Source organism: Sphaerodactylus townsendi, linkage group LG02, assembly GCF_021028975.2.
Source record: "Sphaerodactylus townsendi isolate TG3544 linkage group LG02, MPM_Stown_v2.3, whole genome shotgun sequence".
NCBI lineage: Eukaryota > Metazoa > Chordata > Lepidosauria > Squamata > Sphaerodactylidae > Sphaerodactylus > Sphaerodactylus townsendi.
In genome coordinates, this window is record NC_059426.1 from 98,180,785 (window position 1) to 98,322,251 (window position 141,467).

At 42.4% G+C, this 141,467-nt stretch overlaps 1 protein-coding gene and 1 pseudogene across 5 annotated transcripts; one reads left to right on the plus strand and one right to left on the minus strand.

Annotated features, from left to right (window-relative positions):
* Positions 1-4,173: 4,173 nt before the first annotated feature.
* Positions 4,174-91,596, plus strand: BDNF (brain derived neurotrophic factor). Of its 5 annotated transcripts, none has more exons than XM_048485997.1 (2): positions 4,174-4,475; positions 87,322-91,596. In XM_048485997.1, the coding sequence occupies exons 1-2, from the start codon at positions 4,473-4,475 to the stop codon at positions 88,081-88,083; spliced, it is 765 nt and encodes a 254-aa protein (XP_048341954.1). In that variant the 5' UTR covers positions 4,174-4,472; the 3' UTR covers positions 88,084-91,596. The 5 variants fall into 5 exon arrangements, with proteins under 5 accessions (XP_048341954.1, XP_048341957.1, XP_048341953.1 ...); XM_048486000.1 differs by lacking the exon at positions 4,174-4,475 and adding an exon at positions 5,474-5,696; XM_048485996.1 differs by lacking the exon at positions 4,174-4,475 and adding an exon at positions 16,503-16,522.
* Positions 91,597-105,223: 13,627 nt separating this feature from the next.
* On the minus strand, positions 105,224-106,758 carry LOC125426328 (annotated as a pseudogene).
* Positions 106,759-141,467: the final 34,709 nt, after the last annotated feature.

Sequence of the window (141,467 nt, forward strand, 5' to 3'; positions counted from 1 at the left end):
ATAGATTGTTGTGCCTCAATTAAGATCCTAATCCTAAGGGGCCAAATGCAGAGACACCATGTCCAGTGCTCAGTTTATCTGGTATAGGAAATAGTGGGTTTTTCACTCATTGGAATGGATTTTTGTCTCTGCACTAGCATTAGCCAACAAGTCTGAGGAGGTAACTGACAGTTTGAAAGTGATAACTATGGCAGAACCAGTTGTGTAGTACTAACAAAAAAAGGTTTCAGTTGGCTGTAATGATGATAGATTCCAATTTGTACTACTGGAACAATGTACCTTAGGTAAAGTTTATTGTGGGTGTCAATCTGTTAGTTGAAGCCCCATTCATTCATAGATTAGTCTTTCCAGTTTTGAGAAACAAAATCTTGTCCCCACTAGCACTACTGATTTCTGAAATATAATTTGTATTTTTTTTTGTAAAGTGAACATTTGGGGAAATTTCCAAGCCAATGTTTACCAGTTCCTTATTTTCAGCTCCAGGATCATTGAAGAATAGCATCGCCTAGTTCAATGGTTATGCAAACATGCCATTTAATAAGGTGATTTAAGAAACAAATTAATAAACTGGTTGACTGGTGAGTTTCCAGACTGTTTCTGAGGGAGGATTTTTACACAGTACTTTCCAATGCTAGAAGACAGTGCCATCCACAAGGCACCAGTCTTAGGGCAACATCTACTGGTGGTTTCTCCATGGCTTTATACAAACATTTCTTCTTGGAAATGTGTCATGTTTGCTTCATCTTCTAAATAAAGATCTTTCTTGCATCAGCTGATCCAGAGATCGGCGTGGGGTCAGCACACTCACAATGTGATCCTATACAGAGTTTAAGTGGTCTAAATCAAGTGGACAGGAGTTACTCTTCTTGGATTGCACTGACAATCTTGTATGCACAAGAGCGTGAATGAATTTTAAATCAAAATGCATGCTTTTCAGCAGCTGGGTTTACGCCTAAAAAGCCTGTTTGATCTTTAAAGAAATACTTTGTATAGGTTTATCCCAAGTTTTTCAAAAGCAGTCCTATAGCAGTAGATTGGTCTTGTATCTCGATTAGGAATTTTCAGTACAACCACAATTAATTTATTCCTACCAATTATCTTATTTTTCCTACTACTATTACTAAATCCCTTCAAAATAAAAACATATTTGTCCAAGTTTCCTTTTCCTCAGCAAGTTTTTGATATCTACGATAAATGACACTAACCCATAAGGGAATGAGCTGCTATAACAATTAAACTTTAAAATTAGGGAGTCTTTCACATAAATAAGAGTCTGGGATTGGCCATTCATTCTCTCTTGCTCTCAGTTCAGATCTCTGGGTGAGAAGCTGCAGAGGATCAAGCTGCTAGAGGATGATTCATAGCTTGATATTTTGTTATATGATCAAATACGTAACAAAGTTTCTGTTCCTAAAATAAATAAATAGTTGTCTTATCTTCACTGAAAGAAAAGCTTTCACACAACAGTTTTAATGTCCTTTGTGTACCTTTACATCCACTAATGAGAATGCATGGCCAAGTAAAGAGTAATCAGATCCCCCCCCCCCCCGCCCCTCACCAAACTGCAGATATGACAATTGGCATGAGCAGTAGATACAGTCCTACTCAACAGAAGCAGAAGCTATAAGAATCAAAATGACCCAGAGCATCAAGGCAGATGTTTCAATAGGAGTAAAAAAAATAATGCTACCATCAAATAAATAGAATAAACAGCAGATGAGGAGAGCTGAACCTGTGAACCTGCCTTGGAGATGTGGGTCAGTTTCAAATGTCTTCCAAGCTTTTCTCTGTGACCCTAGAAACTGCCTTGCTATGTCAACTTGGAATTATCCAGAAGATAATTTGCCCATCATTTCAACTCATACTTCCTGTTATGACATGGTATTGCATGACAACTTTGTCAAAGTTGTCTTATTGTAGGTGGGTTGATTGACTGGCATGATGCAAAATAAAAATAACAGGAAAGCACTGATAGTCCCTCTTCCCTCTGAGAACTCCACACCAGTCATTCACTCCAGATGTTCTGCAGGTTCTCCAGCTGTTCTGCAGGCATTTCTATTGCCTTGAATCCAAATGTGAATGTGAGGGTGTTCCTCCCAAATCCCTGCTAATCTCTCCGCCCCCCTCCTCACAATCCTATTTCAGAGGTTGCAACCCAGAGAATTACTAAAAGGGCTTTCAATGAGACTTAAAAGTGCTGAATCGTGATGCACTGGATTGTTTGGTCCCTTGTCACAGATCTAACTTCTGCAGCTCAGTTATGAAGACCCCCTGAGAAAGGAGCCCCCCCCCCCCCGGGGAACCCTGTGCTGAGCAACTCACTAGGGCTCAATAATCTGCAGATTCTAATCATCTTCATAATTTGATTCCATAATTGGATTAACTCAATTGCTGCTAATCAATTTACTGGAAGAGACTGGGAGTGATGGAAAAATGTTTCTCTGGGTAATTCAACCGAGCTAGCACAGGCTTTCTCTCCCGCAGCCCCAGACGCCAAGCTGGCTACACCAAGTGCCGTTACTCACAGCTAAGAGGCAGCGAAGCCATTAAAGCATCCTGGAGGCAACTTCATGCAGTCTTTAGACTGTGCCTCTGAATTGCTTTCTTGGTTTTATCTGTGGGGTGGGGACTGGGGACCCTTCCCATCAACTCATATTTTTTGCAATTAGGGGTTTCCAGTCTTTGTCCCACCATAGGATATAGCCCCAGTGGTTGGGAAACTGCAACCAGTTCTTACCTAGAAGTGTCATTGTGTAATGAAGGGAGAGAAGGAAAACTGAAAACCAGGTGAGTGAATAGCTGGCTGCCTAGATTGATATCTAGGCAGATAAAGAATAATATTTTGAATGTCCACAACTTTCCAGGGTGTACACTACTTTGCAGTGTTCTATTTGGTAGGTCGTTGAAATGTCCATTTGCAGGATGGGCAGCTGAGTCTCATGACTTTCCCAGGACTACCCATGGAATACTGGTACAGCCAGAACCAGAATCCAGGACCTTCAGAACCAGATCCAGCACTATCCATCTTCAGGTGGAAAACAAACTCATAAAAGGACAGGTGGGTGGGTGGTCATGACAGGTAGATCAATACAAACAGGTAATGGCTACAGGAGGGACAGATGGATAAGAGTCAATAGTATGTAATACAGAGATTAATAACTGGAGCTGGCTAATGGATTCAGTCATATGCATGCTTACTAGGGAGTCCTATTAAACGCATCAGGATTTACATCCGAGTAAAACAGCCTAGAATTGGGCTGAAAGACTGAAATGGAAAAAAACACTTACTTGGGGGGAAAATGTCCCTTGGGGAAAAGGGAGACAGGCTTCCAAGTTAAAGAGGCATAGGATCCAGGCACCAAGTCCCAATCCGAATAACTTCTACTTGGAAGCAGGCTCCCTTGAAGTCATGAGTATTCAGGTATAGAACTGAAGCATGTGCACAGGTAGGAGAAACACGTGTCTGCTCGTCCACCCAATCGCCAGCATTTTACCCTGTGTATACCTTTCCATGTCGATCAGTCCTCTGCCCGGGTTCTAAACTCATGTGTAGAGCACAGAAGAACGCTTCTTTCTTTCTCTGATACATTCGGACAATCCTTTCATTAATAGTCATGTAGATGTGTGTGCAGGTGTATCTAAACACACCGCCCAGTGTGTGTGTCAGTGTGCGAGTGTGCGCACATAAGGCATCTGTCTCTCTCTCTCTCCATCCACCATCTGCCCGTCTCCCTCCCTATCTTCCTCCTTTAGCCGTGCCACCTGCATAGTTCCGCCTGTTTGCCTCCACTCTGCTCGGATGCAACAAGTCCCCGGAGTGCCGTCCGTGTGTTCAGCTAGAGTGAAAGTGACATGGGAAAAAAGCCGGCTGCTTCCTTACCTGCCACCACCAAATGCAAAGCTCCAGCCGGCTCATCTTGCTTGCAAGCAGCCCAGGCGGGTTAGAGAGGCAAAGTGAGTTGGACTTTACTCATGCTAGAGAGTGTGCGTGGAGAGGGGTGTCCTGAAAAGACTTTCGCGGAGAACTTTGTAGCCCACTCCCAACGTGCCAGGAGGGAGGCGGTGAGCGAGAGAGAAAGAGAGAGAGGCACGTTTTCTCTTCTAGATTGTGCTTGCTGGGTCTGGTTGCCAACCCCTTCTCGTTCATTAAGATCACGTAAGAAGAAGAACCCAAAGGGGAAACGTGTCTGTGAGCTAAGGCGTTTGCGTAAATCTAGATCGGGCTTTAAAGAACTCCCTGTCAGCCACTCGCTTTCTGTCTTGCTGTAGTCACCAAGGTGGTGGAGAGTTGAGGCTTGCGGATATTGCAAAGGGTTGTTATTAGATTCATAAGTCACACCAAGTGGTGGGCGATCCACTGAGCAAAGCAGAACTTCTCACATGATGACTTCAAACGAGACACATTACCTCCCAGCATCTGTTGGAGAGACTGGATTTTAAGGCACTTCTGTCTCCAGGACAGCAAAGAAACAATGGTAAGTACCCAAAACAGATATTTGGGGGCTTTTCCTTTTAGTGCTTTAAGAGAAGACATTTCCTCCACCTTCTTTTTTTTAAAAACCAACTAAAGCTTGGAGAAAAGCCTGAGACTGTTGCCTGACAACAGTAGTTCATAGCTCAGCTTTTCCTTTTTCCAGCCTCTCCCCCGCCCCCCACCTCCTTTTCCCGGTAGCACTTTAATTTTACCAAGTATAATGCGAGCCTCAGAGGCCAGGTGAATGCGTGCGGTTTTAAAAAAAAAGAAGAAAGAAAGAAAAGGAAAAGATCCTCCAACTTTAATTGCAACGCGCTTTTGATTTAAGGCTGCGTATGAGAAACTTGGAGCTTCTCCTAGGGATGCAGGGGAGTTCTTGGGGTGAAGTGTCGCTTTAGACTTTCACCCTGTGTGGTGATGAAGGCTGGTGATGGTACTGGTGGTGATTGATGGTAGTTCTTCTGGTTGTTGCTGTTGTTGGATATGGACATTTCCCCAACACCTGGAATGGAGGGGAAGTGTTGGATCGGAGCGTTTGGGGGGTTTTAAAGAAGGGGGGGGGCTAGAAAGTCTACCAGACCTCCTCAAGGAAACGGGTGAGCCTCAGGCTGAGCGAAGGGTCCACTCAACATGTGATCATCTATTTACAGGGCTCTTTTGGCAAAGCCATCCTCACGTGACAAAGCCTGGGGAAGGGACAAGAATAGGCGCAACCCGTATCGCGTGTCACTTCATTAAAATATAAATTCTTGACTCCCCCTCCCCACCTTTCCTGGAGCGTTGAGGAGGGGAGGGCGGCTGGCTGGGTGGAGAAGGAGGGGGGATATCGATCAGCACCCTGGACAGAGGCAATGGGTTTGGCTGAGGTGGAGGCACCCAGGTACCCGGCTCCCCTCCGGAGTGATTCCCGGAGCCGTTAAAAAGCAGCGAGCTTGGACCTGGTTTCAGACTGATACCATCAGGCTGGAAGAGAGAGAGGCAGAACCGATCCGACGGACGCTTCCCTCGCAGTTCCAACCGCGTCCCGGTTGTGGTGAAGCTGGGCTGGATCGGAATCGAATTCGGAGCGGTTGGGGGCCGCGATAGGGCGAGAGCGAGAGCCGGACAGAGTCCTGCAGGCGCTCGGCCGCGGTGTTGGTATCGACGGGTCGGGGGAACTTTGGGAGATGCGAGTACTTCTCCACCGGATCTAGCCACTGGTTGTGGGTTAGCCGTCACGAAGGTAAGCCCGAGGCACGGCTCGCCCCCTTCTGCCCGCGTGCGTGCGTCTATGTGCGCGTCTCCCTTCTCCAGCTGGGGGGGGGGGGGGGGGGGTTAGCTTCTCTTTGCCGAGTTTTGGTTATCTTGCTAGCCGATCTGGGCGCCCTCGGGAAGAGAGGAAAAAGGTAGGAGAGGAAGACGCGATTTCACTCCTAGGAGTTGAGCGAACTCTGGGGCTGACCCCCCCCCCCCCTCCAATTGCCTCCTGTCTGTGTGGGCTGTGGGACCGTGTGCCTCTGTGTGTGTGCGGGTGTCTGTTGTGTGCCCAAGAAAGGGTTAATCTTCTGGCGACCGCTGCAGTTACGAATCATGGATAGATGGAAGTGATACGTAGATATGGAGATAGTAGTCATTGATATGGAGATAGTAGGCTCACGCCGAACATTCATTTCTTCAATGGTCTCTTTTCGGTGTTTACATGTCTCATATGGCGATCGCATTCACGCGTCGCGCTTTGTTCAAACGAATAACCTCTAGCTTCGGAGGTTTTTTTAAAAAAGAAATCGTGGGGTGTTTCTAATCCCTCCGGTGCATAACCCCCCCCCCCCCTGGAAACTCCATTCTTTCCGCTCCAGTCTTCCTGCTTTTCGTTTCCCCCTCCCCTTTCCTCTTTCGATTCTTCCTACGTAGAAATGTAGCTAATAATATTTAGTCTCCGGGCTAAAAATAAGCTACGGAAAGTCAGCAGTTTGGAGCAGCCGGGAGCCGCTGCTCGCAGGTAGAGAGGCTTTTTTTTTTGGCGCGGGGTCCCCCCTCTGGTTCCTCCGCGATTGCTCTCTTTCCCCACCTTATTTCCCTCGCCCCCATCCCCTCGGCGCACCGTCGCAAGGAGCCAGGGAGCGCAGCTGAGCCCTTTTCGGGTCGGGTCCCCCATCCTTGAGCGCGGCGCAAACTGGGCAGGAGGCGAGTGGTGGGCCTCCTGCGGGTGCGGCAGCGGAGGAGGGGGCCTCGCGGGGCTCTGGCAGTCCAGCCTCGGCCAGCGGAGGAGGCTCGCAGGCGGAAACCCCGGCCAAGCTCCCTCCTCGCCCACCCCCGAGCAGGGAGGCGGGAAGTGTTACAAATCAAGGGGGCGGGTGATGGCGAGGGGCGGGGGAGAGGCTGCCTGGGGACCTCTTGGCTAAGCACGGAGCAGCTTCACTTCCTTCCCACAAGCCGCAGCTGCCGGGATTAGCAATTAGCCGGCGGGGAAATTGCCAGGCAAGTGGCCTTCCCGGGAGTCTCCGCCGACTCGGCCAGCTCCTTCCCCTCCCAGCTCCGAGTCCAACTCTTGGAGAGCGGGGGGACGCCTCCTCCTTGCCGGCCTCGCTCTTTGTTCCCGTCTCAACTCCGGCTCCGAGAGGCGAGATCCCTCTGCCTTTCCTCCTCCTCCTCCCACCTTGTTACCACCGCAGCTCCTGGGGCCGTGAGCGTCTCCTCCGGTGCGCTGGCCATCACGTAGCTAAGGGAAGGAGGGAGAATCCCAAGCAGGCCGGCTCGCTGGGTGGCGGGAGGGGGGGAGTTTCGCAGCAGGGTGTGGTTAGGCAGGCCAAAGGGCGCCTACGCACTGAGCGACAAGGGTGCTCGGGTGGGGGACAATTAGGAAGCCGGGGACAATTAGGAAGCAACTCCGAGGACTTGGGAGGCGTCCCCCGGCCCGCGGGGACCAGAAAGCCTCGTTGGGGGCGGGGGGGGGAGAGAGAACAGAGGAGGAGGAGGGCGGAGGAGAAGCCGGAGGGGGGATTTCTGCTCCATCTGATGCAATCTCAAACGTGCTGCAAAGGAACTCCGAGGTAGCGGCATCACCAGCACCTCCCACCTGCCCAGATGGTGCTCCTTTAAATACGGATCTGCGGGGCTGAAAGCTTTCAGCAGAAGAGCCGTGGCGCACGGAGTGAGCGCGCCAGAGGCGGAGGGGCGGAGAGCAATTAAAGGCGCCGCGCGCGATTTTTTTTCTTTCTCCCTCTCAGATTTCTAATTCGCTGCTGTCACAAAAGTAAATATTGTGACATTCGCGGCTGACTTGATTGATGGGGAAGGGGTGGAGAGAAGCCAGAGAGATCCGCCGTCGAGTCTTAATTGCAGGATTCACTTCGCTTCTGCGCGTGTGTTGCACAACCGTCCTCAGTTGCTAAGCTTTCCGTTGACTGCACCAGGGAGGGGGATATTATCCTTTTAGAGGAATTACCAATTTAGCTGACAGCTGAAGCGAGAAAATTGTAGGTCTGTGGAGCTCTGAGAAAGGATTCCTCCCTCCCCCCCCCCCCTCCTTCTTACTCTAACAAGAAATTCAAGTTCAGACTGGGGAAATCTTCGCTGTAAAAGCTAAAGCCCGGGTACAGTGGTCTCTAGTGGAGCGCTTCTGGTTCGGCAGGTCCTTTTGGCCTCGAAATAAATGGGCTTCATAAATAAGCTATTCAGAAAAGCAGGTCTGTCGAGAAACAGGAGCGCCAGATGAAACTTGGAGATGCTTATGGCTAGAAGGCATTCAGAGCTGCAGAACAAATACCTGGCTCATGTATTGACTTTCCCCAAGATAAGTCATTATTGCCATACCCATGGTACAGATGGGAAAGTGATGCTGCAAGAGAGTGACGTGACCAAAGCCCCGGATCAGCCCCTTTGACGTGTCCAAAGCCCCGATCAGCCCCTTTGGGGATGAGGCGGCCTATAAAATTGAATAAATAAATAAAAATAGATAAATAAATAAATAAAATGGGAGGGGGGAATGTAAAATGAGGGGTACTGATATTTAAACATTCAGGGAGAAGTCCCCTGGAAATCTTTAATGCTAATTCAACATGTATGGAGATTGGTAACAGTGATGGAAATCATTCTGCACATGTTCAGGAGTATGCCATTGCTTCACAGGTTGCATAGTAGACATTATCCTATATATGTTACATGGCTTAGCTGCATGAAGGGGATGGGAGGGATCTCTAATTAAATAAATAAATCAGCCCTGATATTCTGCTGCCAACTGAAGTGTACCATTTGTTGAGAAAATGATTGTACATGGATGGAAACGGAGGTTTCTTAGTTACTCCAGTCGCACTAACTGGAAATGAAGATCCATTTGTTACTGTGCCACATAAGAAAACTTAAAAAAAAAAACATGTGTTGCCTTGCCTGTCTGCAATTAATGACTCTTTTATGCTTGTTCTGTGTTCTGAATGATTTTTGAACATATAGCATTAAAATTCAACATTCTTTTTTTGCTTTCTGTTAATATCAACAGCTGGTTCTACTCAGCACATGTGCCAGAATTGACAAGTATATTTAAAGCATGAGCTTCCCTTCTCATAGGAAAGAAAGAGAGGATATAAATCCAACTCTTCCTCTTCTGTCAGTCAGGACATAATCTTGCCTTGGTAGCTGGAGTTGCTATATGGCTTCCCTTCCCTATCTGAACAGTCCCACCACATGGTTCCTTGGGTCTGTCCATTCAAAGCATACTTATTCCTCCCCAATTGTGCCAATGAAAACCCCTCTTCTCAGTCAACAATGGAAACTCCACGTTCAAAGGTAGTGTGAATACTAGATACTGGGAAGAAACAACAATGGAAGGTTCTCAAATCTTGTTTCTAGGATTCCAAAGGCATGTGATGAACCACCATTAGAAGCTGAATGCTGGAATCAATGGAGAGAGACTTCCCCAAGGTCACAAACTGAAAAGAAAGTAGATGGGATCTGTGCCCCTTTCAAAAGTAGATGGGATCTGTGCCTCTTTCAAAAAACCACAGATCATTTGACTTAGTATTTACTGGCATAACATTTAAATCCACCTTTTCCACCAGGGGGTTTAGGAGTGCTCTTAAATCCTATTTTTCCTCCAAGGAGCTCAGTAGATTTAATTCTCTCTTCCATTTTGCCTTTTAACAACTCTGTCAGGTAGATTAGACGAAGAGACAATGACTTGCTAAAGATCACTAAGTGGATGTGGCCAGTGATGGGATTCAAATGATTTAACAACCAGTTCCGGTGGTGGGATTCAAATAACTTAACAACTGGTTGTTTACAAGCACCATTTTAACAACTGGTTCTGCCAAAGTGGTGCGAACCTGCTAAATCCCACCACTGAATGTGGCCTTATGAACCTTCATAGGTGTGGGTGGATTTGAACCCCTGTTTCCTCGATCCTGTATTCTGACTACTAGACCACTTTCTTATATTCTAGTACAGGGGTGCCGAACTCTAGCCCTCCAGATGTTCATGGACTACAAATCCCATCAGGGAAGAAGAAGAAAAAGAAGAAGAGATGGATTTATTTCCCCCTTTCTCTCCTACAGGAGACTCAAAGGGGCTTACAAACTCCTTGCCCTTCCCCCCTCACAACAAACACCCTGTGAGGTGAGTGGGGCTGAGAGAGCTCTGAAGAGCTATGACTAGCCCAATGTCACCCAGCTGGCACGTGTGGGAGTGTACAGGCTAATCTGAATTCCCCAGATAAGCCTCCACAGCTCAGGTGGCAGTGTGGGGAATCAAACCCAGTTCCTCCAGATTAGAGTACACCTGCTCTTAACCACTATGCCACTGCTGCTCCTGAAGTCCATGGACTTCATAGTCCCTGAAGATCCATAGTCCATGAAGATCTGGAAGGGCAGAGTTGGACACCCCTGTTGTAGTACAACAGCTAAGCATTGAATTGTTGCTTCAGTACTCTCATGTGTATTGATAATATTTCTTCCACGTTACGTATTCATTTTTCACTTGGATTCCATGCTAATTAATTTCCCTCCTCCACCCCCCCTTCAATTAATTTTCTCAAAATGTAAATATCAGGTCCCTGTACATTAGAAAGTTCGGGTGCTTTCCCCATGAAGAAAGAGTAAAGCTACACAGTTTGGGGACACACAAATGGGCAGAGGTTGTCTTACTCATGGGCTTCCCAAAGACATTTGGAGGGCAGAATGAGCAGTAGGTTGCTTAACTATGTTGATTCTTGGTCAGCAATTTTACTGTTCTTAATAGACACCTGCAAGAGATTTCCAGTTGTATTTGCTTCAGTGATGATTTCAGCTTGTGTAGTCGAAGGTTGTTTTAGTACTGTTGAATTAGTACTGTTGCCAGGTGATAGTTAAAAGTAGCATAATTGGGCAGAACCTTCTTGAGGGCTTCCAAATGGCCATCGGTGTCTTTAAAAAAGACACTCAGGACACTAGTTGCAATGAACTAAATTTGTCTTCAATATGAAAAAAATGCTTTCTACAACTAAATAGAATCAACACTATAGTAGTAGAGCTGAATCTTTTATTCTGCTTTTATGTCCCATGGGCAAATACATTGTGATCCAGTGAAAGACTTAACTCATGCCTCCCACAACATTATTTTTTAATAACCGTGATCATGAGTACTGTCTTGGATTGGAGTGCTGTCTGTAATTATTTATGTTCATGTCATCCTATGGACTTCAGGACATTTTAATACTCAAGTCCCAAGTTGCTTGCAAATACGTCTCACTGATGATGTTAAAGTACTGTCCTTAAATTAAAAGAATTAAGCTATCTTCACCCTACAGGGTCTTGGAATTTCCCATTCCAGAGTTGGCAACTCTATGTTTGAGAAGTACTGGAATTGCTTCAACGTTGCAGGCAGAAATGCAGACAAAATTGTTTGTTTCAGCCTCAGCAACAATGGTTTATGAGAAGATCCATTTACCAAATGGTAATTTACCACAGTATGCACTTGGGCAGCCAGTTATTTTCAGTATTTTGCCTACTACTGGGAATTTTTGCCACACTTCCACGCCCCAAAATCTAAAAATCTGAGCAAGTCAAAGAGCAGCAAATCTCATTACTTTACTGGAGATACAACTAGTTTACAGAGTGTTTACGTATGCTCCATATTAAATGAAACACTCCTGGGTACAGTGCCCAGCAGTTCCCACCCATATACTGTAAAATGAAGATTAGATGGATCACAGAGGGAAGTACATCACTTGATTTCTCAATAGTGGTGTGCAGAAATTATTATAAACAGGAGACATTGTGGTTTTTCCCTGGCTGCAAATTGAACTTGGATTCTCTCCAGTTTCGCTCTTCAAATGATACATGTACTTGCTCCAAATATAAAGCTGATCTCTTCTTTCCTTCTATCTCTCATGTCCGTCATGCAGGCTATCTTTTTTCAAGTGCTTATTATATTTTTCTACCTGAATATTTGTTTGAAGCATTAAAAATGTAGACCTTTGGGTTACACATAAGAACAGGGGCCCCAAACTTTTTAAACAGGGGGCCAGTTCACTGACCCTCAGACTGTTGGAGGGCCGGACTAAAAAAAACTATGAACAAATTCCTATGCACAAATGATTGTAAAATGTTTGATTTCACCTTTCAGCCTTTCTGTCATGGTCTATTTTTAGAACAGTGACCAAAGTATGTCAAGTACAGGGTGGGCTCCAAATATTGTTGGGGAGGCTGTGGAATTCCTTCCCCTGTAAAAAAAAAAGCAGAACTTTCCCAATGAAGCATTCCATCTAACCCAGGATTAGGTATCTTCCTGGGTTCTTCCTCCCTAGCAGCCAGCGAGCGATTCGCCAGCCTAGCTGATGCCAATGGGAGTGAGCCGGAACAGAAAGCCTGCGAGCAAAACATGGAGTAGCCGAGAGCAAAACATGGAGTAGCCGAGAGGGACGGGCGGAGCAGGAGTTGCCACGTGTAAGGTTTCCAACTCTGGGTCAGAAAATTCATGGAGATTTGGGGGTACCATCATGTAATTGCAATCAACAGCCGTTGGGGCCGGTTCCTCCTCTCCCTCGAGCCCTCACTGCACATGAATGGAGCCATCGCTGCCATGCCTGGCGGGCTGGATAAATGCCTTCAGGGGGCCACATTTGGCCCCCGGGCCGTAGTTTGGGGACCCCTGCATAAGAATATGTTTCACCTGAACTCACTTTGTGAAAAGATTATACATCTGACTGAATGTGAATATGCTACCACAGCTCACCAGATTTTATTTGAATACACATTTGATTACTGTCCACTTAAGCCTGATTCACATAAGTATGCTCTCACAAAGACTGCAACATCAGTAGATGACCTGAATGTGTGAACATACCTTCAAAAATTGTGAAGGAAGTATATATATTTCTTCAAAATTACTTAGAATCATTTATCTTGTATATAGGATATTTTATGAGGCAACCATTTGGTTTTGCTAGGTTGTTTACAATGCAACTATTTGACCTCACTAAAGTTGTAAAGTGTGTTTGGGTTTAGTTTAAGTAGTGTTATTTTTTAGATAACAGAACCCCCTTTTACAAGGCCACATTCTATACCGGACAGATAGGGCTTAATTTCCTAGAATGCTCAGGTGGGGGTCATCTCCCTCAATATCTAGAAGATTTGACTCTATTCAATAGCCAATTGATTAATTACTGGTCAAATGGTCTAGATGAGCCAATTCTATAAAACCCCTGACACCATTTCATAGAGAGCGATTCATAAAGGATTCTTCTTGATATGTTCTCATGGTTGTTCTTACCTTTATTCTTACTATTCTTCTGCCTTAGGCTGAATAGCATTGTATTGTTTCTTTGTACTTGGAACTGTCTAGAAGCTGAGAGAGAACTGATTTTATTATTTATTTTCCTTTTTAATAAAATTTTACAATCTCAGCTGTTTGAGAGTATCTGGATAAAGAGCCCTGGTTTTAGTACGTTACTGGTAAGGTACCGACCTTGGGCAACCTTTCACACAAATAGACCTTAATTTTGATGATCTTGAACACAATGCTTTTTAACAAAGTTTATACATTCATCTTTCTATCATCAAAACCCTTCTGGACAGTCAATGTATGACTACTAGACATGAATGTTTGTGGGAAGGAAGTGGAATAACATCAGCAGGTCCTTCTTGTGACTGACACTTGGTCAGCAAACAATAGTCTTGTTCACATTTTACAGTAAATGCACATACAATCCATGTATAGTGTACACTTGAGGGTTTTTTAAATATTTACGTTGAGTAATTCTCGTGTTATAGTCAACACTTGTACAGCTGAAAGTGTGATACAAAGCCCACATTTATCCAGGTGTTGGTCCCTGGTTTCAGTTGAAAAGTGAAATTGTTGTTCGGTGGTTCTTTGCAAGTAGATGTACATATGTACATGCATGATGTATGTACATTTGCTATAATATGGGAACAGGGCTATTGTGAGCAGCTGTACATACATACAAACTATGCACATGATTGGTGACCCTGTTTTATGCAGGAACTCTGTGCACTTAGAGCTAAGTTTATACAGTTAACATGTACTTAGGTCTCTTTGTAGTCTGTTCAGCACAACCACCATTGCGATCCTCCTGCTCTCTCCTCTACAATTGTGTATTGAAATTATATATTTATTGTCTGAAAAAGACCTAAGAGTACATCAGTTGCATGATGAGCACACATACATTAACTCATCTTTAAATAATTTTAGCTGGTTATATTGGCTCCCCACTGGGGAGAAAGACAGATGATAAATGAAGTAAATAAAACTGATTCTTTTGAAAAGCTTAAGCATGGATCAAAAAAAAAGCTTGGATCCACTGAAAGCTCCCACAGATTTTTTACATTTTTTTTAACAACTGAACTAAAGCCTTTAGTTCTTTGAATCTTGGCCACTGTATTGTAGGTGACACACTGTTCTGCCTGCGTGAGTGCCTATGCAAATCATCATTTGGCACTGAGGTCGTCATTGATTAATACACCTTGTCAATCAACCCTGCAGCAATCTAATAAATGAGGAAATGTATGCATGTAGCAGCCCAGTCCACAAAACATTAAGATTAAATATGTGGATGGACTTTGAATTAGTTCTACTGCAGGTCACAGCCTTGATAGGCAAAGACAACAACATCCCTGCTACTCTTACTACTGACCCCCCCCCCCCACCGAAATAAATGTATTCCCACATGGCTCTGACCTATGAGAACTCCCTTTTTAACTTGACAGCATTCCCAGTATTGAACAGTTTCCATTGGAAATATCTCTATATTTAAAATATGAGAACGTCTGTCCTCCACCCACAAACCAGAAAGAAACCTTACTCTGGTTGCCCTGCATGCTGAAAATATCTCTGGGAAGAAATAAGCATGTTCCCCCTCAGTTCTCTAGCAGATTCTGGAGTCAGAAAAACACAACAGGCAGCATGGAGTTAGCATAACAACTACCCACCCATTTTCATTATTTCACAAATGTGTGATGCATGCTCGTGAGCTGTCATAGTTGACAGCGCTAACATTTCCATCTGCTTACATATTGTTTCTATTCTTATGCTGCAATCCTTCTAGCTGCTTACTCTAGAGTAGCCTCATTGACGTCATATAGCTGCAATCTGCAGTCCATTTATTCCAGGACAGCTGTAAGTGAGATATTTTTGGGGAGATGGTTTGTATATTGTCATTCTTAATAAGTGAATCATTAGCATCTTGGAATACCGTATATACTCGAGAATAAACCGACCCAAATATAAGCCAACCCAAATATAAGCCAAGGCACCTAATTCTACCACAAAAAACTGGGAAACTTATTGACTCAAGTATAAGCCTTCAAACTTGACTCAGTAGCAGCTGAAAACAGAATATTTGGGAGCAAGATGAGATAGAGTTGCTTAACAGAGTTTGCATTAGGGATGAGCAGCTTTCCAGCACTCTAGGAACACAAATGAACCACTGTTTTCCTCCAAATGTAGAATGATTCTGGGATTCATAGCCATGTCAGCCTAAACTTTGCTCCAAATAATGTCTTCAGCAACATCAGTATTTGGCAGTAAACTACTGTATGAAGAATTGTGTTCATCTAGAAATGCCTCAGTTTCTTTTAACACACACACACACACACACACAACCTAGTTGTAATGCTATGCAGGCTGTCCTTACAGCTTGTTTTTACAGCTCTCTGGTGAGTTAGAAAAAAGCAGCAACATGCTTACCGGATCCTCACAGCAGCCCCAGCTCTGGCCGCCATCTTGGAATTACCATATATACTCAAGTATAAGCTGAAAAATGTGCTGAAAAAGTTGGCTTATACTGAGTATATATGGTACTCCTAAGAATGGGCATGAGGGTGCATGATCCTGTTGTATTATTAAAGTTGGTCAGGGTCTGGTTGGGTGACTGTCTGGAAACCTATGGAAACCTGGGAGCTTTCAGAAGTAACAGTTTCATATAAGGATCATTTTGTTATTACAGTATACCAGTATACAGTATAGTTTGCCACCAACTGTACCCTCAATAAGGATCTGCAAACTACCCCAACTCTCTGACAAATTGATCTGTTTTCAATCATGTGGCATAGTCTCACATTACTTGTAAGATACAGTATGAGAAACAGTCCTACCTATAATAAACAAATTATGAGCAGTAGGTACAGGTTATTGAAACAGTGTGGATCTCACAGACACATATGGTTGAAAACATTATTTTATCTTTTCCAACTCAGCACACATCCCAGTGATGAACAAGAAAGCTGAGTGCCCCCAAAAATTCTTTATGGAACTTTTTGCAGGGCCATGATATATGTAAAAGAATGTGTACCAATCTATGGAATGAATTAGAGCTTGTGATAGGATTAGGCAAATATCTCAAAGAATTGGCCTTCAGATACTATTTAAATGTCAGTTGCCATTTAGTAATACAAAGAGTTCTTGAAAATCCCCTGTCTGTCATCACCACAGCAGACCAATCTTGAGTACTGTTTTGAGCTTTTTCTTGATTTATACTTCCAGGTTTTGACCTATTTGCATTATCAAGGACTGGCTTTGGCCTACTCACATTCTCATAGTCTGGTGGTGGACTTTCTCCACTAAATGTCCTCTTTGTCGATACAGGTAAAAGAATTGCTGCAGCTAGTAAAAAGGGATGCTATGATGCATATTGCATTGTAAATGTGTTGTCAAGTGCAAACAGCAAGTGGCAAATTTAGCTTTATACAGCTTTCAGGCTAAATGGTTTCCCAGTGTGCTGTCTGCATGTTACAGCTCCTTGCCTAAGATAATAATCTGGATTCTTTCCTGATTCTGTTCCTCTAGCTGCAATAAAAACTACAGAGTAAGTTGATATCATTTTGCAGACTACTGGTGTGCGGTTGTTTTAGGATCAAATGTCTGACCCAAAGACTGAACTAAAGGGTTCAAGATTGGCCACTTTGGCTTTCTAAGGGTAGAAATGTTGGCCCTCCTGATTATTAGACCAAGTTTTGTAACCTTTTTTACATACGAATATCTTAATTAATGAGCATTGACTTGTGGTGAACCAATGAGTCATGTGATAATTTACAATGCTTGGATCTGATTTCCTATGCCACTGTATAGCTTTAAAATGTGACATAAACAGGAGCAATAGTACAAGCATGACAATATGTATGTGTGGAATTAAATCAGGGTGCCAGGAACCACTATATGAATCTTCTAGTGCTTTCCTTCTAAATTTAACTTGTTATTTTGTTCACAATTAATTATTTTTAACAACTGTATACAGCTTTCAATATAATATATAAAAAAAGTTAAGAACATGATGCCAAGTACTGTTTAGCACTATGGAAGTGACTATGGAACACACTATGGAACACACACACACACACACACACACACACATCAAGCCCCACTGATTTCAGTGGGAGGATTAAGCTGCAATGATGGTTCAGGGAGAGAGTGGCAGGGGAAATCAGAGATGGAAGACTTTGCTTCCCAGCATCTCTGAAGTCATTTAGCCATTGCTTGCCTTGACACCATAGTCCCACACTATCAACAGATAGCTGCCACTATGCCTGCCACTTAAAGATCTTAGGCAGAATTTAAGAGGCCCACACACTGCTCATTCAGCTAAACAAGTGGCATGGTTCAATTGAGAGCTCACATATGCATACCCACTTCTTTTGCAATCAAACCATCCAGGCATGACACAGACTCTAAATGCAGTGCAAAAAAGAGAATCAAGCTTTCCAACTATACATGACTATACAAGAAGAGCGGGGGCTTAATTTTATTTAGAAAACAAAGAGACAAATTTAGGGTTCCAAAAATGCAAGGAGATTTAAGGGAGTGGTGCCTGGGGAGGGTAAATTTAGGGAGGTTGCGATGTCATTTCTGGATGATGCTCTAGGCCAGGGGTCCCCAAACTTTTTAAACAGGGGGCCAGTTCACTGACCCTCAGACTGTTGGAGGGCCAGACTAAAAAAAACTATGAACAAATTCCTATGCACAAATGATTGTAAAATGTTTGATTTCACCTTTCAGCCTTTCTGTCATGGTCTATTTTTAGAACAGTGACCAAAGTATGTCAAGTACAGGGTGGGCTCCAAATATTGTTGGGGAGGCTGTGGAATTCCTTCCCCTGTAAAAAAAAAAAAGCAGAACTTTCCCAATGAAGCATTCCATCTAACCCAGGATTAGGTATCTTCCTGGGTTCTTCTCCTCCCTAGCAGCCAGCGAGCGATTCGCCAGCCTGGCTGATGCCAATGGGAGTGAGCCGGAACAGAAAGCCTGCGAGCAAAACATGGAGTAGCCGAGAGCAAAACATGGAGTAGCCGAGAGGGACGGGTGGGCAGGAGTTGCCACGTGTAAGGTTTCCAACTCTGGGTCAGAAAATTCATGGAGATTTGGGGGTACCATCATGTAATTGCAATCAACAGCCGTTGGGGCCGGTTCCTCCTCTCCCTCGAGCCCTCACTGCACATGAATGGAGCCATCGCTGCCATGCCTGGCGGGCCGGATAAATGCCTTCAGGGGGCCACATTTGGCCCCCGGGCCGTAATTTGGGGACCCCTGCTCTAGGCTGCCTCTGCTAGTTTCTATGGTCTTTACAATATAGACCAGGAGGAATCCCTAGAGCATCACTATGCTGCTCTCTAATTCCTCTAAGGCAGAAAATTTGGACTTGGGGCTGGTAATTCTCTGCCCCGGGTGAATGAGAAACTGCATATAACTGCTTGCATAGACAAAGTGTGGAGTTGAGATTTCAGTCACATGGAGAAATCAAAAGAGTTGAAATAACACATTAAGCAAACAAGCTAAGGAGCTTACATTTCTTCAGAGTTCCTGAGCCGTGTTGAGCAGAATGAGACTATCCTACAAGGAACATTTCTTTCCTTGCTTGCTCCTAGAAAAGGCAAGAGTAAATCTACCCCCACAGCTTTTTCAGCCTTATTACAATCACACCCCCTTGCATGCGCTCTTTCCCCATGCTGGTTGGTGCTAAGCCTATCAGGTGATTCCTTTAGTGGAGAAACTTTATCTGAGGCTTTATGATTTTTTGTCCTCGCCCTGCTCTGACTAGAGACACTGCGTGCAGGCCTAGCCTGATACTAGAGCTTAATTAGAAACTAGGAAATCATGAAGACTAAGATTAAACGCATGACATAAGCATTTGCTTAAATCTTTCCAACTGAAAGCAGTAAATGCTCAACTTTGGTTGGATTTTGTCTTAACAAAATAATAGTAAAAATAGCCTGTGGCAATAGCCAATGACAATAATGCAAGAGGAGAAACATGCAAATAAGAAAGACACATTCTGTGAACAAACAAAAATCCAGTATCCTGTTTAGTACAGAGATGACATGACCTTTCCAGCAGCCAAAGTATTTCCTGTTCAAAATGAAAAGTCCAAAAGCACAGGAACATTTTCCCTTCTTGTACCATCATGGGCAGTTGGAGAGTTTGACTTTCTTTTTGCTTTGCACTCAGGGCACAGTTTCTCCAGCTGAGTGCTTAACCTTTATCCTATGGTGTCCAATTTATTCTGACATTCAAGCAGAACAATTAACCTGTAATATTAAGTTCCAACTTTTTTTTTTGCTAGCATGCCTTTTCAGATCTTTCCCTCCTCACATAACATGTGGAAAGAATGAATTTTCTTTCCCTCTCTCTCTGCCTCAGAACAGGAGATTATACATCACTGAAGTGTGTAAATTGGTCCAGAATCCAGGGGAGACTTCTGAGGACTTAAGCATCATTATAAACAGTAATTGACCATTTCTCAATCATCATTCAAAAAAGCTGATGTGCTTCTTTCTTTTCTGCTTGCAATGGAAAGGGAAGAAGAGCATGCAGTGGTAATTAGACATGTTGTTTGTCTTTTAAATCAGAAGCTATTTACACCTTGAAATTCATGAATAATGCATGATATACAGGCATGATAACAGATAATTAGATGGACCAGCTAAGAGGAATGTGAAAGAGGGCCGGGAATCCAAGGATTGCATAAGGTGTGTGGGCATTTTGACATCTAAGAAGTGCTATAGATCTGGCACTAACTACCTCAGCCTCATGAAGATAATTAAAAAGAAATGTGGGTGTCAAAAAAACCCCCTAGGAAACTATTTCCATAGATTGGTAAGCTTCTTGCAGCTGTTCAAAACACAATTGGCAGCCACCAACATTGGACATGATTGCCCTTTGATGTGATTGTTATTGACTTTATAAAAGATGCCTGAGTTAAAATGTTGTCTTAAGCAGTGGATGACAAGTGTCTATCTAGGATTCTTTCACTGTAATAAATGTCAGCCTGTCTGGTGAAGTTCTAATGTTCTGTTGTGTCCAGGAAGATTCAAATAGCAAATTACTCATATGTTCAGTTTTATTTGAAGATGTACTGTACTGTTGGTAGACTTTTGTTGAGTTAGAAAATGCACAAGGCAGTCGGGTTTCTTTTCATTCAATTTCTCCTTTCCCTCTTTTATTCTGTTTTTTTTTTGCAGGTGGGGGAAAATAAAGAGTAAAGGAAGGTTGGCTGAACTGTTACTGTGTAATCCTAAACAGAGCTAGACTTAAGTCAATTGAAGTCAATGGGCAGAGAAGGTGTAACTTTTCTTAGGATGGCACTTCTAAAGTACTAAATGAGGAATGAAAGACTTCTGTCTTATTTAATTTATCTGCACTTGGTTATTATACATATGGAGACTGGCAGTGAAATGAGTGAACTGATTCCATTGAAAAGCATTGCATTTGACAAGAATATAACAAGATGTGAAAGTTTTATATCTATGACCCATGCTAATCACTATGGCCCAGAGGCAGAGCAAGGGAGAACTGCGCCCTTGTCCTGTGCCCCCGGAATGCCCCTGCCTGCCCCTGCCCCACCCCAAAATTCCCCCACCATGCCCTCGCCACATCATAGCCACACTCTGCAAAGCGCGCGCTCAGGGAATCGCTCCCCACCCAGCCCCCTGGGCGCTATGCCACTGCTATGGCCCCTTCCACACATGCAGAATAATGTGCATTCACTCCACTTTCACAATTGTTTAAAAGTAGATTTTGCTATTCCGTACAGTAAAATCCAGCTTCAAAGTGCATTGAAAGTGGGTTGAAGGTGCATTATTCTGCATGTGTGGAAGGGGCCTATGTGATGTTACAATATTTAACTGAGGAACATTCATGTGTGAACCTTCCTCAATTGTAAATTAATCCACTGTTGAGAAATCAAGTAATGTATATGAATTTGTAAGTGGGAACCTAGTCTATGAGGATGATCTTAAGTCACTATGATATGTTAATGATTTGTGAGTTGCAATTTGTGCCTCTTCCTTTTTACGAGTGTATGGAATTCTTGTGTAACAAGTATAATTGTTGAGTTAAACCACATCAAGCCTTTTGGGCGGGGGAGGGGGATACCAAATTATCTTGAGTGAATATTATTCCCATCTTCTCCATGGGAGGCTTCTTTAACTGATTAAAAAGTTTCCAATTATTTATTAATCAGTACTTGGATTTGAGGAAACAGTTACAGTTGCCTACCAAACTCAACTAGATTGGGTACTTCACAGTCATTCGTTCTACTGGTAAACATTGCACTGAGAATCTTCTTATCTGTGTGAAGTTGGTTGCCCAGAATATAATGGAGTCAGAATGGACTGAAAGATTATTTATTCCGATCTCCTGCCCAAAGACAAGATTTTCTACCTTTCAGAACCATCCACATTCAAATGATTTACAAGTAGAGAGCAGATGCATATTAAGAGGTGCCTACAGAGCAGTAGCTTTGGATGCCTCATGCAAATGAGCTGATCCATACACAATAGGGAGAAAGCAAAGGAAACATCTAAATTACTAGTCAGTATAACATGGGAGCAAATTCCTTTCCTAACCCCATCACTGCAGTTAGACAGATTTTCAGTCATTCACTCATTCCAAGGAAATATTAGTGCATGCAACTGTATACTACCAAATATCCTTGTCTAGTTAATATTTTAAATTTCTTGCTGTTTTTACCATATTTTCTATTATACATATTCTTTTCACAATTATGTTTGTTTTCATTTGGTTGTGACTTCTTTGATTTCCATTCAGTTTCAACAGTCCTCCCTAACTCTAATTTGGGGAACCGGGTTTGATTCCTCACTCTGCCACTTGAGCTTTGGAGGCTTATCTGGGGAACTAGATTTGCTTGTGCACTCCAACACATGCCAGCTGAGTGATCTTGGGCTAGTCATAGTTCTTTGGAACTCTCTCAGTCCCACCCACCACACAAGGTGTTTGTTGTTGGGATTGGGGAGGAAGGGAAAGGAGATTGTAAACCCCTTTGAGTCTCCTTACAGGAGAGAAAGGGGGGATATAAATCCAAACTCTTTTTCTTCTTCTTCTCCCTTTCAAATATCAAAGAAATGAAAATTACTTTCCAGCAATTAAAGGGAAAACACAGCAGAACAAAAAAAATTACATTTATTCATTGGTATTACTTTTCCTTTTTGTAATTATAGCAAACATAGTTAATTGAGCTTTTACCATTCATTTTGCTTCTTGTTCCTAGTAAATAGGAGGCATTAGTTCTATTGCATGCTACTATTCATTTCAGTGGATTTTTTGTAGGGGATGTTCAAGGTGGAGTCCAACATAAACATGTTTATTTATCTGTAGTGAAATAGAGAACTCAGCATGATCTGTACAATACAGCTTACTGTATTCCTGGCTGATGATGATAATTAATCATTGTAAATGACAGCATGTGTTGTGTGGTATAAATGATTTTTTAAAGCCCCTTTTCCATTGCAATGTATTTCCTCTAATCTCTCTCAGACTTCTAAAGATTTCATATCCCATGAGTCATTGTTAACTTTCTAAAAGAAGTTGTAGGAAACATTATTTTGAAAAAGAACCATAGGTACGCAAATGGATAGATAGTCTCATACAGTTTGGAATCAGAACTCTATGGTCAACAGACACTAAAAAGCCTGTTCCTTAAGAGCATAGTGAGAGCATTCTAATTGCCACAGGCAACAAGATTACATGAACATATGGGATTTTTGAGGTAGTTTTCTGAAGTGATAAGCTAAGAACTCAGCACACTGAATGCATGTGGTGATATTTCTAAATGAGCAAATTGTCATGTGAAAACAGAAGATTCCACCTGGTGAAAGTGTCCTGTAGAACAGACTTCAAACAAGGTAACTGGAGAAGTACATCTTAAGTGTATTAGATATTTTTTCTTGGATTACAAATCTGGCAGTTGTGCCAGGCCATTGGCTGACAATATGAAATCAGCACGCTGTGACAGACTTCAGATATAGCAAGGCTAAGGATTCATGCTGACATGGCTTCCACAGAAAGCCTTCTTAAGCATCCATTTCATTGGGCACAGCTGCTATGTGATAAACATAGAATATTTAAAAGCTACTTCCAAACTTTTGTCTTCCTCTGTAAACAGTACTCTCAGGAAATTATTGGGAAGTCATAGTATCTAGTTATTATTCCTTTGCTGACTGTTAATAATTACAAAGTAGAGTGTATCAACACCACAGAATTAAACTGGTTATATGAGCATTCCACCTTTCCATGGGGAACTCTGGAAGTTGTAGCTGTGACATGAAAGCTAAGTTCTAAAAAGAGTTTCCTTACCATAACAAAACTGCCAGGTTTTAAACTGTGGTTTAAATAAAAAGGAAATCGCTATTACAAAAATGGGAGAAAGATCTAAGTGTAGAGGGAAGCAAGGACATTTGGCCATTTGGTATGAGATAGTAATCTTGTGTATTACTAACTGAAAACTATTAAAAGGTTATGTCTCAATGGTACCTTATGCCATGGAGAATTACATGGAACAATCCTTAGATATATCTCCTACCTGTTGCTTCTGTGGGCATATGAAAACTATCTTTTCCTTATTTGGTGGTCATGTTTCTTTTCCAGGATTTTAGAAATTTGTATATCAGAAGGTACCGACTGGAGTTGTTTTGATGGGTCCTATAGTGATTCTTCTAGAATACTGTAAAACTTTGAGAATCAAAAAAGCATATTGAGGGCACTGATTTACTTATGACAGCTAGAATTTTAAAATTTTCTACACTGGGGAAAAGTGAACTTCAAACTGTCTATCAATGTAGTTTCAACTGTTGGACATTTAAATTCTTTGATGGAGAAAAGGCAGAGATCTTCTTATTTGTTATTTCTAAAGAATTTTTACAATACTGAAAGAGAGAAAATGGTATGAAGTTAGTTATGGTATCAATTACTGAATTGTTATGAGCTAAGAATGAGAGTAGTGAAAATTCCTATTTTCCCTTGAACACTGTGAATAAGTAGTATTGTATAGATTTTAAATGGATTTTCTCCTTCAGATATTGAACTAAACCTTTTACAATTTCAAAATTCTATGGGACAGCAATGCCAGTTGAACTGATATAAAATTAATACAACATTTGACTGCAGATAGCTTTTTCTACTGTGATTAGTTAGCATTTTGCAACCTACTATTACCCTTGAAAGATATATCTAGGATGGTATAGCATAAAGTACCCAGTTCTTTAACTCTTGACTCCTCCCTTTGTTCTTCCTCAGGCAACTTCTATCTGCTAATATCATGGCTGGGTGGCTGAATAGCTATGTTGCTGGTGTGTCAAAAGTGAGGGAAGATAGAAGGAATAATGCCCATGCTGTATAACTTTCATTTGTCCCACCCTGTGCCCCACATGGGATTGCATCTAACACTTCAGTGTGTACACAAGTGGGGGGAGGGGCACTGGCTTCAATTTTGCCAGCTTGCTTCAATCTACTCACTGTGCTTCATCCTTATTATGACCAGACCTTCATAAGGGAGTTTTTGTGGGGTGCAGGGAACAACAGAAAGTGGGAGGAAGGCAGCAAAGGTCTTTACAAGAAATGTACAAGTGTTTGTTCTGGTTTGGATTCAAGCCATGGTGTAACTCCCATCACCTTTTACACACTCAAACAACATATTGATTTGGACATTCCACCCTTCCCCCCCAAAATTACATGGTACAAATGAAAATCAGAACCCCACATTGCCAGGATTGGCATGAACAAAACAAGGCATTGAAGAAAACAAGAACTTGGGATTGGATTGTGGAAACATATCCTTGAATGGGCTTTCACACAAAACATCTCCCCAAAGAAAACAATTCTTACATGCTATTTGTGCTATACATGGATATAATAGAAGAAAGGAACTGAATGGATGGTCTTATAAAAGTTATATATTTGCTTTTTCTACTAATGTAATGAAAAAAACCCCAATGTATGTGTCATGCTAAAAAAAACACCACTGTATAATGTATCCTTGAAACCATTCAAAATGTATGATCAGCCAGGATGTAATGAGGAGCTGCAATCATTAACAGGTAACCTGTTAACAATCCGTCCCATCTCATGGGGAATTTCTTCTGCTCTCAAGAGATGAAAAAAGTATCTCACTGTGAGTCACCATGTAACATAAGATGAACTGGCTATGATGTGATCACTATCATGGTGTAGTTGCTCCTTGTTCAGACTGACAGCACATGTACATCAGAGAAAGGTTTGTGTGAGCGCACTGGAGTCACTAGATGGGAAGAGCTATAAGAGGTCAGATGAAATCCACATACCTCCACTTGGAAATACAGGATCTTGCAATCTTTGAATTAATTCATGTCTTCTAAGAACTTTGTGGCAAGCATGCACACATACAAAGTGAGCATATATTGTTTGGCCATCATGACCTGCTAACAAGTAAACCCTTGGATCCTTTTCCCCTTCTTGTTTGCTTCCCAGATAGAGCACTGAACCAAGCAGCTGTACAACTGCCCAGTAGCTGTGATAAGTTTTGTAACTGTAAGTCTTACAGTTGCTTCTGCACCTAGTTCAGGGCATTAAAGTCCATAGATCATCCATCATTTGCCCCCTGTTTGTGCTGTTGGAAGTTTAATGGAAATCATCTGCATTGAATACACTGCCTGTTACTGGCAAGGGATCCTTTTATTATTTGTATAGTTAAAAGCAGTGGCATACCATTGCAAAACTGGGTGCTGCACCCCTCCTCACCCCCCCCCACTGCTGCTGGTTCCCCACTGCTGGAGGGCAGGGAAGTTTGGCAGCAAGGAGGTTCACTCAGGGGTTGGGTGTGGGGTGAAGGGGCAGCTGAGAGGGAGGGGTGGGCAATGGGAGGCAGCAGGGGAGAGTGAGCCGGAGCTGTGTGAGTGCAGCGGCAGTAGGGGGGGTGACATGGCAGGCCAGGGCAAACCAAGGTCAGGTGAAGCAGTGGGGGCTATACAAAAGTGGCGGGGTGGGTCAGGGAGGCAGCATGCCAGGGCAAGTTGAGGCCAAGCAAGGCAGCAAGCAGATGAGATGGTAAGCCAGGGCCATGCAAGTGCAGTGCGGGAGAGAGAGGGAGGGGGCTGAGTGAGCTGGGACCAGCAAGGGGGCAAGGCAGCAGACCATGTGAACAGAGGTCCTGAGAGGCAGCAGGTGAGCAGAGGCTGGTGGGTGGGGGCGTGGGAGGGAAGGGGTGACCAAGACCCCCCCCCCAAGGTATGCTTCTTGTTAAAACATTAAAAGCAATTTATTTCAGTGACACAGGCTGGAATGAAGACAAAGAGGAGAAGGAAGAGTTTGGATTTATACCCCACTTTTCTCAACTGTAAGGAATTTCAAAGCAAGTTACAAACTCCTTCATTCCTCTCCCCACAAAAGTCATCTGTGAGGTAGATGGGGCTGACATAGGTCTCAGAGAACTGTGACTAGCTCAAGAACACCCAGCAGGCTTCATATGAAGCAGGGAAACATATCCAGTTCATCAGATAAGAGTCTGCTGCTCACATGGAAGTAGGAGAAATCAAACCTGATTCTCCAAATTAGAGTCTACTGCTCTTAACCACTTGATCACAGGTTCCAGTGGTGATAATGGGGAAAGTTAATGGCACTTCTATTCATAGGCAGTATTTCTATGGTGGACATGTTTAAAGTGTTTGAATATGGGCTGAAGGGCCATCGAACATTCAATTGCACTGGCTGTTACACAATTGTGACACATGATAAACCAGCAAGTATCTGAGCACATCTCACTGACTGCCAAATGCATTCTTTGGCAGTCAAAGTTAAACCAAAGAAAACTATATAACAAACATGATTTTCATTATTCCCCCCCCCCCAAAAAAACTCCAAATATTCACCAACCTACCCATAAAAAACTTGGAACTGCTCAAAGTGAATTGAAACAAACTAAAGAAGCAAAACATTTACAAGTTCTTTTATGCGAATAGTTTATATCCCAGTACATGTCATCAGAAAATGCTTTGGTATTTTACAAATCTCACTGATCACCAGAAGAGCTTCAATAAACCTGTGTGGAGCAAATGTTTTTCAGATTATAGGCGACAATCTTTAAAATAATTGCAAGAAGAACTGATTGTACCTCCACCACCTTCTTCTTTTTGCCATCAAGTTACATCTGACTTATAGCAACCCCGGTGGGGTTTTCAAGGCAAGAGACTTTCAAAAGTTGTTTGCCATTGCCTGCCGCTGTGTCCCACCCATGGTAATCAATCAATCTATCTGTCTGTCTGTCTGTCCGTCCGTCTGTCCGTCCGTCCGTCCGTCCGTCTGTCTGTCTGTCTGTCTGTCTGTCTATCATCTCGCTCGCTCGCTCGCAAGAATACCGTGGGTGTGACACAGAGGCAAGCAGTGCCAACCACTTTTGCTATAAAGAACCTTCTTAACATTAAAGCATATGAAGCAGTCTCACACCAGTAGCCCACCTAGTTCAGTAGTATTCAATAATCTGACCGGCAACTGCTTCCCAGAATCTCAGGCAGATAAGGATCTTTTCCAGCACCTGCTATCTCTGAACTGGAGACAGCAGTGGGCAAACGCACCCCCCATGTGGAGAAGCGAGGCAGCTAAATGGGGCCATGCAAGCGCAGCAGGGGGTAGAGAGAGAGGTGGTGGGCTGGGGTGAGCCATTGCCAGGTGAGGCCACGCAAGTGTGACTAAGGGGAGAGATTGAACCTGGAACCTTCTGCATGTAAAGGATGTGCTTTACTTGTGAGCCTCCAAAGAACACATGAAACTACTTTATGATGAGTCTGATGGGTATGTCCAGTGCTGTTGATTCTGACTGGCAGCAGCACTAGAAGGTCTCAGGAAAAGGAATTTCTCAACTTTAAACTGGAAATGTTAAGAACTGGATGGAAAGCCTTCTGTGTGAGACATGTAGACTGTCTCACTGAGTTATGGATGCTCCTCCAAACAAACAGGGAAGGCTTAACTTGTGCAATGGAAACTGAGGAGCCATCAGATCCTGTGAAGTGGATATCCCTGAATACAAGCAACCTAAATATAAATAGTAATCTTATTCTACACTGATTTCAGTTACATGAATGCTCATCCTCAAAGCAAAAACTGTGCAACATATTTCTTCCGGAAGCCAAGAATTTAAATGGTAGCCTCCCCTATGTTGTTAAAAAACTAATGGTCAACTAAATAACTCAAAATATGCCGACCTTTTATGGACCTCCTCAAAAAAATCTCTACTTGAGAAAAAAAAACACCCTGCCAGTCCTGCCTCCAAGATAATTTTAATAAGGAATGCTTACTAGCAGGGGAGAGGCCACAGTTCAGCGGTGCAGTGGTTGCTTTATATGCAGAAAATCTCTAAAATCACCAGCTTGAAGGATACTGGACTTTGTTATAGAAGACCCCGTTTTGCCAGGAATGCTAAAAAGCTGCTGCCAGTCAGTGTAGACAATAATGGACCAATGTTCAGGCTCAATATAAAATAACTTCATATATTTGCACAAAGGAAATGGGAATGTTGAAAGACAGCATTTTTGGCAACCCGATCATTGATGATTGATGAGTTTTCAGGTCTCCGAATATCATAAATGGTTGTCTGCATTTTTATGAGTCAGAAATGCCCACTGGCTGTCAATAAATACCAGCAGTTCTCCAACAACCAATTGTCTGGATTCAGATAACAATGGTGAGATGGATGTTTTAACTTTCTCACAAGCGATCATCACATCTGTTACAGCTTTTGTTCGGCTTGTTATTCAACTTTACTCTTTATTACATATTCATTTTGACTCCAGTAAGTTCATTTATCTCAAAAATAATTGACAACTAACCAACATTTGGCAAAACAAATTATAGTAGGGTAGCACTCTCATATTTCTGGCCTTCGGGGTATTCCACAACCTCAGCATGTATGTGCTGGTACAGCAAGACTTAAGGGAATATAAGTTGAAGAACTCAGTGAAAATAAGACACATATTTTCATGAATTTTCCCTTTTACCTGCTGATATGGTCAATGTCATAGCTAATGCGTTTCCACAGTATAAATTCTATGGTATATGTATAACAAGACAATCATAACTAAAGCTAATTTTCTATGTTTAGAATTAAAAAGGGTGAATACTTTCATTTATATATCTTTTGATGTTCATTCCTATCATAGAAGCCTTATTTAGTTCTTAACATCTAGATTCTGTTGGGGTGTTAGTCACCTAATGAGAGCTGAGACCTAACTTAAATTAATGGATATAAAGAGAAAAAAATAATTTTGTATGCCTTGAAAATTTGGGAATGTACCAAAAATTGATATGCAGATTGCTAAATGAAAGCATCAAAGAATCATGGAGGATGTTGCTTCTTTAAATAGTAACTCTTTATGGGAAATGTATAGAAAATATTCAGAAAGCTCTTGGGGGAGGTTTGTCTGCAAATTGTACCAAATTAAAGTTCCTTTGATCTCTCAACTTCTCCATCTTGTAGATATCAGGTGACCACTGTTCGGACCACTGGCAATGCTTAACCCACCCTATGCAAGACATGCAGCAAGTAATTGGAATGGAGGGGGGCACAAATAAAACAGCCATCTGGCAACAGACAGGCAAGCAAATGGTAGACAAGGAGGTACCCTAAGGGGACAACCTGGGGATCACAGTCTGTGATAGGCTGCCAGTGTGGCATAGTGCTGGACAAGGAGACTAAGGTTTGAATCCCCACTCTGTTAAGGAAGCTGACGATGATCTTGGGCCAATCACAAACTCTCATCTTAACCTTCTTCACAGGATTGCGTTGAGGATTAAATGGATGAGAAGTGAACAATGTAAGCCACTTTGGATCCCCATTAGGGGAAAAGGCACAGTATAAATAAAGTAAATAAATACACACTGGGGAATCCAGCAGATTTTGTAGCTATATAGAAAGAATGGGTCTGGCTCTCTGGGATAATCTGAATGGCTGAACCAGTAGGACATTTGTTTCCCATCATACAGTCTTCACTTGCATTGCCAACAATTTCCTCCTCCAGCCAATGGTACTAATGGTATAGACAGTATTTGTATCTGACAGATACGGAGCTAGGCAGATAGTTCTTGGTTGGTTTACTGTCTGCACCAACATTTTTGTGTGTGTGGCGAGGGGGGAGTTATAATGCTTCTATCACTTTTTCTATGATCTGTGTCCTATATAAGTCTTGTAATGGGGCCTGGAGTTCACAGTACTACTTAGCTGAGCAATAGCCTGACAAAAGTATTGTAATGCACTGAATAAATAAAAGACTCAAGGAAGCCCTGAATAGAATGATGGAACTATTTTGGTACTCAGAGTGTGTCAATGTGTTGCTAAAAATGAAATACCCTACTGGAAATGAATCCAAACCACACTGCTCTATTCAGTCATTTCATATGACTTTGTGGTCAGAGACTAGACATATATTGAATTACTTATCTATCTAGCCAAGGGGTTCCTTTTTAAAATGTCTCATTTGTGTGCAGTCATTTATTTCACTGAATGCCTGAGAATGACTAACGTTAATTGCCAGTCCAGACCCTGCTTGTCACCCTGCACCCATTAGAAGACTGCCAAATGCCAGCTGTCTTAGTCTTTTCCTCTGGAAATCTGTGCTAAATCCTGTATGGCCCATTGATCTGTAAACTGGCAGATGCATTTAACTTTGTGGGCAAATCCACCATTTGCTGCCATCATATAACAGCTTCCATTGAGGTCATGCACGTTGATTAATCATTTAACGCTGCTGTTTTCCATGAGGAGAACTCCTGTGTGAAGCACAGGCTAAAAGATTAGAGTATATTCCACCAAGGCATATGCTCTACTTAAATTAAAGGGAGCTGCAAAAAAATGTGATTATGATCCCATTAATTTCAATGGAGTTTCAATTTCAATGTAACATAAGTCTGTATCATGTGAAAAAGAATGGATTGTAAGGGAAGAATACTCCTAAAAGCAATTGGGGCACAATGAATAGAAAACTTTGGCATAACACTAGAGGTAAATTACATCCCCTGGCTTTGAATCTGAATGGTAGTAGGAGAAGCAAATGCGTAGGAGTGGCGAGATATTGGACATCATCAGACAGCAGAAGCCATTGTGGGCATTTTGTCCAAAGAATGCCCAAACGTTATTCCGGTAAGATTAAAGCTTACTTGAAAAGTTGGTTAGTATGGAACATGTGCATGTGTGATATGGTGCAAGGGAATCCCAAGTGCACTACACAGTCTGGAATAAATATCAAGCATTGTTCCTCTGTAAGCTTAGTAAACACTTGCAAAAGAAAAACTACTTATTCCCCCAGCTCCTTGAATTTTCTGATCTCACTCAATCATAGAGATTCAATGGCAGCCTTAATCACGGAAGTATGTCTCTGTCTTGCCAGTGTATCTGGTTGTGGCTCATGTTCACAAAAAACTTTCTCCACCTTCAGCTGCATCTTCACCTGTGTTTTGATCTTCCCTCCTGTTATTTTGCTGGCCCTTCTCCTTTGCTGCCATTGTGAAGATATGCACTTGAGGTCTCTCATGTTGTTAGCTGAGAAAATCAAGAAGAGAGCAGTAGAAATATACTCAAGTTCTGGACACTGGACACCAGATACCCAGATACTTTGCTGTCTGCTCAGACACTAACTTTTTAATGCCCGCCAGAGCACATGAGAGTAATCCAGTAACACCAGTGAAATTAATTCCCAGTTTCTCTGAGCTCTGTGTCAAGAGTGCAGAGACACAGGGCATAACTCTGCCGTTACTGAAGAAGTTGAGAGGATCTCTAACAGCATTGGAGCCAGAGTTCCACCACTCTTATTCTCAGGACTTTTGACATTTGACAGTTTGTATGCCCTGCTGTTCTATTGAATTTTAAGCCTTTGGTCTTGAAGTTTGGGGTTACGGAGTTGTGTCTTTTCTTACCTTGCATTTTTGTGATGCTGGAATCCTTGAATGGTTGTCCTCTTGTACAGTCAGAAGGGAGCAATTGCATGTGAGGGCAGGAAAAGGCACAAATGTAGTATCAAGTGCAAAATGCTGATAATTGCAACTTCCACTTCAAAGCCAAGTTTCTAGCTGATAAGATTGTAAATATATTCTGATAGTGTATGGGCATTGCCTGCTGAACTGTCAAAAACCTGCAGGATAGCAGAAGTCAGATTTTAAGTGTTAAGAGAAGGAGGTCATTGCAAAAGCATGGGATGGTTCAACTTGGTATGTTTTCAGTATCTTTTCTTGTGGCTGTGCAATGAGCATTGTGTTGGGTATTCAGCTTCACTTTGGCCAGATAGGTTACATGGCATGGGTCCCAATTTCCTGGTTACATAAAATGGTTGACCTTATTTGATATGCACACTCTAATACACACATTTAGAATTCAGTTTCTGGAAAAATGGGTAGATGAAATTGGTAACAACTTCCTGGAAACAAAATAAGATGCATGAGTGCAGAAATACAACAGAAAAGAGGCTTCAGAGAAGCAATTAATCAGGTGATTATGCTCATCTACAGGGTGAATAAGGCATGTTTTTCTCTTCTTCCAAAAGTAATGGTTGGTTTCTGTGCAAGCTAGCATTTAGATACTGAAATGGAGTGGATATAGTAATGCACCTTGTGATTGCACATTTATGGGGTGGAAGTAATTTGAAAGTAGAAAAAATGGAATAAAACCCTTGCTGATGACTGGGACATATTGTTTAAATAAGCCCTAAAATAGTACCTGTGTCTTCTTTTCAATGTCTTTTGGAAAATGTGGTAGCAGAAGACAAAGCTGTTGAAAGCCCTTAATGGGAAATGCAGACAATTGGGTCCAGCATGTTGGCCGTGTAGATTGTGCTGAAGTTAATGGTGGTTTTGCATTATGAAACCCTACAGTCCTATCATCAAGAACAAACCCATTTGTTGGACTAGAGCAATTTTTTTGCTAAATTGGTCCTAGAAAATATATCTACTTAAAACCAGTGTTGGGAACAAAGCAATAAACTCCTTGGATTTCAGGTTTTGCTTTATGGAGATGGGGATGTGCATGTAGAAAACAAAGGAGAAAATTAGGAAGACCTGCTCATGCCGAGTCCTGAGTCTGCATCAGAGCCTCACAGCTAGATCCCAGGGATGACTGCTATTGTTTCTGAGGTTAATGCTCAGGCTGTTGTACTGCTTGACCCAATGTTATTTTCACTGGCAGTGTTGTGAATGACACCTCTGAGAGACACCAAATAGGTGAATGATACGTTTTATTGAGACACCATATAGTTATTTTTGTTATTTTTGAAGTCCAGATGCCCAGGTGCTACTTCACAAATATGACAAAACCTGTTGAATACCTACGATATTAGCTCACTAATACACTGTCATTCAAGGAAGCTGAGATTATAAAAATTCTATGACAGGACTGCAAACTCCATTTTGTGCTGATAATCCATTGTTGTTGTTTTTTTGTGGCTTGAGCTCACTGATTTCAAGCAACTTTCTGAAATGAATTTAGGTAACTAGGAGACACACTTACACATAATTAAACATCAAATGTTTGTAGTAATATTAGAACTGACACCAGCCATTTAAATATATATATATATACAACATATATATATATATATATATATATACAACACTGCCAGTGAAAATATATGTAAATATATTTTAATAAAACGTATCATTCACCTATTTGGTGTCTCTCAGAGGTGTCATATTCACAACACTGCCAGTGAAAATATATGTATATATGTATATTGGGTCCATATGGACCCAATATACATATATACATATATTTTCACTGGCAGTGTTGTGAATATGACACCTCTGAGAGACACCAAATAGGTGAATGATACGTTTTATTAAAATATATATACATATATTTTCACTGGCAGTGTTGTGAATGACACCTCTGAGAGACACCAAATAGGTGAATGATACGTTTTATTGAGACACCATATAGTTATTTTTGTTATTTTTGAAGTCCAGATGCCCAGGTGCTACTCATGTTACTCATGCTACTCATGTCATATTCTCATGTCAAAAACCCAAGGCCTTTTCCACATGCACATCTTACCACAGATTTTTCCAGTGGATAAACCTTGTGCCTTGGAAACATTTTCTGATAAATTATTCCACATATGTCCCTTCTTACCATCATTTTTGGATCCCCCCTTTCTATTCATTTGTGTTTATTCCACACACTACTGCTAAAAATGTATTACTCCTGGTGGTGGTGTGATGTCATCTGTGACACAGAAAACAACCCTCCCCCTTTTTTATTTTGTACAGGTGCTCTAGCACAGGTGCTCTAGCACTACTGCACAGTTACATTTTGAAGTAGCTATTTCTACTATTGAGAACTACCAACCCAAAATGAAACCTGAAATAACTCCTGAAGTAGGTGGCATTACCTCAAGGAATAGAAACACATAACCCACCCCAACGTACACACAAAGAACCACATTTTGGTCACATTCGATCTGCAATAACACGCAATTGTTGCTGCAGCATTACCTGATTACATGCAGCAATTACTCCTAATATTCTTTTCAATGAACCCCAGCTTCAAAATTGCAGGTTCTATGTGAAATTGATAAAACTGATCCAATAGATCGTGCTAGTTTGTATCTCTGCCACAGTGTTTCATCACCAGTTTGATACAGCACAGAGAAAAATAAATAAATTTCCTTTTGAAAATGGAGGGAGGAGAAAATGGCTGAAGTGGAGATTGGGCAACTTCATGGGCATGGATAAGAGCCGTGTGTTTACGTGAAATGGAAGCAAAAAAAAAAACCTACTGAAGCAGGTGCCACTACTTGAAGGAACAGAAACAAGTGTCACCTCCACACAATGGACCAATTTTTTCAGCCAAATTAGAGCTGCAGAAACATGCAATCATTACTGCAGCAGTTCATTGTCAATTTCATCCTGCAAAAGTAATTTCATTTGCTCTTGACAGTGGGGAGAATGGATAAGGGCCAGTGTTTGATGGAGCTGACAAAAAAAATGCAACATGGTCACCTGTTCAAGGGAAGCTGGCTTGGAAATAAAATGCTGTAAAACACAGAAAAAATGAACCAAACAGAGAAAAACATGTGTAGAATTAAAAGAAAAATGATAGCATTTGGTGGCAAGATATATAGTAAGCCACTTGTGCAGAAAGGGACTACATTAATTTACATCACCTGGTGATCTCCTGACAAGGAAAACAAATCCAAGCTCATTCTCTCCTCCCCCGCCAAGACCTTTCCTTCTCAGAAAAATCAGTCTGGGACCTGAAAACATTAATCAAACGTATGGTATAAAGATAGTGAGGGAAAGTGTATTAGTTCGTCTTTTTCTTTAAAGAGAGAGAGAGAGAGAGAGAGAGAGAGAGAGAGAGAGAGCTTCAGATAGCAGATTTAGATATGTAGGTTAAATATGGCTCTTTTCAGGGGGAAAGTGTTCAAATAATGAAGTCTTGGCTTTCTCATAGATGGCTAGAAAAATAGATTATCACATAAAGATAAGAAAAGGTCCAATTCCCAACAGCAGATCTCCTGCTGTGTCTGCATAAGGTCCTTATTCAGTCGCTGATCTCTCCTCCATTCAGTCCTTCTTATGCCCATATCCAATCCCCAAACTTCAGCTAATGAGCTAAGAAAGATTCCAGTTTCATATCCTGGAGAGAAGCTGCCAGTCAAACTAGACAATACTGGACTAAAGTGAGCATTACTGGTTATGAAGTATATTGTTATTAGAGTCTGATGATGCCCATTACTGTAATTTGTAATCCCAGGTTCCTCTTCTTTTTTGTATCAATTTTCTTATTAGACTTGTAGTTGTATCTCCAATGTAAGTCATCCAGAAAAAAACACGGCCCCTTCCCACAAACTCTTTTAGGATTCAGCTGAAATCGTGCCCCATGAATAATGAGAACCGAGCTTTGTGTCACTGTCTTTGTCTGTTGTTTTTGTCCTTCACTCAGACATTTATTTTATTTGCTTAAAAAAATGAAACCATTGTGCTGAGTTGGTTAGGCTTCAGTAATGACTCCTGACAGGGATGGTTCCAGGGTTGGAAGGGGGGCAGAAAGATCCCAGCACCTCCCCTACCACCAGCCCCCCTGCTCATATGTTCCTTCCCTTCCTCCCACACATCTACCTGCCTCCCACTGCTTGTGTATTCTTCCCTTATCTGTTCAAGAGCATTCCCATTGCCCTTGCTTACAGCTGCTTGATATCCTTTCCCCAGTGGCACCAGGCAGTGCATGCAGCATGATATCTCTTGAGTTTGCAAAGAATATCACCAGTAGTAGGCCCTGCCTGAAACCTTGGACCTCAGCAACTGCCTCACCTTGAAGTATGCAGAGGCCAGCTCTTGATCCCCACTTCATACTGTGGGTAAGGTGGATTTAAGCTAATAACGACTTGCTAGTGGTCCCTGACCTGAAGAGTGTCTGGTTGTCCTCTAGAGCCAGATTTTCTCAGCCCTAACCATGGCCGGGTGAACATTCTTTCAAATGAGACCAGGGCCCTGCAGGATTTACCTCAGTTCCACATGACCTGTTCTATCAGGTCTATAGTTAAGGGCAGCAATGGGTATGTTTCCATCTTAATTGACCTCCCTTTCACTTTCCTTGTTTAGTTATATTGAACTTGTTTCAGGATATAGAGTTGAGAACTTTCTGAACCCTTCCATCCTTGGTTGGACTAAGCACCAGTCTCAGAGAAACAAGTTCATCTAGCTCAAGGCTGTCCCCCGTATTCCGGCCCCAGCGAGACGGTGGACCAGAAGGTCATGATCTACCGTGTTGAACGCTGCAGTGAGATGTAACAACACCAGCAGCACTGAACTGCCTCTGTCTAACTGGCACCAGAGCTCATCCACAACAGCGACCAGATGTTTCAGATGTTTTATGGCTTTTAGTGTGCTATTGGTCCATTGAAGACAGCACAAATCAGATGTCCTGGGGAGTCTTTACAAAAAGCCACCTCATCATTTTTTGTTTGGACAGCATGGACAAAAAAGGTGTCACAGGGGAAAGAGGTTTCCTCCCGCCCTCCCCCCGAATGACTGTTTAAACCTCTGGGTCAGTTTCATCCATCACTAGTGCCCAACATTTTGTGTTGCAGGGATTCTCCACGCATGCGCTTATTTGGTGAAGGTTACCCCAGATATTTTCTCTGCAGGCTCTGATCCTGGGCGCCTTTTCAGCCAAAAAGGACATGGTTGTACTCTGCACATTCTGCAACCCCCCCCCCCTTTTTTTAAATTGATGAGCTTTGTAGGACATGATATGAAAATTGGCTGTGATTCTGAAATTGTGTCTGTGTAGTTTCCAAGACAGTTCACTGAAAATTTTAAAAAGGGAAAACTATGTTGCCAGAATCTGCCAGACAAGCAGAGTACAACTGGGGGGAGGGGGGGAGCTGAAAAGGCACCAAATATTGGAGCCTGCAGAGCAAACCTCTGAAGTAACCTTCACCAAATATGTCCACTCATAGAGAGTCCCTGCAGCACAAAACATCAGGCACCAGCAGCGGAGGAAACTGACAGGAAGCTTTATGGTCTGGCAGGAAAAATAAGACGTCTCCTCTCCTCCTGAGCACCATACAGAAAGGAGTGACATCTTGAAGATGACTTCTGGAAAAAGAGGCCACATTTTAGTGACTTCAAAATAAGATGGCTTGAGCAGAAATAAAATGTCCTGAGGACGTCTTGGGGAAAGAACTAGGTGGACTTCCTGCCCAAGGCACCTTTTCTCATGTCCTCAGGACATCTTATTTGTGTTGTCCAGGTTGGACCATTGTTCATTATCATTTTATTATTATTATTTTATAGTTTTTATATTGTTGTGAGCCAGCTCTGAACCCACTGTGATGAGAGAGAGTGGGATAAAAATCCTTCCTCCCCACCCTTGCATGCCACCCCTCACTCTCTCCCCTCCCTCACTCCCCACCCTTGCATGCCACCCCTCACTCTCTCCCCTCCCTCACTCCCCTTCCCTTGCAATGCCACCCCATGCCACACCCCTCCCTCCCCTTCCCCTCCCTCCACTAGGGTGGGTGGGCCATGTCCAGCTGAATGAATGAATGAATGAATGAATGAATGAATGAATGAATGAATGAATGAATGAATGAATGAATGAATGAATGAATGAATGAGCAAGTAAGCTTAGTGGGCATTTGTAATAGAAAAACAGCATATCAGAGGGGTCCTCTCTGGGCTTACTAATTCTCCCCCTGCAAGTACCTCCCTCCCTCCACTACTTTTTTCTTCCACCAAGTTCCAAGAAAGGCTGCAGAGGCCAGGGCAGATTTGCATAAGAGAATCAAGTGAGAGAAGGCACCTGCTTTCCTGTATGATCACTACAAATCATGCTTTACAATTTTAACTGATGAACCCAGTTCTTGGGAAAGGCATTTTTCAGTAGAATGTTCAGTTCAGTTCAGGGCATGCCCCCCTTCAGCTTCTGGAAATACAGGATGTATTCCCTGATGATCAGTCAGCAACTGAGAACCTGCACAGAACTGACCCAGAAAGTTCTGCTTCCATTGCTACCAAATAAGGTTGAGACCTCCTTCTATTCTATGGTCAGTCACTTATAACCACTAACCTCTGGCAGTGGTGGAAAGTGCCATGAAGTCAGAGGTGTACCAGGGGTAACTGGCACCCGGAGACAAATTGTGTCTCCAGGACACCCCCAGGCTCTGCCCCCCACCACCCCAACTCCGCCCTCTGATGCCCCAGACTCTACCCCCACTGCCCTCGACCCTCCCCATGTCACCATGGACATGGTCAAGGTCTAGGGTGCGCACCTCCCCCCCAGACTTCCCCTGCCGGATGGGCTCCCAGCCAGCAGCCTGCAGTCCCTTCTGACCTCCCCTCCAGGCAGTCCCTTCTTTTATAAGCACTGAGGCCAGGGGGTGGGGCTTGGGGAGCAGGAAGGGGTGGGACTTTCTGCTCCCCAAGCCACACCCCCAGCCTCAGTGCTTATAAAAGCAAGTCTCCAAGGCCGGGACTGCAGTCTCTTCTGGCCTACCCAGAGGGGAGGTCAGAAGGGACTGCAGGCTGCCGGCTGGGAGCCCAGCCAGTAGGGGGGAAGGGGCGGGAAGGGGCGGGAAGGGGAGGGGGAGGGGAGGAGTCCAGGGTGGGGTTGAGGTGCTTGGGGAGGCATGCGACAAGGACGAGCCAGCAGGACTTCCTGGTCACGTGGGGGCTGATTTTGTGCCCCCCACGTGACCAGAAGAGTGGTGCCCGGAGACAAGGGGTCCCTAGACAGATACGCCACTGCATGAAGTTCTAGCTGACTTATGGTAACTCCATAAGGTTGTTGCTGAGAGGTGGTTTGCCATTTCCTGCTTCTGTGTAGTGATCCTGGATTTCCTTGGTGGTCTTTCATCCAAGTTCTAAACAGGGCTGGCCCTGCTGAGTTTCCAAGATCTGATGAGATTGAGGTAACCTGCACCATCCAGGTCAAGGTCACCAATAATCCTTACCCTTCAACTAAAACCTCAGTTTTATAAAATCAGGATGGGAGTCCCCACTGGCAGGACTCTGTTTAATAGATTAGTTAACCTGTCCCTGGCTTTTGGCACAATCTTTGTTCATCAGCACGGAGCTATAGATTTGGAAGGAATATCAAGTTTCATTTTCAGTCAGTCCCAAAACATCTCTGGCAGATACTGTATCACTGATCATTTCAATATATACCGGTACTTAATTGCAAAATTTCAACCTACCTCTATGTGCACATATGAATTCATTCATTCACCGGCAGTTACATGCTGGCAATTGCATTAATACCATTAGTACTTTGTTGTAAACTATGCCCAAATTCACATCTATATTTGTTGCATGTACAGAGTCCATAAATTACAACTGATTGTCACAAGTTGTAGCAAAGTAAATAAAATAATACAGACAAACCAGGGGCGTAACGAGGCAACCCTGGGCAAACTGTGGCCCTGGGCAAAACCTGAGTTGGATGCCGCCCCCTCCCCCATGGGCGGCCACTCCACTACGAACAAATTTTTTTTGCACCAGGACATTGGTGCCTGCAGGGGGTGCATTTTTAGACATATCAGCACCAATATTTCAGCATATCATCAGGAGACTGTCCTTATGCTACTCCCCAGGTTTGGACAGCAATACAGAAAACTCAATGCAGAACAAAGATTCTTGGGCAAATTTCTGGGATGTTCCTGCAGGGGGCGCATTTTTGGATGTATCAGCACCAAAATTTCGGGGTATCATCTGGAAACTGTCCTTATGGTACCCCCAAAGTTTGGTGCAGTTTGGTTTAGGGGGTCCAAAGCTATGGACCCTCAAAAGGGGTGCCCCATCCCCCATTCTTTGCTAAGGAGATGGGGGCTACCCTTTGAGGGTCCATAACTTTGGACCCCCTGAACAAAACTGCACCAAACTTGAGGGGTGCCATCATCTCCAGATGATACCCTGAAATTTTGGTGCCGATACATCCAAAAATGCACCCCCTGCAGGAACATCCTAGAAATTTGCCCAAGAATCTTTGTTCTGCATTGAGTTTTCTGCATTGCTGTCCATGGGGGTTGCAGGCTTTGGGGGGCACATTTCTAAAGGCACAGTCTCAAAGCTTTCAGGGTCTCATCAGGAGACTTCCCTAATGATACCCCCCAAGTTTGGTGCAGTTTGGTTCAGGGGGGCCAAAGATATGGACCCTCAAACTGTAGCCCCCATCTCCTATTAGCTCCCATTGGAAACAATGGGGGATAGGGGCACCCCCTTTGGGAGTCCATAACTTTGGACTCCCTGAACCAAACCTCACCAAACTTGGGGGGTAGCATAAGGACTGTCTCCTGATGATACGCTGAGAATTTGGTGCCACTAGCCTAAAAACTGCGCCCCCTGCAGGCTGGAAATCGAAAACCACTAAAATACCCAAAAACGAACCCAACATTTTGATGCCCCCCCCCCCACAAGGTGATGCCCTGGGCAGCTGCCCACCTTGCCCAATGGGCATTATGCCAGTGAGACAAACAGTGAATTGTGTACAGAATCCACACCATTTCCTTTATCTAAGAGATGTTCATGGAGACTTGGATCCTGAAGTAAATCTCTCCTGATAGAAGTTATTTCCATCTGCAGGATAGGAATTTATTGCCCCTATCCAGCTGCAGCCCCAAATGATCCCCCAAATCCTGCTCTTGGGGAACCAAAGACACCCCCTCCTAAGGAATAGATGGAGAGGATTTGGGGGGCTGTAGCAGGATTCAGCCCAAATTTATCTTAGTGTCCCCCCCCCCCCCCGCCCACAGGACCCAGTCTTGCTGGGAATAGCTCTTGATAATCTTTCCTTTCTTGATTTGTAGATATTAATAAATAATCATCCCACATGTACCTTTTCTGGCAAGTTTATGGTAGAGTTGCTATTCTGGCTTTGGAAATTCCTGGAGATTTGGTGCCAGTGCCCAAAGATGGCAGAGTCTGGAATGAGGGGAAGAGAGCTCATAAGAAATGTCATGCCATAGTGTCCATCCTCCAAAAGCCACCATGTCCTCCAGGGGAATTGATTTCTGTAATCTGGAGATCAGTAATAACTAAAGATCTCCCAGCCCCACCTGGAGGTTTGTTAGCTTAGGAGCATGAATGCCACACACTACATGAGGGCAGTAACATCTGAATGAATACCACATACTAATGTACCCATTGCCCATGACTTCTAGCCTCCCTAAAAGTAAAAAGTGCTTGAGATATATAAGGATGTGTGTTCCTTCCCAGGCTTTGTGCCAAGTAAGCATGCTCATATGCCTACAAGTTTGACTCATGTGCTGTTTGCTAGTTGCAACCAGGCAGCCAATTTCTCAATGGACTCTTCATCTATTTTCTGACAGGTTCAAGGCTGTTCAGCAGTTGGCTTCATTGTATTCCTTCTGAACATTAGCATACAGTCTGCAGTCTGTTTTTTGTACATTCACTTTCCCCCACAGTCTGATGGAGTTCTAGTCCCCCACCCCAATCCTTGCTGTGCTCCCACTCAGGCAATTGTTTAACAGACAAATCAGTCACAATCATATACTTCCATCATAAATAAATGCTTAAAAAACCCTGCAGTGAAGTGTTTGTCCAAGCAACCATTAGCAACATTTAGTGGCTGTCTGTCAGCCTGAATCAGTGTCATTTTCATGCATGCACAATTTTTAAAAATGTCAATGCAAGCCTGCTTGGCAAGCATTTGGGTTGTTTCATGCTGAAAAAGATGAGTGGACGAGTGAAAAGCACACTTCTGACTGACACACTTGAACACCAGATTTTCAAAAGCAGAAAGCATTTGCCACCCAATTTGCTGCACCCCTAGTGTCATGCCCTGCTACACCTGTTGTTGTTAGTGGCCTGTTGATGTTTGAAGCAGCCTTCCATCATGTAACGGCTCACACGGAATTGTTATGATTATGGGCATGCCATTCAACACGCAATCATCCATATTATTTATTACATCTATTCCCATCTTTTTTGTAACATGGAATTCAATGCTGTGCTTATAGATTTCTTGAAAGATCTCTCATCCAGGCAGGTACAGATTAGACTTCTATGCCTCCTTAGCTTCGCAAGGTTGGTGCCTTCAGACCAGAGACTTCTGAAGCTGTAAGGATGTATGGATCCCAGCAGAAAGTTCAGAAGTGACCAGATGTTCAAGATGTAAATTGGAAGACCTTTGTACTGTCAACTCACTTTAATAAGTGATGGTGGCATTTCCCACACTAGCACTCCTAGGCAGAGCTGTAGAGAGGGGATAGTGAAAAATAATGAGGTTTCAAGGATGGTTGGGTTGAGTTGGGCTCTAGTCCTAAAGCACGTATAGTAAAATAAATAATGGAGGTCTTTCAGAAAGTGCTGAGTACAATTTCCTCCTGAGCAAGTGGTTAAACCACACATTTAGGAAGACTGGCTACTAGCTCAGGTGGAACAACTGTATGCAAGCTTCAACAAGATTCCCAAGTCTCCCTCATCCTTCGGCACAGTGTCTTTAAGCCAGCTATACCACAGACAAAGCATTCTTCAACATTGCACCTCTGTGTCAGACAAGACTGCACCTGATTAATTTCTTCCTACCATGCAGCTGATTAAAAACATGCTTTAAAAATCCCCAGTATCCCACATCTTAAAACTGGGAACCCTTATGAGTTAGCTGTACCCACAATTTTGGCAAACTAAGAACTTCTTTGGTGCAACTGGGTGCACAGTATTCTTGAGCATCTGTATTCTTGGGTTGACTGTAAACATGATTCCTTTAAAAGAAATGGTGAAGGAGGGGGAACTCAATACCTGTTCTTGTTCTCCTTAAATCTAAAAATTACATGATTTGATGAGGACTCGGGAGAAGAATGAAAGGAACCTGCCTCATTGTATTCAAGATACCTTAGAACCCCCCAGTGGTGGGATTAAAACATTTTAACAACAGGTTCCGATGGTGGTGGGATTCAAATAATGACTGTTAAAAAGTATTTAAAATATTTTTAATATCACTTTTTTATTTTAAGTATTAAAATATGAATACTTAATAAAATATTGTAAGTATTTAAAAAGTGATATTTTAAATTTTAACAACAGGTTCTACAGAACCTTTGGAACCTCCTGAATCCCACCTCTGGGGAAACCCCCATCCCCACCTTCTGCCAGGATATTCATTACTTTTCTGGACTGCATATTGAAATTACTGCAAGGCCAAAGTGGCTTGAGTACACTTTCCATTTGCTAAACCCAAAGCAGAAGCGAAAAGCAGGTCAAGAGAAAAATGACAGAAATCACGCACAGGCCTTGATGGTAGGAAAGAATACACACAACCCCCCCCCCCCTTCCCTCTCAATAGATCTACTGCTTCCAAGTGCCTCTGGGAAAAGAGGGAAACCCTCGCCTAATGTTTAGGGAGAAACAGCAAGAACTGAAGCTGAGAACATGATAAACACGTGCAAGGGGCGGCAACCTTACGCTGCTGGCTAATAAGAAGAAAGGGGGAGAGAGGCATCATTCGCGTGTACGGGATTGTGATTCCTCGTAATCCAGGCAGTGGTGTCTCTATTAGAGGCAGGCGGGGTATCATATGACATCCACGTCAAGAGTGTAGAGCGTAGCACTCGTGTGGATTCCCATCCACACTCCGTTCACAGCGCCAGAGAAACCGGGCTCCGGCGTCGTCGGCTAACCCAAGCGCGCTAGCATGAAATCTCTCCGTCCCGACCAAGACCAAATGGAGCTCCTCAACCAGGGGATCCCATCATTCCCTCCGCCAGACCATTTCCACTATCAATAATTTAATCTATCTGCGACATAAATAGAGTGGGGGAGGGGGGACACCGGAGGACGATTTTGCAAGGCGAGGCGGTGGCGGGGGGGTTTCGTCGGAGACCTCCCCCTCCCTGCCCAAGAGCCAGGAGGACTCCGGAGGACACCGGGGTGGCCGATCCATCGGGGGACCTCTGCGGGCTGAGCGCAGCCAGGAGCAGGAGGCGCTTCCCCCGGCAGCACTGGGTGAGTTCGGGGTCCCGGGTGGGTCTGGTCGTGTCTGCCGGCGATATCGGGCGCGTTTGGCCGGTGCGTGGTTCTCGTCGAAAGTGACTCGTTGAAATCCTAGCCGGCCTCTTCATCAATAAGCAATGCGCGCGTTATTATCTTGATTGCATTCTTAATCGGCAGACTACGAAGAGGTCAGGGAGGGAGCTATATTTAAATGGATCTGGTTTGTTTAATGCGCTGACAAGTAAACTAATATTCTCGAGCTTTTAGGAGATTTCTAGCGTTTCAGGGACCGGCTCCGACGCTCACCCCAGTCCCTTGGGAAAAAAACTTTCTCGCAGGGCGCTTTCATCCCCCCGGTTCCGGTTTCAACCTCGTCACCCCTTCCACCCCAATCATTTCTCTGAACACAATCCTTTTTTCCCCGCCCGCGAAACAGGGGTGGATCTGCAATCCCTGACCGCTTACTCTGGAGTAGTCGTGTGGCATGCCCTTGTCTGTTCTCCTAAGCTGGTTTGAGCATTACGTCTGGTCCTCAGTGGGAACGCCAGCTGGGGAGAGTTGGCAGTTTTGTCCAGAACGGAGGTTGCGAGTTTAAACTTAGTTTATTTCTTCACGATCGGGGAGAGGGGCGCGGCAAGCAAAACTGGTCTGATTCTATATATCTGTATAATTTGCCTGTGAGTTCTCCAGGGAGGGTGAAGGGTTGGTAGCCTGTTCAGGGCTGGATAGTTTGCAACAAAAAGTTTGCAGCAGGAGAAAGGAAGAACAAACAGCATTTGGCAGTCGGGGGTTGGGGGTGTCTGTCTGGCCTTGAGTCGTGGCCGGGGTGCGGGAATTGCTGTTCCTTAACTGTATGCCCCAGTGCTGGTGTTTCTGCTTAGAAGCAGTTTGACCAATCGAAGCCCAAACGGGACTCTAAATAATTCCTGAGTGAGGAGTTAAGGGGGGGGGGCGGGATGGGGGCATCTCCCGGCTCGTGCGAGAGGCTCCTCTACGCCCCCCGGGGGGTGTGGGAGAAAGAGATCAGAGGCTCCCAACAACTCTGTTGCCCTCCCACCCTTCATAAAGCTTTGATGAGACATTTGAGCCGCCTGCCTCCTCCTGTGTTTCTGGGGCTGCAGGAGGCGGCTGGAGGGACCGGGCGGCCGGGAGACGATGTGACTCTCCGGAGGGGATCCGAGCGGATTTTGTGTGGACTGCAAGGTAGGGGTCCCAAGCGAAGTGGCGCGGCCGCCGAAAAGTTCATTTCCAGGAGCCAACCAAGCATTTCGGGAACGGGAGGCGCAGGGGAGTGGGACGGGGCAGGGGCAGGGGCAGGGCTGGCCGGAGCAGCGAAGGACTGCAGACTGGAGGATTGACGCTAGGAGCGAGTGCGGGTAAAGGCGAGGTGTTGGACACCTTTACTCGGAAGTAAGCTCCGCGGGGGTCAGTGGGACTTATTCCCGGGTGGGGGAGAGGGCAGCTGGAGAACTCTGTTTCGCTCCGGGTCCCGATTCTTCGTTCTGTCCCGCCACGCACCTGGAGCAGCCGCGAGACGCCTGCGCCGCTTTTCCGGGGCGGGGGGGGGGGCGAGAAAAGGCCTGGCCGCTCTGTCTCCCGCCAGCTCCGCCGCTTCTGCCCTGCCGGGGGTTCTCCCCGCCTCTCCCATCCAAAGCAGCTTTCCCAGCCAAGGGGGACTTGACGGTTCTCTGCCGCGCCTAAGTGGAGGCGCGGGTGGAGGCGAACGGGGCTTCCCCCGGCGGCTGGTGCGAAGGCAGGAGAAGCCCACAGGAGTTTTGCGGGTGGCTGCCTTAGGATGGGGCTTTCCCCCTTGTTCCAGGGCGGGGGGCAGAGCTCGGTTCGCGGGATTACAGAGTTAGAGGAGACAGATGAGCGTGGGAGGGGACGACGCGGCAATCGCGTGCAAACTGCGAGCCCCCAACAACCAGCACCGACACCTTTGCTCTTGCAGCGCGTGGGGAGAGTTAGGCGAAGCGTAGGCTGGTTGTGTGGGAAAGGGCGCCCTCTGCAGGCCAAAACCAGACGCACAGCGACTAAGGGCCAAACGAAGAGGCAGGGTTAGGGCCCGCTGGCCGCCCTTTCTTCCTTGCCTGGATGGGTTGGAAGGGCTTTCTCACATATCTGGGCCGCAAGTTATTACCCACTTCAGACCCGACTCTTCTTGCTCGCACAATCAGATTGCTCCCCCTCCGTTCAAAGGGGACTTTTTTACCCAATTTGTCCGAGTTTTAAGCTTAGTTCAGTGGACTTATGGGCTCATCTTCCACACTGGGGATCAGGAGGGGTCCAATTAAAAAAACAACCTTCCCATAACACGATAGAAACAAGAAAAACTCCCATACCCCACAGCCATACTTACAAATCCTCTGTGTTGCAGTACAAAGTGGGCGTAACAGCAGTGAAATCGCCCCATTTATAAATACTTCTTCGAATGTTACTGGCCAATGCTATTTTTCATCCCTGTTTATCTAAGCGACTGCCACTTCAAAGGGAGGTTTCGAAATATTTGCATGCTGAAAAATCCAGATAAGCAAAGTGTGCTATATACAGAATGACTGGGGGGAGGGAGAAGTGTGTGAGGATATGGGCAGATAATCAGGAACTTATTTCACCACACTACACACTATTGACTTATGAAACTCTTTATCTCAACATGCCCACTATTTTGTTTGTTTCAAAAAAAACACAAAGAAAACATTGAGACTGTGTCCTATTGACATATATCAGCCATAAGCACTAAATAGAACCTCCATACTCTATACCTGTGAGGGCACTAAATGAGTAGTGTGGGCAAACAACAGATCCTACAGCTTCATCTTTCTTCTGGACTTTTAGAGATACGGGGGCACTGCTGGAAACAAAATGCACTATGTTTTAAATAATGGTTACTTCATTGTTCTACAATGCATTCACAAAGGTTCGTCTGAGGCTGGTGGCTACATGTTCCTATATTTTCAGACTAATTACCTTTAGTTGCTTCTAAAATTGTGGATTAAATTTTAGTCTACTAAGCTGCACAAAACAACAACAACAAAAAGTTGTCCTTGTGACACAGGAGAGTTTTCTGACCTGGGCGCATTTCAGAGTTTTTCTGGCAGTAGAGAGAATGAAGATGTATAGTAGCTGCTGTGTAGATATGACACGCTGCCAGAAGTTATAAGTGGAATGTTTGAGTGAGTGAAACGGGGAAACAATTCCTTGGCTGCAGCTCAGGATTCTGCATCTCTGCTGGCCAGCAGGGCTCAGGAAGTGAAAGGAAAGATACACTTGTTGAAACGTAACCTTTACTGGAATTTCAAACACGCCAGTTACCATAACTAGAATTCCTGGACCATAAAGTTATTTATCCATTTTGTCTACTTTATTAGACTGTCTGTATGTGAACGCTTACCGTAAATTATTCAACTGCTGATTTGTCAATCTATGGAGGAAAAGAAAAAATAAAAGGAACATTTTAACCTTGTGTATTTTTTTCACTCGTTATGATGATTTAAAGCCCTGCTTTTATTTTCATTGTGTTACTATTGCTTTATTAGCATCAACGTAGTCTCTCCCTAGAAAGAGGCTAGTATCTCAGTTTGTAACAAAATCCAGAGAGTTCCATGTACATGCATAGTCTTTTTTTTCGAGTGATCAACAGGGCTATTAATGTTTTCTGACAGACCCTGGCACCCACTCTCAGATGTGGCCCCTTGAGTGGCATTTGGTGCTATTCCTGATAGTCCCTTGACTTGCAGGTACAGCTTCTATGTATTGGGGCATATGTATTCCAGGAGGATGTATGTCAGGGATTGCTGTGGGAACTGCAAATATCCAGTGCTTAGGCAACCTGGATCCCATCTGCTATCTGGAAGTGAATCCTATTAATTTGGCTGGAATTGATTATATATAAAGCCAATGCAGTGAAATGGCTAGACCACAGATGTCAAACTTGCGGCCCTCCAGATGTTATGGACTACAGTTCCCATAATCCCCTGCCAGCATCATGGGCTAGACTATCAGACCAGAATCTTCAGATCTTTGCTCAGTCATGTAGGTTGCTATGTAACTTTGAGCCAATCACAATTTCTCAACCTAACCTACTTTACAGTGTTTTTGTGAAAATAAAATGGAGTAGGGTGGATCACAGTGCTTCTCCAGGCTACTTGAAAAAAGGGCAAAGTAAAAATGTAATGATAGGAATTAGATACAATTGAGTTTGGCCTAAACTCATTTGCTAGTGCAGAAGCAATACAAGCTTGGATACACTGTTTCTTTGGATCCTGCAGCTAGTAGGTAGGTTTGATTAACCCCACTTGACTAATGCTGGCTTAGGCTGATAGAGAGTGGTTTGCTTGAGGTAATTTGATTCCAAACTACATGTTACATCTATCACATGATTGCTACTGGTTATTGCAGTAGAACATCAGCTTAGAAGAGCTGCAGGAACCCAATTCAAATATGCAGTTTCCTTTGGGCAAATAATGCCTCCAGGGTCATTTTGGTTCCCTTCATGCCCCATACCATGGTCCCAATCTGAACTGGGCCCCTGTGAGTCTTCTAGATTGAGTTCTTACATGAAACCGGGTAAAAAAATGGGGGAAATGCATACAGAATGGGGGATACACTACTGAGTAGCAGTGTGTGTATGAACATGATCTTGGGCTATGGGTTGACAGTAAGTTAAATACAAGAAGCCAGTGTGATGCAGCAACAAAAAAGGCTAATGCAATCTTGGTGTATATCAATAGGGGCATAACATCCAAATTGTAAGATGTCACTGCCTCGTTATACAATATATTGATCAAGCCTTTCCTGGAGTGTTGAATACAGTTCTGGAGGCCTCAAATAAGATGTGGACAGAATGGACCAGGTGCAGAGGAGAGTGACAAGATTGGTTAGGAGACCTGGAGACCAAGACCTATGAGGAAAGCCTGAGTCACTTGGGAATATTTAGTCTGGAGAAGAGGAGATTTGGGATGGAGACAAGATTGCTCTTTTTAAGTATTGAAGGGCAGGGAGCTGTTCCTATTAGCAGCAGAGGATAGGACTCACAATAATGGGTATAAATTATGGGAAGAAAGGTTCTAACTGGATATTAGGGGAAAATTTACTGTAAGAGTTGTTCAGCAGTGGAATCAGATGTTAAGGGAGGTGGTGAGCTCCCCCTCACTGGCAGTCTTTAAGCAGCGGCTGGACAAACATTTGTCTGGGATGTTCATGCTGATCCTGCATTGAGCAGGGGGTTGGATTAAATGGCCTATATGGTCCCTTTTATGAATTTGGAACTGGTATCCTGCTGCAAGTTTCTGTGATGATCTAATGGCAGTTATAATATATAGATAGTACCTGAATGAATTCATGGATGAGGTGAGATCTAATATTTTAAGCGTATTTACTCAAAAGTAGATCTGAGTTCAAAGAGATTTGTTCCATTAAATGATGTTTTTGAAACTGTTACCCAGTAATTATTACCGGATAACCAAACTCTGAATGAAGTATTGGGCAGCTTTGCTCTGCACTATTGATTGCTCTGTTTCTTCCATTTTTTATAAGATTAAAAGAGGAATGTGTTACAACCATGTACATTCTTTTTTCCCAGAATAGCCATTAGCATCTTGCCTTGAACATTAATTTTTTTCAAAAGTGTTTTTTTTACTTTGTTCTGCATTTTTTAGGTTATTACCATTTTGAGATCAATAATCATTACTTATTTATGCTTCTAGTAACTGAGGTTTAATGTATGCAAAGAAGAAGCTATCCTTATAGTGTACAGCAAGTACCTGTATTATCTTTAATTCATGGATTGATAAAAAATACTTAGGAATTAGACTGTTGGTGGTATTTATAAATGTACACATACACAGAGGCAATGCTGTATGGCATTAATTTTAAAAGTAATGATTGATCTCATATTGTCTAAAATGAATGAATTTCATTGTGATTTCTTGCAAGCATGAATGAAATTTGTGATCTTCACCATTCATGTGTATCTGTCATCTGTCCCTAGTCTTAAAGTAATAATTTCTATTACAAGAACCTTAGTAATAATTGTAAATGTCACATAAATTGCTTTGCCTGGGTGCTCAAAGATATAATGATAGAAAATTGAAATGTTAAAATAATCAAATGCTTCCATTTTTAAAGCTTATAAAGCTGAAGAAGTTGTCCAAAAACTCAAAGTTTTTTCCCGTCCCCCAACTCTGTTTATCTTTAGCATAAACTACATTTAATCCAGCAGCCTTGATGTTGATTCTCCAGTCACTCCTTCTGGATACTTGGCTGAAAACAAAATTAATATGACACCAGGCTTGTTGCAGTTGATGATTTGTTCCTAGAGACTAAGAAAGTTGAACCCTGGAGATCCTATTAGACCACCATCTTTGATTCTGTAGGTCTTGCAATACAGTAGCATGTGTTGGCCAATATCCATGGAATCAGTGATTCATTTCAGTCTTTGCAAAGAGGTGTCAGGGGCTTGATAGATCATTGCTCATCATCAGGTTACTTAATGTGGAAGCTCTCTTTAGTCACCATGACTAGTAGCCACAATAGACATATCCTCCAAAATTTAATCCCCTTTCAAAGCCATCTATGGACTTAACTAAAGATGCTATTCCACTGGCATGGATTGCACTAGAAAGGATCACTGATGGATTTCTGCTCCTTTCCTGCTCCTACTGCAGTTCAAAATGACCCTGTAATGCTCACTGGGGATGAGGTAGGAATTGGAATGAAGGAAGAATTGGAAGGTTGTTGCAGGAAGGGGAATCCTCTTATCAGTGGAAATGTTTGGGGATCCAACCTATCTTGGAATGAGGGAAAATATTTAAAACTTCTGAATTTCTACAGCTCCAATCTATAGTTAATATACTAAATAGCTAGTTTGTTTAATAATTTTACATTTGTGTTTTGTATAGTAGGATGCTGATGATTTAAAAAGAGACAATATTGAGGGTGGCCTATAAAACAGTTTACAATAGTTCAGTAGAGCTGGTGAAATCATGTTCGGATGATTGGCAGTGAGGTTATTTCTCACACCAGCATGCTGAACATGGATAGCTGTTGTGTCATTAGTCTCTTCCACATGATCTTGTTCTGATGTTATAGAAGGATATAGAATGAAGCCACGAAACAGCAGCTGTAACAGTTCCTGTTATGTAAGAATAGGTCCAAAGTTGCTTTTCTTCTGCCATACAACAGCTACTACAGCTTTTGATTTATCTGTCAAGGATACATTTGCCATCTCTGGGTTGGGAAATACCTGGAGATTTTGAGGGGGGAGTTTGAGGAGGGGGAGTTTGAGAAGGGGGGACTTCAGTGGGGTATACTGCCATAGAGGCCATCTTCCCAGGTGGCCATTTTCTCCCAGTGAACTAATCTCTACTATCTGGCGATCTGTTGTAGTCCCAGGATATCGCCAGCCACCACCTGGAGGTAGGTAAGTCTAGTCAAGAAACAATGCATGGTCTTCTGTGCTGACACTAATATTTTCAAATGTGGAAGAGATGGCTATTAGCACCTCTTTTCCCATAACCAGTTCCTCTGATGATGTTGGAAACAACCTATGTTAATTTAAGGACACTTGAAGGACATTTGTTTGAGATCTTATCCACTCAGCCTCTCTGAGAGTTCACATTAAAATATTTAGGACTCATCCACTCCATGCAAAGCAGGGGAGAGCTCCTGTGACTGAGCTTTTTTGCAGTGAGGAAGACATGTTGACACGTACAACATCTCACATAGTGTTTAGAAAGTTACTCCCAGTGAAATTTTCTTCTCTGAGCAAACTATTGAGGGTCCAGGACCTCGGTCATCTACACAATCATTGCTCACCTCTGTCCCATGCCTGGCTGTGCCTGGTGTTGTTTCTGCCTTTGATAAAGATGAGAGGCCTACTCAGAAGGAGCAGGGAAAACATGACTGACTGTCTGTGCTCAAGCCAGTTTATCTTCTTCAACACTCATGATAAAACCACTACTTAACTCCCAATCTGAGGCAATTGAAAAAGAGCTGTTCACAATTGTTTATTTAATGAAAAGAGATAAAAAGAGGGCCTTTCCTTAAGACTCAACAACACAGAACAATTTCCCTCTGTAGTACTGCCACTTAGTGTTCAACCTCACTGAATCACAGCTGGAAAACCCATTTTAAAAAATTGCACTCTTTGTGAGAGCCCCATTTTTCTTGTTACAGGAAGGATGTCATTATTCAAAAGCTGTAAATTGTGGCTAGCATAACAAGTCAAAACACTCAAACATTTTACTTGGAGCCAAATTAGTGGGAAGAGAAAGGGTAGGGTGCAGAAGACAGCAAAGCCCTCTACTCATTTACATGTGTGTTTAATGATTGATTTATATGGCTTGAATACAAAAAATCTAGAGGGGGGAGTGTCAGAGAGAGTGCAGAGTGAGCACTGAGAGCATTTATGTTCCTAGAACGAATATACAAATGAGAATGTCCAATTTTTGAAATGGGCAAGGGGTCCTCTAATTAAGTGATCTGTCAACAGAAAAATCCCACACCTTGTCTCAACTCCTTAGTGTCCCCCCCACTCACAGACACACTCTCGAGTAAGACAACTGTGACAAAAATGACACTAAAATCTTTCAGTAAGGCATTTAAAAGAATAAATCTGATGATGTTCTCTTCTCATAATTGTCTATATATTGACCTCAGAGATCAAACTGTACCAGTATCCTCAAGTAAAAACGCAATCAAAGCTGTACCTCAAGTGGCAAAAATAAGGTCAAGCTATTTTGTTGGAAAAAGAGGTCAACAAGATGCTAGCAGAGCTGTGAGCAATGGCTATCTTTAGCCCTGGTTGTAATGCTGCTTCTCATTTTGAGCGGCTGCCTCTTTAATATCTATAGATGCTATTTCCAGTGTTTGATTTAAAAATAAATTCAAAATATTGCTCCATGTATTGTGGAGCATGACACAGGCCCCTGTGCAAGAAGAGGATATAGACCTTTTAATAGATTAATTACTAACCTGCATTGACTTGTTTTCACATAATTGTTATAAGCACTTAGTCCCATCCCCCACTGCAAAATCCTGGCTTAATGGAACAGCCCTCAGATCTCTCAGAGAAGTTAGTGGGCATGTTCCATCGTACCAAGATCTAAACTGTATCTTGGAGTGTTCTTCTTTGGAAAGAAACTGAAACTGAGCTCTGGCTTTTTCTTTTTTTAAAGAAAATAACTCTTTTGTATATCAGTGGCACAAAGGATACTGAAATAGGATGCCCTTTGCTTTTCACCCTTAGGGAAGTCCGCATGGTACATGCTCATGGAGGCTCTTGTGAGCCTGGATGTTTTAGTGGAAAAACAGTTTATAACAATATAGTGTGTCTCTTATTAAAAAGCAGTGGCCCTGCTCCCAGCCCAAATCCACTAACAATGTTTTAAAAATATTTTCTTATACTAATAACCTAAATAAACTGTAAATACTTGAATTTTAGGCAGACTTATGGAAGTCCATGAGTCTCTATAAATCCAGTTCATCAGTCTGGTCCTTACTGCTGTGCTATGGAAATGCAGCAGGGAGTGATTTGATTAACAGCTGGCTCTCAGGTTTTCAGAGGAAGAGTGGACTCCCCCTCCCTTCTCTAATCCTCTGATGCATCTTGAAATCTGTTCTGGTCCCTGCGTCATCCAATCTAATTCCGTTTACAACATCTTCTCAACTTCATTTGAAAAAGCTGTAGACAGGATTTCTATCATGTCTCATGATGAATTCTAGGCTCACTTACAACCTCATGATAATTTGGTTAGCCCTTATAAAAAGCTATTACACTGCTGCCATTTTTTAAAAATTGTTCTAGCCAGTCAACACAGCTACCTTTCACTTGGTTTTGCCGTAAGGGCTCCCTTCCAGGCAAGGACAGAGCTAAATAGATCTGCACCACTTCCTTCTAAAATCTCCCTTAGATTGTCCCCATAATATGCTAGCATAGAGTTGAGCTACCACATAGGGATGGATGGGTTCATTCCCAGTTTTAGTACCTCCTTCACTGCCTTTAAATATTTGCAACATTTATAACCTGCTTTTCTGCTTTCATCTGGGCTTCCAAGGTGGCTAACAGATTAAAAACACCTATAATAAAAATGCAACTCACAAACCATTAAAACCAAACAAAAACACATCATTCAAACTATTAAAACCAAGTTCAAACCACATACGAAACAATTGAATACATATGCATAAAAGGAAGGATCACTGAGGGAACCTCAGATGAAATTTTTAAGAAGTCTTCACCCAGCCACAGAAGATAGGGACAGACAAGTCTCCATGGAGTTCCAGGATCTTGGTGCCTGGACTGAGAAGGCTCTCTCTTCAGTAGCCACCTGACACATTTTAATTACCCCTTTGCACTCCACTTGTATGCCCCCTAGAGGCTCTTTTTCAGAGCCTGGCCAGTAGAGTCTGCAGTTGGGGCAGTGGCAGAATCCAAGAAAGACAAGGTGCTGGAAGCTTCATCTATGAGCCATGATCTATTGGTGCATGCAGTCGAACTTTAAAACAATAGTTTTACATGTCAGAATCATCCGTGTCATGCAGTGATTAAAGTGATAAACTAGAACTTGGGAGGTCAGTGTGGTGTAGTTAAGAGCAATGGACTCTAATCTGAAGAGCCAGTTGGTGAACCAGGTTTGTATCTCCACTCTTCCACCTGATACCTATTGGGTGACCTGTGCCTAGTCACAGTTCTCTCAGTCCCACCTACCTCACAAGGTGTTTGCTGTGGGAAGAGGAAGGGAAGGATATTGTAAGCCCCTTTGAGACTTATTACCTTTCAGAAAAGCCGGGTATATATCCAAACTTTGTCTTTTCTTTGGATTCAAAACTCTAAGTCAATTCTCACAAATTTTCCAATAGCTATCAGACAGTGATGTCCAACACTTCAAGCTTAGTCTACATTCTCAAAATGGGTTGAGACCACTTCATTTATCAGTAGGTTCTGAGACTCCATGTAGAACTCAATTCTAATGAGCAACTAGTGCCACAAATGGTGCTCTCAAACTTTTCTTGGGACTGATTTCCACATTATGGATTGTGACTGTACTCATGTGCAGAAAGGTCTTTTAGCCTTCTTCTCCATGATATTTTCCTGTTTTCCTAAATTGGCCTAGTGGTGAAACCCATATGAAAATACATTCACAATCTAAATCAGACATTGTGGCTATTATACCCCAGCATTAGAAATCACACTATCCACACTGTTTTAGAAGGGAAATATCAGAAGATACTTTATGCTGCAAGGTTATGTTCTTGCTCTCTGAATTCTATAGAAACTATAGAACATATGTTATTAAAATGTCCCCTTTATGAGGAGGCAAGGGGAAAATGCCTGTCACATCTGTTACATAAGATGACATATTGTTCTGATAAAGTTTATTGTGAAAAACTATTTCATGATAAGAAGGAGAATATTACTAAACGGGTAGCAAAATTCTGTTTATTCATTATGAAAAAGAAAAAAATGATCTGAATATGGCATCCCCCTTAGCTACTTTTGTTTTGTTTAGTATTTTTGTGCTGTTTGGTATGTTTACAGTGTATAATGATATATAGATGGATAGTGCTGAAGTACTGGAGAGAGATCTGCATTTCTTGTTTTGTTGTAGATATTTTTGCTAAATTGGAGATTTGTACTATATTTGGTCATAAACCGTAAATAAAGTCTTCTTCTTCTTCATTATAGTTTAAATCATGGGGATGGTCCTGGGAATAACTGTCACATGTGAAAGCATAAGATGAGAAGGTTTCATAAGCCTTTTTGCTTATCAGAAAGACATGAACATGAGAAGCTGCTCCCAGATCCATCTGAGCAGACCACTATTGCGCTCCTTTCCTTCTCCTTGACTATTGTGCTGGTTTTTTTTCCTTCATTGGCAAGAGGGTTTTTAAAAAATAAAATCACAGATATTTATACCATTTCATTTGTATACTTATTTATCATAGAACATCAATTTCTTCCAGTGTTTTTTAGCTGAAGCTAAACCTGGCTATTTTATCATCATAGGACAATGATTTCCCAACTTCCCTTAATTTCAGCAAACAGCAGATCTCTCCCTATACCTTCCCTAAAGAGCCTTGTGCTCGGCAAATAATAACTTACTGGTGGCCCCAGCCCGAAAACTGGTCAGTCTGGCTGTCTTCAGCCAGGACCTTCTTAACAGTGGCCTCAGTCTGATGGAATGCTCTGTTAAGTGAGATCAAAGCCCTGTGAGACTTACTGCAATTCCACAGGATCTGTTAAGATGGAGTTGCTCTGCCAGTCCTATGGTTTACAGCTGCAAAAGTTCCTATCTAGCTAGCTTCGCTTTTCCCTTCCTTCCTCTCCTTTCCCTCCTATCAACACAATTGATGAACATATTAGTGTGGGGAATGCTATTGAGTTATTTTATCCCTCATTTATAAGGGGTGCTAAAGTATTATCTGAATGATTTTATGGATTTTGTTGTTTTATCTTATTATGACTGAGCCCTGCGGGGATAGGGCAGGATATACACATGAATAAATAAATACTTTGCTGTAAGCTGCTCTGAGCCCATTTGGGGAAGGGGCAGCCTAGAAGTCAAATGCATACATTCATTCATACATACATAGGTATCCCCACATTGTTGTAAATTGTGTTGCTTTCCCCCTGAATAAGCAAAAAGACCCTGCAGTTATTAATCTGGGAGGAAGCATGCACAGCATTGGGACAATGAGAGTCAAAACAAAAATAAAATGCTACAAATGTAGACACATCCTTGCTATAATTCTGATGCAAACTACTTCCATTTGGAAGCTATATATTTTTCCATGTTTGACTTCATTTTTAGTGGGGTGGGGTTCCGCTCTCAATCACAAAAGTGGATCAAATTTTACATTTCATCTTCTAAAGCTGGGGCCCAAAGGAGGGGTTTGCAGGTGCGTGAGAGCCAGGAATAGTGCCAGAACTTTGCTTTCTGATTTTTTTTTCTGCAGCTGTTCTCACTACTGAACTTAGTTCAGATTTAAAAGAAGCTTGCTTCTTCAGCTAGAGGGGCTCCTGTGGTAAACTGGTCAGCAAAGCTCTGGTTGCACACCATTGTTTCTTATATAAGTACATGCCTTCTTTGGAATCAATGCAAATGTCCTAAATAGATCTTATCATGAAAGGGGCCACTGAAATAATGAAGAGAGGCTAAATTTTTCATATGTTCCTTTCCATCTTCTTTGAATGCAAACATCATTAGTCAATTTCATTATTACTTGCACATAATCTGCACATACTCCACAGTTAATGTTGACAATTCCTTTCCCCACTAGTTTTAATTACTTCCATGTTTGAAGTCAATAATAAAGGTAAAGCTAGAACCTGATGACATCTATAAATTTGCGTCATAGAGAAGTGGTTTAGGCAAGGATGTCCTGCATCATGTGTCAGAACAAGGACATCACACACCATGATGTTACTAATACGTTCCCTTAAATCAGCCAATAAAGCAAGCTTTGATTCCTCTCTGTGTATTTGATGGAGCCTGTTGTTAAATGTCAAGGATCAGGCTTTGCAACAATGTACTTGTTAGCCTGTTTTCCCCAAGCTATTTGCAAATTAAATTTCTGGCTCATGTTACAGGTGTCACAAGGGCTTGGTTCAGTGCTGAGAACATGCACAATCTATACAGAATGCAAAACCTCTTAAAGGATTTGTTTTCAGTTGAAAGTTTAAAATTCCAATATAAAGGAAGCAGTTTAGCAGGAAGGCTCATGAAGATGTTGAAGACTTCTTCCATAGTGTTGACAGCTTAAATATGCCTTACTTCTAGGTAGCACACTTTCTCCCTAATGTTTTCACTCCCCAGTGGAAAGTACACTGTTTGTGTTCTGTGTGAATCAAATGCTATTAATTAGACTTGCCACTCTGGCTGGTTTTGAGCACACTACATCCCAGAACTGTGTCATTATTTATTTCATCACATTTATATACCGCCCTCCCCCGGATTATATCTAATCTTACGTGCTTACTCAGAAGTAAGTCCACTGTGCTCAGTGAGCCTTTCCCCCAAATATGTGTGCATAGGATTGCCACCTTGCTAGGTAAAGGAGTGGCAGTGAAGAAAAATGATGGCCCCACCACTGAAATGAGAAGGTGTAAGGCTGGACACAATCAGGCAAAGTCGGCTTTAATAAAAGGAACTAACTTTATTGAACTGCGTCGCCCTAGATACAAGACGCTGGAACTGAGGGGGCGTTCCTAAGTTCCAGCTTTTGAAGTAGCCCAGCGATGATGCCAGCCAATCGGTGTTGTCCGATTTCCTGCCGCTGCGTAGGACTGCAGGTCCGAGGGTATTGGGGCTTCTGGGAAATGTAGTCCTGACAGAAGGGGGGGGGGCTCAGTTCGGTGATTTAAAAAAATCTTGAGTAACAGTGGTCTGGTTTTGAAACTTGAATATTTGATCATGTTTGATATATACGTGAAGCTGCCTTATACTGAATCAGACTTTGGTCCATCAAAGTCAGTATTGTCTACTCAGACTAACAGCAGCTCTCCAGAGATCTCAGGCAGAGGTCCTTCACATCACTTGCTACCTGGTCCTTTTAATGGAGATGCCAGGGATTGAATCTGGGATCTTCTGCACCCCAATCAGATACTCTGCCCCTAAGCCACAGCCCCTCATACAATAACTATTTAAATAAAGTTTTTTTCTGAGTCTTTAAATACATACACACACACTCCCCTCTAAATCAGTACTACATTTTGCTATATACAGTTTTAAATCCAAATACTTTCTTCTCCTTCCTTTTTTCCTCCTTGGATTATATATTAGGCCAATTTTGGACTTGCATCATGAGCAAATATGTACTTATGACATGATAAGGTCACTAGCAGTTGTTCAGACCAGCAGCCCACAGATGGGTAGCCATGTGTGTGTTTGCTGTTTATATGTGTACATAAGCCTTGCACTGTATATCATGAAACTATCGTACCTGCAGGACTAATTATGAATACACATGGCTGACCTGTATGTCGAGACATTTCTGTAGTTTTAAAGAGCAGGGCTCCCGGCTGAACTCAGGAATTTAAATTCAGGATTTTATTTATCTGAGCGTCAGACCTGGTCTGAAGTGCAGAAAAAAAGGAAAGTGAGCAGTGATAAGGGTGGTATGTAAAGAGATCGTCAACTACAGAGGTCTAAAGCTGGGCATTTTGTCAGTATTGGATTTCTTGAGGAACATCTAAAAGCAATTCATTATAATGCCTTTTTCTTCATCCAAGGGTAAGACTAAAATAAATGCTTTTTTTTTAAAAAAAAGTGTATTTACAGGCTAGATCCCTCAAGATGTGATCCCCTTGTCTTTCTTCTTCCCCATTTCTAGCACCTCCTTCATTGTAACCAGCTCCTTTGATATGCAGGACACAAAAGAAACTGAGTGGGAAGAGCACTAATGCACACATGTGATCTCTGGAGAGGAATTAAGAGGTTATGTTAACCTCTGGGGTTAACATAAGCACATCAACATGAGCAGTGGGGCCACACAAAGAGCTTGCCTTTACTGCCAAATCTGTGCTGGTCTCTTGGTTCTGATACACACTGCCAGTGACCCAGCAGTTCTTCCAAGATAAGTGTCTAATTTTAAGATGTGGATCATGGGCCCTTCCATTCATTAATATACAATTATTTTACCTGCCTAGAGGGTTGGACTGTTTAATTACCTTGTTAAGTATAATTGTGTCAAAGGGTGCAATGGCAGCTTAGCATTGCTACATTTATGGGTGAAGCTCCAAAGAGGGGGAAAGTCCATGTATACTTTTCTAAAATAATGTAACACATGGTGTAAGCTTTTAAGTTTTGTAGAACACTTCATCAGGTTGGATGTTAAAGGTTAAATGGGGGGGGCACATTTTTCAGGCCATGGTTTTACAGCTTCTTTGGGTGCATTGTTGCAAGCACAGATTGGCCCTAAGACCACTGGGAAAAGTCCTGGTGTACTGACAACCAGGATCACCCCTGCCCAGAGAGAGGGGAGAATATGAGCCAGAGTGCAGAGGAAGGATGACTCACCATGGCAAGCGATGCACCCAGCTGAATGTGGCTCAGCACACTGTTGCCATGGCAAGAGATGGGATATGGCCACCCAACCCAGCCTAGCTACAGCAAAGGACAAGCCAAACAAACCTATGCTCATCTCACCTGGTAAGGGACGGCCCAACCATCCAGCTTGGGAAATCGCCTCTTGCTTGGGGTTGGCTGGGAAAGTGCTCCCTCCCTCTGGGTGCTGAAGCTATGGTGGGACCCCTTTCCTGGGCTATTTCTCCCCCACCCCTCCCTTTATCCCTATCTGTAAGATGCTCAATTGACTTCAGTGAGCACAGGATGTGGCTGCCTGGCCACTATGTAGTTGTTAAAATATAAAAACCAGGAGTTGATAAATGTCTTTCAGATACCATCTGGAACTCACAGCTCCCTTAAAAGGCTGAAAGCAGTCGCTTCCCTACCCCCAGCTCTCCGCCGCGCCACGGTTGTGGCCCTGACAGCCAAGCTGGCCATGGCCCTGAGAGCTTCTAAAGGCCGGTGGCAGTAGTGGTGCCTTGGCCCCTGTGCCACCCAGGAGCATGCTTGGCACCCCTGTCTGGCTCCCTGTGCACCCTTACCCCAAGCTACACCTCCAACTTCCAAACCACAGACCTAGGACCAGGTAAGTGATGTGCCGTGAGAAAGGGTTGTAGGATCCGCTACAGCCCCACTAAAGTCCATCGCGGGGAGGCCCCTCAGTTTTTGCCCCGGGCTCCATTTTCCCTAAATACACCTCTGTGGGGTGGCAAGCAGGGGGACTGGGAGGGGCAGGTGGGGAGGTGGCAAGCAGGGGGACTGGGAGGGGAAGGTGTGTGTGGCAAGCAGGGGCATGGGGAGGGGAAGGTGGGGGGTTGCAGGGGCATATGGCCCACAGGATACCATGAGATATGAAGAGTGAGATCAAGGGAACTGTGATGTTTACAAGGTTTGGAAACACTGCTCTAGAGTAAGAGGATGGCTTTTATGATTTGTCAGTACGCTCTATTTCATTATCAGGTTATCAACCTCCAGGTGATAGTTAAGGATTTCCCACTATTACAACTTATCTCTAGACTATAGAGATCAGTTCACCTGGAGGAAATGGACACATTGGAAGGTGAACTCTATAGCATTATACTCCCTTGAAGTTCCTCCCCTCAACAAGCACCACACTTTTTCGGCTCCAACCCAAAATCTCCAGATATTGTCCAACTCGAAGCTGGCCACTTTATTTAACTATCTGGTATTGACTGAACAATTGATTATCTGTTTGGAGCTCAGAAAGCATTAAAATCTTGCCTATAATATCTGGGTTTTGTTTTGGTTTTGTTGCTTTGTTTTTGGTGAAGAGTTAATTGAAATGTTAGCTAGAAGGTACATACAGAGGAATCTTGCAATACAACATTAACAAGAATCCTTTGGGGTAAATTCTGTCAGTTTTTCTTGCCAAGCAATCAGATGTTAATAGGGAATTGCAGGAATTTGGCAAGATGCCCTTGTTCAATTCAGGATTCCAAGTTCAGGGCCTTCTCAAAGAATCTGACCTATGAACTGTACAATGTAATCCCCACTTGTTCTTATATTAAATAAAGCCCAAAATCAACATATATTCTGGGATTTCCCCTGCCTCTCCCCTCCCCACCCCCCCCCCCCAGTTTTACATCATACATTCTCTTTCTTGTCCATATGTTTGTATTACCAATGAGAATAACTCAGTTCTCCATTTTAAGTTAATTGAGGATGACTCTGAAGTTCTTGTCAAGCTGCCAGCACAGCTGTCATAGAGGGTTTTTCAGAACCCCTAGAAACACCTATTTGTGTGGTAGTTTCTCCCTGTGCAAATAGTTATTTTCTGCCTTTCATAATGATTTTGCTCTGCATGATGAGATGGCGGGGGAGGGGAGAAGTAGAGAGAAAAAGAGAAGGTGTGTCTTAAATCAATACTGCTTGGGCAAAAAGTCTGTTTTTACAGTATGTTTCCATTTAGCATTGCAAATGAATTTGTACAAACATACGAACACCCTTTATTTTCTTTACATGCCCACAAATCAGAAGCTTGGGTGGAAACAGAAGAGTTAAAAATAAGCCATATGGCAATTGCAGGAGGTCTAGCCACCCCACCTTAGGCTCGTGACAACATGCCCTACATTTAACCTACAGTCAGGAACTAATTAACAACACAGATGGGAGTGAGCTAGCATATGTATTAAGGGAAAAAATTAATACCCCAAAGCTTTTAATGAGAAGCCTTGTCTCTTTCTGGGTTAGAAGCCGAAGTGTTACCATGGAGAACTCTGCAAAATGTATAGATGATGCCTCTGGGAAGGCTGTGTGTTGCAATGGTTAGAAAGTGGGGGAACCTCACGAGTGGCACTGGTGTGCTGCATGGTTGTAGGTAAGTCATTAAAAACTTCCTACCTGCTAAGGAAAAATATAGGAATATGTAAACAGCACAGGTGTTACTTTAGGTCAGTACTGGGATTTGGAAAAAGATAGGATAGTTCCAATATTTTAAGGCCAGTAAAAATGGTTTCAAAGGGATCACTGGTGTATGGATCCAGAGACTCCTATAGCTTCCTGTTGTTTTTGTTTTAGGAGATCCTATCCAGCATGATTGAAATGACATCATTTTTCTTTGAATAGGTGGAGGTTTCCTTCCTGTTTCTGATAGGTGTTTGGATGCTGGGTAATCTACATTTCCTTTGTGTGTGAAGCTTTTGATTCTCAACAGGGAGCCCTGGCATTTCCCTGACTTTTCATGTTTTGCTAACTCCTTCCCTTCAGCTTTCTGAAAGATGCCTTTCTTCTTCAACATGTTTTCAGAATCTGCACTATAGCTGCTTTGTAGATAATTGCTTTCGTGATGTGTAAGTCTTTCCTCCCTTTGGAGTCTTAAATGGTCTATGAAAGAGAGCTGTCTCTTTGCTTCCCTCTGTAAATGTGAATGAAATGTTCATGGAAATGTAAACACTTCTAAATTGTCAGTGAGCTGAGGAATGATAGCTTGAGGGAGGTGAGTCTTGGGCCTTGTTTTTTTATACTTGTGCATAGTGGATCAGTAATTGCACTTCTTTTAGAGACAAATTTCAGTGAATGCAGCTTCTTCAATCATAAAAGTTGCTGTGACTGATTAATAAAATTCCATGTTCTGTTCCAGTACTAAAGGCACCAAATACCTATCTATATTTGAATATCGTAGTTTTAATATCAACAAAAATCTTATGAAGAGAAGTGATCTGGAACAGGATTGACAGGGTTGAGTCAGACCTTTGGTATACCAGGGTCAATACTGACAACTCCGATTGGCAATGGCTCTCCAGGGTGTCAGGTAGAAATCTTTCTCACCATCTACTACCTGATCCTGGAGATGCTAGGATTTCTGCAACTTTGTGCATGCAAAGCAGATGCTCTACCACTGATCCACAGCCCACAGCTGATTTAATGAGGTGATGAGACTCAGAGGGAGTATTTTAAGTGGAATCTCTCCAAGGCAGATGCCATTTAAAAAAAGGTGGTTAGAGACAAATAAGGTGGCTTTGGAAGAAAAGTTTTTAGTGATAATTGAAGTTCCCTAAGTCAGAAGAATTTTGTAGAAAATAACAAATTTTCTTCCTAGTCTGGCAGTGGTTTTGCTGGAATCTAGGTGTGACTATGGAAAATTTCACCCAGTGGGGGGTTCATCAGGTTCGCACCAGTTTGGCAGAACCGGTTGTTAAAATGGCACTTGTAAACAACCAGTTGTTAAATTATTTGAAGCCCACCACTGACCCATTACAGAAACCCATGAGGGTATACTTGTGGATTCCCCAGTGGGCCTAATAGTATCCCCTAGACCATTTCAACACACATCTGACTGTTACTGAACCCTAGACCCAATGTGTGTACTCTGAAATGTGTAAACCGGTCCATTATGTAATGAGATTGTAACAACATGGCCATTATACAAAGAGAATATTATGATTGCTTAAGGCATTTTTGAACAAATTGGCCAGATCTTTTTTCTCACCAGTTCATTGAAAATTTGCAGTGCAGTGGGCTGTGCCACACTTTTAGTTGGTGTAAATCTATGCCAGCCAGTGAGGTCACTGAAAATGCACTTGTTTTCAAATTTCTTTTTCCTTGATGTTGAGAAATTACCTCTCTGGATTCTTCACAAGATCTGTCAGTTGAAAAAAATATGTGGCTTTTTTTCTAATTTGTGTCAGCTGTGTTGCTGCTGCATACAACCTTTTGGAGATATACCACAGTAACACAATATTACTTTTGATGGAAAGAATGCCAGGAGGCACCAAAAACCTGGTCCTAAATTGAAGACAAGTCTGAAATAAACCAGGTTTTCCTTTTTGCTGAATGGTTTAAAATGGAAAGTTGGAAATACATAAATTAGGAGTGAAAGGTTCAAAGAGTCTCTCCAGAAAGGGGGCAAAACCCTTCCCTATCAGCAGAGAAGCAAATTCTGTCTAAAGCCCCATTTAGCTTTGTATAAATAATTTATACAAATGCATATGTGTGTATACAGTTACAAATCTGATAAATGTATGAATCAATTTATACTATTTTTGCAGGGGCTTTATTTATATATGTTTAGGGGCATGGAAAGGTTGCAGCAAATTCCTTAGTGCTGTTGTTGTACAGTGATTATACACATCCAGTACATGGAGTTCTTTAATTAATTACAGTATTTGATAACAGGCTGCTATTGTTATTACTATGACAGCATGACATGCATATGTAGTCGTAAGTGTGGAATATTGTAGAAGGGCTAGAGGTTTCTAATGCAGTGCTGTTAAAACAGCAGTAAAGCAGGAAAACTGCAGTTGTAGTACTAGTAAATTATCCAAAGGGACTAGTGAGGGAGGAAACAAGCAGTGACTAGTCATTTTAATTCCTCTGACACAATACACTAGTTCTGCAACAAATATGCTGCAACAATTTCTTGGCAGCCATGAGATCTAGTAAGGTGGACTGGAGAGGCTTTCCTTAAATTTGTTAACTAACCAGATATTTACTGCAAGTCAATACATATTGTCCTTTTAGGAAATAGAAGAATTTCAGGATTCTGCTTCTGACTTTCTTCCTGAGACTGCTTGCAATGCAAGGATACCCATATAAGGAATGCATCTCAATGCACATACAGAGTATGTGCTGAGGAAAATTAGCACATAGTTCAGGGATAGCTGGAAGATGACTGACTACATTGCTGACAAATGTAAGCATCTCAAAAGAAACTTGTCTTTCATAAATGCCTATCACAGCTCTGGTAACAGGCATTTCCAGTTCAGCACAGCATACTCTCAATCCTCTCAGTTCAGATGGCCAATAGCAAAATGCTTTTTGCAACATGTTGCCAGCTTTACTTTTGCCACCTTTACTTTTGCAACATGTTGCCACCTTGGCTTTGTACAGTCAAGATATCAGCAGACATTAGTCTCATCCTTAGAACACATAGCTGAATGGCTGAGTTCCCTCTTCATTTCTTTCTCTATTAGAAGTAGCTTGAATCTCCTCACTGGAATCCTGCCATGCCTGATCTTTTCTACAAAGACATTGGGGTCATTTGCATGCAGTTTCAGCATACTTTTTGGCCTGCCTAAGAAAGGATTTGCCAAGTGTGGATCAGTGGAGGCCACAGAATGGTTTGTGCATCATGTGCAATTCACAGGGAACATGTGATGAAAATCAGGAGTCCCTAACATGCACATGTTCTGTGTGTTAAGTGCGGTCAGTCACTTCCAATTTATGGCAGTCTTATGAATTAATGTCCTCCCATATGTCCTATCATTAACTACCTTTTTCTGGTCTTGCAAACTGTGGACCATGTAGTTTCCTTGATAGAGTCAGTCCATCTCATGTTGGCACTTCCCCTTTTTCTGCTGTTTTCAACTTTTCTTAGCATTATTGTCTTTTCCAAGCTTCTCAAATTGTGATCGAAGCACAATAGTGTCAGTTTGGTCATTATAGTTTCTAGGGCAAGTTCGGGCTTCATTTGATCTAGAACCCACTTATTAGACTTTTTGGCAGTCCATGGTACTCTCTAAAACTCTCCTCCAACACCACATTTCAAATGAATTAATGTTATTCACTACCCAATTGCACATGCTGTAGGGGCATAATAATTTTGACTTGTTCCTCTTCTCTGCCTGCCACCCCAGCAACAAATTGGCAGCATGGGCTACCAAGAGACGGTAGCAGTAATGAATTGTGTGCTGCAGCCAAGCTAGCGAGTCACTACAGATAGCTGGGCAGGGGAAGTATGGAAAGCTGGGTGATTGCAGATTAATAGTGGATGTTAGGAAAGGAGCAGCAGTGAGGCTTTTGGAAATAACTGTGGCTGTGGTGACTGCTGTTGATTAAAAAAAAGACCTTGGCAATGCATGCTTCAGGTCTTGTAGCTCAAGTCTGTATAAAACATTTGGTACTGCATTTTTGGTCACGTTAACTTTATTTACAGTGATCCTGGTGGCTGAAGTAAAGCTAGTGAAGGACGAAATATAGAGATGGTAGGCCAGAGGACATATTCCTCTCCCCTTTTCCAGTGTATGAAACAATATATCAAATTTTCAATGTGAATATTTAAACCCAGAGTCTGGAGCCATCAGCAAACAAGAAAGAACTTTCTACAAATCCAAGAAAAGTCACAGGTTTGTATATGTGCTGAAAACCGCCAAAATAATAGGAGCAGTACCTATAGCTTTTTTTCTTTTTCTTTTTCTAAAGGAATGCTCTCAGTGGCTATTGCTAAGTAACTACAACAGTATTGCAGACTTGAATGATTTCCTTGTGCCTGGTTCCTGTATGCTGTTCAATAGTAGCCACTCCACAAAAGCCAGTGTAGTATTGTGGTTACAGTTTCAACATAGGACCCAAGTTCAAAGCACCACTCTGCTCTGGAAGGTCACGAGGTGATTTTGGACCAGTTACACATTGCCATATCTATCTCACAAAATATTGTAATGGTATTTTCCTCTTCCTTCCTCCCCTGAAGGAATCATAGATCTCTAATTCTCAGTAACTTCTACGGATTATAGTTCATGGGATTCTTGGGGGAGGGAAGAGCTGATAAACCATTATAAAATTGGTAGAGTTTTCAGGATGCATGAAGTCCCATCATTTAAAATTTCAACATGTGACAACTAGTGATTCCTGAGCACAACTACTCTCTGTGTGTTTGAGCAGATCTGTCTATTTTGAAAATGGAATGTGTTTCTGTCCATTTTGAGAACTGGGGTGAAATAAAGGAGCAATTAAAGCAATTATTATAACTCTCTTTCTCCCTCTGGTTATTTTTATACTTGCACACTTTGCATTGGTGAGTCATTATTTTTCTGAAGTCAATTGTAAAATAAACCAAAACTGCAGTTCTAGATATCACGTGATGTTGCACTATATTCCTCATTAACATACAGAAATTACATTCCCATATACAAGATTCTATTAAACAAATGTCATTCAGCAAAGGTTCTGCTTCTTCCAGCATCTACCTCTTTAACCTTAGCTGGTCTGCTTTATAATCAGTTTTGAAATGGAAGCTGCAATGGTTCTGAACCAGTTCTTGATCATCAGTTGTAGTTTAAAAAATGGTGGGGATTAAATTACTGCTTTTCTTTTTGCATCAAAAGTCATGGTTAATTCATTTATTTTTTAATTATTGTAGTTTCATATTCACACAATAAGAAAATAAAAGAAAAAAGTTAACTATGGCTTTCGCTGCAAAGAGAAAAATAGTAATCAAAACCATTCCCTCTTCCGAAACAAGGACTGATAACTAAGGGTTGATTGAGGAATGCCAAAGCCCCTATAAGTTAATGAGAAGCAATTACTGAATTAAAAAATCACTATAAAACATGTCTGAAAGAACACCAGAGAGCAAAAGAGAAAACATTGGAATGAAACACACTGGTAATTATATCAATTGGTTTCACCCTAAAGGGTGATGCTTGAAAGTGGTGTTGGTGCTCCTCTGCTGCAGGAACCCATGCCAGCACTCATCGGGGGCATTTGGGGGGCATTCCTAGGGGTGGACCTGATTTTAGTCAGCTTCCTGTAGCCTTTTGTCCTGAGAATGACCCCCCTGGCTGCTTAGACTAATACCAACTAAAAGTGTGGCACAGTCCACTGCACTGCATAAGGGTTTTCTGGTTGGCTAAAGATCTTTGCCAGTTTTCCTGCTTCTGGCACTGCCTGAAACCCTGGCCACCACAAAACTACACAGACCCCCACACCCGTGGACTGCACTGCCCATAACTTGATGTTGGGTAAAATACAGATGGATTCCCAAACAAGATAATGTATTTCTTCCTTTTAAAGTTTAACACTTGTTTTCCAATTCATGGCTCCCTTGTCCTGTTTCATGATGAAATTGCCAAAAGTTTGTGTTCACATTGATTACAACTATCTGTTGCAATAGTGCTGGCTTGTTGGTTTTATTACTTCAGCAAAACTATAAACCACTAGATAAAAGAACAAGCCAGTTATTTCTTCCACTGGCAGTTTAGGACATCAGATCCATTAGTTATGCTTATGCATTGGCATCAGTGGCTTTTTGTATTCAGCAATTAAAAATAATTGCAAACTTTAGATGAATAAATAACCTGAAGGATACCTTGTATGTGTTCAACTGCCAGTGGCACATGCATCTGTCTGCTAATTTAACTTGCTCTCAGTGCTTTTAGTCTTTGCAAATCAAGTACTGACATGCACTACCTTTTGGTTAGATATCTGTTCACACACCTATAAAAACACATTAAGCAAGAATCCTTTGTAAACACCATTCAGTAAAACTGAGCAAACAGCAATCTTATATGTATGAATACAAAGAAAAAATGCAAGCGTTTTCACGTTGCTATCCCTACTTGGGATGAAATCAAATGCGCATTAGTTTTGCAGCTTAATCCTATGAATGTTTACTTAAAAGTAATCCCCACTGAGTTAAACTGGACTTAGTCCCAGATAAGTGTGCACAGGGGTGTCACTACCTAATGTAAAATGTAAGTTTATTTATGTATTTATTAACCCTCTATTATCTTTTTACTTTAAAAAATGTTAGTGTTAATTTAATGATTCAACTTTTGATTTAGGAAAGAAGGTCTGTAACTTCTAGTCTTTTACATACTATAAACTTTCACATCCCATTGAAGTCAATGGCAAAGTGCACAGTAATGGTAACAAAGCTGGATTGCATCCAAAACAATCTAGGTGTGCACAACATTCCATATTTCAGTGAAAGCCACATTAAATGGAAATATTTATTTTACTGGAAAGATAATGTAGATATGCAGTTAATTTCATGTAACATTTCTATAGTATTTCCTGAAAGAGACAACCTAGTCATCAATACAGTCCTCTTTTGATATAGTTTCAGGGCATCACTCTGATAATATCAGCATTTGAGTGATTCCGAGTGTAGACTTTATAATTTCATTTATATCCTGATAGGTTTGCACTAAATATGGAAGGGTAATATACTTTGGCCTGTGTCTTAGAGAAAGATAGATACTCATTCTCAACAAATACCCAATGTACTTTTATCTGCAATCTCTGTCTTAAGCTTTCTGTTTCCTCCTCACCCCCATGCTGCCTCTATTTTGGAAAAGTACAGTATTTTTTTTACAAGCAGCTTGCATTAGTCTACTCTCCTCCTTTTTATTCACACAACAACCCTGTGAGGTAGGTTAGGCTGAAAATATGTGATTGGTCAGAAATGACCCTGTGAGCTCACACAGCAAGATGGGAATTGCTTGCTCTTTTTAACTCTGACTGATTCCGCATGGGCCAAAAACAGCGGTGTGAAAACGGTGTGAAACAGTATAAACCCTTTTACACCATTTAAACCCTTTTACACCATTTTCACACCGTTTTCACACTGCTGTTTTTGGCCCATGCAGAATCAGCCACTATGAAGAGCAAGTATGTGCACAGTGCTTTTAAAACATAGTGAAATGTTTCCCCAGATTTACTGAAATCTAATGTGGATTGGTGGGCTCCCTCTATATTGATCAGACAGCTCAGATCCCACAAGACTGGGGTTTAGCCATCATCCCACCCATTTTTTAAAAAAGAAACAGACAGGATCAAGCTGATAAGACTTCTTAATACAATCAGTAAAATATATGCTAACCATCCTTGTTTAAAACGGTGTGACTGGTTAGAATAGTGATGGCGAACCTTTTGAGACTGACATAAAAAATTCAGAAAATGCCTAACTTGACTCTGCTGGAAATGACACCCCCCACACCCCCCAAAAGAGAATTTTTTCTTTACATATTCATTTATTTTTTAAAAAATACAGTCCAATCGTGTGTGGTGCTTTGTATTATACGAAGAAACATCAAATACATCAAATTCATCAATACATCAAATTCATCAAAGAAACATCAAATAATTACAAAAATGGCTTAAACTCAAACAAGGAGAATAGTTGTTGGATGCTCGTAAACATTGATGTGTTACCCAGAATGTTATCGCATATCACCTTTGACACATGTGTCATAGGTTTGCCATCACTGGGTTAGAACATGAAAGTTTTCTGGAGGAAGAGAAGGCAGATTTTATGGGCTACTGCCTAATTCTACAATATTTAATCAAGAAATATGTGCACTCTGCCAAGTGATCCCTTTTTGATGTCTTTGTTGATTTTAAAGCAGCCTTTGATTTGGTATCTAGAGGTCTATTTTAAACCAAATTGTCTAACTCAACAATTGATAAACAGTTGCAGTTACTACTCTTTAAGATACAGGAGAACACAAGCCTTAGAGTTAAATTTAGTCAGAACTGGCAATTTATCTAACGTAGTTTACACAAATGTGTAAGGCACCCGTTTTGGCACCCTTTTTATTTCACATTTTGCCACCCTTTTTATTTCACTTCTATATCGATGCACTTATTAAACGATTGTTAAACTGAGATATTAATGCACCAAAATTAGCAAACATAAGGCTTCCAATACTATTGTATGCTGATGATGCAGTTATTATTCCACTGACCAGGGCTGGATTAAAAAGCGTTCTGAGAATTTTGGCTTTGTATTGCCAGGAGGAGTATTTGGTTATTAATTATGCTAAAACTACAATTGTATGTTTCAACAACCAGGATTAAAAACTATCCCTGGGTTACTGATGAGCACCATAAAGAACAAGTGAAATGCTTCAGATATTTTGGCTTTGTCTTACAGTGCAATGGAAGCCTAACCACTCATATTAGTTCTACACTTAATTCTGCTCAAAGAGGTACTTTGGCCATATTAAGATTTTATCGTACTAAGGGAAGTGGCTTAATTCCAGCTGCAATTAAGCTATATATAGCTACATTATTAGCATAACTTACTTATGGTGCTCAACTTGGGCCTTAGGCTAACTGTACTCTTTTAGAGAAAATACAATCAGGCTTTCTTTGAGCCCTGTTTAATGTTCCAAAATGCTTTGATAGGAGGTTGTGTTACCAGACAGACCCATGGTGAGTAGGGGAGGCCTGTTTTTAGAACAGCAATGTCCCCACCTATCCTGCAAACCTTGGAGGTAGCCTAGTAATGCAGTGCCAAGATGGATGCCATCCCTGCATTAGCTTAGGCAAAAGCCTGCCTGGGCAAAAATTTCTTGCTAACATTTACTTGCAAAAAGCCACCACACCTTTTCCTAAAGGAATGAGGAAAGGACAAAGCATCTAGCCTGGGAAAGCAAGTTCCCACCTCGACCACAGTTCACCTGTCCCCATGAAACAAAGAATATGATAAATGATTGTATTATTTATTTATTTATTTTTATTTATTGAACTTATAAGCCGCCTCATCCCTGAAGGGCTTGAGGTGGCTCACAATACAGCTGTTCTACCGAACAGCAAATCAACAGCATAAAACTCTAACCCTTTAAAACCAATGCAGCAATTTCAAATAGCAAGGAACTATAAATTAAAACAACCAAAAATTTTATAAAACAGAAGTTGTTTAAAACAAGCGCCCAATCTAAGGCCAAAAGAAAGGGAGGGAGTAGGCAGGGCCCACGATGGAAACAATAAATCAGACCCAACCATAATAAACAGATGGAAACAGGCAGCCTCAATTATCAAGAGTTCCTGCCAGCCAATATTCTAAGCACTAATCCCATCTTCTATTTTCCTGACTAACCTCTCTAAAGGCCACATTTATCTACATTGGCATCATCCCAGAACTGTAATTGTATCAGTTCTACCCCAAAATCTAATCATTTTCAGGCACTCCCCAGTTTTTGAACATTAAGCCAAAGTGTCCTCTCTTGTTCTCTCCTGGAGGACAAGAACCACCTTCATCTTGGAAAGATTGGAAGGACCTGTTCTCCCCTATAACTAGACTGTCCATCCAGCACAAGGTACTCAGCATTTTCCTGGGCATCTCTGTGTTTGGCTAATACTGATCCCAGTGATTCTACCCCACCTCCATCTGAGCTCAACGCAGGCTGTTGAACTCTGCTCATTGGACCAATTTTTGTCTAAATCAAGTAATTGTTGCCTGTTTCCTCAAATCCTCCCTCTATCCTAGATCTGTAATCTCAACTCTTTATACAACCTAGGACTGTGTGAATTTTCTGTGTGCTCTGATTATTTGTGTGCTTGCATTTTACCTTTTCTTAAGAAAACTTGTTAAACTTTTACTTCAGGTTCCTGCATATTTCTTGCAGAAACCATCTTCAGAAACGTTGGTAGAAAAGATCTCGTAAAAGTTATCCAACCTCTTGTTAAGCATAGTCTGCCATTGCTAATTCCCCACTATAAAAGGGGCAGACCCAAGCATTTTGGGTAACAGCTGGCTTGTTAAACGTACAGTCCAGGGTCTAGATAGTAATTATCAATTTGTGAAAATCCACCTTCAATCCGTTGATCTTAAACCTTTTTTTCTGTCATCCAATCTTTTGGTCTTATACCTTCTATTCTGTCATCTTCTTGGAGTTTGGGGATAATTAATGAATTCCTTTCTATCAACCTGGCACCTGACAATTTAATAGAAACAGTTTGAAGAGAATAAAAACATGGTTAATCAATGACATCAAGTCACAGAATGAGATGGCTCTTCTCCCAAGCCCATGCAGATTATTGAGGAATTGGGAGGGATTTTCCATTGCCTTTTACTTAACATCTGTTACCTTCTCTAAATTTCAGTGGGCTTTCTCAAGAGCCTTACCTATGGAGTTCCAATTTTGTCCTTGTAATTCAGAAGCAATTGAAACAATGAGTCACATTTTATTGCACTGTGAATTTTATCAGGATATTAGAAAATGTTTGATTTTACCTTTGCTGACTAGAATTTTTAGATATTTGGATGAATTTATGGTCAGATTTTTACTTCAGGATAAGGATATTATTTCTTACACAATGGCTAAGTTTCATTATATATCCAGTAGGGTGTGGAGATCTCTGGTTGATGTAACAAAAGTATAATCTTGCTGATTGCTCATTGATTACCTTTCAGTTCTCTCTCTCTCTCTCTCTCTCTCTCTCTCTCTCTCTCTCTCTCTCTCTATCTATCTATCTATCTATCTATCTATCTATCTATCTATCTATCTATCTATCTATCTATCTATCTATCTATCTACTAGTCAAATGACTGTACATAAACAGAACTGAATTTAACACTTTGAAGTGTGCCCCACTTTCCCAAGTGGTGAGATATCCCACATTTAGATCTTGTCTAGGGTGGTTCCCTTTCATGGAAACTTAAGTTAATCTTACACATTTTTTTGCAGAATTTATGTACACATATATAAGCAGAGCACAGGTAAAGGCACAAAGGTCTGCCATCCCATATGAGATCTCCAGGAGATTAATTCTGCACTATTAATACCAATTCTCCACAGTGTCTGTTTGCTTCCTTCCCGCTTTTCCAGCATCTGAAAATGCATTTGGTTTTTGCCAGACACCTGTCTGCCTCCTCCCTTCAGCTAAAGAGGGATCCCCTCTTCCACGTTTTGATGAATATTTAGCCATCTTGTGACACTTATGGCCCACTGAGGAGATATCTACAATTGTTAAGAAAACATTACCTTTCTTTGTCACATAGGATAGGCTGGTCCACAGTAACCAGAATACAAGCTTAGACATTCATAGCTGAAGTCCTGCAATAGGAACCAGGATCTTTTGTTGAATGTCCCAAATTAAGTCCTTTCATCAAGCCTGACCTCAGCAGCTAGCATCCTCAGACAGGATGGAGCAGCAGTGGCATAGGAGGTTAAGAGCTCGTGTATCTAATCTGGAGGAACCAGATTTGATTCTCCGTTCTGCCGCCTGAGCAGTGGAGGCTTATCTGGGGAATTCAGATTAGCCTGTACACTCCCACACACGCCAGCTGGGTGACCTTGGGCTAGTCACAGCTTCTCGGAGCTCTCTCAGCCCCACCTACCTCACAGGGTGTTTGTTGTGAGAGGGGAAGGGCAACGAGATTGTAAGCCCCTTTGAGTCTCCTACAGGAGAGAAAGGGGGGATATAAATCCAAACTCTCTTCTTCTCCTCCTCCTCCTCCTCCTCCTCCTCCTCCTCCTCCTCCTCCTCCTCCTCCTCCTCCTCCACTATTTATGGAGCAAACGCATGAGATACTGCCATGCAGTTCCATCTGCCTTTCCTCTGTGTGTGGAAGCAAAGGTTGGACACCTTCTGCTCTTTCTCCCCCTTAGTACTGATGATAATGGCTCGTACATCTCATCCTCCACCTCTGAAAGAGAAACCAGACAGAAATTGCCTTTCTTTGTTGCTACTGCATTAGTTGCAATGGTGACAAGGGGAGCTGCAGCTCCTCACTCATCTCCATGCCAGATGGGAGGGGAGTCACCTCCACTGCTTCCATTGTCTCCTCACCCTCACTACCTTCAGCTCAGAAGCACAAAGTAAGCTCTGGTAAGTGGGACGTCTTGGTGCCAAGTCCACTTAATTCTTCATTGGAGAAAATGAGCAGTAGGAAGCAACCTGTGCATATTGTTTGCATCTCTGTGAGGGATATAAGAAAGAAAACATGGTTGCTGGGCAGTAACAGAGCACCTTTTTATTATATAATGTGAAAAGATCACAATATAGAAATGCACTGGGACACAATTCAATGGCTGATTTTGAAGAAAAGCTGCCACGTGAATTATCAAGTACAGATCAATACAAGAAGAAAACTTCTGGTCCCTTCAGTGTGGCAGATGTATAAAATGCATCTGCCTTAATTGTTGTTCTATAGGAAGGAGGCAGTCTTCCTTTCCTTCATATTTAGGACATGTCGGTGGAACACACATTTAGGTAAAACACTTTCTTCTCCACATCATTCTCTGGCGAACAGAGGCTCATTCCACACATGCAGAATAATGCACTTTCAAACTGCTTTCAGTGCTCTTTGAAGCTGTGCAGAATAGCAAAATCCACTTGCAAACAGTTGTGAAAGTGGTTTGAAAACGCATTATTTTGCGTGTGCGGAAGGGGCCAAAGTGTAGAAGAATGAAATTAGGAACTAGAAATTTGTATACATTACATGGACATTAATGATATAAATGCAGCAGAGGAAGAGAAAATGAGTGAGATAATAGTGCAGCATATAACTAGGATCACAAATGCTATTTTTGACTTGCTCCCAGAAATGGAAGTAATCAGATGTTAATCAGAAGTTCCTCATTAATATCTGAGATTGTGCATAAGCATCCATTAACAATAAACTGCATATAGCTATCACTACATTCCTGAAATTGTGCAGGTACAGGATAGTGCTGGATATGTTCTAAGTCACATTCACAAGGCAAGATGAGACCTAATATACCTTGCAAGTGTCTGCAGGAACTGAATGGGCTCTGAAACAAAATGCTGTCTACCAGGGGCATAGCTAGGGAAAACGGAGCCCAGGGCAGACTCCAAGTTTTCTGCCTCCCATGGGCCCCCACGTCCCGCTCCCCTGTGCCTCACTTACCTTTGCTGGCAGTGGGGCCTGGCAGGGTAAGGCTGGGGAGGGGCATGGGCAGCAGCCTCTGCCGGGTCTGGAGGGGCCAGGCAGGGAAGCCTGGCAGCAGCCTCCACTGGGCCTGGCTGGGCAAAAGTATCATCAAAAGTCTCCTGAAAATACCCTGAAAGTTCAGTGGCTTTACCTTGAAAAATGTGCACCCCACAAACAACCCAGAAATTTCCCATTGGCTGCAATGGACCCACTTCAGAGCAGAGAATCTGCCAGGCTCTTTCAGCAAGTTCTATGGTGGGAAAAATAATTGTTTTTTCCCACCATAGACCTCAATGGGGCTTGCTGCTATGCCCAGCTGCTCTGTGATGGAGATTTTATTGGGGGCTCTGGTGGGGGGTTTGTTCTGGGTAGGGGCACCAAATTTCCCACAGGGATGCTGATGAGCCTCCTAAAAAAGAACCAGTCAACTTTGCTGAAGTTTGGATGGCTGGGCACTCATTCTATGGACATCATAAGAACATAAGAACATAAGAACAAGCCAGCTGGATCAGACCAAAGTCCATTTAGTCCAGCTCTCTGCTACTCGCAGTGGCCCACCAGGTGTGGGCCACCGCAGTGGCCCACCAGGTGTGATGTGATGTGATGGCCCACATCAGCTTCACCTTCAATTGGGTGCCCTCAGCATTTGCCCCTCCCATGCAAACTTCAAAAAATTTTGCTGGTTCCTTTCAGGAGACTCACCAGCAGCCCTGTGGAAAATTCGGTGCCCCTACCCTGAGCAAGACCCCCAATACAGCCCCTCCCACTTAAATCTCTGCCACAGAGCCAGCTGGGCAAAACAGCAAGCATCACCCCATCCCACACCTCTCACTGCTTTTTTGCACCACTGTGCCACCACAGATGTGGGATGCATGATTGTTGTGTTCAGACATGTAGCTATGGGCACAGGCTGTGGTGTGATGGTGATTTTGGGGTGACCAAGTGGAAAAATCAGGAGGATCCATGATGATATGTGCATTTTTACCACGTGAGTGATTGTTGGGGGGGTGGCAAGCAGGGGCACTGGGAGGGGAAGGTGGGGGTGGCAACCAGGGACACCGGAAGAAGGAGGTGGGGGTAGTGACAAGCAGGGGAAGGGGAGGGAAAGTAGCGTTGACAGCCGCATTGTTTGTTTGCCTAAATTTGGCATGGATTGGGGGGATTTAAAGGGAGAGCTCCCTTTAAATCTCCCCCAATCCACGCCGAATTTAGGCAAATAAAGCAATGCTGCTTTTCAATGTTGTTTAAAGAAAGCCCAAACCCCCTCCCTCAAATCTATTTGATTCCAGCGGGGAGGGGGGCAGTAGCATTGTCAGGGTACCCCTGGGGTGTAGTCACGGCACCCCAGGGTGCCACAGAACCCTGGTTGGGAATCACTGCACTAAAGCCTAACAAGGCTGTTGTTTTCACTGCCTTCTTTGGCAGCAAGGCCACTTGTTATATGCCTGGGAAGTCGTCAAACATGTCTAGTAGGCTGTGCTCAATCTGGTGAATCTTATTCATCAACATATGAAGCTGTCTTACTCTGAGACAGTTATTGCTATTGAAGCTCTGAATCCAGATTTCCATGGCTGTCCAAGTGATGCAAGGTATTTCTCAATACCTGGCCTCTGCAATTGTTCAATTGATTACACCAGGGATTGAGCCTGGGATCTTCTGCAAGCAAAGCATATGATCCCACAGCCCCTCCTTGGACAGCCCTCATCTACCACTATGACCTTAAAGCCAAACTCTCAAAACAACCATAGTCAAATTGTCTCCACAGAGTGATTTCATCTTTACATGATGGGTGAGAAGGGGACCCATGAGAAAATAACAGTATCTTTCTATCTCAACAATATATACATTGAATAATTTCAAAACTGTTTCTTCTTTCCACATATTTATGGTATGCAAGTGATTATATTTTTGCAGGCCATGACTGACAGCCCCTAGCATGCATGCAGAACAATGGCATGCCAGTGCATTTTGTTCAGCACACAGAGCCCCTTATAACCTAAAGCAATTAAGACAAGCCCCTGAGACACTGGCACCACTAGCAGCATGGGAGAAGGCAGCATTACCACTAAGATTTGCCTTAGTGTCAGTGCACCTGTCCAAGTACCACCCTCATCTCACACCTTTATTTTATTTGCACCATACTGCTATTGCAGGGAGTTGCTGTATCCTTTTCAGCATTCTACCTCTAAGGCAAGTCATGATGATATCAATACACATCCTGGCTGCAAGGCCTTAAAAACTGTATGTATTACTTTCTCCTCAAATAGAACTACAATTACCCCATGTCTTTAATGGCCTGGACTTGGTAAAACACCTATGCCCAGTCACTGTTTCTAAGACTGGTTGAAGTGAGCTCTTGACCAAATTTCAGGGTATCATCCAGAGACTTTCTCGATGATACCACCTGAGCTTGGTGAAGTTTGGGTCAGAGGGGCCAAAGTTATGGATCACTAAAGGGGCTGCCCCATCCCTCATTGTTTCCAATGGGAGGTAACAGGAGATGGGGGCTACCCCTTTGAGGGTTCATACTTTTGAATCAAACTTCACCAATGCAGCTGGTATCATCGGGAAAGTCTCTGGATGATACCCTGAAATTTTGGTGCCACTAGCTTCAAAAATGCACCCATGATGGGCACCCCTAAATTTGCCCAGATTCTCTCCTTTGCAGTGCCTTGGCTCCATTGCAGCCAATGGGGAATTTCTAAGTGTGTAAGCAGGCTGCACATTTGTGAAGATAGAGGCACCAGACTTTCAAGGTGGCTTCAGGAGGCCCTCATGGTAATAGCATACAGGTTTGGTGAACTTTGCTTCTGGAGGTTCAATTTTATGGACCTCCAAAAGGCTTATTTTGTTTCACCGCTCCTTCACATGAAGCCTGCTAGCTGCGTTCTCTCAGAACTCTCTCTCACACACACACCCGCCCCCAGAAGAAAAATTCACCAAGCCTGGAGGCTATTACCAGGAGGCCTCCTGGAGCCACCTTAAAAGTCTGCGACCCCTGTCTTTAAAAATGTGCAGCCAGTACTTACACACTCAGAAATTCCGCATTAGCTGCAATAGAGTCACTGCAAAGCACAGAATCTGCCAGGCTCTTCAGCAAGTTTTATGGTGGGAAAAATTAATTAACTTTTCACACCACAGACTTCAATGGGGCTTGCTGTTATGCCCAGCTGGCTCTGTACTGGCGATTTGGAGGCGGCCTTTTGGGGGGGGGGGTTGTTCTGGGTAGGGGCACCTAATTTCCAGCAGAGTTGCTGGTGTGAGTCTCCTGAAAGGAACCAGCCAACTTTGCTAAAGCCACATTGAAGTCTATGGTGGGAAAAGTTAATTAATTTTCCCACCATAGAACTTACTGAAGTGCCTTGGTGAATGTGGGTGAAAATCGGCTGAATATGTCCTGCCCAAATATGAATGAATCCAAATGCAAGGTATTTGGGCTTTTGGGGGGTATTTTTTGGTGTTTTTGCGTTTTGGTCTGCAGGGGGTGTATCTTTAAAGGTAGCGGCACCGAAATTTCAGGATATCATCCAGAGACTGTCCTGATGATACCAGCCAATTCGGTGAAGTTTGGTTCAAAGTTATGGACCCTTAAAGGTGTAGCCCCATCTCCTGTTAGCTCTCATTGGAAACAATGGGGGATGGGGCCACCCCCTTTGGGAGTCCATAACTTTGCCCCCCCCCCGCACCAAATTTTATTCAGGTGGTATCATCAGGATAGTCTCCGGACGATACCCTGAAATTTCAGTGATGCTAGCTTTAAAAATGAGCCCCTGCAGGCCAAAATGTGAAAAAACACTGAAAATACCCCCCCCCCCAAAAGCCCAAATACCTTGCATTTGGATTCGTTCATATTCAGGCAGGACATATTCTGTCGATTTTCACCCAAATCCGCCCAGATTTTTTGCACCCGAATCTCCAAGCCTAATTTTGGGCCTAGCTCCTCCTGCCCCTAAGTCCCTCAGATGAATAGTATTAAAAAAGAGAGTAATCTGTCTGCTGTTACAGTTGTGCAAGTGGTGAATTACAGCAAAGAATCACACACAACATCTCCATATGACATGAACCTGGATCCTGAATTAGTTTAACTTGCAGTTCATTTTTACTTAGAAATAAGTCACACTTCATTCACTGGGGCTTACTCCCATGTAAATGTACACAGGACTGTGACCATAGTCTGCCAATGGTAATTCTCTCTGATACATAAATTTAGTAAACAAAGGGTAGACTCATAATCTAGGTGGTAAGTGGGTGGTGAATAGTCTGAAAACAAAATTTGGAGTGAACTTTACCATCCTTCTTTTTGCTGTTATCATCTTGCCATGTGTTTGCTGAATTCACATGCCAAAAGCTGAGTTTGGTTGCCACCATATTGAATCAATCCTCATAAAGGTCAATGAAAAGGTAAAATGACCCTTTGAAAGTTAAATAACAAATATATATATAAAAGCTTGGAACTGTTGCAAAAACAAAGCAATTAGTCATTTATGATCTGTAGGAGCCGGGGCAACGACTAATATTTATATACTAATGACAACATGATATATATGAATAGGAAGAATTATTAGTATCTGAGAGACAAGTTCAAATTATTGTACACAAAGTTTCTCACAGCATAATATATCCTCTTATAAATTCCAGGACCTTAAAACTTGGGCAATTCTTGTCATAGTACGTAAACTACTTTGTTATGCTTATTACTGGACAAGTGCTAGGATTCTTGGTTTCCCACAGAATATTAGTAGGATATGAAGTAAGCTTTTTACATAGCACCGTGTTGGCAAACAGAAACAGTGTTTATTCCAGTATCTGCTGCCAAGTATGAGGTACTTCCGACTGAACTTCAAAAGCACTGAAATGAACATTAGCTGCTTCTTCAGAAATGTGAATAATGCCACTGCTTTCTAGCAAGCAGAGCTCGGGCAGTACAACAGCTAGGTTTGTTGCTGGGATACTTCTAAAGCTATTTTATCTGTCTCACAAAAATGTTGGTTTTTCTTCCAGTAAGGATACAACACTAAGAACTGTCTTCTGGGAATAATCTTCACTGAATAAACTGAGACTAGCTTCTGAGTAGATCTGCTTGTTGCTAATGTGATTCAGGACCTTTTCAAATGTGTAGTCACAAAAGATGAGAGATGTTGCTCATAGGAATGGTCTCATACCACCAGAATGTGTATGAAGGAAGCAACTCTATGGACAGGACCAATGTCATGCATCTTTCCTACATCACTGTTGTCCCCCATTCAAAATCACATGTGAATGGCTTTATCTATTCAGTTGTCTCATTCACCTACATCCTCCATTATGATAGTTTCAGAGTGTAGCTTTGCTGATCTACAATAAAACAGGTAAATTTGAGTCCATTAGCACCTTGGATATCAATAAAATTAGGGGGGTATGAGTTTCTAAGAGTCAAAACTCCCCATCCTGAGTTTATGTTATGGGCAAAGAGGTCCAATTCTCCAGCATGTGTTTGTGAAGAAGCACTTGTATCCCGTCATCCTTCTTTTAAAAATTACACAGTTCAAATAATAAACATTAAAGCAGTTGCTAGAGGAATGGAAGCAGATGCTGGTTTTGTGTTTTGCTCTCTTTAGGCAAGTAGAAATCCTGCAATCCTCACTTAATAAATTCTTCATATATACTCTTTTCTTGTTCAACAGTTTTATACAATCAATGGAAGCTTCTTTTTCTTTTCTTTTTTGGTAACAACATGAATTAAGGAAGTAATTGTATTAATTCTTTTTTCTTACCACATGAAGAAATTAAAAAATGTTTCCTCTAAATGCCTGCCACATGAATTATTCTTTGTAACCATAAGGCTTTCTGTAGTGATGGGTATACATTCTGATTGCCTTTGGAATCAAAGAATAAATGTTATATAATTTTCCAAACTTAAAACATTTGACAACCAACAATGAAGGGAAAGCATGCCTCATAACATGGTTCTGCACACCTCAAATTCCTCTTAGTGAGAACAGCAAGTATGAATGAGTTCAGAATAGTATCTCAATTGCCTGAATATTGGCGGGCATCACTTCAGAACAGTTTCATGGGTCCATAGTTATCATCAGTTAATGTAAATCATTACAAATCACTTCCCTCATAAATCTCCCATAAACATACATTTAATAATAAGAGCCAAACTGGGATGTGATAGACAACATGTAACAGACTTATCAGTGGCCATTTTTAAGACTCAACCTGAACAGCCCAAGCTAGGCCAATTTCATAAGATCTCAGAAGCTAAGTAGGGTCGGCCCTAATTAGTACTTGAATGGGAGACCACCAAGGAAGTCCAGAGTCACTGCAGAGACAGGCAATGGCAAGCCATCTCTGCTCATCTCTTGCTGTGAAAACCTACAGGACTGCCATTAAGTTGGCTGCAACTTGATGCACTTTCCATCATTCAACTGACTAAGTCTGCTTCAACATCAAGATCACTCCATAAGAGTAAATTGGTATCTGTACATCTGTGTGCAAAATATGCCTCCCTCCTTGGTTGAATCCTTTTTCCCCAACTAGATTAAGCAGAGCAATTAACTGAGGCACTCACTGTGAATTTTAAGTGGAAATGCAATGGGTAATATGTGTGCCTTATGATCCAGAGACAGAAATCCAAATAAAAAAAGGGATACCACATGGAATTATCTTTCTGCCAGCTTGAAAAGGGACTGTGCATATGAGTCTGTGACCAGTCAAGATGATCCATATGAATCCATTCTTCCAGGCCCTACCAACACTGGTCTTCTGTTAGGTATTGGCAAGGAGGGGGAGGGAGAATGCCTAATCTCAGAAATTCCTTTTCTCTCTTCCCTTACTGCCCTCAAGAGAGGATTGACACATTCTTGGGCTTTCTGCTGCAGTCAGCAATGCCTTCTGTTGATCTGGTACAGCATTTTCTAAATAATATTATAAACAATCAATTGTGTGGTTTGTTTAACTGAAATACTTTTATCTTCATTGATTAGGATTCAAATGAGTGGCTCTGCCATTGCAATATGTTTTTAATCTGTTGACATATCAGTTTATTAACTACAAAGAAACAATCTGAAAACCAAATTTTAATAGACTGACATCTCCACTCTCTCTCTCTCGTTGCTTACCATTGTTGTATCTATATTGTAGACTGTAACAGCACCCACTCCCTGAGGGAAGACAGAGGTACTCCCCTCAGCTCACACGCGTGCACACACACAGGCCTTTTAAACAGAAAATCCTGTCAGGGGACGCTAAACTATAGATATAAAGCTGACATCAGAAACTGAAGTAAAATAACTGGAATTTAAAGAGAGACTTTTGAAAGCTTAAAAACACAAAAACTGGATTTTATTTAACCAAATTCTCTTCTATCGTTTTTGGTTTGGAGAGGCACTCAAACATTACTTTAGGCAGATACTTCTTAGCGGTTACAGAGCAAATGCAGGTTGTTTGGCTGTTTCAATTACAGACCACACACGGTCCAGAACCCACTCCTTAAACACTCACCCTTATCCCCAAGGGGATGTTTACACTGGTTTAGGATGGTCTCCGTGTAATTAATTAGTCTCTCTTTAGTCTCCCACCACCTAGGCCTCTAGCCTCTGTTGCGCAATGATCCTTCCTCTCAGTCTCTATGAGATCACTCACAGGAATCTGGCCACCTAGCCTTCCTTTCTCTGTCTCTCTAGTCTCTGCTGCCAGCTATACCATTACAGCCAGTGGTGGGATTCTAATTGCATGCAGATGGTGAGACCCTTCTCTGGCAAAACATCACACAACAATGACAGGCTTGGAAAATGGATTGGGCCGCAGCCCAATTAATAAATTATTAACAATAACCATTTACACAGAAGCTGGGCAACAAACGTGTCGCAACATCAAGCATTCCCCAATCCGTATTGGGGCCACCTGCAGGAAGCTGGGAGCTCCAGGGGCGAACCCCTGGCTTCAACCCTTCCTGCTGCTGGGGAAGCGGGCACCGCCGAAGCCTACCGGCTTGCCTACCGGCCCGCCATCCTCCCCTCTTTGCTGGGATGTCGGGCACCAGCTAAGCCTACCGGCCCAACCCAACCCCTCCTGCTGGGGTGTCGGGCACCGACTAAGCCTACCGGCTTGCCTACCGGCCCACCACATCCCCCAGCCCTTTGCAGGGCACAAGCATGGAGAAGACCGGCCGCCTGGCTCAGCTTCTCGCCCAGATGTTGTGACTCCCATTGTCAACCCCCCGGGCTGCGACAAAATGTACATAGCAAAGCATAACAGCATAACAACCAATAGCACAATACCATAGGGAGGGTGGGCGGGTCACACCGGTCCTAAGTCTCGGCAGCCAAGAAGGCCGACCTCAGGGTGTGGCGCTTTATATACCCTTGCTCCTCCCGCCTTTACGGCCGGGAGCCAATCATTGCAGATCTTTGCAAGCCTCTTGCTGAGCATTGCACCTTGCATGCAACCACCCTTTGCCTATTCTGCTCACCACAGCCGCAATGGCTGCCCCCGTTGAGTCGGTTGCTGCTATTTTTTAACAACCAGTCTCTCCCCACACTGCCATTGCTACCCACTTACCTGGCTGCTGCCCTCCCTTTTCCAAATTGGGTTGGGGCGAGGGGCGAGGGAAGGCAGTGACTGCAGCTTGACCCGAAGGGGCTGTGTGCCTGGGCTGGAGCCTGGAGCCCTGGTGGAGGTTGCACAGGCGTTTGAGCTGCTGCTCTAGTCTGAAAGGGCCACCATGTCACAGCCCAGGTGCGCAGCCCTGCTGGAGGTTGCCCAGGCCTCCCGGCCATGCCTTCTTGGGCTAGGGCAGTGGCTGGGACATCTGGGCAACCTCCATGGGGAGGATGGAAGCCCCAACCCTGCCACCCGGAGGCTTGCGCTTGGCAGTCCGCCAGTCCAGGTCCTTGGCTGGGGGCTGGCTGGGGCTTCTGCCCTGCGTGGAGGCCACCCGGCTGGCTGGGAAAGAGGCAAAGTTTTTCAACCCTTCCCAGGCCAGCTGGGAAACCTCCGTGGAAAGGAGGGGAGCCCAAACCAGCAGCCCTTGTCTGGGGGCACCTGGGGCTTCTCCCCACACAGAGGCAGCCCAGCTGACTCAGGGATGAGGCAAGGACTCTCGCCGTGGCTCCCAGCCAGCCGGGTGGCTTTTGTGGGGAGGGAGGAAGGCAGTGGTGGGATTACCGGTTCGGCAAACTAGCCGAAAATATAGCTACCGGTTCTACTGAACCAATCCGAATGGGCTGAATCCCACCTCTGATTACAGCCCAACCAATCAGATTGCGCTCTGGCTTTTACTGTGGTGTTCTTGCTCTGGCTAACTGCACCTTTGCAAATTAACCTTATAAGAGCCTAATTTGTAACATAGACAATGGTGATAAGCACTTTCATGATTTGGACTATGCATTATTTTAATTTTTTTTCAAATCTGCAGAAATTGAACAGCTTGTTGGAAGATTCCAGATAAAACAAAAATACGTGAAATCTTGTGCTGTTACATTATTGTTCTCCATTCAAAATACTGTGGCCCTTTTTGCACTTACTGTTTGCAGTGTGGCTGAGTGCTTTGGAGTGGGATCTCCCTACATGTCTTTGTTTACATGTGAGGAGGTGCCCCACTGCTTCCCCCAAGCCTAGCCGCCATTTGGCCTGCCTCCTACTTTCAGTTTGGAAGGTTGCTTGCCACCTGTTATTGTTTTTAAAGCTGTTTTCACAATCTATAATTCCTGTAATAGATCAAAAGTATCAAACATTTTTTTAAAAAAAGAAGCCCCATAGATCCCCTGGAAATGCCAGTGTGGAATTGGGCAAAACTGCTCCTGTGTGGGTGAGGGAAGGTGGGGAGGAACGAAAAACCCAAAGGAAGCAAAACACATAGTGGTCTGCTTTACTTTCCTTGTGCAGACATGGGGGAGGGGGGAAATCACACTATGCTCCCTTTCACAAACTACAGGTCTTCTCTGATCTGTAGTGCAGTGAGTTCTGAGGAGGGAAAACACAGGCGTAACTGAAAATCCAACCTGAAGGGAATGTACACAGAGCATAAATGGCCTGTGATTCTGCCAAACAGTGCATAAATGATCTGTGGTTTTGCCAAACAGTAGACCAGATATTATAGCTTCAAAGGCTCTCCTTAGATACAGCTACAATGAGACAAGAGGGGTTTTTTTAAGTATGTAATTATACTGAATTAGGTTCCAACTTTCAGACCGTGATCTCTTTTTGTAAAAGACAGTAAACTTTCTGATTTTTTTCCAATTACTCCAGGCATACCGCAGATGCTTAGTAACCTTTCCAAACATACTGTTACACTTGTCATGCAAATGGAAGATAATTAATTCTCATGCTGAAAGTATGACATTTGCTGCACAAGGGCCTTGAGACTGCCAGGCCCATTTTTTTACTTGTTCCTAGCAGGAGAGTCTAATCACTGGCTTCTGCTGTAGCTAACGTTCTTCTAAACAAATGCCTTGATGGCATCAAAGATAGAACAATGGGAGATTGCATGAAAGTTCATATGCGTGTGATTTCTGCTGCACAAGGATCTACATGCACATAGATCTACATGCATCCTTCTTATGTGTGACAGCTTGTCACAAACCATCTGATGTATGCTTGGAAATGTATTTGGGGTATGGATTTCAGATGTTATCTATGAGACCAATGAGATATTATCTTTATGAAACCAATGTTCTTGACAATTAATGTATACACTGTACAGCTGCTATCGAAGTCTGCATGTTTTTTTAATCTACGTGATTGAATAATGTTTTTGTCTTCTTTTTTTTATTTAACAGTTCCACCAAGTGAAAAGAGTGATGACCATCCTTTTCCTTACTATGGTTATTTCATACTTCAGTTGCATGAAAGCTGCCCCAATGAAAGAAGTTAGCATCAGAGGGCAAGGCAGCTTGGCTTATCCAGTTCTTCGGACACAGGGAACTCTGGAGAACCTAGGTGGGCCCAATGATGCCTCAAGAGGAATGACGTCTTTGGCAGACACTTTTGAACATGTCATAGAGGAGCTCTTGGATGAGCAGCACGACATCCAGCCGAGCAAAGAGAATAAAGATGCAGACTTGTACTCATCTCGGGTTATGCTTAGCAGTCAAGTGCCTTTGGAGCCTCCACTGCTCTTTCTGCTTGAGGAGTATAAAAACTACTTGGATGCTGCAAACATGTCCATGAGGGTTCGGCGTCACTCTGATCCTGCTCGCCGTGGGGAGCTGAGTGTGTGTGACAGTACTAGTGAGTGGGTAACGGCAGCTGAAAAAAAGACTGCCGTGGACATGTCTGGGGCAACCGTTACAGTTCTGGAAAAAGTCCCAGTACCCAAAGGCCAACTGAAGCAATATTTTTATGAGACCAAATGCAACTCCAAGGGTTACACAAAAGAAGGCTGCAGGGGCATAGACAAGAGGTACTGGAATTCCCAGTGCCGAACTACCCAATCATACGTGCGAGCTCTCACAATGGATAACAAAAAGAGAGTTGGATGGCGTTTTATAAGAATAGACACTTCCTGTGTTTGTACATTGACCATAAAAAGGGGGAGATAGTGGGTTCATGTTGTATAGATTATATTGAGACAAATTTATCTATTTGTATATATACATAACAGGGTAAATTATTCAGTAAGAAAGAAAATAATTTTATGGACTGCATGTATAAATGAAGTTTATACAGTACAGTGGTTCACAATCTATTTATTGAACATATCCATGATCTAACAGGGAGCAAAAGAGAGAAAAGATATCCATTTGCGCACAACTTTGAGAAAAAAATTTTTGCATTACATTCCTCTAACATTGTGGTTTGTTGCCGTTGCCAAGAATTGAAAACGTTTAAAAAAGTTTTAAAAAAATAAAATTGCATGCTGCTTCAATTGTGAATTGATGATGATAAACTGTCCTCTTTCAGAAAAAAATTTGAACCAAAACATTTCGTTTACATTTTAGACAGTAAGTATCTTTATTCCTGTTAGTATTATATCTGTTTACTGCTTTTAAATTCTTCTGGTAGCTTTGGAATTAAAACAATGTCAAGGTGCTGTTGTCATAAATTTACTGTTGATTTTTTTTTAATTTTAAAAATTCCCACATGATTTTAAAAGGAGGAAAAACTCCCTGTCATCACCATATATGTTCTGGATAAAAATAATTTGAGGGGTTTTTTTGTATGTTGTGAAGGTGTTTGCAATATCAAGTCAGACTACTGAAAAAATAATAAAAAAAGAGGCAACTGAAAAAGACAATGTTGATGGTCCTCCCAGTGCTCTTTTCTAGTCTTCAAGCAGCACTCCCTTATTGGTTTAGGTGTATGCTATTCTATGGTTGTTGCTGAAAATATCACCATTTTGCTAGTATAATATTTGGTTGTGTACTGGTTCTGCCACTACATCTTTCTTCTCTTTTAGGAAGGGAAAAAACTGCAATCACTTTCAATATATTTTTCTACTCTACTAAGGTGTTGAGATCAAAGACTGAAAGTCAATCACCCTGTCTAGCAATGCTTCATCACATGCACAGCTGACATGCCTCAGTCATACTGAACTGAGCTTGATGGGCATATTTGTTGAAGAAAGTTGGAATTCCATGTTCATCTAGGGTCAGTCATTTTCCATGCAGAGCTGGATCAGGGACAAACCATTTGTTTCTAGATCAGACATCTTGTTAAAGTACAAATCTCATCAGGAAAATACAAACAGATGAATATTGGACTGCACTTCAGAAAAAAAATATATCAAATGCTACAATATTTAACATTAAGGATCTTTCCTATTCATGGATGGTCCACACCTAATTGGCTTACAGTAATAGAAGGAATAGCAATCGCTACCAAATAGTGGTGAAAGAGCAATTGCTTTCCCTGAGAATAAATATATGCAGTACTGCCTGATTCTTTTGATGCAAATGGAATGTCTATTATGCCCAGTTCTGAAATGCCTGCTACTTGAGATAGTATGAAAGAATCCAGGCCTGAAGGAGTGGCTCTGGAATCAGGTAGGCAGAGCCTTCTACCTCAAACCCAACTACCTGTTGAATATAAATATGCCTCCAAGGGTCTACTGCTGTGTAAGGAGTAGCACATAAAAGCCTTAACTCCTACTGGAGCATAATCCTGTTCAATCAAAGCTCCAGTTTTAAAATTAAATCCTAAAATGCAATCCTGGCATCAGTTTCATGCACTTTAATTACAGTTGAATTCAATGTGATGAATATATAAGTAACTGAGCACAGGATTCAAGCCTTAGGCCTTTGATAATTATCCATAAATTCAGCCAGATCTGCAACACAAACTGCACTATGTTAGAGATTTCACAATAAGAAGTTAGCTTGAAGTTGTTTTTTTTTAACTAAAGCATTGTAAGACATTTCGCTTATGACACACAGAATTTATTTTAACTTGGAATATCTATATATACGTTTCACAGCAAAGATCCATGTTCTCCTCAACAGATTCTAGAGTTCTGCTAAAGTCTTTACTATGTAAGCTTAGTTCTCACCAATGCCTCTAGTATGATGTAAGCCTAATTCTCACAGGTTAAAACTGTAGTTAGGCTGTACCATTCCAGAATATAGGTACAATTCTTTTTCTCCCCCAAGAAAAAATTATTCTACACATCCCAAAGTAGTATGCTAGGGAAAATGCCAGTCCAGAACCCAGAATCGTGACATCTGATTTCTGTTTATAGTATGGATCAGCTTTCAGTCATATAAGCCCACTTGCTGCCTGAAGGAGTATAGTCTAGAACTAACTATTCTTTGGCAGTTTGTGTGAACCAGCTAGAGCACAAATACCGAACTTCCTAGGTGACATCGGCACACTTCCAAAGGCTCAGGTCCCAAGACACATCTCTTCAAACATTAATAATCTAGATATAAAATAATTTCAGCCACTGTAGTTAATTTAACACAGGGAAGGAGCCCTTCTATTGTCATTAACATGATTATGAAATCTGAAACTTGGATGTAAACAAAAATATGGACATCAATAGCATCACAGATGTTCCCTTGCTTCTAAAGCAATATTGGCTCCGGTTTATTTACTAAGTGTATTCACTATTATTGGACATGAGTTCATTATTAAAAAGCACCAATTTAATTGATCAATGACAGTATGCCGATACATACCATTCAGTAAATCAACTTGGTCTAACTAAGTCTGGGCAAATAAATAGTTGTTCACATAAATGAAAAAAGATGCTGGCATTGTCTGTTTTAAGGCAGAGACCTTTAACTTTAATCTGTGTCCCATGGTATCTTCACCAGAATATTCCAGCAGACATTTATATTGATACAATTTATAGCCAGGAAAAAATATCTGGATTACATTAACCCAAATATTTTGAACTGAAAAATGTCATAAGAGTGAGTTTCAAGCTAAAAGGTCCTTTTCACATATTAGAAAGAGGGAAAGGGGACAGAAGCAGTGTAATCCCTCAGAGATATGTTCTTGTCCAATGACAAACTACAATCCTGATTTCCTTCAAATCAGTAAGCCTAGTCCAACTGGGGGGCTGATATTACAAAATCCTAACTATGTAGCAAAGAAAGAAGATGTGTTCTCAAACCACTTCCATCAATATAAGTGGATCCAATCTTTGTATTTAACTAGGTTAACACACTTTCATCACGGGATAACTGAAGTCAGCAACCTTAATTCCCACTAATAATTATGTAATATGTCATTTTCTAGATGTAATGCAGTCCAGATGAAGTCTGCAGCCCAGATGAAGGGAAAAAGTGAAAGTAAAATAATCATTTCATAGCAAATATGCTTAAGTAATTTGGCCTTTATGGAAGACTTCTGACACATGGTCGTGATCTCATCTGGATTGAAAACATTTTGCTACTTGATTTTAATTCTAACAGTGGAAGTTATTTTTGCAGAAATACAATCCAAAGTCAACAGAACAGGAAGCAACATTCTATACACAATATTTAGAGGCTTAAAAAGTTTTTCCTGATGGACATAACATGTCATAAACATTTTTTAACAGTCATTAAAACCAGATTTAGTCAGACCTCTTCCGCTTAATAGGACAGTCCATTGCAGTGGCCAATTACATTGGGGGGGGGGGGGATCTTCACTGAATGGCCGATAGAGCCCTACAACTTATCAGTCTTTTGAGAAGTACAACTCAAGACCTGAGTACACCAACATTTCTAAGTAGCATCATTTAATTTTATGGGGTTACTGTGAAAGAACTGTTTTGAGGCTTAAAGCTAAGAGCTGTGTATGAGGATGCTATTAATATTTAGAAGTGTTAAAATTGGAATGATAGTTGTACATCGTAAGAATGCAAATGTTTAAAAACAATTCCATATCCGTGTCCCAAACTGCAAATAAATATGCTATGCAACAAATCAGTGTACCTTGAATAAATCCCTGAAGTATTGCTACTTAGCATTTTTGGAGGCTGAAAAAAGTGCTATTCTTTAAACCCATGGTAATTTTATGCCTGACCTACTATTATAAAATATATGATCACAGGCTTGGCAGTTTTAGTTGAACTGAGGTTTCAAAAATGTTATTCAATTGAAGATTTTGCTGTGATCTGTTTGTGGCAAAGCTATTTCATGCATGTTGTTGGCCCTATTGTTTTGTTTAAAACTATTGAAATTGTAAGTTAATGTCTGTGGCCTTGTTCTCTCTTATTTACCATGTGTAACAAATATTTATTGTATATTTATATAGTTTTATGGGATTTTTGGAAAAAATGAAATCTGGCATTAAATCTTACGTCACATTGTAAATATAATTAAGCTATATTTAAGTGTACTAATTAACATATAATATATGTTTAAATATAGATTTTTATGTTTTTAAAATATATTTTCAAAAAAGAAATCTATCTATATACATTAAAAAAAACTCGGGGCTTTTTGGGACCATGTGACTTTTCTCTAATTGTAAACCAAACATGAGTTTTACAATGAAGATGTGTGTTCTTTTTTTTCCCAAAACAAATTCTACTTTTATTTTAACAATAAAATATTCTTGGTAAGGCAGCTAGGAAACTGTTTCATATTTGGATAGTTAACAGGGAGGAGTTTCAAGAAGTCCTTGTCCACAAGAAGCTTAGTGAGGGTAGTTTCCAGAATGATGCCTTTTCATTTAGTTCAAGATTCTGGCTGTATTCAAACATCATGGACAAACTCCAGTCTGAATGTGATGAGAATAAGTTAAGAAATCCTCCAGCTCACCCAATCCCTCAAGTTTCATTTCACCATGTCTAAAGCCTACACTGAGCACTTCCTGGCTTGAGAAATCAAAAGACTCCAAGTACTCAGCAACATCACTTCCACCTTGCCTCGCTTTCCATTGCCGGCTGAAGATCAGCAAGGAGCTCAGCACTGTGCCTATGGTGTCACATCACTTTCAGCCAATAACAGAAGTGATGTCACATCACTGGTGTGACGCAGACATGACACTCTAAGATTCCAACAAAACACTATGGTTTTGTCTGAATGCTAGAACATCACATCTTCCTCACGCTGGCAATGTGACATCACTTCTAGCTATTCACCAGAAAACATGCTGCACCACTGATGTAACATCGTTCTTCCCCATCCCCTGTTGAGGGGTGTGATACTGAAGTGGGGTTCAATCCCCAGATAGCAGAGTTGCGCAACACACACACTGGAACGCAGCAGGAACACAGCAATTCCAGTTTTCATTGCAGAGGCCGCTTCCAAGCGACGCGCCGTTACAAAGCAGCGACGACATGACGCCGCAAATTGCGACGCGATCTTCAAAAAAAAAAATGCCGCTCATTGACAGACAGGCGGAGCTGCGGGCCCCCGCAGCCCCAAGCAGAAATGTGGACGGTTCGCGACGAAGCGCCATGCGAAGCTGGCGTCTCGCGACGCTATACTTACTGGCGACTCGCGAAGTCGCTTCGCAGTCTCGACGCCATTTTTTTGACGGCATAGCTCCGCGGCTGTTCGAAAAGCGCCGGATGCTTCACATGGGGAAAAAAAAAAGAGTGGTTTTAAGCGCTTGACATACACCGCCTTCGCGCCGGTTTAGTGCTGCTGCTGACGGCGCCGACTGCGCGATCTCCAGGCTGCTTGCGTAACGCTCTGACGCTTCTTTTTCCGTTGCGACGACGTCATATTTTGCCCGTGCGGAAACGGCCAGAGGCGGTTCTACTTTATTCAGTTCACAGAAATGTTGCTCTCTCAGACAAAGTGCTTCGCCAGACCGTGCGAAGACAAGTGCTCACAATGCAAAGCACAGTGCTGCCTTATATATAGTTCACTAACCAATCATAGTTCTCTTCCAATTAGTCCCATGTGAACAGATTGTGATTTATTTCAAGTCCACAAACCAAGATTCATAATTCAAACTGCCAATTTTTCAGCAAGAATCAAACTGAAATTTGTCAAAGCATCTCAGTTCAGACATCACAACAAACTAGTTTCTTTCAAACTAGGCAATCTTCAGTCTGGGCTCTACACACAAGAGATTGTGAGATAAGGAGAGAAATATGAGCTTGGGGGTTTCCTGACTTTTTTTTCTTCATGGAAAAAACAGATTTCTGTTTTGTACTATCTGAATTCAGCCAGTGAACACCAAGCAAAACTTGTACTCTGAATGAGGCATAATGATCTGCACCCAACTACAAAATAAGGTCAAAACAGAGGTCATGTTTTATATACTGAATCAAAAATGAATCATCAACAAATTAATTCAGTAAAGAAGACCTGACATTATAGTTTGGAGAACATACAGGAGCCCTTGTTGCTCTGTGAAATAATGGGACCTCCATTTGTTTCAGTCTTAGAGCCTGTACGTACCAAATAGCTCCTGCTAGCACATCTGTCTTTATTAGCACCCTTCATAAATTTGGACTAGTATTTGTAGACATGTCATTAATTGAATTTTTTGGAAATTGAGCATATTTTGTAACATCTAAGAAGAAAGCCAAATCTATAAAAATATGGAACAGTATAGTCCTTCTGGGACTGTGCTACTTAAGAAAACAGGACACAGCACGATTAAATACCCTCACACCATCTAAAATTCCCTCGCCATAAAATGCTTGCATGACAGAGGAAAAAGGCTCCACCCTACCCTTTCCCCATATGTGCTATTCCATGTACAGGAAGTTGTAGAGGGATTCAATCCCCCAGAAGCCTACAAAGTAAAACAGTAAAATATCATGCAGCACTTCTGAATTTGTAGAAGAGTCAAAAGATCTATTCATGACATATTCACATGATGATATTCTAACAGTATGCATCACAATGAGATCCAATTAACACTGAATATTTTAGACACTGTTATCACAGGATCATTATTGTTGCTCTGTGAAAAACATTATCATGTATATCTATTCTGAGACTGGATTCCACTTTACCTAACATTCTCTTAAGTAGGATGTACCTCTACTACAACTGCCAAGCCTATGTACACATCATACCATGGCCCTACAATCGTGATAAAAGCAACTGAAACTAAATAAAGCAAATTCTGAACCACAGTTTTCTCCCCAAAGAAATAAGTTCCAATCCCTCCTCAAAAGACTGAGGAAATTGTGGTAATTAAATGTGCACTGTATATTGTTCATTTCATGTTTTCACTTAAAAAGAAAAAGATGAAAGAAATTAGAAGGCTACACAGACCTAGTATGCAGTACAATATACGTAAAGACATAATTCCTTAACTTGTACCTGGAAAGATATTGTATAATGGAAATGTGGTTTTAGAATGAAAAATCCCTGTCCATTCTATCATGGTGACTGAAAAATATATACACTTTGTGAAACATCCAGCGCTAGAACAAAACTTCAATATGTTTTCTTACAAGGTGTATAACTACTAATATCACTAAGCAGCACACACCCCAAAATTGTTTAATTGTACTTTATACTTGTAATTCAAGGGACAAGCATTAGATACATACATCACAGGTAACCAGAGTCAAAAACTACTTTGACTTCTCTGTGCTAGAAAGGGGAAAGGAAGGAACCCAAGGAACCTGTGTAAGTCTGGCAACAAGGTGGGTTTCGGCACATCCCGATTTATTGTTGGCTTGATTTGATATCTGACTGTAACCTAAGTGCTATGGTTTATATACTGAGATCCAATTCAAAATCATGTTCATGAATGATGTGGTGGCTGTTATCAAGGCAAATCAAGTGATGTCAAGCTGACTAGTTTTCTCTGAGTGTGAAACATCACCAACGTAATTTGTCCTGATTTAGAAACATACTAGAGAAAATCAGTGATTTACTTGAGGGGTGTAGAATCCTGTCTCACTTAAGTAGCAAACTACAGTTTCTCATCCACACCATTTGCCAGTGAGTATGATTTTTTTTGGCTCCATTAAAGTCTATGGGGATTTTTTTTCGAGACTATAAGGGTTGTTTTTCAAGGTAGAGGCTACTTAGAAGAACCTCCTAAGTTTGGTTCAGGGAATTTATTTATTTATTTATTTATTTATTTATTGTTTAAACTTCTATACCGCCCAATCTCCTAGGGGCTCTGGGCGGTGTCCAACATAAAACATAATTATAAATAAATTACTAAAACCTTTAAAACAGCGAATAACAGTAATAGAGGCATCCGCCACCCCACTTTAAAAATTCTCCCCAGGAGAGAGGGAGGACAGAATCCCAGTAGATGATGGATCAAGATGACAAAACTAACTGGGGGGGGGCACCATTTCAGCAGCTGGTCCCTCCAAAGGCCCGGCGGAACAACTCCGTTTTACAGGCCCTGCGGAACTCATTAAGGAATCCAATTTTATGGGATGCCAAATCTGTGGGTTCTGTGGGGCAGAACTTGGAATGAGTTACAACAACAAATTTTTAAAAACAAAATGGTTCACTTTCTTAACATATAACATCAAACATCAACATTTACATCACACTTCAAGGTCCTGTTCAGGTTTCACTTCAAGTCCTTCTAGTTACAGTCTTCTGATATTGCCAAGTCCAATTCTTCCTGCAAGTGGGTTGGCTCCTGAAGACTCCAAGGGCTTGGTGAACAGGATTCAACATGATGAAGGTTTCCAGGAGAACTCTCACCCATTACAAACACAAAAAACCCTTAACAAGGTGTTAAGGGCTCATACAAATCAAGGTTCAAGTCTGGTAGCCTTGTCTCCTCCAAACTACATGAGCTGTGCAGCCTCCTGCTGCTTTGAGTCTCCATCCCTTTCTGGGTCAACCCATTCTGAGCATGGGGGTTACAGATGCTCTTATTTTCCACTGTAAATTTCACTTGTTTCCAATGGAAGATGAAGGCCCCTTTTGGGGGCCCATAAAAGCGAGGTTATTAGGAACGGCTTCATGCCGCTCCTGGGCAGCCAGGATGGGGCTGCTGTTGTCCAGCAGCACCTCCTGTGCGAACAGCTGCCCAGGGATGGCGTTTTTGACGTCCCTGGGCCACTGTAAATGGCCCGTGCGGAAGGGGCCAAAGAATTGCCCAGAGCCCCGCAAAGATCTCCAATTCAATGCAATTGGAACAAAACAGATACCTAGGCCTCTATCCTTCCACTGTTTCCAATGGTAAAAAAACAACCTTTTTTCTCGAGGGGAAAAGCTAACTAAGAGGAATACCTGTGGGCAACCACAGGTCAACCCTTCCCACCCCAAGAACCAACACAAATCCATCAGAACCATACCAAAACCCAACCTAGCAAAACCACAAGCTGACACATTGTAAAGCCCAACAGAATTAATGTCAAAACAACATAGAAACACAACACAAGACAAACAAAACAGGGGCCAGTATTGCCAATCCAGACAAAGCTGCAAGCCAATCCAATGTGCAGGTGTTTAGAAAAACCCAGCACACTGGCAACAAAATATCTTCATTTTCCCAAGGAAGGAAGGTCTCAAAATGAGAGGGTGGGTACTCTGATTCTCTTCTCTCTGCAGTCTCCCACATCATCACAGTCTCACAGGTTGGTGTTGTGACTCCCTTTCATCACTGGCTCTCCTTTTCCTATTTCCCATCCCTGCAAAGAAAATTGTTAGGCAGAAACACATCTTCATTAGTTCCATTGTTTGTGGCACTCCTATGAGTTCTGCTGATTTCTGTTTGACAAACTGTAGTCCTACTGTTCCTTTTATCGCTAACATGAAGAACAGTTTTGGTGCAGCTGCATTATTCTGACCATGGAATTTGGGTTTCAGGAACTAGCCAAGGATTGGGGGAGCCGAGCATCACCTCCAACATCCCCCTGTGCCACATAGCTTCTAGGGTTTGGTGGAGGCTTTTGAGTGAAGGTGGATTCAGAATGGTATCAGGGATTAGGGAGGGGACTGCCAATCGGATAGATAAACTGCCTAATCACATTTTTCTTCTGACTTGTTTATTTTTGGAAGAGTGTTTCACCCTAACTGCCCTAAACAGACTCTGAGAGGATGTAGGCAGAGGTGGGATTCAGGTAGTTTGGTCAGGTTTGGCTGAACCAGTTGTTAAAAGCCCCCTCCTTCCCCTCCCCCAGAGGCACGCCATCCAATCAGCGGCTGTTCCCCCGCCCCTCCCGTGGGACCTGGCTGAGAGCAGATCAGGCCGTGCAGCTGCAGGGCTTTGTGGCCTTCGGGAGAGGCCTGCTGGCGCCTGGCTGCGGCCAGATGCCAGCAGGCCTCCCCCGAAGAAGGCCACTGTCCCCACCCCCCAGACTTTGGCCACTACCCAAGGGACCCAGACTTACTGGCCAGCAAGCTGGCATACTCCTGGGCCACGGGAAGAGGTTGGGGGCCGCAACGGAGTTGGGGAAGGCTGGTGCAGCCAGCAGCAGCCACCATAGCAGCCCCCTGGGCCTCAGCTGGGAGGGTGGAGCGCCACAGCAGATGGCCATGCTCCCCCCTGCCCCATGCGTGGCTGGGCCGGCAGCACTGCCAGGGACTGAGCCTGATGCCCGGCCAGCAAAGGACACTGGCTCCAGGCCCAGGAGTGTCCCAGAAGTGGCAGGGAGGAGCTGGCAGACCAGCGCCAGTCCCAGGCGAGCTTGGAGCATTGAGCGTGGGGCCAGGCATGGCTTGGGGATCCTTTTGCTTTCATACATGCTTCTGTTCCCTCTCCCATTGGCCAAGAGGGAGGAGGGCGGATATAAAACAAGGCTAGGATGGCAAACAGCCAGGTAAATGGGCGGGGGGCACACACAGTGGGGGATGGAGGTGGAGCACCTAACCAGTGGTTGAGGGATTAGGATCCCACCACTGGATGTAGGCAGAAGTACATGTTCACTTCAGTAACCCCAAAGTCCAGAGCCATGTTGAACATGAGGAAGACTGACTGCTCAGGATTCCAGGAGAGCAGAGATAAGTGATGTGGGCTGAGAATGTCACCTAGATGGAAAAAACACACTCATTCTGCACAACTGTCATAGGGCAAGAGAAAACTCTGGGCCATAACAGAGAGGTCCAGCCAGACTGATTCATTCATGGCCCACTAGTTCCGTGGATTTGTGGCCTGAACTCATTGGGCTCCAGCAGATACTCACTCACTATTGAATCTGCCATATCCTCTCTCATACACCTCATCCTCCCAAAGGAGCCAAGTGCCACCCCATGAGCTCCATTTCCAAGGTCATCTCAGCAGTTGCCTTGTGGGAGGGGAGAGGACACTACCTAACAGAGGAGGTAGAGAAGAAACAGCAGCAATGCTGCTTTCACACACACACACACACACACACACACACACACACACACACACACACACACACACACACACACACCAACTCCTCCTCTCACAGCAGTGTCACCTTTGGCTTTACATACATTTGATATGCTGGAAAAGCTTGTCTCTCCAGCATACAAGCTTCATGGCCTGCTTGGCAATCCTACCCTTAATGATGCTGGATTGTTGCCAACATGTTGCCAGGGGGAAGAATTAGAACTAATAAAAGGAAACAGTTCTTCACGCAACGTGTGATTGGTGTTTGGAATATGCTGCCACTGGAGGTGGTGATGGCCACTAACCTGGATAGCTTTAAAAGGGGCTTGGACAGATTTATGGAGGAGAAGTCGATTCATGGCTACCAATCTTGATCCTCCTTGATCTGAGATTGCAAATGCCTTAACAGACCAGGTGATCGGGAGCAACAGCCGCAGAAGGCCATTGCGTTCACATCCTACATGTGAGCTCCCAAAGGCACCTGGTGGGCCACTGCGAGTAGCAGAGAGCTGGACTAAATGGACTTTGGTCTGATCCAGCTGGCTTGTTCTTATGTTCTTATGTGGACATGGTTGCCAATATGTATACCTTCTGCTCAGCGTGAGGCTCAAGATAGGATGCCACATCAGCTTGCAACCTCTGGGCCAGCACACACACTATTGGAAGCAAGTCTGCATGCCCTTCAGCAGGCTCCAGAATTGTGGCCAAATTCTCACCTGCTGTTTGGATCCTGGGAATGACAAGAGATGGTGTTGCTGTGTCAGATGAGAGAAACTGCATAAAGTCGTTGAAGGGTCTAAGGACCTCCACAGTCTGAAAAATAGTCCAAGCTGTGCTGGCTCTCCTTTTGTACCATCTTAGTACCCAGAACACCATCAGGCTGCCACTGATGTGCCGTCAATGAGAGGTAAGCATGATGCACCTGAGGGTTGGTTCAGATGTCAATCATAAAGTGCATAGTTTTCCCATGAGCATGGGACAACTGAGTCTTCATGTAGTCCTAGCAGCTATGTTCAATGAGAGAATCATGCTCCTCCTCATCAAAGTGCAAGAAGGTGGTGCGAGCAAGGGATATGTGTCTTTGAGCAGCTCACAGAACCTGACTTCTATTGTTCTGAAGGGCTTTCCACAAATTGCAATCATCCACCCACTGAGATGGGTGATCCTTCTCTCTGCCACCTGCTTCCCACGTCTTGGCACCCAAGTGCGGCCCTTGTCAAGCATCTCCTTTAAAGATACTTGCAATCCCTTACCTACCAGAATAAGGAGAGCACAAGGTGAGGTTGCTGTTTAACTTATTTCTTGGCTCGCTAATGGTCACTTGGCCACCTTACCAGCCTCTCTCTCCCCCTGAACAAACACTGCCTGGTGGTTCTTTGTCAGATGGTTTCAGAGTCCAGAGGTAAAGAGATGATAGATGTATTTTCCTCAATTGATTCAGGCCAGTGACGTAGGTATAGATTTTTTATGGGTGAGATTCAGGGGTGGAGCCATGCCTCCTCAAGCCATGCCCCCAGCCTCAGTGCTTATAAAAGCAACTCTCCGAGGCCAGGGATGGTAGACTCCCCTGTCCCGCCCCCCCCCCAGCTCGCCCCCACCAGCTGGGCTCCCAGCTGGCAGCCAGTAGTCCCTTCTGCTCTCCCCTCCAGGAAGAGGCATAGCTAGGGAAAATGGAGCCCGGTGCAAAATCTGAGTTTTGCGCCCCCCCTCCCCCCCATGGACAGCCATGCTGGAATCCACCCCCAAACAGCATCACTTTCAATGGTGTTTAAACTAGGGAGCCCAGGTTTCCCTTTAAATCCACCTTAAAGGGAGAATCTGGGGTCCCCAGTTAAAACAACATTTTTTTATTCCAAAGTTCCTAAAAGGAACCTAGCTACAGAATTTAAAATCACAGAAGAAGAGTTGTTTAGTAGGAATGCAACCTTCCCAGCAACAAAGTATTCCTTAAACTTAGCAGGAAGAAGAGTCAAAAGCCTGGTCCTAGCTTCTTCGTATTTGGGGCAGTTAAGCATTATATGTTCCATGGATTGCACCACTATAGTACAGTGGGGGCATTTCCGCTCTTGTGAGTCAATTTTCAGAAACCTCCCTTGGAGTACAGAACAAGGGGAGGAATTAGAACGAGCCCTTGTGTATATCCATCTAAGCTTGGGCTCTTGGAGTATACTCAGATAGTCTGCCATCAGATTGGTTTTGAATTTGATGTTGAAAAAGAAGGGGGAACAGTTACTTCGCGCTTGGTCTTGTAGAACTTGTAGCTCCTGGTCAAGGAGTCGCCTTTTTAGTTGAAAAAAGAGTTCGGAAGGAGGTAGCATTTGCAATGACTCCCAGGAGAATCCCAGGGAAAGTATTTTAATTTCAACTGCCCGCCACCACTTAGATCCATGGAGCTGGGGGAGGATATGATTGATAAGGCTACCAGTGTCCGAATTAAAGCACAGGCGAACCCAGAACTTAAGGGTGGCCAGCCAAGCTTTCGTAACCAGCAGATGCTGTCCCACTTCCAAACAGCAGGCACCCCCCAAATTTCCCCAGAATTTCCCCAGGGAGCATCTGAGGCCCCCAGTTTAAACATTGAAAGTGATGCTGTTTTGGGGTGGATTATCCCCCGCCCTGAAACAGCATCATTTTCAATGTTTAAACTGGGGACCTCAGATTCTCCCTTTAAATCCATGTCAAAGGGAATGGATTTAAAAGGAGAATCTGGGGAAATTTGGGGGGTGCCTGCTGTCAGGGATGCAATTCTTAAGCTAGCAGCACCAAACTTTCAGGGTATCTTTAGGAGAATCCCCTAATGATACCACCCAGGTTTGGTGAAGTTTGGTTCAGGGGGTTCAAAGTTATGGACCCTCAAAGGTGTAGCCCCCATCTATTAACTCCCATTGGAAACAATGGGGTCACCCCCTTTGGGAGTCCATAACTTTGGACCCAAAAAACCAAACCTCACCAACTCTGGGTGGTATCATTAGGAGAGTCTCCCAACAAATCCCTGAAATTTTGGTGCTGCTAGCCTAAAAACTGCATCCCCTGCAGGCCACAAACTGAAAAAACACTAAAAAAAATTTTAAAACCCACAAACCAGGGGTGGAGCTTCAGCCATGTAATGGGGGGTTTGAAGCCGAGAACCCCCCCCTTACCTATGTCCTTGATTCAGGCCCTACACAGCTGGAACTATGCAAAACATGGAACCTCTGTCACCTGGAAGTGCTTCTAAACCAAGGATATGAGGGATAACCCATGCTGATGAGCAGCTGCATCCCTGGGACCATCTCCTGCATCCCTGGGACCATCTCCTGCATCCCTGGGACCATCTCCTGCGAGGAGTTCAGAGATGACATGCTGTGTCTAGGGGGAATAGGAAGAGATGGCTGAATAGGAAGGAGTTGCGATGACAGCACCTTAAGGTGCCCCTCCATAGCTTTCTCCTGCACCACCTCTGGCCTGTCCTCCGGTCTCTCCTTGGAAGGCCTGTTGGGCTCTGAAGGAATCCAAGAAGGAGATGGCATTCCTACGGGGGGGGGGGGGGAGCTGTGGGGCTTTTTGCTTTGCAGGTGTTTATCTGATTCTTGTCCTTGAGGTTCTGTGGTCCATGTCACGCAGCAGAAATAAAATGTTTTGACATTTTCAAAGTGCTTTCAAAATGTTTAACTGTTATAACACTTTAAAGTGTTTTAAGTGTCATATGACTTAAAATGCTTTCAAAATATTTTATTACTGCATTATCTTTATATGGTGGAAACTATTCTTGAATTAATAAACATTTCAGTAAAAACACCAAGAGTTCATATCTTAAGGATTCTCTCACAACATATCTGTATTTACTGCACAATACAGATACTACACTCTAGAATCCACCTTTCAAGGTCCTCTCACCACACTCAGTACAACACCAACTTTCCTACCCCTCAGAACTCTTTATTAAGCATCTGGCCTGATTCAGAGCTCCAAACAACTCCAAAGCTCACTCAAATAGCTGTGCTCTTTCGGATGGTTTATTAAATAGAATAACGTTTCACCGCATTGGGGGTGGGGGATGTTTTCCCAGTAAATGAGCTCAGGACTAGGATGGAAAGGAAAGCCACAGAGGGGATCGTGAACACAGAAGAAGCCGTCAGTCCCTTGCCCTATTAAGATTTTAATACATCAAATCCCCCCTCCCCAGTTTAAAAGATCCACCTGCAAACAGGAATACCCTCATTCTTTTTGGACTCTTATGCCTTACCATCAGCAAGGCAAGCAAAAATTCAGCAAGGTCAATTCTCCAAGCTTGAAGGTGCAATGATAAGCCAGCACCTGCCTTGCCAAACAAGACTAAGGGCTATTTTGTCTAAGCATCATTTTCCCCATCGTGGCCAGTGACGACATTTCTAACCATCACCCATGGCAGGGGAGAATGTGGAGGGGGTGCCCTTCATTCCAAGGGAGGTGATGAAGCCAAGGTAGAAAACTGTCACATATGGGGGGGGGGGAAGGGGGGAGAAAGAGGCCAACAGGGCAGACGGCTGGGAAGTAGCATTTTCATACTGGCTTACCTTACAGGGATGTTGTCAGAATAATTAGGTCATTTTATGCCCAGGAAAACCTTTGAAAGTTCAAAGCAGTGGCGTAGTGGTTAAGAGTAGGTGCACTCTAACCTGGAGCAACCAGGTTTGATTCCCTGCTCTGCTGCTTGAGCCGTGGAGGCTTATCTGGGGAATTATCCTGTGCACTCCCACACATGCCAGCTGGGTGACCTTGGGCTAGTCACAGTTCTTCTGAGCTCTCTCAGCCCCACCCACCTCACAGGGTATTTGTTGTGAGAGGGGAAGGGAAAGGAGATTGTAAGCCCCTTTGAATCTCCTACAGGAGAGAAAGGGGGATATAAATCCAAGCTCCTCCTCTTCCTCCTCCTCCTCTTCCTCTTCTAAAAACAAAGGACTATTGGAAAGACGCCAGGCAGGAGGCAACTCACTTTTAGCAAATCACCAAGTATGTAGGGGCAGGCTGCAATCCCTCAGCCTCTCTTGCCCCCATTCCCCCCCCCCCCCACCATAAGAACATAATATCAGGCTGGATGTGGGAAGCTGGAAGGGGAAGAGCTGAACCCAGTTCTCCAGCAGGCAACTTGCCTTGCAAAAAAGGGAGGGTGGGGGCTTTTTTAAAATGGAAAAAAGAAAGTCATATCATGCAAGTTTCTAACTTAATATGCTGCAGAGAAATAATCATGTCTAACATATTGATTAATCTATACTATTAGTGATTTTAAGGCATGCAGTTACACCACAGACAAAAGGCAGAGAGGTAGAATTGCATCCAAACTGTTGGACTACCCCAACTTGTGTGTGTGTGTGAGAGAGAGAGAGAGAGATCGCTTCATAGGGGAAATTGGAGAGTTTCTGCCACTGCACTCCCAGTAAAAAGGATGGGGGAGATCTGAACCTGGCAGTTGTTTTGGGAAGGGGCAGATGCTGGGGTTTCCTCTTCCTCCCCTCAATAAATCCACTCTGCTGCATTCATTGTTGCCCTTCCTTCTAACTTTCCCTGGACTTCTTGGAATGCAAAGGGAAACATCTTCCTACCTCCTCAGCAGTGCCTGCAAATGTCAGCCAAAGCAACTTTAGTCTCCCAGGCAGGCACCCCAACCCCTAGCAGCTATTTCCAGGTCGCCAGTTCTGCAGCAACAGCAAGTCCTTTGCAAGAAGAGAAACATGCGGGGGCTGCTTTGGAAAGTGAAAGTAGCTCCGAATTCCCCCCCCCCCCGCGCAGCTTGCCTGCCTGCCTGCCTGAGTGGATGAGTTGCCTCTTTGTTCCTCCCTGCAGGCTTTGGGCTCCGCTGGCAGGGGCTTGGCTGGCTGCTCTGTGAATTCACTGAAGCAGCCTTGTGTTGCAGGCCAGGCTCCCGTGAGCGAGCCAGGCGGTCTCCTCTTGCCTTGCTCGTGCATGTGAGAGGAGGCGGGTGGGGAGGTGCCAGCCCCCCACATGACTCACCACTGCAGCGCCCGGGACAAGCTGCCCCGGATGTCCCCATTGGCCCTACGCCACTGCTCCCATTTCAGTTTTATGGCTTTTCTTTCATCAATCAGCTTCCATGTTTGGTCTTGGATCCATTGTTCCGTCGCCCTTGGCATCTTCCAATAGTATTTGGGCACAAGTCTGGCAAGCCATTATTTGTCTTGATTCAACAGCTGGATTGTAGGTACAAGTCTTTACAGATGGTGATGAAGGCTGCTGGTAGTCCATACAAATGCAGGATCCGTGCGAGGGCCTCAGGATAAGGCTACTCCAGTGGTCTTTGTCTGCCATTTCCTTGAGAAGGCTGAAGTGACTATGCAGTTCCAAGGTGAAAGTGGTGGCAGTGGCAGGGTTTTTGAGTTTCTCCATTGCAAATGGTTTCTTTGGTATGGTCTTTCTAACGTTTTGGAGCTTGAGCTTGATTTCTGCTCTGACTAGATAATGGTCTAATCCAACATCTGCCTTTCTGTAAACCCTTGCATCATGCATTGCTGACCCCCTATTCTGGCTTATACAGATGAAGTCAATTTCATGGAAGGTTTGCCTTTCTGGTGACCACCAAGTCTTCTTGTGGATCCTCCGATGTTGGAAATATGTGTTCCCAACATACAACCCATTGTGTTCACAGAACGACAGCAATTGCTCAACACTGTCACTGAGCTGAGCAGAGGATGTGTGTGCTCCAATCACATTCTCAAATCCTTGTCCGCTGCCACCTAATTGGGCATTGAAATCACCAATCAGGAGCTTTAGGGGATGTTAGCAAAGAAGTCTTGGAGCTGTGCATAAAAGTCATTCTTTATTGCATCATCTGCGTTGTCCATTTGGTGCATAGGCCTGTACAACAATCGCTTTAGCATGTCCATGAGTAAAATGGGCTGTGATGATCCGGTCATTGATGGGTTGCCAACCAATGAGTGCTTTTTCAATTTGTTTGCTCAGGATAAGGCCAACTCCACTTTCATGCCAATCTTCGTGACCCACATACAAGATGTTCTTGCCATTGCTTTTGATCCGGCCATTTGTTGTCTACCTGACATCAGTGACACCTAGAATGTCCAGCTGGTAGTTGTCAAATGCCCATAGGAGTTGGATAAGTTGTCCATTTTGGTATGGGATTCATGTTGGAATATCCAGCCTTGTTTGCATGCAGTGGCAGCAGAAGCAGCATGGAATTCTGGGAAGCTGCACGAACATTCTAAAGGTGACAGTTAAAATTCGGTGGTGGTGTCCTGCTCCCTCACTAGCCTGCTCTGACTGACTAAGTGAAAAGATGTTCTCTGTACTGATGTAAACCAAATGCTATGTAAAAGTGCTCTGACTAAAAGTTAAGTAAAGTTCTCTCAGTTAAGTAAAGTTCATGTCCCATGAACTTCTGAGGTAAAACAGCTGTCTTTTGAGAGATAACTATTCTAATTTGACACACAATCCACATTTCTGCTTGTTACTCTGCTTGACAGGATTATATATACTAAATATACCTGTTGCCCTTCAGTTCGTACGTTCCATGTTCCACCTCTTGTGATGTTTTTGGCAGAGAAGATTGTTTCTGACATCAGGTACTGGACACCAGTGCCAGTTTGCTCTGATACAGTCATATTATGTGAAGCTGAACTCCCACTTGGTTTACCAGAAATGCTTGAAGTTTTTTGTTGCTGTTTCCATAGCGATTGGAGTTTTACAGAGACGAGTTACTAGTCCAAAACTCAACCCTCCTCCTTTCAGAATGGCAGAGTTGCCCTGCGTAAAAATGAATAATAATTCTCATATTCATTTGGGACTATATACTAATGCAGAATCACACAATTTTCTCAACTGCTGCACCTCAACTAATGAAACTAACATCACACACACACACACACAAAGCCTTTATTGGCATCATACAGTAAAACAATTTGTAACCAGAAACGTTTTACAACCAGAATAACATAGTTACAACTCAAATAACCATCATTTAATATAAAAATCTCCCTTAGCAGATGTGCCAATTATATCCAACAGAAACTTGGCAACTAATTCAGAAAAATCCTGATTTGATCCATCCAGGAAATACTTTATCCTTTGATCATCTGTCATATCTACATTAAAAGATGTAAACAATGGTCGATACTTATACCTTAAGCATTCCCTATTTGGACAGTGAAACATGATATGCTCTAGTGTTTCTACTTGTATGCTGTTGCAAGGGCATAATCTTTCGGTCTTTGGTATTTTTTGGAATCGACCCTCGAGTAGAGCAGATGGCAAAATATTGAATCTTGCTAAAGAGAATGCACGTCTCAATCTAAAATTAATCATATAAAGTAAATAATGAGACATACAACCCTTTGCTTCAACTAGTGATTGATTTAGAGGTGAGCAAGTTGAATTTGCTGCTATTAAAGATCTTTGATAATCCCATTCAAGGAATTTTTCTTTAACAATTTTTTTGCCTCTAAATAAGATAACATTGATATTTCATCCATAGATATGCCAATTTCTGTAATCTTATCAACTATTTTATCATGCCAGTTTGAAGTGTTAAGTTCAGAGAGCAATAAGCATGTGAAACTGCCTGGCTTGGAATGATGGTGGATTTTTAACCAGTATATAGTTGCTCTAATCCAAGCCAAGGTAGTTAAGGAACATAGGCCTAGTTCAATGCGTAAGGCTGCATAAGACACGCAATTGGGGAAACCCATAATCCTATGCAGAAATTTAGAGTGTAGAGTGTTTAGACTGGTGTATTGGGCTAAGAAAAGGACTGGAAAGCCATAGAGTAGCTGCGGAACTACTTTTGCATTGAATGCCTTGATTACTGCTGGAATGTATTGGTGTCCTTTGGTGTAAAAGAAATTCACTAAAGCGTTTACAGTTGGAGTAGCTTTTACTGATGCCGTTTTGACATGGGCTGTCCAAGAAAGATTATAAGTGAACAAAATACCTAAGTATTTGTATTTCTTGACTTGTTCAATTTCTTTTGTCGCTACTTTCCAGGGTTGTTTTTTCCATGATCTAGCAAACACCATAACTTTTGATTTATCAAAGTTAAGTTCCAGCTTGTTTAATTTACAGTAACTGTAGCATCTGTTCATTGAACGTAACAGGCCTACCCTAGTGTATGACATTATAATAGTATCATCTGCATAAAGAAGCGCCGGTAAATGTGTATTTCCCAGTTTGGGGCTGTGTCCATCAATATCCCCAAGTTCCAGTGGTAAGTCCCTTAAGTATATGTTAAACAAGGTCGGAGCAATTATACACCCCTGTTTCACCCCTTTGTTGCTTAAGATATTATTGGTCAATGCCCCCTCCTGAGTGCATTTTACCCGGCAAGAGGTGTTAGTGTGTAATTGCCTGATTAAAAAAAGCAGTCTGGGGTCGATGTTCAAATCCTCCATTTTCTTCCATAACAAGTCTCTAGATAGTGAATCAAAGGCTTTTTTAAAGTCTAAAAAAGCAACATAGAGCTTGCCTGATCGTTGTTTTAACTGTTTTTGGGCAAGGTGGGCCAGGACTATTGCGTGGTCATAAGTAGATTATGAAACTAACATCTTTATGTGAAACAGAGGATAGGAGATGGTTTGTATTGTGCCTGCTGGAGGTAGGGTGATTTAGAAACCTAAATAAATGAAATTATCTTCACAGAAACATGCAAGGATTATAACTTAAACTGATAGATGATGTGTTAGGCTACTTGACCAAACAATCCATTACAGTTTTCTCAGGTCTTCCTTGGGTCCACCCTATCACAGCTTGTTTTACTGCTTGGAATAGGTGTTTCAGAAGACCCCATGAGGCTCATTTTGCACAACTCAAAAACTTTCCTCCATCATAGGAGAATGATCGGCTTAGAATATTTTGTGACTGCCACATCCCCATGGAGTGTGTGATCCCATGATCTACTGTTACCGCAGGGTAACGGGTTCAAAATATTTAAGCCGAAAAGCACAAGCCGACAATGAATAAAATCAAAGAAATATTTTATTCAGGCCAACAAAAGAGCAAGCTAGCATCAGAGGAGCCACACTAAAAGGCTGCTGTCTCTTATTTTTATAGGTTACATCAGAATAACAGTAGAAAGAATACACCCCAAAGTACAATCATCATCAATCAATCATTTGAAAGGGTGGAGATCATCCCCTTCCCCAAAACATTTGGGGCAAACTAGTGCCCTTATTGGAAGATGTCAGTACTCTACTTTTGACGTCTTATGAACTTAGGCCCAGCCTTACCTTATCAGTATTGTTTTCTGCTGCCCTAATTTTCTAGACAAAGAGCCTAAACATTTAACCATGTTCTTGCTTTGTATCAGAAAAAGGGCAGACTCATGGTGCCAGCAGGAACAAGAAGACCTCAAAAACAACTTGGTTCCTAATCTTTTACATTCCCATGGAAAAGTAGGAGCAAGGGGTATTTCATCAAGGCTGTGAATCTTGGTCAATAGAAAAAGAAAAGTAAAGTGCATGAGGCCTGCATATTTCTTGTTCAGCAGCTTTATGGTTGCCAACACCCCATTACAAGGAAAAGAATAATGGGGGGAAGGAAACAATCTTACTTATAAGTTACTTATTGGGATTGCTGATATCCTTTTAACAGGGCTATGTGCCTACACTACTGATGCAAGCAGAGGATTTTAGCCTCCATATCATGAATGTGCCACTCAAAAGCCCAGATATTTAAATTAAACTTCTTCATTCAATATATGCCCATTTCCTTTGCCTAATTGTTAAAGTAAAAACATTCTTCTTCAGAATTAAACTGGACAGAATGGACAAGACAGACTTCCATTTGCCTTGTAAAGTCAACTAAAAGGCACATGAAGTTCCAATTTGAATTGGAGATGCAGGGGGAGGGGAAAGGAGGTTGTTTAACCATTCAACCTCCACCCATATTTTCTAGTCAACCCTCTCTTCCACAAGCTGATTTTATCCCATTGAGAAAAAATGACAGACATCTTGTATTCATCTTTAAAAAATTATAATACTAACTACTTGGGGGGGGGGGATGCCCCTTTAGTAGAAATGTAATGGGATGTTATTTATCAGTTACCTCCATGCCATAAAAAGTTCCAGATGCCCTTTACATACTTTAAGCCTCTATTAAAGGGCCTCCGAGCTTGTTGGCAATCCTGGTTTTGATTTGCAAGAACATTTGGAGGAGAGAAGTTCAATCTCTCTCTCCTCCCAGCATGACCTCATCTGAACTGGGGTTGAGTGTAGCTGTAACTCAACTGTAAATGATTATGGAAAGATCCAACCATGAATTTCCCAGTGCTTTGTCTGTTTTGAGCCTAGAACTCAGGCAAACTGTTCATCTCTTCAGAGATCTAAAAGTATGTTGAAGTTAGAGCAGAGTGGCAATATACCCAGTCGGCCAGTGGAAATTTCCTTCGTTGAAGGGAAAAAATCTGGGAGAGCCAAAGCAGAGTGGGCAAAACTTTGAAACTTGGGTTTAACAATAACTGTCGGCAGGGTTTTTCTTTTGTCTTTCATCTAGGGGCAAAACAAATGCCTCTTCTAATTTAGTCTGCTGGGAAGTCACCTTGTACCTCCAGCAAGAGCTGAACTACATTATATTGTACAGAGCTACCAATACAAGGTGGCATGGGAGGTCAAAATTCCAGGGGTGCTCGGATCTAGGCAAGGCTCTACTGGTACACAGCTGTAAACTCAGCAGCTGAGAGAGAAGGAAATGGTAAGTGTGACCTTAGCTCAAGTTACTGTCAATCAACTGAAACTACCTCACAGGATACCCATGAAGATAACATGACTGAGGAACAATTATGTAAGCTCTCTGGCCTTCTTGGAGGAAGGGTGGGACAGAAATGTGAACAGAGAGTGGAGAAAAGCATGTTATATAAAACGTGAACAGAAACGTGAACAGAGAGTGGAGAAAAGCATGATATAAAAATCATTAGCTATTCCTGCTCAACGTTGTGTGATTTGTTTGCATATGATGTTTAAACTGGCTCTTGGGGGTGTGATAGGAATTCAGAGGTAATCATCTAGCCTGTCCTTATTCCGCAATGCATTTATTGTCTAAAACAGGGGTCTTCAAATTATGCCCCCCCAGATGTTCAGGAACTACATTTCCCATCAGCCCTGCCATTTAGCCATGCTGGCAGGGGCTGATGGGAATTGTAGTCCACGAACATCTGGAGGGCCATAGTTTGAAGACTCCTGGTCTAAAATAAGGATCTAACTCTGGCTTCCTTCCATTTCATGGGATCAGGAAGGGCTTCAAAAGCACCCAGGAGAAAGCTTGGACTGCCAACTGTCTGGAGAAAAAAATGTCTTGCCTCTTGAATATAGGCTTAATAGGAGGTTATTTGTTAGGTGATGTTATTACCTCCATGCCATGAAAAGCTTCAACTGCCCATTTTCATGCATTAAGCTTCATGAATCATGTTAAAACTGCCAACGTAAAAATGAAACAATTGGCATCATTTGAGTTTCTTCATCCAATGGGACTAGTATTTTAGAATGTTAGAAATAATTAAGAATTGTTAATACATATCAAAATCATCATAGCTACATATTATGGAACACATTATACACATTCTGAGCTTTATTTACTGAAAATGTTGTGTTGTTCCATCTATCCAGTCCATCTACCTTCAGGCAAACTGGAGTTCTTTTGTAGAGCCCTGCATCTGCAAAACAGCTGCCTGGCACTGTAATTCAGAACCAAATGCTTTCTCAACTTAATAAAAATAAACAATCCTTCATTTATTTATTTTTTAACCAAAAGGCTATAAGAAACTGAGTCTTACATATATTGCGTAGAACAACAATGCAGGAGTTTGACTTCCAGGTTCTAATTTAGTTGATTAGACTATGTTGCATTTCAGGTTTTGTCTACATCTACTCTACTAGGGACATTAGCCAAGCAAGTGTACTGCCTAGGAGGCTTTTTCAACAGAACATATTTTTTTTTACAATTAGCAGATTTTCTATTCTTGCCAAAAGGTAGAAAATGCCTATTCTTCTTTCTGCCCCAATCCATCCCATAAATAGCCAGCTACTTTCAAGCAACTTAAAACCATCAAGATTTTTCTTGCACTAATGGCAGAAGGATATATCACATTTTGTTTGGCAAGAGAAAAAAAACCTCAGATTAAATATGAAATGTTACAAAATGCAAAAAAAAAAAAGTGAAGGATTAGCTTTACCTGATCAGAAATTATATATTTTTTTCTGCCTGGTGCATAGTTTGGCTGAAAGAATGGGTTCTGTTGATGTGGTTTGCTGGAATTACAGGGACATGATATGAGATTTGGATATGAGATTTGGATGCCTATTTATGGTATGACATAGTAAAAGCCAATAAGGATTTTAAAAATCATTTTATTAGACATGACATTCTGAGAACTTGGGAAAAATATAAAGCTGGGTTGTATCAAGAAACACCTCTATGGTTCTCATCACAAGAAACCCTATACAGTTGAGAAATGACAGTTGAAAATAGGTGGCTAACATATTGTGACACACTAGATTTTTCTCAAAGGGAATGTGAAATGGAATTTAGTAGCAGAAGATTTTCTATGCACAATTATCAGAAAGATTTAAAGTAGATAGAAGACCTCATGTTTTTGAAGACTCCAAGGCAGAATTTGAAGTAGAACTATGTAATAATGATGATCATGTTATTGCCAAAATGTATAAGCTTCCTTTGAAATTTGAATCAGAGGAAGAATGAATAAAAGATTGAATGATAAAATTGGCCAGTAACTTAAGGTATAACATACAAATAGATCAATGGGAAAATATGTGGTTAAACGGTCTTAAATTTACCTTAAGTTCCAGAGAGAATTTCTATAAAATGAAGAATCATTGGAATTTATCACTGGAGAAATTAGCAAAAATGTATTTAAATGTTTCGAATGTATGTTGTAAATGTGAAAATCATGAAGGGTCATTGTTACCATGGTGCACTTGTTACAATGCTAAAAAAAATTGGATAGAAACACATGTAATAATTCAGAAGATTTTAAAGATTAACATACAAATGAAACACAGGCTTATTTTTTGGGTCTTATGGATGCACAGTTCGAAAAAAGATGGAATTCTGGTTTTATATATGACTTCAGCAGTGAGAATATTGTGTGTGCAAAAATGGGAAATTCATCTGTACCCACAATAGAACAGTTTCTGAACATATTGAAGTAGGCTGAGTTGGCTAAGCTTCCTTTGAATTGGAAAAAGAATTTCTCTAAGTTGATACAGCAAGTATCCCCTTGGCTATTTTCAGGTCCTACCTTGGCCAATTCAGTTGACTCTCCTGGGCCAATAGGGACAGGACCCAGGTGACTTTGAAACTTACCACTTGTCCCCAGGATCTATGACTGTCACAGCTGATGAAAGCCAGTGGTGATGGGACACACACACACACACACACACACACAGACACACACACACACACACACACACACACACACACCATGAACATTATCAACTTGTTCCTCTGTTCAGGGTTGTTCCCAGGGAGTTTGAAAGAGACAGTGGTAAAACTACTCTTAAAGAAGCCATCTTCGGATCCTACTGATCCATCCAGTTAATATCCAGTGTTGAATCTTTCATTCCTCGGTAAGGTAATTGAGAGAGCAACAGTGGAACAGTTCCAAGTGTTCCTGAGGAATTATCAACTCTGGACCCATTTCAGTACGGCTTCCAAACTAACCACAAGATGGAGATGGCATTGGTAGCCCTCACACATGATCTCCATAGACAGCTGGATCAAGTTGGGTCAGCAGTGCTGTTATTGCTTGATCTGACGGCGGCATTTGACATGGCTGATCACAATCTATGGGCCTACCATCATCCTGATGTTGATATATGTGGGACAGCCTTGAAGTGATTAGTCTCATTTTTCCAAAGTTGAGGACACAGGATCAAGGGGACAGGATACAATCACAACACTTTTTAGTGTGCAGAGTCCCTCAGGGGGCAATCCACTCCCCAATGTCATTTAACATCTATATGTATCTGTGGCATGTTGACTCCCCAGCTCCTGCCTCCAAGGGGAGCTCCGTCCCTCCTTCCCTTTCTGGGGTGGTGTTGCCCCTGCCTGCAACCCATCTTCAGGGGTCTGTTGTTTAATAACGCTCTAAGCCACAGAGTGGTGAAGGCCCTCCTAGTCCTCCCCTGTAAGCCCCTCGAAGTCTCTCTTTAGCTCTCCCTTGTTGCAGGTTGAGATTTTGCCTTCTTCTGCTGTTGCTCAATCCCTCTTTCCCACCACTCTCTCTAGTGGCTTTTTCCTCACGTCTCTATCACCAAAATTTCAGGATATTGTCCGGCAACACTCCTGCTGATACCAGCCAAGTTTGGTGAATTTTGGTTTGGGGGGGTCCAAAGTTATGGACCCCCAAAGGGGGTGCCCCATCTCCTATTGTTTCCAATGGGAACTAATAGTAGATGGGGCTACCCTTTTGAGGGTCCATAACTTTGCACACCCTTAACCAAACTTCACCAAACCTGGAACATATCATCAGGAGAGTCTCCTAAAGATACCCTGAAATTTTTATGTGTCTAGACTAAACACTACGCTCCCTGCAGGCCAAAAACTGAAAAAAACACTAAAAATACAAAAAACACAAATGAACATGGGGGGGCAGCAAAACGCCGATTTTGCACCGGGCTCCACTTCCCCTAGCTATGCCTCTGGCTGCACCCAGCTTCTCCCCTCCACCCGGCACCTCACCGGTCCCACCTTTTCCGGTTTTAAACTCCCCTGCAAAGTCCCCTGGAAGTCATCCCTCATCCCCGCTGGCCCCTCCCTTCCCCCTCCAGCTGGCCCTTTGTGTTCCCCCGCCTCCGCCTGCAGCATTCGGCCCCTTTCCTCACTGCCGCCGGCTGCTTTCTCCATCGCCATCTCCCTGCTCCGCCCACGTTGCAGCCAACCTGCCTCTCTCTCCTGGCCTGGCCGGGACTATCTCGGTGCCAGGCCGGGACTCCCCTGGAGGCAGTGCGGCGGCCCAGCTATGTCCAGGGCAGGATCCCCTGCCCACCCCCGGACAGTACCCTTCTTGCCCAGCTAGTCTGGAGTTTCAGGCTGGGTTGCCATCAATATACTGATGACACTCAGCTATGCTTACTGATGGATGGCCAGCCAGATAATGCTGAGTATCCTACAAAGAGGATGTTTTTGTAGGACCTTGTTTAAAGGAGGATGTCAAAGAGACAAAAAATAAATGATGATGCTGACCACCTCTGGAATCTCATGGACATGAGCAGCCATGTGGCAATAAGAAACAGGGGGTCCAGGACATAGACTGATGGGAAAGGCAATCTGAAGTACCTGGTACTGCTGCTGTCACAAAATCACTCAACCCTATGGTCCTTCAGTACCAGGCACCCTGAAGGCAGCAGCAGCTTTAACTGTTGGGCCCTACTAACAGCTGATGAAGACCTCTAATCAAACAACCAAATTCTAAGCCAAAATCTCAACTTGGTGACTCTAAAAGCACCATCTTCTATGAATGTAGTTTTTACTCTGGTTGCAAAGAAATACCAAGATATTTTATATTTATTTTCAAGCTCCTTTCAGTAGTTCTTCTGTACCCAAAGCTGTTCATTGGCATTCTCCTTTCAAACAATGTAACAGGACATTTTAACAGGTTCCTGTAAAAGATTACAGGAAATGGTAGTTACTACTAACCAAAGCTTTAATCTAGCATGGGACATTTTGGAAGACATTAATGTGCTAATCTCACTGCTCAGCTGTTCAGGCTGCAGATTGACAAGCATCTGACCTCATCCATTTGCCCTGTATTGAAGATCCATATAAAGCAGTCACGTCTGGTGCCTGGAACACAAATCAAGTGCAAGGGTGACAGAGTTTTGGCATGGGACTAATGGCAAAGGGAATATTTCAGTGCTCCATGCCCAATTATGCAGGAAAAGTTTTGCATAGTTAGCATCCAGTCTAATATTGTTAGAAAGTTATCTATTTCACAAAAGAATATCAGAGGTAGTATACCTCTGGTAATTAATGTGTTTATAAAAGAACTGTGGAATTAATTTTATTGCTGGACAGTTTTATCAGCCTTTAGTGTGATAAATCTGGTAAAAACAGTTTTTTCTAATGTAGCATTCTCAGACTTTCTGTCAAACTAGTTTGCCAAGGAATGACTGAGATGATTGCAAAAGGCACTGGCACATTTTAAGACACATATTCAGCATTAATCTATTCAAGAGACTCAGGTGGTTAGAGGATTTTTGGGGGAAGGCATTAAATTAGGGTAGTAGTGGTGTCAACGACAGTAGTGATGTCAAACAAATTCAGGCTTATCACTTCTATACTTTTTAATGCTCTGTGCAGCTGATAAGAAATGCTTCCTCTTGTCTTCTTTCCCATCTCCTGGGATAAGTAAATGAATTGACAGAGTAATATGACAGGAGGTGCAACAACTCTGGATTAGGGCCTAACAACTCTACTATCTACTGCATGGATCATGCCAAGCTGCCTCTCTCGAACATGCTGTCATCCCTGTGACCTCTCAAAATTGCACGACACAGGGAGAGGCTGCATATGATGATGGAACAGCTACAATTGTGCTTAGGGGTGTAATTGAGGGACTTAAAATGTAAGTGCTGGAATCTACTAAATGCACTAAAATCATGAGCACAGTGGTTATTCCCAACCTAAGATCAATGCAAAACAATTTCTACATCAGAGGGAAGGAATGGGCAACATAGCTAGAGAGATGAATACATGTCTGGAATGCATGTTGTGATAAACACTCATAAAGATGTTCAGATTCCCTAGGTTTAGAGCCGAAAAATGTTGGAATAAATAGGACCTTTTAGTCACAGCTACCTTATCACCAACTGATTTCAATAGGATTAAAGCATGTCAATAGGATTAAAGTATTACTTACTTTCTCTGCATCAGGTTTGAGAACTGCCACTTTTCCCTGAGCTACTCTGTTGGCTTTAAAGCAGCTTTATGAGTGGAAATTAAGCTTTCCCTTGTTAAAATAGTAAGCATCTTTATTTGTATTCACCATTTGTTCCCCTAAAGAAAAAGTTGGAGGAATTTGTCTGAGCTCAATCCCAAGGTTTCTAATACCTAATTGTCAGATTTCAAAATTCTCAAAACATTGCATAATTTCCATTTAAGGAGATTATCTCCAATGAAGATGATAAATATTTACAGTAAGTCAGTCTTCAAATTGATATATATACTTTCAAATTATATATATATATATATATATATAATTTGAAAGTATATAAGTATATATATAATTTGAAAGTATATATATAATTTGAAAGTATATATATCAAAGTATATATATATACACACTTTCAAATTAAAGCTTTCAGAGTTTGTTCCAAGTTCCACTGTAGGCCGAGTGTTTCCCTATTATGAGTTCAAAACCATTGGTTTCACTATATTATCTAGCTATAGGAATTTTTCTCATTTCCAGGAAAATAAGAGAAACTATAACAAATACAAACTGAAAATAACTAGAATGAAGTTAAATTCACACAGATATTTCATCTCAAACCAATGTGAGTTGTAGTTCAAAAGATATTCATTGCAAAGGCATGAGTTCCTCAATCACCAGTTGGACATTTTTAGTCTTCCATCCGACTGTCTGAGCTGCTCCCTCTGCCTGCCCGCCCCCCACCATGCTTGTCATTGTAGAAGGGCCTAGTAGAACACTCTTTGTTTATGTCTGTCTAAGTTAGAAAAGCACTGCCACTTGCTGTGGAATGATCAGCCTCTGAAGACCGGGAAAGCTGGCTCTTCACCATCAAACTTCAGACAATGTGCAAAAATAGGGGAGTGGTCAGTCTAGGGGATTGATGGGAAGGTCTTAGCTCTTCTCAGTTTATTATCCTGGCCCAAAGGAGTGTCTACTGCTCCTCAATTTTTGCACACACATAAAAAGAATATATCCACATTGCAGTTTTGGTAATTTCTCAAAATCCAGCAAAGCACTAGGGTGTAAAGAGGTGATAGGCCCACTTCTGGGAGGAGCAGCAAACACATCAAAAGAAAGAGCGGAACAGACTTCCTCGGTAGGTTGTGGACTCTTCTTCTTTGGAGGTTTTTAAGTAGAGACTAGATGGCCATCTGAAAGAAGTGCTGATTCTGTGAACTTTGGCAGATCGTGAGAGGAAGTTGAGGAAGAAAGGAGTCGGCACTCAGCTCTTGTAGTCCTTTCATATACAACTTGCATAATGCCAATCACCACTCTGGGGTCATGAAGGAATTTTCCTTCTGGAATTCTGGAGGATTTTTTACCTTCCTATAGGCATAGAGCAAAGGTCACTGGGGAGTTGGGTAATTGTGAAAACAAACACTGTCACCTTGAGAAGACCGTATAATTACAAATCTACTAGCAGGGCCCAGCCATGCATTGCTGTGGCAGTTGTCCTTCTCATCACAGTCCGCAATCCACACAGATGTCCATGCAGGTCCAATGATCCACAGCATAGCCTTTTGGGGTGGTCAAATGGAATCCCTCTTTCCCTTTTCAGTTCACATTGTTATATGGTGGTGTCTTGTTTCTTTTTAGTATAAGGTAACCCTTTCCATTCCACAACGGAACTGTCCAGAGTGCGAATCCCGCTGTCCATGAGGCTGGTTGACATGCACAGTCCTGGCTTGGGGAAGCAGAACTGGGGCAAGGAGTCTTTCCCAGTCAGGCAGCAGAGGCAGGGTGGTGAGGCATTCAGATCGAGGCCAACTCCCTGAGTTCTTAAAGGGCCATGTGCAAAAGAAGCGGAGCCAGTAGTGTTGGTTTGCCCCCACCCCGCGGATTTTCTTAGAAGAAAAAGGCAAACTCCAGCTCGCTTTTAGTAAAAGAGAGCTGTGGTGAATATGGGTGAGGAAGTGGGTAAGTGGTGGTTGGATGTGAGGGAGGGCAGAGTGAGGTGTGTGAGGATGAGCTGGATGTGTATTGTGTGGTAGCAGTGGGTGAGGCACAGAGAGTGAAAGTTACCTGCATGTGGGGAGGGGACCCCACCTGACGTCTCACACGGCAAAGTGTGTATGTGTTTCACTTCCACTCGTATTACCTAACAGTGTTACCTATTTACTGTTTTCACTGCTCATCTCTGCCCATCTGCACGAACATTCTAAGCCCTCATACCAATCCCTCAGGCCACAGACAGACAGGCTGCACGAACATTCTAAGGGTGACAGTTAAACACAGCCAGCTTCATGGCCTAGTGCGCCAGGAAAAAGACATTTTACCTGGCTCAGGCATGGACTTTCGGCGATTTGAAGGTCCGATTACCTGCCCAGAACAAGGAGGAATGGCATGTGAAAATTTGGGGGCGATCCGTCCAGCCATTTCGACGTTAGGGCGTGACTAACAAAGTCACTGCTAGCTTTTTATATATATAGATGACCAATTATGCTTTACCCACTTACCCCATGATTGTTCACTTCAGAGTGAGGTTTCCATGTGGCTTTCTGTGCAAAGCGTCCGGCAGAGCACAGCCAATCTGTCATTTTGGCCGCCTGCCATTTTGCCTTGCTTTTCCTAAGCAACCACCTCTATGAGTGCTTTTTTGGGAGTGGGAGTTGCTGCCATTCTTCTCTAAATCCTTACTGTAATGGAGGAACTACTTGGAGGGAGGGGGAGATAGAAACCAGCATTGCCCAGCCAGTCTCCACAATGCAGTCTTTACAAACCCAGCTGTTGAGAATCAGTCCCCACAAAGAAGCCCCCTCCTCAACTTCCCCCCTCAACTACCTCCCATTCAGCATTCCCTTAATTCTGCTGTCTGCTGCCTTCTTTGTGTGTGTGCGTGCATACATCTGCGCATTTTCTCCAAGGTTGCTTTGTTGCTTCATTTGCAAGATTTGTTGACTCAATAGAACACTTTGAAAAAGCCCTTTGATTGCTTTGAAACTAGTGGAACTCGGGCAGGGCAAGGTGGAAAGCTGGGCAGGAGTGAGAAAATCCAAAGAGAGTATAATGCAGCACCATCTCCATTTTCCCTTCAAAGCAATGGGAAAATTTGAGCTTTGCCCACTCTTCAGAACTATGGGGCTTTTGGGATCTGTAATGCCATGGCTGCAGGAGCAGGTAAAACCTGTGTGCAACCAGAAATCAGCCCTGAAGGAAATATACACACACCCCAGGACTGACCACATGTGCATAAAAGACCTACTGTTACAGTTTTACCCTTATACACAGCTAGTCATCAAGGCAGATTTGTACACAGTATTTTCATAAAGTCTAACCTAGAAGCTATAAATACTTGACTTAAAATCGATTTAAAATTCATAGAATTCATTGTATAGGCCTTTGGAATTTGTTTATGGCAGATAGCCATGTTGGTCTGCAGTAGAAGGAAAGGCTCCAGATCTGACGAAGGAAGCTCAGAAGTTATATCCTGGAAATTTTTTTGCTCTTTAAAGTACTGCTGGACTCGAATCTTAAAGGTAAAAGCTGTCTCCTATACAAGCACTGAATCATTAATGACCCATGGGTTAATGTCACTTCATAATGTATTCTAATCAGACTGTTTACAGCGTGCTTTGTCATTGCTTTCCCTAGTCATCTACACTTCACCCCCAGCAATCTGGATACTCATTTTACCAATCTCAAAAGGATGGAAGGCTGAGGCAACCTTGAGCTGGCTACCTGAACCTTACTTTTGTCAGGATTGAACTCAGGTCATGATCAGAGCTTGAACTGCAGTATTGCAGCTCACCACTCCATGCCATGGAACTCCTAGGATTCAAATCTTATCATTGTGCAATGTGTGATTCTTCAAGCACAGAATGTCCATAGCCTGTCAGGTTTTGTGATCTCAGGCCCAATTTGCCCATTACAAAGTCCCCTTCATGGATGCGGGGCCTCAGTTAGGATTTTGCATCAGACCTTTGCCTGAGTATTTCTAGGGTTGCCAAGTCCCTCCAGGCCACTGGCAGGGGGAGGGGGTATGGTTGCCAGATCCAGGTTGGAAAACTTTTGAAGATGGAGCCTGGGGAGGACAGTGGGGTGCAGTGCCTTACTGTCTGCCCTCCAAAGCATCCATTTTCTCTAGGGGAACCGATTGCTGTACTCTGAAGATCACCTGTAATTCTGGGTGATCTTCAGGCCCCACCCAAGTACTGCCAGTTCCAGGTTAATAACTTCCTGGACATTTGGGGCTGGAGTCTGGGAGGGCAAAACTGGGTAGGAGAGTAGGAGAGAGACTCCTCTCCCTGGGAAAAAAGGCTCCCAGGAGGCTGTTTTCTAGGGGAAACCTTTAGGTATTGATGGGTACAAGTAACTTTCTCCTGTCAGGCAAACAGCAGCTCATGTTAGGTCAAGAAAATGGAACATGAAGAATCCTTAAGAATCCTCTCCTTTTCAAATCAGGTCTTGCATGCCTGAGAAATGAGTTCCCAACACAGAACTACAGGTGCATGTTTGCTGACAGTCCACATGTGTACCATGTTAATTTTGTGAATCAGCCTTCAGGCAAACAGCAAAGTTTATCAAGCTCTTAGTGGGCTACCATACATGGCTGGTAGGCTGTGTTTGGCTGGATTGGTCACAACCCATCATACAGGCATAATGCAGTCTCTATTTCATGCCCAAGTGTTAGCAGATTCAGCTAATAACAGTCCTCTGGTGGGCAAATGTCATTTGGCTGGTGCTTCTGTTAGTTCTTGCATATGCTGCAGCTGTCAGATTACAGGGGAGGCAAATGGTGGTATGGGATCCGCACTGTGGAATGCTTTTGTTTGACATCTCCCTCTCTGTGCTGCATCAAGGTTCTCATGCAGAATGTTTAGCAGAGATGATTTTTTTATGCAAAGCTTGTTTCTGCCCTGATTGCTTTTGACATTATCTTGCAGGCAACTAAAGTTCAAATGAGAAACAAATTGGCTTGGGAATCAGGAGCAAGGATAAGAACATTTTACAGAGGCAGCCATAAACAAATGTTGATTTGCAAGAGGATGGGATAGAACATGCACATCACAACAAGGGTATGGCCTTGCTCAAAATGTTTGGATTAAAAGGCTATCAGCAGCATAAATAAAACAAATGCTGTGAAACTAAGCCTTGTTCAGTAACATTTGACAGCTTATATTATTTGACCTACTGCTCCCATTTTTACCACCTATTTTGCTCTAACAGAGTCAACACTTCACAATATCTGCACTGTAATGAGAGAAAGCATGGGTCAGAGGCTTTCCAAAGGAGGGAAGCATGGTGGCAAGTGCCCATTCTCAAAATTGGCAGCCCAATTATTCACCTGAACCACAGACAGAATGAGGGATGCATTAGGGTTGCCCGCTCCAACTGGGAAAATTCCTGAAGATTTGAGGGTAGAGCCAGGGAAAGGCAGGATTTGGAGAGGGGAGGAACTTCCAAAAGACATAATGCCAGAGAGTTCACTCTCCAAAGCAGCCATTTGTTCATAGAGATCTGATCTCTCATAAGCTGGTGTCTAATTGTGGGAGGTCCCCAGGTCCCACATGAAGATTACAGCCATGATGCTGCAGTGGTCCAAAATGTTAGACAAGTCCTAAAAAATAAGTTTGGGGCATTTTCTGTTTTACTTGACCTTTTAAAATGATCTGTCCCTGTCCTCTTTGAAACTTCTTGCAAAATATGGGCAGAAATTCATACAAATTCACATGGGCAGTAATGAATACCAAAAGTGCCTCTTATGCTCACTATCAGGTAAGTGGATGTATGCCTAACTAAAAGTGAGTTGGACCTGCTTTCAAGTCAAATGTTTACAATCAGACTATTAATGTGAAATATAATTTGTATTTGTATGGGAAGATTGAAGGATGCAAAACAGAGCTTTCTACCCAACTTTCACCCTAAGTCTACCTTGCTCCTTCTTAACTAACCCTGTTTCTGTGGTAAAACCAAGGCCTCTTCCACACAACAAAAGTACAGCAGGTTGCAGTTGGCGCAAAGCAACCCATTGTCCCATCGGCACATTCGCATGCCTCTGTGCAGGCAGCGAACAGAGCCCATGGAAGCAATGCGGGTTGCCATCATGCCTTCGCACAGAGACACGTCTTTTTTTTTGCCTTGCCTCCCTCAGCTGCATAGCTACACGGGCAGGCAGGATTAGACCCCCGCAGCCATGCTAATACCACTGTGTCCCTGTGGCTATGCAGCTGCGAGGTGGGACCTTTGAAAATGAAGGGAAGTGCAGCCGCTGAAAGTGCTTCCTGGCCAGCCGTTTGCTCGTGAGCGGCTGCAAGCTGCATTAAAACAAAAGAATCACAGATAGTGCAATTCTTGAAAAACCTGAGTTGGGGGGAGAAACATGGGGCGGACTCACTTAGGAGCAGGATCCATGCGAAGTCCCCCCCCCCAATGGGTTTTATACTCTCGTTAGCCCACGTTTATTGGCCCATGCGGAAGGGGCCTTAGTTCTGTTTGTAATCCTTCCCCTTCTATACTGTAGTTTGTGTACCTGTGTGTTACCTTCTTATTTTTTCACCAATGTCAATTTATGCCTTTAGCAGCCTTATAACATCTAGGTCTTCAAATAAAGACAAAATGTTCCTCCTACACACATAGTAAGATTTAAATACGCTTCTTGCTGCAGGTGTTTAAAAAAAAAACCCAGAATGTGCTATAGGAAGCATTTAGGCTTTTACATTGCAGAAAGATATCTAAAGGGCTCAGTTTGAAGACAACATGGCTGCTCAGCAAACTGAATTCAGATATCATGTACTGTGGATGCCAAACTAAGGGGTGCATTATTATTTTGATTTCTGATGAATTTGCAAAGCTGCAGGTGTTAAGGATGTTCTTTGACCTTCTTCCGTAAAAAAATCCATTTTTATCAGGGTTCTTCTCTTAGTATAACCATATACTTTGATCAGGAGCCAAAGCTTTTGATTGGGAGACAAATTCCTGCCTAAATCAATGTGATTTCAGTCATGTCCCAACAAAAGAAATAGTATAAGGTGGGGTAAATAGTAAAGAATACAGATTATTGAGCCTCCCTTTGTCAAATGCATGGCAAGTTTCTGAGAAGAATTGTTCTTCTTTATGAACAATCATTGGGGCATATTTTTATTTGGCAGACCTAGCCTCGGGTACTCACACTGTGAATGCTTTCAAGGTGAGGGTGTACACGGTATGTGTATAGCAGAAAAAAAATACACAAGCTTTGGCAAAGACCCCATCCCTTTCTTCTTGTCATGGCCAGACTTGCCTCGAGCATAAGAAGCCTGTTTTGTGCATCTTCTAATGGCCAGCAGGTGTTCCATTGCTTTCAGAACACAAATGGGTGAAATGCTTCCAATAAAGGATACCACCTGACTTCAGGAATTATACTTCATGGAATCATTTGTCTGACAAGAATATGTATTAAGATTAAGGAACCTTTGTTTAGAAATATCATTTGTGCTTGCTGCCTTCTGGATTTCAATGAAAGTATCAACCTTGCAGTATTTTTGTTCCTGAAAATGATAACAGGTTTTCTAGCTAGTTTAAAGGGAATTTATCAGTAGAATAGTGTATGAACAGCACAGCATTATAGCAGAATAAAATCCAGTGCCTACTGGCAAGAAAAATGTAAACATTCAACAACAACCTTGCACATGATGAAATATTTAAGAGAGTATCTTATTAAGGCCAGGTTTCAGAGAGTTGCTTCTGTGTACCAAAGACCTTAAGCATGCCTTCAAGAGATTATTTTGTTTTATCCTTCTCTTTCCACCCATATCACAAACTGCTTTTGAAAGTCCCTCAGTCTACATTCAAACATAATTTTAGTGGTGAATTGTAAAAGCATTTTCATTGCATTTTGGTTGTACACATAATATCCTCTTTCAGATTGAGTCTAGGAGGGCAGGAAGACTCCATAGAACTTCTTAATCATTACATTTTATACAGTAGGATAATGAAATAATACTGATTTAATATTTGTTCTCTTATGAATGTATGTCTACTGTTTATTCTTCTAGTAACCATTTTAATGAGCTTTTCTTTTTTCACTCCTTCTTGGGCTGAATGATTTGATTAACTATATAAAATATAGAAAATGAATTACAGTGCTATCTTAAGTATTCCTGTAAATAAATATTTTAAATATGCCCACCTGGAACCTCTGTAGTTAGCAAAATATATTTATTTTATTTAGATATTTATACCCTTTTTCCCAATGAGGAACCAAAAAGACTTAAAACATAATTTTCCCCTCCTCCCAGGAATTTATTCTTTGTCAGCAGTTACAGAAGGTTGGTAAATAGGCAGAGCTGATTCCTGAAATTATAAATCTATTCCTGTCTCTAACTTTTTACAGTAGATATGTCAGCAGCACAGAGATCCTCAAGACAAGGAGTCTATATTTATAGAAGGCCTGAAGTTTGTAGGTACAGTATTATGTAGAAGGAGTTGAGAAATGTTAGAATAACATATAGGATTGCCAGTGTATTTCAAAAGCCTCTGCTTTTGATGGGCAAATGATGGTGATGATTGAAAGCGCCATCAAACCACAGCTGACTTATGGTGACTGTGATGCCCTTCCTTACTTCTTTATAAATAAATATATATAGATGCAAAATACTGTTTATTTTGCTGCCCCCAGGAATTTAATTCCAAAACCGTTTATATTTTCTCCTGAAATGGTGTATCCGAGCTTTAAAGCAGTTTTGAAGGGCTACATGGCCCTGAGGAAATAACTAGTGTGAGATTCCAGGTTACATTTAACAAATTAAAATTTTATTTATATATGTTCTTTAGCTTAAAGGTTTCAAAAAGTAATTTACAGCAAATAAAGCAGAGGCGACAACTTTAGATCAACCCACTCTCTCACACCTTTACATCTCTAAGGCCCCTTCCACACATGCAGACTAATGCACTTTCAATGCGCTTTGCAGCTGTATGGAATAGCAAAATCCACTTGCAAACAATTGTGAAAGTGGACTGAAAGTGCATTATTCTGCATGTGTGGAAGGGGCCTGAGACCAAATTAGGATTTGACTCCATTTCTAATCTCTCAATGTTTTTTTCCCAATTTCACTGGTAATTCTACACTTCATATAACCCTATAGGGTCAGCACAGACAGCCTTTTCCCCAGTGCAGCACAGACTGCTGTCGCTCTCCCAAGTTTTACATGCTGACTTTCTCTTAGTTCAGCACAGACTCTTCACAGTCACTCTCCAACATCAAGCAATCATTTTGCTCACACGTCCCCCTTTTACCCCCTTCTTCCTACAATTTACCTCTCATTTAAAAGAGACACACAACATTTTAAATCATTACATCGACTCTATAGGGTTATATTGGCAACAGACGAAAAGAGGCAGTTTTCCATTGCATGGTTATTTATTAAGGTCCTGGACTTCCATGGTCATTTCCCACCCCAAGTACTAACTAGGGCTGACCCTGCTTCTATCTAATGAGATCAAGCTAACTTTGGTTGATTCCCCGCTTCAAAAATGAAAATAGATTCAAACCGGTTTAGTTAGATTCGGGACCCTTTGAACACGGTTTCATGGTCCCCACTGCACCTTCTGCCCCCTTGTTCCCAGAAACGCCGCAGCCACGCAGGAGTCCCCACTGTCAGCGGATCAAATGCGTGATCCGCTCAGGGGCTGTCCTGATTGGCTGCTGTGTTGTTCTGGGGCGGGAATTTTTTTAAATGTTCAAACTGACAGATCCACGTCTGCGAGAGCATGCGCAGAACGACTCTACGCGGAGACGATGAAACGGGTGATTAAAGCAAAGCCCTGTTTCCGAGCACCTCCATGTAGTCGGATCCACGTGGATACAACGTGTAGCACAGCTTTGTATTGCCTTCTATTCATTCAATCAGTCAAAACCAGCCCTATGTAGCTTTGTATCCACGTGGATCTCTGGTCCACAAAATTTTTTTAAAGGGGCTGTGCGCACATCGCACACAGTCCACTGCATCCTGATTGGATGGAAGGCTCCACGTCACTCACAAGGGCAGGTAGTTCGAATCTGGATTCACACACACCCCCAACTTCCCCACCGCTCCAGATTGACCACACTTTTTTTAAAAGCTCCACTTTCTTCCAGGTTCTAAAAAATGCATGCTGTGGTGGGGGGCGTGCTGAAAACAGAATGAAAGCGTTTTTGGTGCTGCTGCAGTGGGGAGTTCTGCTGGAAACCTCAATATTTGGAGTGACGAGCACGTATCTAATTGTGAGTGGGGAATTGACCTTTGGCCATCTAGGTCTGGGTAGGCAAATATTAAGAGGTGATAAAGTTCAGCTCAATATTGTAGAAAGCTTCACCTTCTCATTCCTGCATACCAAGCTACTCTTAGAGGAAAAGGAACTTGAGTCGAGCTAACTTTTCCCCTTAGTCAAACGGCAACCCTAGCAACACAGTTTCTGTGTTGGTGTCTGTCTATGCAGTTTACACATCAAAGGGGGGAAAGCAACAGCTTATCTGTAGAGCATCCTTCGTATGATGTGTAACCCAGACCAGGTATCTTACCACCTTCTCCAAGAAAAGAAATGTCTAAATTTAACCAAGCAACACCCACCCACCCCCACCCCCCGGGCAATAATTAGGATTGTTAGATTTTAATCCAGGAGCACTTTTGGACCAACAAGAGTTGCAGGATATAGGCTTTTGAGAGTCAAAGCTCCCTTTGTCAGACACAGTAGAATAGAGATTTGAGTCCTTTTATCCTAATGACAAGGTAGGAGGGGTGTTGTAAAGAATATTTGTGAAGAAAGCGAAGATACTATGCAAACTTACAGTCTTCTTGATTAGAGCAGACTGAATCAAAGTAGAGTTTATTTAGATTACTCTTTAAATTTCCAATGCAAGAAGAAAGTGAATGGCACTGTAACATCTCTATCAATTACTCTTATGAAGCTATTAGCTAATAGCAGATTACTTTTAATTTAGGCTTTAAAAAGTTACTACCATATCACTGGAGACCTAGTATTGCATAGCAGTTTGAATGCTGGACTACAACCGGCAAGACCTTGTGTCAGTCATTGTCTCTTTGCTTAGTCTACTTTACAAGGTGAACATGTGATAAATTAGGGAGAAGCAGATGAGTTGCCCTGAGATTCGTGGAGGAACAGCAAGATAAAAATCAAACAACAAAAATACTCCTGGCCAGCACAAAAAAGATTCTTGAACACTATTCGTCTTCTTCTTTTCTCATAATTCCCTGTTATTGGGGGCAGGATTACAAATTACATCTTCCTGGATTATACATGTAACACATTTTTCAATTAAATGTAGTCTAGACTTTCCTCTCAAATACTGAACTGCAAAAACCTGAACACCCCCTTGACAGACATCATTTCATGGTACAATCATTTACAAGATTATTTTACTTTCCTGTTTGACAAGGCTTTTCAGCCTAAAAAACATAAAAATTTAACCAGCCCTTCCTGTGAAACTTCAATTCCTTACTTAGTCATTAGGATTATTTTAATGCAATCTTGTACAATGAAACTATTTGGAATGCCTGGAAATTTTGGGCATTATAATAATAGTTAGCAATGTTAGACCACTTTCAGTGTTCAAAGATTTTCACATATATGTTATTTCTATTATATCCCTGAAAGCAAGGCAAACATCATTACCCCTATTGGGGAGTCAAGACTGAGAGACAGTGGCTTGCCAAAGGTCACCTGGTGGCAAGTTCATAGCAGGGGTAAGATTTGAACCAGAAACCTCATTATTTTCTTACTATATGATAGAAGGCCAAACCCTGCATTTCTCAGAGAGGGCCAATGAATTTTTTATTTATTTGGAGAAAGATTAATGATTAAGTAGAGCCATGACAGGCAGGCAATTGGCAAACCATCTCTGAACACCTCTTGCCTTGAAAATCCCACTGGGGTCACCATAAGTCAGATGTAACTTCACAGCACAAAAAAAAGCGCCAAGAGTCACCAAGCTTTGCTTTAAAAATCAGGGAACTGCTGCCTTATACTGGTGGGATCTGCACAGGGCAAATATGATAGGTGTAGAGCACAATACAAACTGTTTTGGGGGGGCGGGATGTCACACCGGTCCCATCCCCAAAACACCCCTGTCCCATTTTATTTCCCTCAACCCAGGATTTTTAAAATCACTAAATCAGCAGGTTTTTTTTAAATTTGGTTTTGAGCCGCTCCCTCTTGAACAGCCAGGCAGGAGGTGCTTTATTTCCCTCCCTTCCACTGCGCCATCCACAGTCAGAGAGAATCTGCCTGCCTGTCAAACTCTCAGTTCATAGAAAAACTCACTTGATGGGTTCAAGGATTTTATTCATGACAGCCGAGTAACAGCAGAAGACTGTTCTGGCGAGATGGTGCCAAAACTGTTGATAATATAACATAGCAATCCCCACCCCCAATATGAGCCAATGTAACAGTAAGAGTCCAGCCTGAGAGTCAGATTCAACCACAGAACTTCAAGGGCAGGATTCAGATAAGCACCTGCAAAGCAGAGGCAAAACAAAAGCAAAGCACATCCCCACAGCTCCCCTCCCCCTGTAGGAATGGCATCCTGACACTGCCACAGCAATACATTCATTATCACCCTGTCATTGCAGGGGGGTCCGTTTTTCTTTTCTTCCGTTTAAAATTTTGTGTGCTGCACTTGCGCAGCCACACAGGTGCAGCTGATAATATTGTGGGACAATCAGCATGGCTACAGAGGTTCAATTATGTATGCTTGTGCAGCTATGAATGTGTTGCAGGGAAAATGTTTTAAGAGAGAAGCATTTCTGTGTGGAGGTGCAAAAGCAACCCAAATTATTTCCATAAGCTACAATCAATGCCTGCACAGCATGCATGGAAATGGGAAAAAGAAAAACAGGTTCCTTTATAGTGACTGCAACCCATTATACATTTCCTGGGCTGAATCCACCACTGTGCACTAGATGGAAATGTATTTGTATGCACTGGCTGGCTGAAGAGAAGAGTACGGTCTTTTGTGCACTTACTGTTCATGGTGCAGCTGTGTGCTTCACAGTGGGGTTTCCCCACAGCTTTCCATTCCAAAGGGAAGTCTTCTGCTGTGAAGCATCCCTAGACAAGCCAAGCTGATCTGCCATTTTGTCCACCCACCACTGCTTTGCTTGCTTCCTTGCAAACCCTTTTTGGTCCTTTTTTAAAAAAACCTTATGACCACTGTTAACGCAATGACAGAACTGGTAGAAGTACTGCCCGGCCTGCTGCATTGTTTTTTTCCTGACTTCTGTTTTTTGACTCTTGGTTTGCTGACTGCTGTGTTTCATCTCTGGCGTGGTCCTGTTCTCCATCAACAGACATTTAGGCTTGAAAAAAAGAATAAGCCTTTTTGATCAGTCTCAAATGGTAGAACTAGGGCAGGGAAGGTGTGGAGAGTGAGAAAACCCAAAGAGAGATCAATGCACACCGTCTCCACTTTCCCTGTGAAGCCACAGAAAACTTCATTTTCTCCATTTGAAAACCACAGGGATTCACTCATCTGCAGCATGGTGAGTTCAGGAGTGGGGAAAACATGTGTGCAATTGAGAAACTGATCTGAAAGTAATGTACACTCACTGTGGAGCAGACCACCAGTGTATAAATGGCCATAGAGGTAATATTGCAATGCCCCTACTGCCCACTTCACAATCAGGACTTCCTTCTCAACTGCTGTTTACTTCCTCTCAGCCTGCTGTAGCTTTCAGCTGATCAGCAATCTTGGTTCTTCTGAGCTCTCTCAGTCCCACCTACCTCACAGGGTGTTTGTTGTGAGGGGGGAAGGGAAAGGAGTTTGTAAGCCCCTTTGAGTCTCCTTGTAGGAGAGGAAGGAGGGATATAAATCCAACTGTTCTTCTTCTTCTTCTTCTTCTTCTTCTTCTTCTTCTTCTTCTTCTTCACCCTGTGAAAAGAATGCTTTGAGGCCAGCCTGCAATGAAGGCATCTGCATGAACCAGAGGCGTACCTGCAATAAATGGGGCCTGGGGCAAACCCCCCCTCCCCGTGCACTGTTTGTGCCCCCCCATTGGTGCAGGGAGACAGCAGCAGCCGGCACTGGGCCAAGAGCCTGCCACAAGCTCATCGAGGGGCTCCCCTCGGCAGGCTCCCATCCCCTCTGCCTCCATTGAAGGCTGTGCCTACCAGAGGGACATGCAGGCTCCTGGTCCTTGACCATGGCTTGATCACATGGGAGCGAAATTTTGTGGAGGCCCCCCCGCCAGTGCTCAAATGGGTGGCACCTGGGGACATGTGACCAGCACATTTCCCTCTGGCAGATACGCCCCTGACTTGAACAATGGAGAAAAGGTGGGGTATATGTATTGCAATTATCAACAAAACAATAGGTGGATTCAAGAATGTGCTCATATGATGATCAATTTTTTCCAGCTTCCCTTTCCTCCAAGCAGCTATGTTTGACCCTAGAAATCTTGATTTCCAGGATTGTGGCATCTCCATAAAATAAAAATCCACACAGATAAGTAGATTGCAATGAGGAAAAGAAAGACGAAATCGCCCTTCCCTTTTATTCTGACAGTGCAGCTCCCTTTCTCAGTACATTCAACCAATCCACATGGCTATTATTTCAAATGGGTTCCATGAGTCTGGGAATCCATTTCCTTGGATTCAGAAATGACTGCTTGGTGGTGGTAGAAATGCCATCAGATAGAAGCTGATTTAGGTGACCCCAAGGTTTCCTCAGCAAGAAACAGAAGTGGTTTGTCATTGCCTGCCTCTATACAGCAACCCTGGACTTTCTTGGTGGTCTTCCATCCAAGTATCAACCAGGCCCAACCCTGCTTAGCTTCTGAGATCTGATGAGATCAGACTAGCCTGGACCATCCAAGTCAGGTCAGACTGCTTGGAGGTATTGGAAATTCAGGAAGGTCCATGCTGATTAGTGCTTTCCACTGACGAATTGATGTATCCATTCCAAAAGTAAGTCCCAGTGAGTTCGATCGAATATAATAAGAATGAATAGAGTTGCAACCTTAAAGAAAGATACTACAAAATTGGCATGGAGTAGCTGTATCTTAAGACACATCCCTTCCCAATCTATTGTGCTGGCCGATGTTTATTTTAAAAAATCACGTTAGCAAAGCTCCTGAATGACAACTCTCTCCAATCATGATGTACTGTTTAAACCCATTAGTTATTTACTGTTCATTACTTTCTGGGCATAAAAAAACTTTGTTATTTGAATCAGCTTGTTGCCTCTGTGCACAATTCCATTAAGAAGCTTTTATTTTCACCACATCGGTAATCTATAAGCTGGTCTCTGATGAATGAAAGTGAAATCTGTGTCTTGCATAAGTATCAGTAAATCATTTGAACTAGGGGAAAAATAGTAGGAAGCATAGCATGTATTAAAATACAAGTTATTCTCTTTGATTTCTTCCGTTTTTTACTTGATATCAAACTCAAACGGTTCTTTTGTTCACTACATTATATTACAAGATTTATCATTTACTAGGAAACCTATTGAAGTACTTTGCAATATTCTGGCAAACATAAATCAATCTATATTCTTATACTTCAGCCATTGAAAGTCCCTGTTCTAGAAGTGGCAAATCACTTGGAAATCAAGAGGAACTGAGCAGATGGAGCTACAGAAACATAACCTTTTCATTTAAAAAAAAAGGGGGGGGGAGAAATAAAAATTAGCAACCACAAAAATGTCAGGTCAGACTCCTCTCTGACGTGAGTTAATGCTTCTAATATTCTGAGATTCAAAATGAGATCACGCATTTTCTGTGCAATTTGGAGTAAATTCAAATTAGAGGCGGTTTCACAATTCATAAGTCAGAACACATGTGAGTGGGCTATAAGAAACACCATCATACCCATGAGGGTGGTAAGCAAGACTGAACACTGAAAAAGATAAGCAAGAGCTTATATATTTAGAGTTGCAGCTCCCTGTAAGTGTGATCAGGCAAATACTTTCAGTGGAGTGAGGGTTCTCCAGAGCAATATATAAGAGCAGTTTCCCAAAGATGCAACAACAGACTGTATTCAAGCAGGCTATAAATTTATGTTCTATGTTCATGGCTGTAATTTACATCCCAAGGCCACTTTTTAATTCATTAGTATCCCTAGAGTTCAGTAAGAGGTTCTCTTCCTGTATTGTTTGGAAGGAAACTGGGTGTATGAGCAGTTCTTGAATGTTGGGTCATACACTTGTTTTCTTCTACTTCAATTCATAGTTTCTATGAAAAATTAATAGATACAATGCAATTTTTTCTTGATTTTTATCATTTCAAAACAGGTACTTCAGCCAGTCACTCCATCTAACTGCTTTGGGGGAAAGGTGAGGCATAAATGAAATCAATAAATAAATAATAAATTCATATATGCTCTAGTCAGGTCACCTCTTCATCCATGACCAATATGAGATAACTGTCATCTTGTCACTCAGACAAGCATGAGAGTAAAAAGTGCCCATGCCTTTTTATTTTCAATTAATCCAGTGATCCTTACCATGGTTGTCAAGGAAGTATCTACAGTGCTGCACTCTAGTGCTTTCCTGAAATGTTCTAGCACAGGGGTAGGGAACCTGCGGCTCTCCAGATGTTCAGGAACTACAATTCCCATCAGCCCCAGTCAACATGGCCAATTGGCCATGCTGGCAGGGGCTGGTGGGAATTGTAGTTCCTGAACATCTGGAGAGCCGCAGGTTCCCTACCCCTGTTCTAGCATAAATCATCTTGCTGAAAGCTATAGAAAGATGCACTAATGCCTACACACTTTTTTCTAGCTTTTCCTCAAGGACTAGAAAACTGGTTGTGGTGGGAAGGGATGCAGGGCATGCTAAGTTCATGGACAATGGACTCCACCCAAACACAGGATTTGCATTCACCAATACTGCTGCTGCTGCTACAGGGAATGCAAATGTGAATCACTCCCTGGACTGAAAAACCCCACCAGCAATACTATACTATCAACTACACCTTTGCATAGAAAGTTCCACCCAAACACTTACTGATTGGTTCCCCACCCTGGGACATGACAATTTATACCCCACTAAAACATTCCCTTCTCACTGGGCACAGTGTATAACAGACTTCCCTCTGTGATACACCTCTAAAGATGCCAGCCACAGATGCAGGCGAAACGTTAGGAACAAGATCCACCAGACCACAACCACACAGCCCAGAAAACCCACCACAACCAGTTGAATTTGGCTGTGAAAGCCTTCGACAATACATTGAACAACAAGGACTAGAAACTTTTAAAAATGGAAATCCTCAAGATTTTAAATAAATGCATGCATTTCATATCTGTTCCTTTTTCCAGTGAACCAAAATGCACATCTCAATAAATAATGTCCTTTTGTTAAAAAATGTCACACCCCTGGACTCTGGGGTCCACACAGGCCTCTCCCGGGGGTCCTGAGATACCTTTTTTCTGGCATCAGACATACAAAAGAGCTCTTTCCCAGCCTGTGCTAACTGGGTTCATCCTCAGCCATCTAGGCCCTTACCCCTTAGGTCCTATCCATGGTCCTTCCCCCTGGCTCATCCTTGAGAGCTTTTTTTAAACGACCCCTTTCAGCCCAACTAACTTTTCCTCCCTTTTTGCAGCTATGGATGGGGCTGGTACTCAGGCAGCCTTGTCTCTATGGCTGGCCTGGACCTTTCCTAGGCTGCTGGGGCCACTCAGGGTTTTCCCTTGCTGGCCAGGCCAGCCTGATGGTGGAGGAAGGCTGCTCACTTCTGCCCAGCTCTTCTCTCAGGCATGGTCTCCAGACAATAGAAATGAAAATAATATTGAATTGGGAGACCCAGAATTCATCTGTTGAATACACTTTAGAAATAAATTAGACTTATATGCTATAATTGCTTTTGACATTCACATTATACTTCTGCTACCAAATTACTGAACATTTTAAGCAGTGGCAATTGGGTATCCTGTAGTTTAAGTGTAAGAAAAGACACATCAAAATGTTAGGGCGGAATGGGTGAGAGATAAATGAGCCATCATAGGCGTTTTTTTAAACACTTTAAATATAGATATGTAAATAAATAGCTGCCTCATGCCCTATAAATATATGAACTAATATTTTAATTATATTTTGACTAACTTTGTACAAGCATGCAGTTCCCTCGCATGAACATTCACTAGACAATATTTTTATTTATAGGTTGCCTCCAATTTAAATCTTATCTTCTCAATAATGGTGAATAGATTACACAGCACTCCAGAGCTGGAATTAGACAGTATTGTCGAGAGAGCAGCATTATAGCCTATTGATTTTCTTGATCCTAGGAGGTCACATAACCATGGAAACTGAAGATCCCACCCCTGCAGGCTACCTTTAACCAGTATTCACACAAGCAACACAACACTTGCAAAGCTTAGGAAAAAAAGCATCAGGCCAGCAGCAGCAAAAGGTCCTTAAGTTGTCCTTATGCAACAACATTCAGACAAATTTCGAGCTGTTACCTCAACTTGGTTCATAGATTCATGCCATAAAACAAGCCCTTCCATTCAGTTCAGTTCAGTTCAATTCATTCTCATTTCTTTTAAAATTGGACCCATGCCACTCAAAGCTAAGCCCCAATCAAATTACATTTTTCTTCTAATAAGACAGAGAACCTGGAAGGTCCCCTTCTCCAAGGATACATTTTTCTTTCTAGAAAAGTGAAGCATCACTTTGCTATCACATTGGCACTCAATCAACAGTAGGCTGTTCAAAAAATGTTATTCATATTTATGGAAAGGCAGAGTTCCAGAAACTGTGAAGGATCAGATTTGAATGGATCCTGAAATTTATTTTTTCACACACACCTTTATTAGGCATAGTACAATTACAGTTACGATAATCAAATAGAGACCTATACAATAGCTCTAAAACTATTCAATATAAAATGTAATTGTATAAATAGTTAAATCTCATAAAATATCTAAATAGTTAAAATTTGATCTTATCTTAACAACTTCAACTAAAAAAGAGGCAATTCAGGTAGTTATTGCAGGAGAAATATCACTTAAAAGGAATCGCATAATGTTTGCATTCGGTGATAAGTTGCTTGATTTAAAAAGGCAAGAGAGGTGTACTCTATGAGCATTAGTATGAAAATGGCAATCCAGTAAGATATGTTGGATTGCATCATGTGACTCGATAGAACATGGGCAATACCGCACTGCAGCTGGAATTCCTTGGTATCTTCCTAATAGATCTTTAGGCCGTTTCCATGCGGCCCGTGCCCGTGACCTGAGAGCTTAAAACGCGAGCCCCCAGGCCGCCATTACACCTGCTGCAACGCAGCAGCAGCGGCGACCTGACTCCAGCTTCCCTCCCCAGGGCTGCCTCAGGCCGCTTCTAAACAACAACCCTTTAAAGGGTTGTTGTTGAAGCGCCTTCCGATGACGCGGTCGCGAACCACGCCTCGAGAGGCGCTGTCTCCTTCAGCCCACTCCACGATGTCGCAAATTAGGTCTGCGTGCAGCCGCCCACTGTCCTCCCACCTCCAGGGGTCGGAGGGCAGCGCAGTGAAGACTTCGATACCAACGCAGGCTAACAGTGATGAAGCGCAAAGAAGAGGCGGCTCGCGCGGAGCCACCTGCCGTCTGTCGTACTCTGTTAGCCCGTTCGCGTAACGCGAGCGGGCTGCACGCCAGAACTCTTGGCTGAGCGATGAGGCGAAATGGAGACGTCGCGGAAACGGCCTCAGAATGAAGGGTATTAAATCCGGCAAGCATAAACGCTCTGTGGTGCAAAGGGTTGTCTAAGTTATGGACATATTGTGCCATTGTTCCATGTTGAGTGATCAGTTTCAATGATTCAGGAGAACATATGGGGGGTTGTAAGGGAAAGGTTCTTTGGAGTTTCAGATCTAACATTCTTTGTTTTAGTAGTTTGAAAATGAAATCTTCACTAAATGGTTTAAAAAAATCAATAGAATAACCAATAGATTGTATCTTTTGCTCCACATTTGAAAACCAAGAAATACTAAGAGGATCATTTTTAAAATAAAATAAAAGAGAATTGGAGTTTGTCCTGAAATTAAGTTTTAACCAGTACCTAAGTGAGGTTAACCAAGCCTGGGTTTCCACAAAGAGTTGTCCCAGCTCTGCATAAATAATTATATCAGGGGCACACTTTGGTACACTCAAAACTGTTCTTAGAAAGGTGGTCTGAACCCTCTCAATATTGTTGTCAAATTCTTGTATCCATACTGGAATTCCATATAATAATGAAGATAGACTTTTTGCTTTGAAAATCTTTATAGCAGCAGGGGCCATTTGGTTACCTTTTGCATAAAAGAATTTCATAATTGGAGTAGTGGAACATCTTGCAGATCTAGCTATTCTGATTTTATGTTTGGTCCAATGTTGGTTATGTTGAAATGTGATACCAAGATAATTAAATTATTTTACTTGGATCAAAGAATTGTGGAGATGGGCCAGAATGTATAAAATTTGTATTTAATCATGGAGGATTAATTCACATGAACCAAAGATTTAAAGAATCAAAATGGAAGCTTCTGTATACAGACCAGCAGGCCTGCATGTTACTAGCTTCTCAGTGAAAATGCAGGCAACTACAGATAACATCTTTAGAATCTTGTAACTACAGGTTACTATATGACAGAAGCCATATAAATTTTATTACCTTGTTTTTGTGGGTTAGGACCAGCAATAGGGGATAGCTAAATCAATGTGATTAATTAAATAAGGAAAAAGTGTTTTTCTATTTATGTTGAATGAACACAGAAATGAAAGATTCACATATATTAGTATTTGATCATAATTCTATTGTCTTAGAATCGAAGGCATAATTGTTGTTAGAATCAATATTTGTTAACAGGTAAAATCATTGTATTAGAATTGAAGGAAGTTTTATGATCCTAAAAGTATGTTAAGCCTGCATTGCCTAAAGGTATAGCTCTCTCTGGGAGCAAACCAAGAATAACAAGTTATTCTTGAAGACAACAAGCTACCTTTATTGCTGCCCTTTGTATATGCACAGAGAGAGAGCACGCACTAACAGCATGTAGCGTTTGACGTAGAATAAGAGGATGTCTTACTGTGAACCAGGAGACAGATTCTCTCCAATGGGGTTTGAACACACATGGTAGCACGTGAAAGAGGTATGGACTATGATGATTGTGTGGCCGCTTGTATTTTTGAAATATATAAAATTGGTCCCTTTGTAACAAAGGTGTGCCTCTTATCCTTAAGGGGACACCCTGGTCAGATACTTATGCTGTCCAGTAAACTTATCTTTTGTTTCAAAACTGCTTCTTGGGTGTCTTTCTAACTTAGTCTTAAAACTAATTCAGCTGTGTAGGACCAGAGACGCAGTTCTGGCCCCACAGAATTACTGTCTAATAGCCATTTTTGAGGATTCCATCCTTTGGAGAATACAAGAATGTTTGATTAGGCATAATTGATGGTAAGATGGTTTTCCTTACAGTAATTTAGGAAGGCACGTAGGTATCTTCATAGGCCAATTTTGGTAAATAAAAGGATGGTAGTATCATCCGCATATAATAAAAGTGGAATATCCTGTATACTTAGTTTAGGGGGGTGGCCATTAATCATTTTGAGGCTAAGGGCTAAATCATTTAAAAATAAATTTAAAAGGTGAGGGGCCAGAATACAGCCTTGCCTTACCCCATTTGTGATTGGGAACTTAAATGATAATTCTCTATTTGAGTACTTTATTGGGCCAAAATTACCCGTATGTATTTTCTTTATAAGAAGTAACAACCGAGGGTCCATTTTCATTTATTTGAGTTTGCCCCAGAGCCTTTCCCTTTGAATTGAATCAAATGTACTTTTTAGGTCCATGAATGCAACGTAAAGTTTTTTAGTGCCTCGATTCATATATTTGTTTGCTAAAAAATCAAGAAGAAAGCAATGATCTATAGTAGACTTGCCTTCAATAAACCCTATCTGTTCTTGACCGATGATATTATTTGTTTGAATACAGTCCTTAAGGAGACGTTCTAGATGTTTACAATAAAGTTTACTAATAATTGACAGTAGACTGACTGGTCGATAATTTTCTGGCAAATTTTTAAAATATTGGTATGATAATGGAGTTCAACCATGAGTCAGGAACAATTCCATATCGATCTGTGAGAGTGAAAATATTGGCCAAAGGACAAGACCACCAGTGGGGATCTTGCTTCAGTAATTCAGCTGGCACCAGGAGCTTTCAATTGAAAGCTTTCCAGCTTTCAATTCTGATATTAATTTTTCAACTTCTTCAGCTTCAACAGGTGGCCAGATGGGGAGATAATTTAGAATGTATTCATTGGCTGATGCTAGTGCTTCATTCGTAACATTGAAAATGGCACAATAGCGATTAACCCGTATTTGTGGAACAATTTTTGGCATATCAATTAGTTCTATAGGATTTAGTTTGGAAGAAACAATTTGCCAGAATAATTTCTCATTGTTTGACTTTAGGGAGTTGGTTAATTGGGCCCAGTTATTTTGGATTTTTTTCTCCTTTTTTGACTAACCATGTCTTAGAAAGAGATATACTTTCTCTGATCTGACATACTTTATTAGATTTAATAAGCAGTTGTACTTCTTTCTCCATTTGATCTGACCAATTGATTTTTGAAGCATATTTGATTCTTTACATGAATATTGATTAAAGATGGAATCCTGAGAATGATTTAAGTATTGAATATGAGCTTCAATGGGAAAATGATCACTTTTGTTCATCTACCAATGGTAAAATGATCTATCAGCTTGAAAACATTTGTGGAACGAATACTATAATCAATCACACCACACCCCCTAGCAAAGGCAAACGTAAATTCTTTAGAAGCAGGAAATTTCTCAGCACCATTTAAAATTAGTAAGTTGTTAGCAATGCAGAATTCAATTAATTTGATGCTGGCCTTATTGATTTTACCATCTTTAGAGTCTCTAAAATGTGATAAAACTAAAGGAAGGTGCTCATCATTCTCATAGCCTAATTGTGAGGCCAGGACAGCATTGTGAGGGCAGGACCAATTCTGGCATTTAAATCACTTAAAATGAGACACTGAATTGGAAAAAACTTTTTTTGAAATCTCATTAAAAATTCAGAAAATGTATCCCATTGAGACAACATGGTAACATTGGATATGGCAGCAAAATAAACATTAATTATAATCAGATTTATATCAAGCTCACATATAAGCACAGCCATTGCTACTGTATCTACCGGTAATTGATCAGTTAGCTCCACAGAAATATTAGGTTTATACAAAAAGACAAGGCGGCCACTAAATCTGCCTCTGAGTTCTTTTGGGCTGGAAGATTGAAAGCAGTAAACCCATTCAGCCGAATGTTTGTTGGAGACCATGTTTCTTGCAACAAAGTGATATCAAATGATTTTAAGTAACCAATAAAATCCAGGTCAAGATACTTGTTCTTCCAACTGGCAATATTCCAGGATAGGATTGCAAGTTTTGAAGTGGAGGTATATATGGCCAACTCCATCGTCAATCTGCATTTGTTATTTGTTCAAGAGAATTATGTATGTCTTTAAACATGCATCCACTCACTTGTAATGGTTCAAATGTATATTCCTGGGGATAAAAATATTAGATGTTGTAGATCTGAGTATGTCAGTGCTTTGGGATGTTTCCATGGTCATTCCCGTGCTGACATTGCTATGGAGTAATTCAGCTGACGCCAAATCTTGGAGCTCCTGGGCCCAGGATTTGCTTCCTTCAACCTCATAAATATCAGCATTAAATACTTTGCTGGATCATAAATCTATCTAATAGTCAATTGATTGAGAATTTTCAGGTGTAGTTGCCCTGGGGTCTGTTGATTTTATAGGATTGTCAAAATTGATAAGTAAACAGTCACTAACAGATGAGATGTTTAATACTTCTTTCGTGGTTACAATGGCTTCATTGTTAGAAGGGTTCCGAACAGAAAAGACTGTTCTAAGATCTTCAGCTGTCCTCTCTCTTTTATCTATAGATCTATCTGATAATGCTCCAATTCTAAGAAGACAGAGAACCTGAAGGATACATTTTTCTTTCAAGAAAAGTGAAGCATCACTTTGCTATCACACTGGAACTCAATCAACAGTAGACTGTTCAAAAAATGTTATTTGTATTTATGGGAAGGCAGAGTTCCAGAAACTGTGAGGGATCAGATTTGAATGGATCCTGAAATTTATTGCTCATCATAAACTGATTTGGTTTTTAACCTTTAACCCTAAAAGTGGGGATTTGTTTCTCTCCAGCACTAGTGGTTCAGTCTTTGAACTGCATTTGTAGAACACGAAGAAATCCTCATAGTATATATTTTGGAAGATGAGATTATTTTTTTCTGAGATAGCTGAATGTACATGTATTTTTGTTTTTGTATGATAAGAACTTCAAGTCATGTCATAAACTTGGCAGTCAAGGGGGGTGGGATTGTTTTGTTTTGCTGAAGGAAGAGATGCAGAAAAACCAGCACTTGCCACATGCATGAAATGAAGACATGTGT